This window comes from Rhopalosiphum padi, chromosome 3, assembly GCF_020882245.1.
Source record: "Rhopalosiphum padi isolate XX-2018 chromosome 3, ASM2088224v1, whole genome shotgun sequence".
In the NCBI taxonomy this organism is placed as follows: domain Eukaryota; kingdom Metazoa; phylum Arthropoda; class Insecta; order Hemiptera; family Aphididae; genus Rhopalosiphum; species Rhopalosiphum padi.
This window is the reverse complement of record NC_083599.1, coordinates 63,893,600-64,018,911: the sequence shown is the minus strand read 5'-3', so window position 1 is coordinate 64,018,911 and position 125,312 is coordinate 63,893,600. Positions and strand designations below refer to the sequence as shown.

General features: G+C 27.4%; 7 protein-coding genes across 12 annotated transcripts; 1 reads left to right on the top strand and 6 right to left on the bottom strand.

Annotated features, from left to right (window-relative positions):
• Window positions 1–13,340: 13,340 nt before the first annotated feature.
• Window positions 13,341–23,084, bottom strand: LOC132924444 (suppressor of hairless protein-like). The gene is made up of 2 exons (XM_060988770.1): window positions 22,366–23,084; window positions 13,341–15,875 (listed from the first exon to the last, which is right to left on the bottom strand). Exon 2 carries the CDS (start codon window positions 15,869–15,871, stop codon window positions 14,324–14,326), a length of 1,548 nt encoding a protein of 515 aa, XP_060844753.1. The 5' UTR covers window positions 15,872–15,875; window positions 22,366–23,084; the 3' UTR covers window positions 13,341–14,323.
• LOC132924446 (leiomodin-2-like) lies at window positions 23,060–97,426 on the top strand. Of its 3 annotated transcripts, none has more exons than XM_060988772.1 (2): window positions 23,060–23,312; window positions 96,337–97,426. In XM_060988772.1, the coding sequence occupies exons 1-2, from the start codon at window positions 23,076–23,078 to the stop codon at window positions 96,481–96,483; spliced, it is 384 nt and encodes a 127-aa protein (XP_060844755.1). In that variant the 5' UTR covers window positions 23,060–23,075; the 3' UTR covers window positions 96,484–97,426. The 3 variants fall into 3 exon arrangements, 1 of the variants encoding a protein (XP_060844755.1); XR_009661330.1 differs by lacking the exon at window positions 23,060–23,312 and adding an exon at window positions 36,976–37,128; XR_009661329.1 differs by lacking the exon at window positions 23,060–23,312 and adding an exon at window positions 38,523–38,617.
• LOC132924443 (piezo-type mechanosensitive ion channel component-like) lies at window positions 37,529–44,274 on the bottom strand. 3 transcript variants are annotated; one of them, XM_060988767.1, is made up of 12 exons: window positions 44,054–44,274; window positions 43,748–43,842; window positions 42,994–43,664; window positions 42,148–42,907; window positions 41,908–42,072; window positions 41,723–41,849; window positions 41,366–41,601; window positions 40,902–41,098; window positions 40,408–40,674; window positions 39,267–39,522; window positions 37,842–37,965; window positions 37,529–37,774 (listed from the first exon to the last, which is right to left on the bottom strand). In XM_060988767.1, exons 4-12 carry the CDS (start codon window positions 42,282–42,284, stop codon window positions 37,592–37,594), a joined length of 1,692 nt encoding a protein of 563 aa, XP_060844750.1. In that variant the 5' UTR covers window positions 42,285–42,907; window positions 42,994–43,664; window positions 43,748–43,842; window positions 44,054–44,274; the 3' UTR covers window positions 37,529–37,591. The 3 variants fall into 3 exon arrangements, with proteins under 3 accessions (XP_060844750.1, XP_060844749.1, XP_060844751.1); XM_060988766.1 differs by having other exon boundaries at window positions 42,148–43,323; window positions 43,387–43,664; XM_060988768.1 differs by lacking the exons at window positions 42,994–43,664; window positions 43,748–43,842; window positions 44,054–44,274 and having other exon boundaries at window positions 41,723–41,811; window positions 41,903–42,215.
• LOC132924445 (piezo-type mechanosensitive ion channel component 2-like) lies at window positions 44,634–45,927 on the bottom strand. Its single transcript, XM_060988771.1, has 5 exons — window positions 45,738–45,927; window positions 45,586–45,675; window positions 45,387–45,519; window positions 45,140–45,325; window positions 44,634–44,891 (listed from the first exon to the last, which is right to left on the bottom strand). Exons 1-5 carry the CDS (start codon window positions 45,799–45,801, stop codon window positions 44,660–44,662), a joined length of 705 nt encoding a protein of 234 aa, XP_060844754.1. The 5' UTR covers window positions 45,802–45,927; the 3' UTR covers window positions 44,634–44,659.
• LOC132923858 (splicing factor U2AF 50 kDa subunit-like) lies at window positions 55,957–61,627 on the bottom strand. The gene is made up of 11 exons (XM_060987834.1): window positions 61,609–61,627; window positions 61,295–61,525; window positions 57,813–57,937; window positions 57,623–57,739; window positions 57,412–57,553; window positions 57,303–57,344; window positions 57,184–57,239; window positions 56,624–56,746; window positions 56,391–56,537; window positions 56,157–56,321; window positions 55,957–56,094 (listed from the first exon to the last, which is right to left on the bottom strand). The coding sequence occupies exons 1-11, from the start codon at window positions 61,625–61,627 to the stop codon at window positions 55,963–55,965; spliced, it is 1,299 nt and encodes a 432-aa protein (XP_060843817.1). The 3' UTR covers window positions 55,957–55,962.
• LOC132924441 (E3 ubiquitin-protein ligase Su(dx)-like) lies at window positions 66,637–75,383 on the bottom strand. Its single transcript, XM_060988764.1, has 14 exons — window positions 74,717–75,383; window positions 71,854–72,029; window positions 71,444–71,585; window positions 71,058–71,374; window positions 70,911–71,000; window positions 70,677–70,836; window positions 70,347–70,611; window positions 70,090–70,283; window positions 69,892–70,035; window positions 69,578–69,820; window positions 69,346–69,505; window positions 68,769–69,269; window positions 68,077–68,173; window positions 66,637–67,950 (listed from the first exon to the last, which is right to left on the bottom strand). The coding sequence occupies exons 2-14, from the start codon at window positions 71,954–71,956 to the stop codon at window positions 67,778–67,780; spliced, it is 2,589 nt and encodes an 862-aa protein (XP_060844747.1). The 5' UTR covers window positions 71,957–72,029; window positions 74,717–75,383; the 3' UTR covers window positions 66,637–67,777.
• Window positions 97,427–103,501: 6,075 nt separating the features above from the next.
• LOC132924684 (P2R1A-PPP2R2A-interacting phosphatase regulator 1) lies at window positions 103,502–109,813 on the bottom strand. Of its 2 annotated transcripts, none has more exons than XM_060989116.1 (6): window positions 109,673–109,813; window positions 109,235–109,325; window positions 107,986–108,144; window positions 107,414–107,613; window positions 106,222–106,353; window positions 103,502–105,293 (listed from the first exon to the last, which is right to left on the bottom strand). In XM_060989116.1, the coding sequence occupies exons 1-6, from the start codon at window positions 109,804–109,806 to the stop codon at window positions 105,128–105,130; spliced, it is 882 nt and encodes a 293-aa protein (XP_060845099.1). In that variant the 5' UTR covers window positions 109,807–109,813; the 3' UTR covers window positions 103,502–105,127. The 2 variants fall into 2 exon arrangements, with proteins under 2 accessions (XP_060845099.1, XP_060845100.1); XM_060989117.1 differs by having other exon boundaries at window positions 106,222–106,341.
• Window positions 109,814–125,312: the final 15,499 nt, after the last annotated feature.

Genomic DNA, 125,312 nt, shown 5'->3' with positions numbered 1-125,312 from the left:
AATACAACAAATATAAACGCGTATATAGCTTTAGGTAATAAAATAAACAACATTTTAAAAGCAAGCGGGAAATTGTAATTGAATTAATTACATGGTAATTGTATGATATCGCCATTATTAAATTAATAATTAATATAATACGAATAATGTAATTTATTTTGTAATATTTTGTAAATCGTAAACAATTTATTTTCTAAATACGATGTTCAATAGATTAGATTGTGTTAAACACAGACAAAACGATCACACGGATAATGACATGTTTAATAATTCAATTATAGTGAATATCTTTACACTTGAAAAAACTTAATATAATAATTTATAAGCTTATAACAATGATCTTTCAACATGAAAAAAGAATAGGTATTCACTCATATACTTTATCAATTGTTATTAGATCAACGGGGCTTTGTGACTTCTATCGTTTACCCGTTAATTGCCCTGCAACTATCCAACTGTATCAAATTAAAAAAAATAAAAATACCTTCTGTTAGTTTAATATCAATGCATCATAAGTCGAATCCTTGTCTCTTATAATACAACTCGACTAATTAAAATCCTTAAGTAAGTAGGTATATAACAATATTGTCATTTATCACTACTTTTATTCTTAGTATATATTTACTTTTATTCTTTATAAGATCTTTAATGCGAATTTTACACAATATTCTATGACACTAGTTATTAATTAATATAATATATTAATAAAAATTAATTCGAATAAAACCAAATGGAAGATATATTTTAATAATTCCTTTGCAGATGTCGAAAAATTAGTTTTTATAAAGGTACCCAATTTGATGAACATTGAATAATAATTGCGATCGGAATAATTTATGGTGTAGACAGCTATTATAATGTGGCTGTCGTGACTATACCAATACATATTATATTGTTAATCTGAATCATGAATAGACAATTTTTAGCACAAAATGTTATTACTACCTATGTATAGTATATATTTATTATAATAGGTATTATATATATAATAATATATCACATTATACTATGTAGGCGTATGTATATATAGTAAATATTTAGGCAATATATAATATAATGTACGAAACAGAAATACATAATATTTAGGTAAAAAATGTCTCAGTTTTTCAAAATAAATATAAGTAAAAAAAATATATTGACCGTGGGAAACCGGTTCAATTCACTCAAAAATTTCGATGTGCCACCGTTGAATATTGTACAGAGCGGAATTCTCACGGACCTTTTTTCCCACGAGTGCAATCCCACTGATTAACAGGTGCGCGTTTGGGAGTTTCTTTGCTTCCGATATTACCTTTCGTTGTTATTCACACTTGTAACATATTACACATATAATACATAAGCCTATATGTACATGCCGTAATACTAGTGTAATACAGTAGATACCAATGTAGGTATATATTATAGTGTATTATTATAACAAAATAACAAAAATGTGCATTTAATATTTAAAATTGCGTTTATGACATTATTATATCAATGTACAAATCGAACATTATATTGAATAGGTATAATTTTTACGCAACAATATTAAATAATAATAAACCATCCATGTAATTTTGAGTTACTGTGTGTGTGTGTGTGTGTATGCATAGACGGCGTATATACCGTGACATATCCATCCGTTGCCGCGCATTCAAATATAATATTATATATTTATTACCCCCTACTCCAATTTTGATGTTTGAGTGCCTACTATTACATTGCCATTATATTCATAATATGAAAAAAAAATAATAATTCTATAGACTATACATAAAACGACCGTATCCGTGCATACAAACCGCATCATGTTTATGCCATTACGGTAGTCCGCGGTAATATGGCATAATATTATATGTTAATATATATTTATTATACGCATACCTTTATATAGACCTATACGTGAAATTTAAATAATAAATCGAATAGTGCAAATATTAAATATATCAAAGATTTTTTGATACAATTTCATATATTAATATATACAACCAATTATTATTATATAGGTATACACCTATAACTATATAATGTATTTAGTTATCATTGTAATTATTATTAGCTGTAATACTCGTCATCATATTATTATACGTGTAAACTTTATAGTGAGATATTATTAATTAATATATTAATTAAACATTTTTAGATGGCATATTAATATGCACATACGATAGTGTAGCGCGATAAGTTCTATAATAATATGTATATTGTACAGTTACAGTTTATAGTGTTTATACACTTATTATATTTATTAATACTTATAGGTATGATATACAGGTATATAATATTGTGTGTGTTTATGATGATATACATACTTATATATGTAGCTCGAACTTTATAATTAACAATTTAAACCGATTATATTCATTATTTTTTAATAATATATATGGGTATAAAATATAATGTAAAGAATATACGTGTTATCATTACCTATAGATATATAAATGTACAAAATATATGTATTAATTAAAAATTTAATTTAATTTCGTGCCGTGTACCTAGTGAGTATATAAATAGGTATATGTCTATGTAATTATTATATATATATATATTATACATTTAGGCGTGCGCACGGTGGGTATCGGGTGTGCCTGAGCACCCCGGACATTTTGTAATTGGGAAAATTGAAATCCCAGAAATATAATTTTTTTTTATAAAATATGTGATAGATACGCGGAAAAACTTATTATGTTGGACAGTTAGATACTATTCAAAAGTACTATAGGTAATTATAAATACAAATTTATATTATCATAATATTCATAGGCATTGAAATTAGATTCAAGAAAAAATATTAAGAAAAAGGCCCTAAAATAATGTAGGTACCTCCTGCAGGAATTCAAACCTGCGCACGACTATGTATTTATTTATATACACGTGACTAATTATTTTAATGAGTATACGAATTTACACGTAAATTGTATATTTAAATAATTTTTTAATTAGTGTATATGTTGATTTGTAATAGGTTTAATATGATTATTTATAAAATATAATGATCTAATTTATATTAAAAAATGACAAATATACAAACATTACAAACGTGTTAGTAATCACTAATCAGTACTTTAATCACTAATACAAAATTTAAGTAGTATTTTTATTTCTCTAAGAGTCTAAGAGGACGCCACACCCGCACGTGTTGTCTCCGTCTTACGAAAACGTAAAAACACTAAAAACCGTTTCAGACGGGCAAAGACCACTCAGGCTGTAGTAAAAATAGTAAGCAACCAAATTTTTACACTATAAAAAGGAAAACATTGGCTATGCAAGTTACATCGTTTTTAATTTTTTAATATCACTAATACGGAAAAAATTCTTATTGTTTCAAAATGCAATATTGTTGTGTTTTTCAAACTTGCATAACTTTTTTTGAAGTTCTGATATCAAAAAAATAAAAATGATGAATTATTTTGACGCTTTATGAGTTAAAAAACATAAGACATGAATATTTGATATTTTTGATTTTTTTAGTTTTTTTTCTTTAAAGTTTAAATGTCGAAAAAATTGTTTTTTCGGTAATAAAAACCTTGAAATTTTAATACGAGGTTCCCCATAAGTTATTCAGAAGCCAATTAAAAAATATGAAAATTCATAGTCACAATATATTTTCATAAGACTTATAAACTCTTAAACATTTAATATTTAAAGTAAAAATTTTACAAGATTAATGAAAAACGCAAATTATAATTTGTAGTTAAAATTTATAAATTGTTTAAATATAATAAATATGAATTGAAAATTTATTTATTCAAACAAAAGTCCTCATAAGTATTTTATATTGTAACCAAAAATATAAAAAAAAATATACTTACACAAATTTTTTTATATAGATATTTTAAGTAGAAATTTGGATGAAATTAAATATATAAACAACAATAATAATTTTAGTTATTTTTTATCGTTTATAAAAATATTATTCGTGTGTATTTAGCACTTTTAACGTATACCTATTATTATGTTTTATACACACAATTAAATTTTAAAACGCAGTTTTATTTACAAAATTAACTCAACTTACCATAGAATTATTGTAAAATAAATTACTACATAATATTATATATTATGTTTATTACCAAGGTCTAGGCCAAAATAGCGAAACAATTAACCGTGAATTTTAAAATAAGCAATTATGCATAATAGCGAAAGTGTAGATTTTTATAATTTCTTTTTCAAATACTACAAAACACATGTAACTATAACTTAATAAAACTTATTTTTACCTGTAATTTCTGGCGCAATTAATATATTATACCCAGTACCCACGGACGTATCGGATTATCGTCAATGTGCTATCTTATATAGTTACCATTATAACTATTTTAATATTGGAAATATACCAAGATAAGATTGTTAATCGTATTATATTTGAGGTAAGACAAGTTAATATAGTTGTAGTTCAGCAGTGCGTCAATGTGTAGCTTGTATATTCTTTAGGAGGAAACCATCGTACTATATGGACATTTATTGACGGAATAAAGAAAATTCAAAATGTAGAAGAATTGAAACGAGAACAGTATAATGCTGGAGAACAAACACAGAAAAAAAAAGTACAAGGGCTGTGCTAAAAGACTTCATTTGTTAATTACAAATTGTAATACTAATAATAATAATAACTTTGTAAATGGTGTAGCATATAATTTGTCACTAACCTAATTGTTTTTTTGAAAATTTAAAAAAACCCAACTAGATGCCTAATCGTATATTTTCGCTCTTTTTTAAAATTCGTTGTTTTTATTTTCGCCATTATTATTTCGCGATTTTACATTCGCGGTTATTGTTGTATTTTGGCCGGATACCTTATCACTAACTACCAGTTTCACTTAACATTTTTTGAGCTCTACTGTAGTTTATTTGTTAAAAATAATTTTTTTATTGATTTTATTAGAGCTTTAACAATTTTTAATATTTATGTACTCTATATTGATAAATAAACCGCAGTGTCATAATAATAGTAAATAACAATTTTTCAAAATAAAGTTGTTTATATATTATGGCGATATTAACAAGTCATAGAATATATCGATACTATTAGTATTTAGTAATATAGGCTAACAGTCTCGGTTCAGAATCGTTTTTCGTGTTCAATGATTTATCGCCAAAGTAATATTTAACAAATCCAATACAGTGACCTATACTCAATGACGAGGTACACTCGACGTCCATATTATACCGTAGACCGGTTACCTATATATTATTTCTCCTTTTATTTTCATTGAGTAACAATAATTTGAAAAACGTGTTACATTGCACGTTAACTGAGACACATAAACCGTTATTGGCGTTGTATCGCCGAATTAAGAATATGACAGACAAAACTGAAAAACACGTAAGTAAATTCCCTAAAACAGCCATAATAATAGACTACGCGTATAATGTATCTGTATGCAATAGTCATTCAATATTTCCCAATATTTATCAGTCATATATTATAAAATATTATGCACTATACCCGCAAGTGTCTACGATGCAAACTCCTGAAAGAATAATAAATTGCGTGTATTTATTTTTTAATAACTAAAAATAATATTTATTGAGATTTAACGCAAGTAGTACATTCTATGTAGGTATACATCGTTGTTGTGGGTGGACGTAGAGGTGAAGTTTTCAATCAATTTTCCTATTCTCTCCATTAAAAATCCTAGAAAGACGAAATCAATTTACAAAAAGAATACCGAAAATCTTTTGTACCGGGCCGCCATTGTGCAACGCAGACTTAAACAGTGTTATATATTGAAAAAGTCTGAAAAACTGAATTTATGGTTGTTATTATAAAATACAATGTAAAATTAATATTAGATAATACACGCGCATATTACAATACACATGTATTACCCGCATGTCTTATCCGTCTCCTGTAGTCCTGTCAAAGGCCATGTGAAATGTATCTGTGCATATGATGGATAGACGGATGATAAATACTATAAATGAACGCAATAAAAGATAATAATTTTTCGTAAAATACGTGTGTAATAACAAAAACGTCAAAAACAATATGAATCTGATTATAAACGTGTTTACAACTCACTCGTACAATACCTAACATATTATTGTTACATCGTGAAAATAATGTTTTCTCCTTCAAATGTACCTAATGTTTTCTATGTTCGAAAAGATCATTTTCGAATTTGACGTTGCGCGTTGAAAGACTATTTAAGTGGCGGCAGTGGCGGCAGTGGCGCGGTGAACCCATCGCAATAACGCTACATACGGCGCTCACCCGACCTAATATGTCACTCGTTAACCCTTGTATGAATGTATCCCGGACAAGGCGTACGTATATAATAATATACACAAAACAAAAAAATAACAATATATACGTATACGAAACACTTTAGTCGGTACTCGGTAATTATTTTCTCATGCGTGGGACATAATAATAATAATAATAATAATATTATGATGATGAGCTTGTTTGTGCCGTGTATATACAGCGCATTAATCGTTATACAAATTACCTAGTTATAATCGTTCTTTCTTCATATTTTATGGATATCGTCTGATATTGATGATAGCCATTTATAGGTACCTACATTAAAATATCTCAATGGAAATAATTCCAAATACTTATATATACCTACGGGACGCGCGGCCCCGGCGACTATGCAACGGCAGAAGGGTAATAATTATTATTATTTATTATAAAATATAAGCTAAATGTAATAATATAAATAATGCAAGAGACGACGACTGTACGAGAACAAGATGCATTACGCGTATTATATAATATTCTATGCTATACGTAAAATGATTTAATTTAATTAAATAAAAAGTAAGTACTCGTAATTATTCTGGTTTGCTGCAGATATAAATATAATATATTCTTTTATACGCGGCAGTGTATACTACGTGCAATTATTCAAATAATCGTATTGAAACGACGAGCGAGTTTAAAAATCGATTAAATTGTCTGCGATGTAACCTAGGTAAGTAATAACATCATAAAGTTTTAAAATGATTATGTTTTACATAATTATATGTAAAAAAAAAAAATAATAATAATAATAAGAAAAACACGTGTACCAGACAACGAGCACAATAATGATATACCTACACACTCACGGGTACGCGAAACGTAATTCGTACTTAGATGCGTATTATAGTACAGGTATTATATACCTATACTATGAATCGAATCATTTTTTTTCGTACTGATTTCCACAGACATAATATCCACCGTGCCCATGATATATAGCTATAGGCGAAAAACCAAAAATCGTTTTTAAAAATGAATAAATTTCTTCAGTTATATATACATATATTATATGGTGTAAGACGTAGCACACTAACACGTATAAGTATATATTATTATTACTTATTAGGTACACACATGTTTTATACTCGTACGGCTATATAATATATACGTTTTGTAAATTAATAAAACAATGTTATGGTGTATAGGGACAAGTGAAAAAAAATAAAAATTAAATTAAAATACTAATGAATGAAGTCGAGATGCGTATATACAGACAGCTAAATATGTATGTGAAAGCTTGACCGTTTGGATATATTTTGAAAGGCGATAAAAAAAAAATTAACTGGATATTTGTGACTTTGTGAGACGAATCCGTCGGGGATGAAAAAAAACTGTAAGCATGGCGTTTGTATTCAAGTAAATACTACGGTGGTAATAGATACCGAAATTAATCATGAAACATTAATTGTAACTATACAATTGCTGCGTGGCACATGCATATATAGTGTAGCCGCGAGGAGTGTATTGGACAGCCTATACATGATATTATATTAATTATTTGCGTATAGACATTATACGATTTACGAATATACAAACTTAATATTATAATATACTATAATATACCTGTGATAGTTTTTTCTTTTTAGATCATACATTTTTTTATTTATATAATTCTTATCATTTTATATTTTTATTAAAGAGTGTGAATATTTTGATTTATAGCACCTATGAGTGTAGTCATGGTGCAATTTAATAAATATATTTAGTAATTAGTAATTAATGTTTGCATTTCATAACCTGTAGAATCTGTCAAAAAATGTTTTATTTGCATATTAATGCATATTTTTACTACAGAAAATATTTCAGAATATTTTAGCATATTTCCGTAATATTGGATTATATTAAAGGATATTCAGCATGTATAATCACGGACCGCCGTACTAACTTTACTTCGGAAAATTTGGGAAAATATATTATTGTACATTCCTTTAAAAACATTGTATAATATTTTTTTTTTTATGTTAATGTATTGCATAATGTAACATAAGATATAATTTTATAAATAATAATAAATTATAAATTCATAATCATAATCAATATTTTTTTTTTACTTATTAGTTAGTATTATCAATATTTTTCAGAATATTTTGAGAATATTTTGAGAATATTTTTGGAAATATTTCATCAATTTTAGTTGCATATAAACATCATATTTCAAACGTTTTAACAGAATATAAATCCGGACTCTAGTAATTACTGATCACTTTACAGTTTTCGTTATAGATTGTAAATAGCGATTATTTGTTAAAATTTTCCAATTTGAAAAAAAACAACAAAACATTTGATTGAAATTTATAATGCGATGTAGGTACTCAGTACAGGACTCGTCATAGCACATATATACGCTTCAGATTTCTGAATTTCTCACACCATTTCTCACACCCCACTAATTACTTAGTCAATACCTTTATATATGTACAGATGCGACTGATACGACTATACGAGTATATATAGGTACCTACACAGCCGAACAAATGATATTGATTTCCAAATTACAAGTTACGAAATTCCCGCCGTGTAATTCAATAATATTACCAGTTGCATTAATTATATGTTTTGCATCGTAAAATTGTTACGAAATAAAAAAATCATACGAAATGTTCAATGTTGTATTATATACAATAATATACATTACCATTTCCTTAATTCCTCGATCATTGTATGAGTTTTTGTACTTTAATTTAATTTTTTTTTTTTATTATTAACTTACAACTCGATTACCTACGTCTTTTGTGTACACGTGTATACGATATGCAGTATAGATATATTATGCATTTAATCAATGCACTGCGCGTCTGCATTATGTACTTTACGGCTTTACAAAACGCAATTCTTACCGTGGAATAAGTTATATAACTTACAACAGAAGATTTAAAATTGAACATGTAATGTAGGTACTTACCATTTTTCAAATTGACGACGACTAACGGTGAGTGGTAAAAAATATCATCCGCGAGTAATATATATGTCGGAAACACGGAATAGGTATACTGGATTATTAGTTCTTCACGTTAGCGTTGATGTGTCTTGAGTCGTCAATCATGCGTATAACAAATTAATAACATATATAATATACTATTTAGACAGCGTGTTCATCCAAATACAGTTTACTATACTATAATTGCAGTCTATTAACAATTCGTATACAGCCTATACCTACACTATTCTAAATATACGTATGATAAAATGCATAACTGATGCAAGATTATATGTGTATCGATTAAATAATATCTTCTTTTAACGCTTTTATAGACGGACGACTATTAAATTATAATAATACAATTTCACCGCATTAAATTTGTTTGGACAATTATGCCAAAATTATACGATACAAATTTCAATTTAAAAGCGTTTATATTATGTATTTAGAGTGACCGGTAGTCTGAGACTGCGGTACTACTGCCTATGCAAATAAAAGAAACCGATAAGCCTTTACCGTTCTTGCGGTTCGAAAAGTTTCACTGTGTAGTGTGTACATAGAACTTTTGGTTTACTTTTGATTTACCCTCTCTACAAACAAAACCAAAAAAATTGTTTCCCGATATCGTAATTAAATCAATACCCCCTATATTATATAGTTTCCGAAAAAAAAGTAATATTATTGAACCACTACACGTATAATTTGCGTTATGTAATGAACGAACATATACCTATCAACGATTAATTTATTGATCAGTGGACTTATAATACCACAGTAATCATATATATATAGCATGCATAAAATCAATGTCTAACAAAAAAAAAAGTATTATTATTAGCCATTAGATATATATATATATATATCATATCTACGCGCGAGTGTTAGAACACAGTACAATCGCATTTATGCGCGAGCACAGGTAATAATTGATATTATACAAATATATATAATATACATTGTATGTCACACATAATAATTTAAACAATAAACAATATATTATAATAATAATATATACCAATAATTATTGCATTGTATTCAATATTCGTGTCGATATAATATAAAACGTGCCGGTTCATATTTAATTTTTGTCGTGAAATCAAACATTATTATAATATCATAATATACATTATTCACATAAAATACCATTCCGATACAATAAACCTATATAATCTATATGCATATATTATAATATATAATATATATATATTACAATAATATTATGTTGGTTGTTTTCTGATTATGGATTCTTCAAACCTCGGCATCGTATATAATAGTCGTTTATATTATATATAGAAAATACCGATGTTCCTCATCTACGACGACTATTTTATAATATTGTATAATATACGAGCTTATACCTTTAAGGTATACCTATACGACGACGACGACGACGATACACTACTATACGCACTATATATATATATATATTATTATACTTCTCCCGCACAATATAATAATTGAATTGAAATCACAACAATACGTACCTATATATGATACACGGGTAGTAGCTAAGTATAATGCGCACCAATTATACGCAAGACCGCGAATAATAATCATTATATTATTATTATAAAGTTTAAACCGCGCGAACGCATTATAACAAGCGGGAGTTCACGCCTCGCGCGTATTTTATATATAATTAATATTATAATAATTATGTTTGTTTTCGGAACAGTTTAAATGTCTTAGTACTTCTGTAATATGCCCAATAATACCTATACACGAATATACACAGCATATTATTTTTAATTATTCGTACATTACACGGTGGACGAAAAACCTTACGCGCGCGCGTGTGATTAATGATTGCGTACATGTCGGCTAGGCACTTACACACGAGTATATCACAAGAGGCACATCTATATAGGCATATCCACTTATATACGATTATATTATAAAATAATAATAAAATATCGTTATTCGCTACGGGTGTGCTGTAGCCGTTGCGCGTAGACGTCTGGGGGGGTTCCTTTACCGGCCATATACACGCGCTTATATCAAATCAAATCACGTTCATTATATAATGTCACAATAATCGTATAATTATTGAACCTGAACATCTCGCCGTGACCAGAGTGCATAATTTACGTTATTATCATTATTATTGTTTTTTTCTTTACATTCGAAAAATGTTACACACCACGCTGTTTATGATTTATTTTTCAAAAATTTGTGTAAGCGATATATACTACGTATATAGGGGCATTACTGTTATAATTATGCATACCAATCTATATATCATCGATATTTTCGAATATCCAAACATCATACAATACAATATCGAATATGGTATTAATACACACACCGACCCACCTACATATTATTATAATATGATGGTATAAGTCCGACAACTCGCGCGTTTACGCTCGCCGACTGCATGTGTCCCTCGCTCCGGAAAAATGTACACTCGTATACAGGCTTAATACTTACTATTATATAAGTACTTGACCGAAATAAATATCCCATTTAAAGGCTCCGACTTGATTGTGTACGCTCCGCCGACGTTTACTGCACTTTTAGTAGAAATGACGCGGGCAGTATTCAAGTATTATTATATAACGCATTAAACTATAAATGGGCCCGTTATTATTATTATTTTTATTATATTTTTTTTATGGGAAGCAATTAGGAAAAACTTGAAAATGTCATATTGTAAGACAGTAAAGTACGCAACCGACAAACATTTTGATAGATTAGTTCGTTTTTATTCATTTACATATACATATATATATATATAAATATGCGTGTATACTTATACAAGTACCTTTATATATATATATATATATTATATAAACATAGAATATTAAAACGTTTTATAGTAAACACATTGTATAATAATTCATATTTATAAAGACAAATATTTTTCGTTAAAAATAAAATGATAATTGTTTATTAGAGTTGATAACATTATGTATTGTTTACAAAATTATTTTCAACATAACATTAATACAAAACATGTATTATCCAAATTCATTCATATAATGTTCTTCGAAATTTCGTGTTTTTATAATAAATTGTAAAAAATAAGTAACATATGATTTTTTAAGCTTGATTCAGTGAATTTATTATAGATTGTAAATGGAGTAAAATATACAATTAAATATTCCATTTTTGTAATATATAACAACAAAAAACAGTTACTACGTTTATACAATTGAGAATTGAATATTCATTTTTAAAACAAAAAAAATTACATATTACATACGTGGTTGTTAATTATCAAAACATAAACATTGAGGAATGATAAAATAGATAAAAACATATTGAACAACCCCAATAAATCACAAACAAAATATACCCACCGAAGAAATAAAATACAATAAATATAATATATATATGTATATATGTGTTTATAGACGACAGAATTCTTATGAAAATATCTACTGGAAGAAAGCTATACAAGAATAACAAAATAAATGCTCTAAAATATCGATCACAACCATTACAAACTAAATTTTCTTTGGCATTACTGTCTTATAGTTACATTATATAAAATACAATTACACAGTAATAAATTATAGTCATCAAGTGTTTGGCATGAATGGCGGCAAAACTAGTAATTAAATCAACCGAGTTTTAGTTATAACAGGTTAAAAGTAAAAAATAAAATAAAAACACTACTCTTTGTTTATAAAATCAGTCAAGTACAGGTACAGCAATAAGTATTACATACGTATCATATATAATATATAAGTAGTAAAATAATTAAAATAAATAAAACACATCGGTACAAAATTTTGTAGCAAGTAGGTGTACTACGCGTGATGTATGAGAAAATAAACGGATTATTTCAAGATTACGACGTGTGTTAAAAATAAGATTTTTTCATCACAAATTAATAATACTAAAAATAATAATATTAATTCATAGTGATCAAATTTTGTAATATTACCGTTTACAAATTATATTATATCATATCTATCACGTACTTTTAACTACAATAATCATAATGATAAAAAAAATAAGTTTATTTTGTTTTATACTATACCAAAATGTAAACTACAAAAACGGATTTGGAAACAAATTATCATTGACCATTGCACAATAATATTGTTTTTTTTTTAACACATAATTTAAAGCACCTTAGAATATGCATTTTGCTTTTCTATACTTAAAAAATAAACTTAAAAATACTACAAATGAAAAGGGTCACGAATTTCAATAGTAAAGTAATTACTTTTTTCTCTCTTTAATTTTTAGATACGAAAGTCATTATTTTTAATTTGTTGTATTGATCGTTTTATAATTATATGTTTTCTAACATTTATTTGACTTAAAATTGAAAGCTGTTAACAACTTCAATTAACGATCAAACTTGTTCTTACTCTTGTAGACTTGTAGACAAGACTAATTTATGTCAGTAACTAGTAATTTCGTGAGAAGCTTATAGATAATTAAGGTAAGTCATTAAAATCAAAACCGTTTGTAACGGGAGCTAAGACCGGGATAAATATTGCATAGTAATTGATTCACTTTTGAAATTCAAGATATTATATTGTGAGATCCACACACCAAATTACAAATGTATAATTTAAACTTTAAGATATGCAGTAACGTGCCGTATCTATAATGGTTCTCCCAAAACATATCTTAATGACATTGCACAATCATATAATTACAGAACAGGTGTAGCGTTCAATATTATGCCAACAATTATGATCTTAGGCTTAAGTAAGAAATTCGTTTGTTTAGCCAATCAAACGGACGGAAAAAAAATCGTTTACAAGAATAATCGTACAAAATAATTAAAAGGAACTAACTTGCAAACAATTATGTGCAACTACAAATTACAATACAAATAAAAATAAACTTATTGATTAGAATTCAACTATAAATATAATTACCACCTACTGTCTGCACTTTGACATATTCTCTCCATGAAATTGAACAACTAAAATGAATAACTATTATCATTTAAGAAACGACAAAAACGTTTACATTAGATATTCTCATTTTATTTGTATGTGATTGTTTAGAAACCGCATGGATTTATGTCAAAATGTTACAGTATTGTACCATCAAGAGTGTTTATAAATTATTATTTATCCATACCACTTAAAATGCAAAGAAAATGTATAAATAATTTCCAATACATATTTCTCACATTTTTTAATTCATAACAATACTTCATCAAAGTATTTTTCATTGGTTCCAAATCATACTATTCTTCATCATTGATAATCTTTAATATTGGAATGTTGATTCCACGGAACGTCATTTATGGCTGGCTGTAATCTATTATGAGGATGTGGCGCTCGCATAATGTCATCTGTGGGTTGGATGTGATTCCTGGGTCCAGATTCTGGAGTGTATGTAAATGTCAGTCCAGTGGCATAAATAATACCATCATTTCTCACTAGAGATACTGGTACTTGGGTTGGCTGTCTGACCCACAGCCAATCACCCCTAAATGAGGATATGTCTGGTACAACGGCCAGCATACTCTCCTGGCAGCGGTACATAGTTTCGGATTCAACATCACCAAACCATACTTGTAGGTGAGGTGTGAAATTTTCTCCGGTCAATTCTAACATAGCCACATCACCACCGCCGTTCAAGTTCAAACTGTGAACGACTGGAACAGGTGTTATTGGTGAGTTTACGGGACCCATGCCTTCGTAAAACTGATACTCGGCCTTGTCCGTACTTATAATCGTCCAGCAGGCACCGTCGTTAATCATTTCTTTATTGGGTTCCTTGGGACAAGGTGTTGCTTGAAACTGAATTATACGCTCTTGGGATAAACATAAATACATATGCTCCGTATCTTTCATGTAAAACGCACACTTATGCAATTGTGACACTGGATCATCAGCTTCTAGAAGGGCCATCTGCTTATCGACTTTCCTTATTATAAGTCGAGGCAATGCCATTCCAGTGACACTACAGACTAGCTTGATAGTACTACCATAATGGACATATCCATCTCTAACATTAAATTCTTCACTTTCACTTTCATCATCATCTAACAAGTGAATAGTAAATGCACCCCATTGCGTCGAGCTAGCATGAAAATTACCCTTTTCAACGTGTAAGTAACGTGTACTGACTGTTTGGGACCTTAATCTATTGAACAACGCTACTTTTGTTCCACTTGCTATACATAAATCGGCATTTTTTAACGATTGTTTTTTCTTTGATGGTTTCGATATAACCTTTATTCGTTTACTATGGAATGTACCAATGTCATAACCAATATTATAGAACATTCTAACCATTAACATAAAATGTTTTCGCTTATCTGAATCCGAAATAAACAACGTTTTGGCAGCACAATATTGCTTTCCGTTGTTAAGATCGAGTGGTTGTAACTCTTGATCAGTGCTTCCAATACCAATAAAGGCACTCATCTGAGAATTAGCTTCAGACACCCCTTCTCTTAACAATTGTTCTTGTCGAAGTCTCCAACCATCGCCAAATAAGTATATGCAAGGAGGTGGACAAAAAAATCGTTTTTCATTACCGTACGATTTCTGAGCTACTTTAGCGTGAAGAATAACCAACACTAAATCATTGCGATCTCGTAAATATCTCTCCATTGCATCTCTAGTTAGACGTTGTTCTGGTCGAAATTGCATTGGAGCTTCAGGGCCATAGTGGTGAGGCATCCTTGCTGGCACTCCAAGAAGTTCCGCGGAGTTATAACAGCTTAAAGAGCCTACCACTTCTCCATCATCCGTATCACCATCTTTCTCTGATTTTAGCGTCCAGGTTCCCATAAATCTAAAAAATACAAAAAATGTATATTTAAAAATGAGTCAAAATTAAATTAAAAAGAATATTTTTGATTAAATAAAGATAGGTCTTATGATTTTCGTTTAAACACAATTTATTTTGTTAAAGCCTAATAAGTTATATTAAAAATTGTGTATAATAAAATAATGGTTTAAAACTATATGAACTACAATTTAATGTATATATTGGCATGCATATTTAAATGACAAAAAAATAATTAAAATAGTAAAATCATTATTATTTGTTTAATATCTAATTTTGTATAAATTTTAATTTCAAATGCTAATACAAATATTTGAGGAAAATGTTCTCTTTTAAGTATTTATGGTTATTCGTTTATGAGTTACCTACACCAACAAAAACAATATTTATTTTGTCGTACACTAGTTTTTTTAAAAGTACCCGTTTTGTTTAATTTTGTTTTTGTTATTTTGAAAATTACTAGGAATTTTTTACTTAATAACTTTTGACTTCTCAAAGTACCATCTAAATTTAATTTTCTAACTGATACCACTCTCAAAGTTGAAAATCTAAGCATTTTTACCGTTTCGGAGATTACGGTCAGAAAACAAATTATTAATTTAGCATTATACTCATCGTTCCGCTCAGAAGTTAGAATCTATAACCAGTCAAGCTTAATAAATTGTAGAATACTAGTATAAATTTACACTACACTAATTTTTTTTTAATTTTCTAATTCAGGAATATCAATGTTAGATTAGATTAGGTTATTAAATGTATTGAAAATATATCAATATCATTCATAGTTCTTCACAATTATCTCGAACTGAACAACATTTAAAAAATGGCTTTTCTATAGAGTGCTTTCTGTATTTGTTTTCTGATCAATGTATGGCTGTATTTATGTGACATTTTTGAAGAACTTGTGCTACTCAAAAATACTTGTTAACAGACACATAACAATACATCAGGAACCTGTAGAAAAAATAAAAGCCTTATCGCCTACCCTCACAGTTTGAATTGCTGATACATAAGCACGTGCATCTGTAGTAATCTTCTGGATCTGTTACTAGTGCTACTATAGATAGGTACTGATCGTAAATGTTAAAGCTCAAATATTGAAACAGAATAACTTTAAGATTTTTATTTTTACACGTGCTTTAACTATTTAACAAATTAGCATATAAATAGAATACGTATGTCGTATAATATAGTAGATACGTATAATTTTTTTTTTTTTTAATTCTGTAAAAATAATAATTTAATAAAACAAATATTTTCGTTCATTTTAGTTATTTAATTTATTTTGTTAACTTTGCAGACGTATCTTATTATGAAATAAATTCAATTTGAATGAAAATAAATAAACTATACATAATGATATAGAATTTGATAATACCTATAATCTATATAACACAATTACTGCAAAATATAATAAAAGTAACAACCACTATAGTGTAAGTAAATACTGTAGGTTGTTACTTTTATTATATTTTGTAGCCTATTGTATAATATTGATTACGATTTGGTTATAAAAAGTTACACATATTATTTGTAAACGTATGATAATTAAAGTTAAGACTATTTTGATTTATTTTAAAACTATATGTTACATTATGCAGGTTATATTTATACTAATATATTAATAATATTCGTCAGAGAACAAACTAACATTGTCTCACAATGATTATAAATTAAATATTATTAAATATAAATGTGTTTTATACTTTTATTTACATAGGTATTAAAACAAAAATAACCTTAGAAATTTCCTAATCAAACACCCTCCTCCCAAGTTTCTAAAAAGTGATAATGGTGTACGGGGGTCCTTTGAATTTTGATAATTCGAATTAATGTTATCGAACAACTCAATCGATACTTTTCCTATTCCCAGCTTACTCACTATAGACTACAGATTCTCCCTTCACAATAGGGATATTCAATTCAATATGTACAGCATGGAAATAGTATTAAGTGCGGTGCACAATGTGTATAATAACATGTGATAGGGTAGAATATTCAATTAATAAATTGGACACCCTACATGCACTTGAAGGGATAATCTCCTTTTAAGTGCACAAAAATGGACCCCAAAATAATTTATGTAATATATTATACTATTATACTGCAGTAAAAGACTTAGTATAATATTGTATAACACAGATATGTAGACGTTGAAAACAAAAATAATACGCTATCCTAAATTTCACAGGTTAAAAATAGTGATTATATCGAAATAAAAATGTATAATTATAAAAATATTAAGATAATATTTTATCATTCACATGAGAACAATTCATTTATAAAATATATATTTACGTATTACGTTTTAATCATTTTATTCGTCTCACGATTTAAACATCAGCCCTTTTTTCTCTATGAATATAATTATAATGCAAATACAAACTACATCGAAATTCAACTGCTATTAAAACAATAATATTTTAAACAATTATTTGTAACATTAATACTTAAATATTAGTATATTAAGGTAAAAACTTAAATTCTTTTTTATATTGTAAATGTATATCTTTTATTGTCAAAGTTAAATTATTAAAATTAAATTAAAAAATACATAAAAAGATTCTACTGTTGTAAATTTATTTTGTATTTCTTAAAGTTTATTCTTCTTCAAAATCCTTATTAATATAAATATTTTATAGCATTACCAGGTCTACACCACGGGTGACTCTCCATTTTCCATAAAGTATCAATTAAATACCTATACACCTATGTTTATATTTTATTTATAGTATATTATTGATAATATTTCAATTACTTCTTGTAAATATAATACTATTTTAATTATTTAGTATATTAAATGTATCCATTTGTGAAATAAAAAATACAATTTATTACAGATTTTATATACAGGTATATAAAAAATAATGCATTTTTTCATTGCCTATTACGGTTTTAACATTCACGAAAATAAATTAATATTAATTGTAATAGGTAATTTATATTAAATCTAAATATTATATAAGCAGTATAGCTACATACCTAAATATCCAATAGCATAAATTATAATAAAATTATTAAATATACGTAAAAACGTAATAATATATACCTATTACCTACAGTATTAAAACCGTAGGTAGGTAGTAAAATAATAATATAATATTTGAATAATATTATAATTTAATTTAATATCAAATACATAAATTGTCAAAATATCAGTACCTATAAGATTATTATCTATTTATATTAGGAAGTATAAAATTAGTTTTCTATAAATATAAGGATAAGAAAAAAAAACATTCTTTTTGCATCAAATGACAAATGATTAGTTTCCAATAATTTTTATCAGTCTAATTACATTGAATTTTCATTCAAACGATTGGGCTAAATTAATAAAACTATTCCAAGTATTTGATTCAATGTAACCGTATAATTATATTGATTCATCGTAAAAAATAAATTTAGTAATTTAAAAATAGAAATAAATAATAATTAAATACAAAATAAAATAAACGATCTTAATTATTCATGTTATGGATTGAGTAGATTATTGTAATTCCAATAACTAGTAACGTCCCAGATAACAAATTGTGTACATTTTTTTACAGATTATTTGTATCACGAAATTTTAGACGAAAGTTACTAATATATAGGATGAGACGGCTGAGTCCATGATGACCTACTGATTTAATGTCATTAAAATCAAATATGCAAAAATATTTTATTGTTTTAATTTTTTAATTAAGATAGAAAACTTCAATATCAATTTTCATCACACATGTTTGACATTTGTTTTAGATAGCAGTATATTACTTATAATAATATGATTATTTTTTAACGTGAGTATACACCAAATTTTACGTATTTTAAAATTCTTTTGGGAAACTCAACCAAAGTAAGTACCCTTACTTCATTTAAAAAAATATTTATTTTATTTTATCCATTTATAAAATGAAATTAATTTATTTTAGTAAAAATATGGTTTTTATTGATTATTGACCAATTATATGAAGTGTACATATTGTGTACTAAAATATTTAGATGCCACTTTCAAATATCCCTCATGCAACTAGTTCAGTTATACCCTTTTTACGGACACAACTTAGCCACCATAAAGTATATGTTGGACGTAACACAAAAGTAGTATAATCTCGTCAATCCATACATGTAGTTATTATTAATTTTTAATTATCGAATTTAAGCACATTTTATACATCATACTACCGTACATGGTACATGTTACATGACATATGTAAGCATAGAAGAGAACCAATCACTTCAATTACAAGTATAATTACTTAAAAACTATACAATAAATATTTTAACAATGCATATCAAAACATTCAAGTTCCTATATATTAAAATAAAATATTATTGAATATTCATAAACACGTAATTTTAAAATGTTTATCTGCGTAGACTATGCTGTCTAAATAAAATTAGCTTCACTGAAAATATTGTTTTAAATTTAGCACTCAATGCAGTTTAGTTTAACCCTTTTAGTTTTAACAATTTTAAATTTTTTAACAAAATTTTAAAATTTAGAAGTGCTACATTTATAATAAATATACATTATATATATATTATATGCATTTGTAAAAAATATTATTTTATGTTTCTATTTGACTACAGTTAGTTTATATTTAGAATGTATTATTAATTATTACCCCTTCAATATATATTTTATACATACCTACGTTCTTATTATCAACAAAAATTGTATGTTGTAAATGTACAATGTTTATTAATGATTATGTATTCCATGTTTTGATGAACTTAAATAAATTATACCTAGGTAGTTATTCCTCTTATGAAACATTTAACTCCCTATTTAAAAACAATATAGCACGGGTACAGTGTATAATATGCATATGTACAATGTATACTAAATTACGCATAAATGTTTTTTCTGAGTTAAATCGACGACATTGCAATCCATAAATGCATGGTAAGTAGGCAATAAATAAAAATGTGTTTGCATTATTTAAAAAGTTTATTAAATTATGACACCTGTTTATTTTATACTAGGTATTTTACTAGTGCATACGCGTTTACGATTATCAAAGAATATAATATAGTACCTATTATAGTAGATAATCCGTTTAAAATTTACGAGAAAAGATTCAATCAAAACTTTAGTTTTAAAAATATTGTTTTAGCCTGCAGCAGTGTTTTGTTTAAAACAGAGCACTTGAGTATAGTTTTAGTTAATACAAATATAGGAAGGTATTTGAAACGTTTGTGTTAAAATAAATGTACATGTATGGGTACCTGTATAATTATATTACGAAAACAATTCACTCTCATTTAGTGAGACTGTATTACTGTAAAGTTTCATAATAAAAATAACAAAAAAGATCATAAAGAATTTCAAAAATATCAAAAATCATAAAGTTCGGTACGTGATCGACCGTCGTAAAATACAAACGAATTTATGTACCTACCGTGTTCCATAATAAACGCGTATTACCTATATAACATTTTACAACATTATAACTATACTACTCATCGTATATAAATATATATACCTAGACATAGACATAAACATATACATATATATATATATATGTATTAAACATTTAAACCTCTGTCGCGACATCTAGGTAGGTACCTATATAATAAATGTATGGGTAATAACTAATAATTAATAACAATATTTACGCCCACTCCTGCTAGCTATCCACGTGAATTTTTCGTGGGTAGTTTAAAAAACATGAATAAATACAAAACGGTTACAATAATAAAATTGTAAAAAACGAAATATCACACAGTAAATTATGTACATTTAGTATAATACGTAGGCACGTTAATTATCAGCTCCCAAAATGTTACCGATTGTGTTAGTTGCCTAAAAATATATATTTAGATCTTGTTTAGAACATAATAATAGCTGATAGACTTAATTACGTTTATTGATTATAGTTTTGGTGGATTATTCATTTAATATTAAGTAAACAAATTTGATGTGATTTTGCACTAAAACCCATTTCGAGTGGGGATGATAAGAAAAATATTCAACAAAACAATTTCAATTAGAATATCGATGGATATACGAAAGATATTACCAGATCTCAAAAATATTAGCTATATAGGTAGTTATACCCATACCATTTAATTAGGTTGCTAAACTTGTTTTTTATATTCTTTTTACAATTAATGGTTAGTAGGTACACCTAGTAGTACTCCTTTAGTATTTGATATCTATTAGGTATACTTTTTTAATTCTATTTTACTTTTAAATCATAATATATGAACCATGAAGCCCAACTGACTTCCGACATAAAGTTCAAGTTTGTCAAATATATCTAATAGTATAAAACAATTCAAAATAAATATAGGTTTTAAAATATATGAGCTTAAGTATTTCGTCCGTATAGGACGTACCTATACGGTAGTACATTTGAACTCTTTCATCTCGAAGACTGGATACCAGAATAGGTACCTATACATAAATAATATTATCTAGGTATATCTAAAAAACGCGCTTTAATACATTTTGCGTATGGTAATAATAAAATAATATTCATATTAATAACAGGCAAGTTAGGTGAATTACCTCGAGTCTTGTTGCCGGTGTCCAGAATAGGAAGAAGAACGATGAGCGGCTGGATGTAGCAGCCCGGCTTAAAGTTCTGTTACTCGTGGAGAGGGTTGGTTTGAGATTCGAGTGCGACTTGGACGGATGAAACGACTGATTGACGGACACGAAATTGGGATGTCAGTACGAAATCGACGTGCCGGCAGTAATAACGTGTTCGATTATGTGGCGGCGTGCGAGCACGTGAGATGACACGACCTGCGAAACGCGCGTGCTATAGACGACTGACGCGGAGGTGGCCCGCAGTACGCGATCTGGACGAGCTTTTTTCAAAATAATTTTTTTTTTTTTTTTTAATATTTTGAATAAACCTCTGTCGTCGGTCGTGTCGTGATTTTACCCGTCCCGGGACGACGTGTGCGGCGATAGGCGCGAAGTACGTCAGAGGGGCTTCGGGCACACCGAGACGGCGACGACAACTGCACACGAGTACACGCGGGCGGCGACCGCGTACGACTGAATGGCGAGTGCTCGACGACGACCCTGTTCGGCGGCGGCGGCGGAAAAACGTGATCCGCGGCGGTGCGCGCAAAAACCGTTCGCGCCGCCGACGAGTGCGCGCGTATGTGTGTGTGTATACGTGTGTGTACGTGTGTGTGTAGGTGTGTGCGTGTGTGTGTGCGTGTGTGTGTGCGTGTGATATCGGGCGGCGCAAGGGGGAAAATAAAATGGGTAAAGGAAAAAAAATATCAAACGTAAAACGAAATAAAGAGGGACCGCGGCGGCCGAGCGGGCCCGGACCAATGGGATCCGTGGGAACATTCCACACTTGTGGCGGCGGCGGCGGCGGCGGCGGTGACGACGACGACGACGGGGCAGCACAGCTCATACCACCACCACCACCACCACCACCACCATCATCATCATCACCACTACCACCACCGATGTTGCGCTCTCTCGCGACCGTACTGTACTATTTCAATTGCTATTACTATTATCGTGTTTTATGTACATCTACTACTATATACATATACATACATATATATATATATATATATATATATATAATATCATAGCGTATATAGTCGCTCCGGTTGCCCCGCCGCCGTTGCTCGCTGTAAACCATTCATGCCTAAATCGGCAGTGGCGCTGTACAATATTATACGAATATACATAATATTATGTACAAGATGTGTGTGTGTGTGTGTGTGTGATATTATACGCGTGTACAAACGCATACAAGTGTGCGTGTACGTGTGCGCGCGCGCATTATATATATATATATATATGTATAATACGCGTCGATGCCGCGCGACTCTCCGCGGACGGACGCCCTCCGTCCCGCCCGCCCGTCGTCCAGCCCGCCGTAGCATGACCGACCGACCGACCGGCGACGGCGGCGGCGGTGGGGCGGAGGAACCGATTTCAAGGCGAACTCGCCGGTTCCCACGGTGCGTTTGTGTGTGTGCGCGCGACGTACACTGTGCAAAGACTGTGGGAACTAGCCGCTACCGACCGGCGGCGGCGGCGGCGGCGGCGGCGGCTCGACGGCGGTGACGACGGCGGTGACGGCGGTGACGACGGCGGTGACGACGACGACGACGACGACGACGTCGGCGACGGCAACGGCGGTGGTGGCGGTGGCAGCGCGGCCCGACGACGATCTTTACTCCAATATTGCCGACCGCCCCGCCCCCGCACGCCGCCGCTTCGCACCCGTTACCCGCCCCCGCCCCGCACACCCGCCCGTCAACCGGCCGCGGAAGATTCCCGTATAATAATAATAATAATATATTGTTTATATTATTATTATTACGTTTAAGTCGTCCGCGTTTTTCATGCTCCTCCGTGTAATTGCGTACATCCGCACGATGAATCGCTTCCGCGCGCGCGACGTTTTATGGCTATTCTCGTGTGTGCACCACGACGATGCCTGCGACGACCGTACTCGCGGTAGACGTATATATAATGCAGTGCGGTATACGTGGGTATATACCTACCCCTCGTTTGCGCGTCGAGCGTTATACGTATAATAAGATTTATGGTAATGACGAGGAGATGATAGTACATATATAGTTTATTATATTATAATAATATTATGTACGCGTCCTGACTGCATGCGAGTTGTACCCGACTGTTTATATATACATATAATATAATATACGATTGCTATTCGAGACGTATCGCCGCGGCGTATTTGATATATGTGTATACGGCTCGCCCGAGTAGTGGGTCATATTATATACCATATATATATAATTAATGAGCAGATCCCGTCGATCCCGAACTTCGACTTTGGAAAAGCGTATTGCGAATAACACGATGTGCATCTTAGCGACGAAAGTGAAAATGTGCTCTTGGAAAATAAAAATCACGTACTTTTTTATTTTCGCGTTTATTGTTTTTTATATGAGTTTAACATTTTAGCGAGTTTATTTTTAAATTTGAGTATAAGTACACTATTAAGGGATCGCCACACCAACATTTGTTTTCCCTGTTTATTTTCCACATAATATAATATATTATAGGATCAAAGATTTTCCGTATTTCCTGCACGATTACGACTCTCTGATTCGGTTTTGAGCAAAGGCAACTATTATATATTTTATAAAGAAAAATATTTCCTGATGTACATTGAAAGGAAAGATTTTTAATATTTAATTTTTTTTTTATAAATATAAGCATATTTTAATTATTTTTAACCATTAATGCAAAGAAAAATATTCATTTTTATAAAATATATAATATAGGTGCCTTTGCCCTAAACTGAACCAGAGAGTCGTCATCGTGGAAATACGTAATATATATGTTCCTATATTATATGGGAGATTGATAAAGAAAACAAATGTTAGTGTAGGGGCCCCTTAAATTATTTTCTATTATTATGTATAATGACATATATTATTATATTATACTATTTTCAATTTATATTTATTACCTACATAGGCTACATATTATTACATTTCCAGAATAAATAAAATTATAGCAGTACCTCCACGATTTAATACAAGAGTCGGACCCGGATAACAGTAACAAGTGGCCCTGAGCTATCCCATTTTTAAAGACCTTAATTTAACAACAAAAAAAAAGTTTTTTTATACATTATACGTACTTACGTATTTATTTTGTTTATTGGTATTCTGGGGTCCCCTTTTTTGAAAAGGCCCTAGCAGCCTTCTTAGCCCCCACCCCTTAATTTGACTCTAACAAGAGTCGTATTTAAGAATTTTGAATGTTGAAATGACAAAAGTCATTGAATAACTTCACACTCGCCCATCCCCTCACCATTTATATTCAAGTAGGATAAAATATTTTTATTAAAAAGTTAAGGATTATAGTTAAAATTCTACTGCAGCGCTCTTTTGACAAAAATATTAAAAATTTAATTGATCAACAATGTTATAAGTTGTAAACTTGTAACTCGTAAAAAAAAAATTTATAATTATACGTAAAAAAAATATAGATATTTTAATAATTTTGTACATTTTACACAAACCACGCCGTGAATTTGTATTAAACGCAAATTGTATCACAGTGGAGCAGATCTAGAAAAAAAAAAAAGCATCAATAATTTATTGTGTTTTAATATTAGGTACTATAAATTACGAAGTTTTTCAATTATTTTTTTTATTAATATTTGTATATATTTTTTAAAATTAATAAATAGTGAATACAAATAATACTTAATTATTAAATTCGTTATTCTTATAATTTTAAAATTAAAGAATATTATTTTATTAATTAAGAAAAATAAATGTACCTATACTTATCTATTAAAGAGGAAATTACATCCACGCGTGTTGTCTCCGTCTTACAAACATTTTCAATTTGTAATATTTTCAATACTCATATCTTTGATTAAATATTATGATCACAATTAATACAAAATTATTTTATTTATGTAAGTTATCTAAGATGTTTGGAAAAATAATAAATCGAAATGGTATTGCTTCCAGAAATAATTATATCAATAAGCCATAGGGAAAAATTAAAAAAATGCGCTTATTATTATTTCTCAAGTTCTTAAATTAGATAACTATTTTACCCGAAAATTTAACATAGCATATGTATATGATGTTGAGTTCTTGCAACCTTTTTACATCTTAATAAATGCCAGTGATCAGTTTTTTATGGGTGAAAAGGGTCTCTTGGTAGTTTAAGTATATCATAAAAAATTTTAAAAATAGTACAAAAATAGCTATTGAAGAAAACAATTAACTTAAGCCACTTCTAACCATTTTTTCCCACGTTATAATATCTAAATACGAGTGAAAATTCTATTATTATCATCATGAAATCTGCATATATGTATATAATTATAAATACACTTGCTATTACGCGTTTAGTAATTTAACATATTCTTTGTTTAAAAGATTTTTAAGTGCCGACATGTTCAAAAACACCAAAATTATTACGGTTGAATCAAAAATGTTTTCTATTTATTGAAAGTTTATGTTGTTGTAATAATGTTATCAATTTATCGAATTTTAACCTATGTAGTGACTGTTGGCTCTAAAAAATTTGGTGCTTATATTTAACTTGTGCTTTGTGATAAACATATTTTTAACTTGACCATTTAATTTGTGTTTGTAGGGATTAAATGTACAGTACAACCTTTTTATAATTGTTCAGTCAATTTACAAAAACCCAATGATTCAAATTGAATCATTTATAAAATAATATTTTCTATTTATTGAAAATAATATACAAAAAAAATATAAATAAAATAAAATTACATGATAGGGTTTAGCTTTTTTAAATACATGATGTATAATAAATAAAAACTCGTATTATCACATCGTAGGTATCATTAGTTTGACTGATGCAAAAATTTAAATTAAACGACAATACGTCAACACTCATGGTTTTAGATGAGGTGCACCCGAATACCACGCCAAAAAATAAACATAAATTGGAAACGTATAAATTGCATACCACTTCTTACAAGAGTTTGTCCGAATTTCATGACGTGTACGATTTTACTTATCATAACTTAATTTTTTATTTTAGACTTACCTACCTAGAAGTACCATAAACTATTGTATTAAACCAAAAAGTTGAAAGATAATTTATATTTTGTATCGAAAAAAAAATGTTATTTATTAAAAATAATATCATCAATAGTGGTCATCAAAGATTCTATAGTTTGTAGTCCAGTGATCGCTGATCGGCAAACAATGGGCTCGCGGTTCTAATTCGGAATCGACAGAGAAATAAATAGACATGCAAATAGATCACTAAAAATATTTTTATTTTATTTATTTTTTGTCTCCGTCTATATTAGGAATATTTGCGAAATAGAAAAAAAAGGATGGTTTTTTGGATCTAGACATTTTCTTTAAATCATTCCCTTAGAAGCTAATAAATTGACGAGCTTCTTAATGTAGCCTGAGCCTATACACTGCAGCTTACACGAGCTTGCATACTATATAAATGAACATATTTTGCATTAGATTGCACATCGTTTATTTACTTCTAACCGATTTTCAGTTCAATATTGTTTTTATCAATAACTGTCTCACTCGAGGCATTAAAAAATATTATTTGATTTATTTTTAAAGACACATCGTAAATCTAAATATCGAGTAGCTAAATCAATTATCTGGAACATAAAGGTGTTGTACCTACCTATATATTTTAATTATTCGGGTATTATATACACTGAATTAAATCAGCCGTTACGCGTGTATACGACATCGATAGACCTATTATTATGTAGACGCGCCACGTAAATGTGCACATAAATCTCGTATTCCCGTGTACAATAGGTGTACCTATACACCTTACACCTATTGTATTGTTATATTTAAAAAACGCACTCGGATTTATAGAGGTTTTCGATAACGATCCGTTTACGAGATTCGTGTCGAGTTATTAGAATTTATTAATATAGTAATCTTTAAAAAAAAAATGTTAAATATAAATTTACCACATTATAGCTTAAAGGTAGCAACAATTTTAAATATTTATATGATTATTATTATTTTAATATTATTAAATGTTATTTAAATATAATCAGATTAATTTACAGAAAATTGTATTGAATTAATGCGTATTGTTATATACGCACAATGTACAAAATAAATCTAAGTTGAGTACACGGCCGGTCTGACTTCCTGTTTTTCATACTTCTTCATATGAAAATTATATTTAATTATACATAATGTTGGATTCCAAATTCTTTCTCTCTCTATTTTTTTTTCAGAAAAACAACTTCCGCCGATGTCTTTTTCTTTGAGACTATAATATTTTTGTTTGTATAACTGGTACTTACATTATCATAATATTTTCTACTATATAAAAATAAGAACTAAATGTACAAAAATGTAATGTATTTTTAGCCGTACTAGAATACGTGCTGTTGTTAAAATATTATAATAATATACATAATAAATATATAACTGCACGTGCACTTTGTCCAATTAAAACTGTACTTGCATTAAAAAAGCAATGTAATTTCTCGAACGTAATTATACCAATATAGTATTGAGTCAATACCTATATAATATTATATGGGCATGAAATACACAGCAGCGACTTCGCAACTCACGATAATGTCGTGTAATACCTACTCAATACTTAATATATAAAATTGAAGTCTGATAAATGTTTACGATTTATGAAATTTAAGCGGTCATGTTCATATTATTTATATTCACATAATCACACGATAAACGTACACGTCGTATGTCAAATAATATCGATGTAACATACAGACCATAATAATATTACAGTGTACACACAAACATATAGAGGTGCTCGTGTTTTACGATCTGCAGGAAGTGGGTACGGGCGCACCATATAATATTAGCGATAATGTTATTGTATAATGATACACATTATAACTTCAACACTAATATCGGGAAAGATTGTTGACCACGCGTAACAAGATATCAACTGATGAATGACGACTATTGTAATAAAGAGCCTATAATATAATGTGGATGGTTATATTATATGTATAATAATAATATTATTATTTTTTCGATAGTGTCTGTGTGTGTGTGTTTGTGATGTATAGTACGCGCGTCGTGCGTGTGTCCCACGGAACCGTGAGGGTCATTTTTTTCCCACACCCTATACCTCTACAACACATCAGACGATGTTATAATATATACGTATATTATTGTTCGTTTATACATATTATGTGTATATTTTTAGGGTCTCGCGCGATCGTTACCACAATAATAATATAATATACGTCGTAAACCATTTAAATCGATTTTGGAATATAACATATTACACGAGTATTATTATTTAATGTTTTACATATTGTACAAGAGAGCCCGCCGCCGCCGATTTATACACATTTACGTATAGGTATATAATATGTTCCTATGGGAAAAACGTAATTTTATTATTTACATCAAAAAACATATATCACTTAAATGAGTAATATTATATGATGCAGAATATGTGCAGACACAATATTATATATATATATATTATCAAATATCCGGCATATTGTTATAAGTGTGTATTTTATTAGTAACGACGTATAATAATATTAAAGTAATAATAGTCGTCACTCGTCATTAGTACGCGAAATAAAGACGTGAACAGCTTTTGTTATAGCTTCAGTTTCAGCGTACATATTATTATAATAAGTCTATAAATGAGATATTTTTTTCGATATCTATAAAAATGAATTATAATGTACAAATATATATGAGTTATTAGTGACTATAGTGTATACCTATTATGCGTAAGCTATATCATAGATACTGAACCAATACGACTTCTACCAATTGTTGAAAACGTTAATAAAGTAAGAACAACGTATAGTTATTTTAGTTTGTTTTATTTTGTTAAGTGTATATTATTGTTACAAAATATAGTTCTTAGAATTTCAAAATAATTGATGGACTCGATGTAGTTAGATATCAACAGCATAATATGATCAATTGAATAAAAATCGTTAACCGTTTTTTTTTTTTTGTTTATTAATTCTTACACAAAACATAAAATTACAAACAAATATTATGTATGACAAAAAACTATATAATAATAATACAATACCCGTCGGCTGTCATCGCTGTCAATTTAAATTTTAAATGCAGCATATTGTCCTTTATATACTAGTACCTAGGTACAATAGGCATATTATATTTTATTAACATCATGATATAAAAACAATAAAACGTTTTTTTTTTTTTTAATATAAACACTCTTTTACACACACTAGTACACATATTGTTATCATATCGAATTATAAAGACTATTATCTGGATAATGAGTACTATAGTCTACGTTATTATTGTTATTATTATGTCCATCACGACGTAAATTATTATAGATATATTATTCAAAGCGAACTAATCAATATAATATAGGGGAGAATGATCCGAGTATCTGTCATGTTCCGCTGTTGGCTGTTGCAAATTTATTTAAAACGTCTTCACTACTAATTTTATTTGATGTGGGTATTTTTCGCAATACGTATTATATAATTTATAGATTTGTGTCTGTGTTTTTATAAAAAAGTTGATTTAATTACTCAGTCGTATTTAAGGGGGACAAGAGTCAACAACAGTTAACAACAAGAGTCTGTTCTCGTGGGTTACTGATTTAGAGGGGATGGCTAATTTTTGTTTAATGTTAATTATATTAATCCTTTTGTAATCCTATTTACTTATTTCCTTCAGTAAATATTTGTAAATTTTTACCACTGCAGTTTATAATATTAGCGTCAGAATGAACGCCTTAACCGTAATAAATATCGAAAATGAACTTAATTCCACCACATCAATTATTATAATAATATATATTCATATAATCCACAATCCAGGAATACAATTTAAATGTTTCATATAGTTGTCATTTTATTTTAGAAATTATTTTTTTTAAATAATGAATACTTTTTTTTTATAACTGAGTGCATTTTCAAGTTTTTGGTTGCTCTAGGAACTAGAGTCTACGTGGTAATTTCCTGAATACAAGTATAAGTGTTGACAAAGAAAGATTTTTAACAAAAATATCTAAGTACCAATTGAACACGAAAAATTTTTCAGCATGCATTTTTAAAAAATACGATGGGCTAATTCTATATATTTTAAGAGTAATTTGTTGCATAATTTGAAGACTTAAAGCCATTACAAAACAAACTATATACAAAATTATATATTTTTATAATGTTTAGATAAGCAGAGTAGTAAGTAGTAGTAGACCAACGTTTTTCTCTACTCTTGAACCACTCTATTCAGAGATGTGCTCTAGTGCATATATACTCATCTTAACTTTAAATACTTAAAATAATAATAATAAATAAAGTATATTACTATATTTTAATTATATTAATTGGTTTTATAACTTTTGAATCAATATATTTACAAACAGCGTGAATAAATGCGTTAATTATGCAGCTTAAAATTAGTCAAAATATTATGAAAATATCTCTGTGCAGGTTAGGTGTACCTACCTGTAGAGAATAATAACATAGCACGAAAAATAATGTATGTAATATGGAATTAGTAGAAAAATATTTCATTTTAAAATAAGGTTTGTTGGAATAGTTTTAGATTGTTGTGCCAATTTCACGTAGGTTAAACAATTTATAATATTGTAGTTAATACGAATGTTATTGAATGTTGCAATTAATAATAACATTTATAAGTTAGTATAGATCTTATAGATATAGATGATTTTTCAAAATGATGTACTGTGTAATTATAAATATAAAGTATTATCATGTTCTTTATCTATATTAATAAAGGAAATGTGAAATTTGTGTGTAAGAGATTTACAGCAAAGTCTATCGCACATATCACGTATATATGGTCCTGAAATTTAGTATATAACACATAGGAATTCTCGAGGATATACACTTTAAAATCAAATTTTTTTAAATTTTACATTTTAAAAATGTACTTACATAGGATTTTTCTCGTGAAAAACAAATATTTTTTTAATTTGTAATTTTGTATAGAATTGGCATTGAAGGTTACATAAAATAAAATTGTATTATACGCGTAATTGTTTATAATTGTATACAATATGTATTTTATAATAGATAAAACCACTAAAATAATTACTCTATTAAAAAAATGTCATAGAGCTTAGGACAGCGTAATTCACTGACGTTTTTTTAAAATTTATTAAAGACAACGCCGTGTAGGATCAGCTTGTATTATACATAATTTTTATTATTATACCTTTATGCGTCATAATATATTGTTTTCCTTTTTTTTTATGTATTAATTCCTCTTTACCTATTTTAATTAATGGTAGTATGGTGCATATAAATGCATTGCAGATTATACTATTCGATAAATCGTCGTGTACACATTTTAAAGTTGACAATTTGACATTTATATCAACAATACAATAATATAACCTAACCAATTCATCGATTCCACCGTACTGCGTTTGTACCAGCTACTGTACACTTTATACACGTATACGGCTGCATTATATGTCACAGACTTCGCGGTAGTTAGATAATACATTCTGAGACTGGTTAACTAAAATAGGAAATGCTACCTATTGCCTATCCGAACAAGTGATGATCGATAAATTGCAGTACACGTTTAAATTTTGTTCTCAGATGTACGGGTAAATATTACAATATTGGAAACCATTTAATGTCAAATAAAATGATAAACAGAAACGAACAATTTTCATTATCAAAGTGAACTCGCGTGAAAATGAGCATCATATCTGTTATAAAAACTAAAATTCACACGCTGTTCGTGTATGAACTCCATTCAAATAAAACAGTTATAATAGTTATAACATATTTATTCTATTAAAATTATTTTCCACAGATTCTTTCTAATTCCCAGTAGTTATAAATTATAATAGACTGCTCTACTACATCATGTTTATATATTATATATATATATACGTAAATGGTTTTGTAGCCTCTCTATATACTTAGGTTATTTTGAATTCAGGACGTATAGCGAGAGATTGTAATTATAGGCTTACGCGCTGCTTATATACACAGTATAACTTGTGTTTTTAATATCGAGGAACTTCACCAGTAAATATACCTGGCTCAATAAATTGTTAGTTAAAAATTCTTATTAACTGAAAATGTGTATATTGTGTTTAAGAGACTTAACTGTTCGAAATTTCCCCGTATAGTTTTCTATAGATTTGTTAAAAACAATATAAATTAAATACATATTACATAATATTAAATCAGCTACTGTTTATTTGTGCTTAAATTCAATTACCTTCATAATGATTTGTTAAAAGCTATAATTAATATTTTCCACTATACCCACAAGTACTTAAAAATAAAACTTATAGCGAAATTAGATCTTCGGCATGACAGCACATAGCCTAGGCGCTTGTCTATTGTTCAGTAAATCATAAATATCACTATTTATACTGCTAAAACCTAAGCATGTGTGAAGTATGTGATACCTTCGCAGTTGATATTCTGATATTGCACTGCAAACAATATGATATTAAATTTATCTATTTAAGTAAGTATATACGTATAAATACCAAAAACAAAATAAAATTACTCTTTTATAACGGTCTCACTAAGACTCGGTTGTGTTATTGATTTAACAACCGTTAAATATAATATATTGCCTTGATGTCTGCTAGCAGTAATCCTTTATATAAGGCAAACTTATCGAATGCTGTTGCTTTCTATAGCTATATTATTATTATTATTATTATTATTATTATCCATTGTCGATATTAATATAATAATACAACAATCGAAATATTTCGTCGGTAATGGACGAAATGCCATTACGGGTGTAAACATACAATTTTTTGAACATATTTCTGTTGATCCTTTATTTGTGATTCGTATTGTTCAAACCGGAGCATGAAAATAACCTATCCGTTCACATGTTTGTATAAATGATACATTGTTCATTTATGTAGTTATTGTAGTTATATATACTTGCTCTACTATATATTTACGGGTTGATTGATTTAATATAAGACACTCATTATTTCAAAAAATATTAACTTTTTGAAAATTTTCTTTTATATGTATAATTTTAAGTGGTTACAAAACAATATTTTTCACCATTTTTTATCATTATCATTTTTTACTCTTTTTATAATGACAGTATATGTTTTTAATTTAATATTCAGAAGCAGCATATGTATGTAATATTTATATTTTCATATTTTTAGATCATAATGATCTAAAAAAACCAAATTCAGACAAGTAATTTATTTGTTATAAGTTATAAGTTATAACTCATAAACTACTGTCCAAAGTAAATTTTTAAACATCAAAGTACCTAATCCGATAATATTTAATTTTGGGGAATTAAAAATGCATCTTTAAAAAAATTATGACAATATGATAATAACGATAAAAAAAATAATAAAAAATATGTTTTTGATGACTTAAAATTATGTAAAAAGACATTTATAGTTTTTTTTTAAATAATGAGTGCATTATTTCTTAAATGGATCACTCAGTATACACACTTTGTTACAGAATGTATCAAAGTTCGTGTGTGTGCTGAAATATATTTTACGCATTTGTATAGTCTGTATAGTCTCAATAATTATGTATTCTGTAGTATTTTATTACACTATAAGATAAGTTAAATTTCTATTTATTTATTATTTTAAATTATTTTTTAGTAAATTAAGCTTTCAAATACATTATGATCCAATTTAATACTATATTATATATTATATAATACTAATTTATTATTACTTTAACTTTTAAGTTTTTATTTATAAATTAAAAAATAATGTTCTGCAATATTTTTAATAGTTGAAGCCTTCAATTTTTATTCAAATAGTTTTGAAAAAAAATATAAATTTATGTACTTCGATAGTTCGATTTATTATTGTAAGATGAATATAATATGAATTGTATGATTTCATATGATTTCATTTGACAAACAAATGGACATCAAAAACAATAATGCATTTTATTGACTTAGCAGTAATAAGCAGTTATTGCATATATATATTGAAGATCCCACAGCTCCTTGAATTTACAATTACACTATAGTCTATGGGTTATTAAATACTGCAAAAAAAGACGATGGTCGTAATTTAGGAAACTAATATGTTGATTGTCAGTCACATTTGGGTAAACATGTCCTATTGTCACCATTGTCAATTTAAAAATAATTATATGTGAAGATATATAATAAGAATTAATAATAATTATAAAATAGTTAATAAAAAATAATAATTATAATTTTTAGGAGTTAACCACGCATTGGCCGGAAATTATAGAAATAAATAATTCTCAAAAGTGTCGACTAGAAGGATGCAAACAAAAAACTAAGTTTAGTTTTATTAAATTAAATTTTTATTTTTGTATCAATATAGAAAACAGTTGTCTCAAAAACGTTCATTCAAAATACTATTTTTTAGCAACAACAAAATTTAAAATTTACTCGAGGGCCAATGCACTTGTATAATAATTGTCTATTATATTAAACATTGGGCCTATGCAAAAGTATATATTGGTTGTTGAGAGTAGGTCATGTGTATATCGTCATTACTCATTGATTAGGTCATTGTAAATAGTGTAATGGATTTGAATATGATAAATTTTAGTGCATACACAATATATATCAGGGGCGGCTTTAGTTCTTTGTCTGGAGGAGGGGCAATATTTTTTTTAAATTAATATTATGCAAATTATACATAATCTAATCAATGAAAATATTTGAGTCAGATATCTTGGGGGGGGGCATGGCCCCTACGCCCCCCATAAAAGCCGCCCCTGATTTATATCGCTGTACACAAGAAACGAATTTGGCGAAGACTATAAGTTTAGATTTCTGAAGATATGTATTTTATATTATTAATTTTTTTACGTTATTAAACATACTGATGAAGGAAATAGATCGCACCCCTAAGCTTTTTTTTTGCTTATGAAAATGTTATTGACATAAAAAATTAGTCCCACCAGGTTTCTCAGATGTAAGTTGCCCATATAATCTAATATAATAGGTATTTGATAAAAAATAAGTTCCTATCTTGTATACCGCGTTCGAGTATACAGAATCACTTTTGCAAGTGCAGATATTTCTTTGAGCTATTGTATTTTTAGTTTACTGAAATTAGCGTCTTTTGTGTTATTAAGTTCAGCTGCAGAAGCTTTAACTTAACGATATTCGATTTAACCGGATAAAATTACCTATAGACAATATTATGGTAAAACAAGAAAAACTTATACAATTATATTGAACCATGTTCTCTTGAAATTTAATAGAATAAAGTTAAAAGCTTATGTAATTATGTATTATGTAAGTTAAGCCGTTAAGCGTGTATATAATTAGTTTTATAGTTTATTAAATATAATGTGTTTCCAAGCGAAATATGTGAATGACGTGTATTGATATGTATAACATATCATTATTAATTTATTAATTATATTTAATTACATATATTTAAATATTTGACATTTAGCAATTTAAGATAACAGATTATATATAATTTAATATAACTTTTTCTGAAATAATAATGTAATTAATTTTAACATTTAGAACTAAGTAAACAAATTAAAAAATAGCTTATTACCAAATTATAAGAATGTCATAAACACAATATAGATATATATAGATACTTTGTGAGATGCCGCCACAATCTATGCCTTATTGATTAATAGCATCCCACAACATCTTCTATAAAAGCACAAAAATACTCAATAAGGCGCTCAGTCGCACGCCCGGTTAATATTCCATCACTTCACATATTATTTTAGTTAATGCATCTTTTTATCAAATTAAAAATATTGTTCATAGTATAATTTTTCTTATTTCGTTAATTCTTATTCCACTCAAAAATTCAAAAAAATCACTGCAAACCGCAAGTTTCACAAGAAGCAAGGTAATATATCTATTCTATCTTCAATATATATATCACACATAGTCCTATATATACATTATATAGATAAAAGAAAAAAAAACTCTCTTACTTACCCCCCCCTCAAGATTTCATATTAATAAATATATACGAGTATATTATAAAGTAATGAGTTGAGAATAGCAATTTAAAATTTAAATATAATATATTAATTTTTATGCTAATATTAAATTAGAACCTTTTACCTTATTTTTAACTCATTACGGACGTATTTAAAATGAGTATTTATATATATATATATATATATATATATATATATATGTATATATTTATGTAAACTAAAACAATATTTAAATATTTTTATAATATATCTTTTGAAATCTTTAATTCTGTGAAAAAAAAACTATAATTTAACAAAACTGGTCAAAGAAAATACATTTCGTTTAATTATTCATATTTTGTCAGACACATATGTTCATCGCATTTCTTATTCTGAGGTTTCAGGTTCACTTGTTTCAGGTTCACTTGTTTCAGGTTCTCTTATTTGAGGTCGTCTTGTAAAACGAATTAACGTTTCTGGCGATCGAAACAAAAATATTAACATTGCGTATAAATCTTCTTCCATTTCGTATTCTCCGAAGAATCTAACCATATAAATTTCATAACAAAGCTACAAAAAATATTACATACCATTATTATAGACAAATACGTTTACAAATCAGCATAATTTATATTACTTGTAATATACGGTCTGGATAAGGTGTTTCGGTGTATCCCAATTTGAATTTGAAAGAGCGAAATATATCAAATGCAAACTTATATCCAAAATAAACTATAATTATAGTGTATAAGCCGATTATTCTGAAATTAGTTTAATTATTTTTTATTGAAATCGTTTAATTGCAGTAAGTGTACGTTACAGTCAGTTAGTCTGGGCCGGATTTTAGGAGGAAATGGCAGGGAGCCCCAGGCCACCGCAAAATGAAGGCTTCTACATTACATTTACATCCAATTATAATATAAATTGAAATTTTCAATATAAATTAAAATCGCTACTTCAATAACAATATGTCCAATCATTGATATTTTCATAAATTAATAAATATTAAATACCTAATGAAATGAATACATAAGTGAGAATATAAATAAAAATGTAAAATCGTTAGTTAGAAACATTTAGAGTACTGGACAAACCATATACTGAATAAAGTCGGTAATTTAGTTTAGATTAATCAAAGCGAGTAATTAATAAATACATATAACTTATATAAATAATTGAATATCAATTATCAATCTGCTATTTTAAATTACGGACAATACGGACGATTAAGTTTTAAATAATATACGATAAAGTAGGTACCTATATATAATTATAACGATTTCATTTGGGCTTTGATGCAGGAGAGATGTGTCTTTCGTTAGTTACGTTTACACACATTCTGCAACACCAGTCGCTACAGTCATCTACAACAGTATTTTGTACTAATGAATATTGATCGTGACAATTACCCGGGTTAGTAAAATTTATAATTTATTACGTCAATGCGACAATAACCACTACGTCAAGGGCGTATTTAAGTTATACAAACTAAAAATAATTTACAGCTGATTACCTAAATAGGTATACAATTATTCTTATTATGTTAAATATGATATCATTACGGTTTACGATCTTTATCAAACGGAAAATATTTTAAATAAATTATTAATTAATGTATTATATATAGAAAAATACGAGCGATGGGGGCAAATGCCCCCTTTCGCCCCCTCCCAAATACGCCCTTACACTACGTTTTGATAATTTAATACCTATAATTATCTGTTATTATTGACTGTTCAATTTAAATTATACTTTAATTACGTCGATCGTACATTACACAGCGGCTTGTCCTCGCGTGGACACTTATCAAAAAAAAAAAAAAAATTAATTTTAGTGACAATTAAATTACGATTTTTAACCGAATGATTTTTCTATTGAAAATATACCAAATTTAATTATAACTGCTTTTCCAGTAAAAGGGTCTAAGGAGGACCCAGGACATTCACATTCCTAAATCCGGCCCTGCAGTTACTAGTTAGGTATACATAGTATAACCATTTAATAACAACAATAATAATATAATTCAATTATTAAATTGTATTTGAACAAAAAATATAAATACCCTCTGTCGTCTAAAAATTGCATTGTGCTTGAATATCTATCGCTAAACACATATATATTATACATGGTATTCATACGAGTGCTGTTAGTTGTGCCCAAATTTATATCATTATCAGCGCACGATGAATAAGGCAACTTTCTCAAATAACTGGTGTTTTCGTTTTCGATCGGACATATTTCCACCATGTCCCACCAGTAATTAAATTTAGATAAGTCGTCGTAGTGAAATGTTAAACCGACGTCCATGTATGGTTTAGCTATAATTTTATTTACTGAATTATTACACTTTTTTTAACTGTACCTATTGTACATCTATATATTTTTATCAGTTTGTCCGTGTAGTATACTCTGTCTCATGTATAGGTATGTGTAAACTAGCCGATTACCTAATTTATGATTAGGACATCAAACATTTTTATTACTCGTTTAATTTAAATGTATAAATATGTACATTTACACGTTTAACAAACATGTATTATTATTACCATATTAGTATTTTGGATAAACGATGAGTTTTTTGTGAATTTTAAATTTCCTCAATTGCCGGTTAAAATAGTATAACGTTCTCAATCATTGGAGAACCGCGTGATCGAAACGGACAAAAATTGTTAGCATCTCTAAGTTATACAAATATCATGACAAAATAAAAACGCAAGGTAGATTCTAATAATATGAATACAACTTGTTTGATACGCACACTGCTATTAAATATTTTTCACTTTATATTATATAAATATTATATAGTACTTAAAGTTGAGTCGCGATAACTCGAACCTCAATAACTCACAAAACTTGACAATTCGAATTTTTTTTTATTCCCCTAGAAATATAAATTAATATAAATTCGAGTTAGATATCTCGAAGCGAATTATTATAATTATCTCCCTTCAACTTCGAATTATCGTGACTCGACTGTATATAGGTATACTTTTGTTCGTATGTCTGTTACTTAGTTTCTTAATCTCGCCCTCTATCTCTGCTGAAGACGAATAATGTTGGTAATGTTAAGAAGGGCCGGTTTGTGCGATTGTGTCTATTTATTTATCGTGTCTTATATAGGACAGAGTATAATTGTCAATCACACACGAATACACGATAAGCCAAGTAAATAAAAAAAACTATTATAAATACTTTAGACTTGCTTGGGTTATGAATCATCAATTCCGAACTCACTGCCGTTTCAGTAGATTTTAGAAACAATGCTAAAAATTTTGGCAATAGATTGGGTATGACCACTTGTTTACAAGAACCAGGTACATCATTAGAACTTTTATTTAACATATTATTGAGACAATCGGCCAATACTGAATGAGTGTAATCAGTCATCATGACTGTGTTTTTTCCACGGCTCACCTTAACACCATCATGGTGTGTCAATGCCCATTCTGCTGAAATTTTAATACTGAAACCTGTCGTAGTAAATAAAAATGTTAACGCCTGTATTAAGATTTAATTAATTATTGTCTAATTTAAAGTTAATTGTGTAGTATCTAATGTGATTAAAAATTGTTCCTATAGGAGTATACTCAATTAAATAAATTAAATGATATTTTTAAATTAAAATAGAAATACGAGTAACATTAAATATTTAGTTTATTACATATTATATTTGTATGTGAAATAAATATAAGTGTACTTGTAAGAATAATCTTTTTAAATTTGTTGAACTCATAAGTGGTAATGGGCCGTGTATTTATAGACTGTGGCATTACGTTCATTGAGCTTATTTCATCATATTCGTATTGATTTAGAAAATCCGAAATACTATCTCTATCTTCTTTCGATGAGTTTAAGTATATCTGTTTTATTAATATTAGATCTGGAATATCTAATCTAAAAATTAATATTTTAAGTTAGGTATGTATAACATATTTGTAAAAACTTGAATTACCTGTTAATCAGCATAAATTGATTTAAATACAATAAATAATAATTTTTTTTTTATAATTACTGCACATTAAAATTAATGTATGGCTTATTTTACAAATTAATTAAAAATAATTCATTAACAGTTACGATAGGTGCTATATTAATTTGTAAATTGTACTACTAGTCTATATTCTATATATGCTATTAAATAGTAAGCTTGATTTCGTATACCTATGTATGTCATCTGACTTGCTGGAAAAAACAGTTGAATCTTCTCCAAATGTTACAGTCAATTCCATTGACGACGGTGTGTCTGGTTTACTTTCAAACATCGAAAACCATATTATTGGAAATATTATTATTATCAATATCGCCAGTATAATTCCGCCACCAACACATAGCTTAAATATCCAGGATACATGCATACCTCGTTTACTATCTAATAATTCACGAAAATTATTTATGCTCTATAAACATAAATAAAGTACCGATTAAAATCAAAAATATTTGAATATGACAAAGCAATTTAAGTGAAACCAGTTACATATAATTATTTTAATCAGTAATTTATAATAATTTTACTTCTACCTTAACACAACACACATGAGTAAAGAGTTCATCCATTTTGAACCATTCCATAATTGTCAATGACGAATCCGTCCATATCCAATCCAACACTGTACGGATTTCGTGTACAAATGGACAATAATAATATCTTTCAAAATATTGAATCATTTATTATTTATTTTAATATCGATTGCGAATTACCTTACAATTTGTAAGCCATCAAATTGAATAATGTATATCGTGACCAAAGAAATGAACTCGCGTGCCGATACATGTAACCGTTCCTTATTTGATAGGCCGAAACTAAAATATACAAATACATGTTGAATGCTAACAATTGATTTACTATCAAGCCACTATGTTGCCATTCGCTATAAATATATATTTAAAAAACTGTTATAATGTAATAAACAATAATTATTACTTAATAAATAACTAATACTTACATTTTCGTTAAATCAAATATAAATGCAAATATAAATAATATGTGAAAAATTAATTTCCCTAGAACAAAACGCTTGGCATATAACCATCGATCTATGACTATAAATATCACGTCAATTGAGAATGTTATTAAAAACATTTTTGTCACTCGATTTATATCGACTGAATCCGTGACAGCCTACAAATTAATAAAATTGTACAGATCATCGACGATTATTCTCTAAACCAGCGTTTCTCAAAGTGTGGGTCGCGGCCCACTGGTGGGTCGTCAGTCAATTTTTAGTGGGTCGTAAACAATTTTTTGAATTATGATGTCAATGCTGTTATTAACCATAACAGAAAACAAGCACATATTTCGCATACACCTCATTATTAAAAGTACATTTATAAAAAAAAATTGGTTATAAACCTATAAAATACTAAATATGTATATATTACAAATTTATACATATTTATATAATACAAATTTTGTTTTTTATAACTACTTTTTGAAAAGTCAAACCATGTGGGTCGCGAAAGATTTTTCAGGGTAAATTTGGGCCGCGGTACTAAAAAGATTGAGAACCACTGCTCTAAACTTCTAATTTCTATTGATTTCAACAGTTTTCAAATAAGTTACTTACATTTGAATTTAGAAATCCGATGGGTATTCCTAAAAATATTAACAAGAACATGGTCGGATACACGTTCACAGATCCTTCGATGTGATTCTGTCGAAGGTCTTGATAAAATTCATGTATAGGTCTTAAATGAGTTTTTATACTTTGATACGCATGGTTAATTCAACATTAAACATTTGAAATTAAAATTAGAACATTCTAATCATCGTTTATATGATAAATATTTACTTAAACATTATCATCCTTAACGATAATATTTTTGGATTCTTATATTGTAACATTTTTGTATCGACAACCCATTGCGTCTGGTGTTTATTACATGTCCAAAGACCTAATCTTACTAATGTTCGTCTACAAGTTTACATTGTTAGTATTATCGTGAATATTTGTGATATAATACTAATATTAACCTGTGTAGAAACAGTGCTAACAAAACAATTAGGTCTATTAGTCTTTTAGATGAATAGTCTCCAATTCCCAGGCGTATGGTTGGATAATAATAAAAATTTGTTAAACTTGTACTTTTCAAAGTTACTTCCTCTTGTATCCATGGAATTTCTTTAAAAGAACAAATGTACTTTACTAAGCCTGTAATCTGGTAAAATAAAACACATAACGCACAATTTATGGTTTATGATACGTTTGCTTCATTTACTTGCATGTACGTAATTAAAACAATCCAAAATGTTTTCGTTGGTCTGGGTACCGATAATTGTCCCCAAAAAACTACCATTATAACAGGCACCATTGAAATTGAATCGTACAAGTTATGAACTGCGTTGTAAAATATAAAGAAGTAACACAACAAATGTGTAGATGATTGCATTACATTCCAAATAGCAAAAATAAATTGTATTAACCAGTGCTTATCTTTGTTAATGTCTTCGTAATATTTCTTGCTACATAACATAGTTAATGACGGTGGCAAATACAAAACAAAACTAATGTAATATTTAATAATAAATAAATAAATATAAATTACTTATAGTCAGTAACGTTTATAATATTTTTCTTCGGAGTCCATAACATTGAAGAACCCTTATGTTGACCTAATTTAAATAATTGTTCTGAATCTTCCTATATTAAAATATTAGGAGTATAATTCAACTGATATGTAAAAATTACATTTATTTTAAGCCTTTGAAAGTTTTTACACTTTAGAAAAAATAACCACCATAGTTTATCTTAAATAAAAAAATATAAATTTTATGGTTAAAGTAATAATTTCAAGTAGGTGATAATAGATGACTACATAGTATTATAATGATACAAAGTGAAATATACCTACCATTAACTTTTTTTTTTCTTCGTTTAAAGTTCCCATTATTTGCCTGTATTCTTCAGAATAACTATTCATTTTTTCTGTTAAATAAAACACAAAGTAAACAAACTGTCGATATAGCCATGAGCCATTTACCGAATTTCCATATTTAGAAAAAATATGAGTGTCATATTTTACAACTAAATATACATCATCATAAATTTTCTCAAACATAAATTCACCATCTAAACAAGCTATGTAAAATCCATTTTAAAGTAATAATAACATTTCAATACCTTTTTTAATAAGAAGATTAAAAAAATACCTCTATTATGTTGTGTTTGTGTTTGTCTTGTTAGTTTTTTTTTCGTTTCTCTAATATTATTAAGTTTTACTTTGATTTTTTCCAGTGAATCTAAATCTATTTTACGATTTTCGTCTTTTTTAGACTGATCCCATTCATTGACTATATAGCACATCTTACTAGCCAATACGACTGCAGCTTTTGTGTCATCAATTAGATTAAGAAAGTATTTACTTTCGAAAAATCGTCTTTGAAACAATACCAACATAAATATTAGCACATCCAAAAATAAACCTATATCATTTTTTGATGTACCACATATTTCTAATTTAATAATAATAAAAAAAAAATAATACGATTAGTAAATAATAGACAGATAAAACATTGTTAAACAAATCAAATTTACGTTCTTCTGAAGTTTGTACACAACAAAATATTGAAAAAACACGCATAAAAATACACGAATGCCATTCAAAATAGTTTAAAATCAAACATCCTAATAGATGTAATAGTACTTTTATAGATATCACTATAATTGTGAATTTCAATAATCCATTCCAACTGAAAATTAATACAATATAATTTATGGTATAATAATTAAATTGATTAATTAACCGTTTTACATTACAATTGTCTTATAGAACACTGTAGTAACTAGAGTAATATTTATGAGCGTAGGTAATTTTATAAATATTCAGTTCTACATTTTAATATAGTAAACATGTTATAATGTGAATAATAATGCTAGGTAACTAACAATAAATTATTAGATTTTAAAATTAATTTAAGACTTTCATATTGTTACTCACATTTTAAGTATCATATCCAATGGCATTAGAAAATAGTATGTACCTTTCCAAAAAAATATAGTACCAGCACATAAATAGCCAAGAGAAAATATGTTAATATGACTTGTACCGGTCCAAAATATGAAAAATAAAATTAACCACATAGAATTATGGAAAATAATTTTTTTCAAAACGCCCAAATACAATCTAAAATTAAATATTTTATAAATAGTTTGATAAGTTTTTGAAAAATTCGATCCAAACAAACGTGTTGTCGTTTTGTTTATTATTTGTTGTATCGTCATTTTCTTGAAAATGGTTTCCATGTGATATTCGCGATCTCTCTTTTCTAAAAACTGTCAATTGATGTGATGCAAAAACTAACAATATAAAATCAAATGCTGTAAAATAATGTAAAAAGTATATTTTTAGGATACCAGTTTTTAAAGTTTTCATCAAGTTCTTACACATTAATGGCCGTATCCAAGCGCTATAGCCGTCATCGTATAATTGTATTGTTGCATTATCCATAATATTGATTGTTTTCCATGGAATGTCTATGAAAAAATAACAAAATAATATAATATATAAGAAAAGTGTATAAAATTACAAACATTACCAGAAGCGAGATTAAATATTGTTTCAATACTCAACACATATTTAAATAGTATTATTAAATACATAAATATTACAAAATATGGCCAATAAATTGAAACGGATTGTCTGTTTTTAACAATAAAGCTCAACAGCCATAAAGCATATAATAATGCGTACACATCCAAAGACAAATAAATCACAATCGCAATAGAAGTAAAAGTGATCTAATTTAACAATTTTTTTAAAAAACTTATTAATTAATCATTAATTTTATTAAATTTATTAAATGTTCAAAAAGTTTCTTACCTCTAGACCAAAAAGGGAGAATCCATTGTTGGCCAAGTACATGAACAATTCTGGAATTCCTTTATCCATATCGGTGTATGTAATGTTTGGAAAAATTAATGATGGCGGGTTTTTAGTGTCATACTTGAATTCCAAATAAATCAAAATGATTTTTTTTAAAACCATTACCAACAAAATTACTGTAAATATAGATATAGAACTAGGTAAATGTATTTTTAATAAATATAACTTGTCATGACTTACAGAGCTCATATGTTAAAAAATTAAATAACAATTCATTTGTATCAATTTTTTTTAAACCAAATAATTCTGCAATATTTACTTGATGAAAACTAAAAATGTCTTGTAACTTAATATGTTGTTCACCAATTATAGGTAACTATAATGATAATAATTTATTGACCAATAATATTAACATCAATTTTATATTTATGATATAATTACTACTCATATAATCATTAGTTCTATTGTCTTACTCGAAATTGATATATATGACTACAGTATGAGAATTGATATCCAAGTATAACCATTATATACAAAACAATGTGTAAGAATAATATGTTTGTTATAATTTTATTGTAATTCGATAATATCCATAATAGCATTATGATAAGTAATATCATATTTGATAAACAAGGCTAAAATAAGTATAAATAAACAAAATATTAGGTACATTTATCTATTATATTTTTTATTTTTCTATTATTATGATTTAATATTTTATATAGTTATATTATGAACTATAAAGGTAGGTAATAAAAAAAAACCAAAACTAATTTATGAATTTAACTTACTTTACTCATGATCAATATCACAATTAACATGATTAACAATTTATTAAAATGTATATGGAAAACTAGTAATGAAGTATTCAATATTTTAAAAAAACCCAATTCCTTTGATAATTTAGGTAATTCAGGTTTGATTGTGTGTGGTTCTTCAGTAGTTTTTGGTATCATTAAATGTTTGTTGAAATATTGGAATTGAATTAGAATAAAAATTGCAATTGTAACCGGTACAATTGATTTAAATGAGTCTTCCTTGTCCAATCCAATATCACGTTGACTTTAATATTTTTTTTTTAATTAATTAAAAATGTTATGGTAATCAAAATAAACTATTTACAAGTCATTTGAGATATGTAAATCCGTGATCAAGATGTCTGCATATCCATAAAATTGAAACACATATGTTATGGTTATCACAACTATACAATACAATACTACTATTGTCCAATATAGATACAAGAATTTACTCCACACTTGAAAAGACACCTATAATTTTTTTATTTATCAGGAATAAAAATAATTTTATTAGTGACTATTAAATGTTATTCATTATTTATACACATTTTAAGTACCTAAGTAATATAAAATATACTATCATATAAACATAGGTAAGAAAAAAAATAGTTGATATTATTCAAGAAGTATGAATAAAAATTGATACCTAGTCTAATATCTATGCATAAATATTTAAGATCTTAAGTTAATAAATATAATTACTTGAAAAATAATCAAAAATAAAAGTGCTAACGTAATGTAACCCATTTGGATCAAGTTGATTTTATAATATCCGAAAAATCCATATGTGATCATAATCAGAATCAGTAATGTAGTCCACATGTATGATATGATTGATATGTAATAGTTTGAATTTGATCTATTCTCATTTGATCTATCCTCATTTGATCTATCCTCATTTGATCTATTCTCATTTGATCTATCCTCGTTCGGTTTGTGTTTATTGAACTTGTCTAACGCTGTCCAAAATGTTACAGTAAACAATGTCTATAAAAAATGAATAATTTTATTGTTTTATATTAAATTTATAATTTTCCCATAAATACTTGCTTTGATCATAATATCCCAAGATAATTGTTTATCCAAAACCCGTTCATTAAAATATGAACCAAATATTTGTTTAAGCAGATCATTACCTATAACATTGTATGTATATTCACAAAGAATCGTACTAATAGCAAGTAATAGAATAACTATGAGATTTCTGCGAGAATTTAAATGCATCCAAAAAATTATTGTCCATGATAACATTATGAATGTTAGCCATCCAGGATAACAAATACACCAAACCTATAATATTACGTTGCGTTAGATAACTTCTACAAGTTTCATAACATATACAATAGCATATACAAAAGCTTACATAAAATTAAACTTACTAGAATACTTATCTTATATCCTATTTTATTCATGCCTACTAAAAATATATATATCAGGCTGAATTCATTGTTCTTTGATGTTTTTAATTTTGTTGAGCTTTCTATAGATGCATTTTTAGGAATCTAATTCGTTCAAAAATATACACAGTTTACATACTTTATGACATAGAATATGTTTTTTTTTTTAAATAAAAGATGTACAAATAAAACATTGATCATTTGTACAAACCATATTAGAATATGTCCATAGCATAAAGTGTTGAATAACTAATACAATTGGTAACAAATAATTATACAACTCAAGTTCAGGCAATACCTCAGATGTATTGCATTTTGAATTATGAAAGGCTATCAATCCAAATTGTCTGAAAAGTTATTATTTTTTAATAACCCACTGATGATTGATACAATATTTGATTAATTTCAATTTTACCCACTTTAAACTCGCATTAATTTTGAGGTTTCGAATCCATTCTATTTGATAAGAAAATAACATAAATATATGAAGACTCGTATAGAAACATATTGTTCGAAATAAACAAGCAATAGTTTTATTCGATGGTTTGAATAAAACAATGACCGTTGTAAGCACTGCAAATAATGTGTAATAAACACCACAAGCAATTGAAGGGACCATGATACCGCTTATACACATTAAAGCCAAGCATGAATACTTCGAAACAAACATTGAGTAATAGTTTTTCGTGTGCACAGGGGTAGTACTTATGGAATCCTGGTCGATGTTTGTGTCAATAATATCATTTTTGGGAAAATAACGTAAAACTATTGCAAATATAGTTAATAATACAGCATCTAGTTCCATATTGGATATTTGATCATTCATCAGTCCTATTGCTTCTAATAGCTGCCCAATATTATCACCTTAATTGATAAAATGGGATAAACATTTTGTTTCGTGAAATTAAGAAAAAAACGATTACTTACATGGATCATGCATATTTTGATATTGAGGCGTTACATAAACCTTAATTATGTAAATAATTTTCACCGTTAATATCAACAAAGTTATATAAACCATACATTTAACAAATCGTTTGAGTCGTTTACCCTGCAACGTATCTAAAAATACAATATTAACTATTAAGAATCATTGATAATAAAACCAAAAATCCTGTTAACCTGTTGTTATTCGGTTTCGGAAATATACGTTAAAAGTTCTTATATAAACCTAACTATATTATTAAAATATGAGTAAACAATTATACTATTAAGACATATAAATATTTTCACACGAAACTGAGGAAAACTTATGAATATTTACGAAGTAGTTACCAATTAATATATTTGATTCACATTACCAGCTAATATAATCAGTAGCATCTACGTAGGGTAGGTACTAAACAGTACAATTGCATTAATTGTACCCGGGTCCCACATGCATTTAGGGTAAACACTAGAAATGCACAACTCATCACGAAGTTTTAATTTTTCATTATTTAGGTAGTTTTGTATTATGATATGTATTATTATAACTATGTAAGACAAACGTGAGGACTAAGGAGCGTTGTGTTCAATTGTTTAGCTTCAATACTGAGAAATTAAAATTTGATGAAACATCATGGTTGGCAGCGTCAAGCATGAATATGGGAGGGGGGGCTAAAATAATATAACTACACTGATTCATAGAAAACATCACATACGATACTAATAAACATCATATGTATATAAATGATAGCTATACCAATTTCCGTCCGGCTGCGCGCATCTCATACATATAACGGCATAGGTATCTAGTCACTGGTGGAAGGGGAAAAAAGTGCGCAGAACTGGTGTATTTTATTTTGAGATAGTGTGTAATTGATGTATTTAAATAATATTATTGAATAAAATATTTTTTTTTTCATTATTTCCGTACTTACCATTTAGATTTTGATGTTTTGATGTTAGGAATAGTGGGAAAAAAATAAGAAATATTAAGTGGACCATTGATAAAACATTTTGTCGTAGACATACGCCTGTTAATAAATATGTTAAGATAAGTGAATTATTTAAAATACATACATATAATACACTAGTTATGATATAATTTATAATAATTTGTTAAACATATTATCAAAATAATGGAAAATTTTTATAATAGGTGAATTAAAAATGTATTATAATATAAAACAAAATATTTAAAAAAAAAATGAATCAATTGTCTTAACTAAAACTTTTAAATAATAAACAAAATAATCAATTTTAAAATAAAATTAATAACAAATACATTTTTTTATACGAGTATTTGTGAATATTGGCGTCATGAGGACACTTTTTTGGGGCAATCACTTCTTCAAATTTAGTGGTTGTAAGTGAATTAATTTTACTAAGTAATGGGTTCATTCCCTGTGTTGGGATTTGATAATATTAATAGTTGTAAACTAAGTTATAATATAAAAGAATTTAAAATTAATATTCCAAGATAAATACTATTTTGAAAAGTTGGTGGGTGATTCTATGCATAGGTAGTATGCCTTTGTGTTTCAAAAAGTTTGCGACGCTACTTAATATGCATACTATAATACATGAAATAGCTCATATGATATACCTATATAATATTACTTACTTATATATAAACATGTCGTAATAATCAAATTGATTAAAATATGACTCTTCATCTCAACTATTCAATTATCTCAGTAAATTAAATCAATATTTCTCATTATTTGGAGAATTTCAGATATTATATATTATATTTTTAATTGATAGAATAAACAATTAAAATAGTTCCGTAGTAACGCATATAAATTATATGTTTAATTGAATTCATTTGATTGAATTAAAAATATTAAAAAAACAAATAAATTTATTTTTATGAGAATTGCATCGTAAATTATGGAGCATTAGAATAGAGAAAATATTTCAATATTTGGATTTACTTAAAATGTTTATTAAATCTTCTGAATAATGAAATACTTAAATGCGTTTGATGAGAATAAAATCATAAGTAATGAAAATAGCGATAAAATCCAGTTACATCTCAGTCGTCAGATTTTAATACTGTAGCATAGGAACCAATTCTTATTATATGTTGGTTATTATTTTTTTTTATCTAAAATGCTTTTTTTTGCTACTACTCCCTAACAAACCTGGTACACAAAATCCCATATTATACAGGTCACATAATTTTCATACTGTTAATTGTGGAGTTATAAGTAAGTGCCTATTGAAAAGTAGTTCTCATAGATGTGAAATGGATTCCAAACGCCAGATTGAATGATGGTACACATACAATAAATAAATATGATTACCTACTGTGGCTTTTTTACTGTTTTTTTTTTATATATATATAAACCGGGTTGGCGGTTGACGAATTATTTTAAAATAAATTAAATTTATAAGTATCATTTAACTACAGGCAACACGTAAATAAATCAAATAGTAAAATAAAGGTAATACAAATAGTAAAAAAAATAGTAAAAAAAAACAACAAATAAAATAAAATTTACATTAAAATAAAATAAAATATAAACAGAATACTAAATAAATAGTGGTAATAATATAAGGTTCTAAAGAGTAAAGGTGATGACGTATTATTTTGTTTTTATATTTCATCGCTCCAGTATTTTGCTACTTTTACAGCCTAGTTGTTTGTGACTTGTAAGTTTGTCAGTTTACACTTGGTTGAGCATTCGCTGCAATTTAATAGGTGTAACATTGTCCAGACCTCTCCGCATGAATAGTCTGTGTCTTTGTTCTTCCTCTCCCTTATGCTTAATCCCCATTTTTTCAGGCTCTCTCTAGAGTCTAGGTCATTCAACTCTTGCACGTAGGCGATTTAGTGTTCTCCAGATCATCCATATGTTATTGTGCCCCGGGGGTAGATTATCTTCGACTTTATGCTTGCCTTTTGCATCCCATGATTTTATCCTTACTATTGGTGGGTTGTTTTCTAATTTCTTCGTACATTTTAAGAATCGCTTTCTTGATTTTAGTCAGGAAACCTTCGGGTTGTATATTATACATCAGGTGCCTTTCGTCCGCTCTATGTCACTAACAATTTGTCTACGTATATGTGGTGTGCGGTGGCGCTATTCCTGCCAGAGGATATAGACATATAGTTTGTCTACTGTTGTTGGTTCTAAACAGCCTGTTATAATACGAACAATGTCATTTAACGAAGTGTCAATTTACTTAGCATATGTTGACATACCCCACACTGGGCATGTATATTCAGCTACCCAAAATCATAAAGCTAGTGCCGAGATCCTTATACTTTTTCGAGATGAGCTCCCCACTTTGAACTAACCAACTTTTGCAGAGGTTATTTCTGACACATGTTTTCCGCTTCAAGGCATCGCAGTGTTATTTAAAATTAAATGACCTATCTAGGATGACACCTAGATATTTGGAGTAGGGTGGGTGTTCTATATTTATTCCATCCCATATGATGTTCAGTTTTCTATTAATTAGTCTGTTTTTCAGATGGATCACACATATTTAAGTTTTCATAGGATTAGGTTGCCATCATTTCATGTGAAGACTCTAGTTTATTTTCCATTCCTTCAAACATGTTATCTTGAATTGGTATAGCAAGGTAATCACGAGGTTTAGCAAGTTAATGATTTTTTTCAACTCAGTTGAGTTAAGTTAATATGCATCAATAAGAAAAAGTTAAAAGTATAAAGTTAATATACATTTTTTTTAAACTTTTTATTAAGTTAAAGAAAAGTTATTTTTATACATATACTTTAGCGATTTAGCGTGCTTTATTTCTTACCAACGCAAAACTAAATTATAGACTATAATGCTTATACTTCATACGAGTATACGACACAGTATTTTTCTATATAGCTAGTAAGTATTTTATTAGTTTTCCGTCTTTATAAAAAAATAATAATAGTCATCTAAATAATAATTAATGGTTACCTAAAAGCTGAAAATTTAAATCATAAATAAAGTCTTTCATACAGATATTATTTGTGTGTTTGTAATATAAATATTGAAATATAAATTAATTTAAACTTATTTCTTAAAATGAAAAATAAACTCGTTAATTTCGCGTTAATTAAAAAATAATTTTAGTAAGTTAATAGTTAAGTTAATGAAAATCCAAGCGTAACTAGTTAAGTTGAAAAGTTAAAATAAACTAGCTTTTAACTTAACTTTAATTTTTTAACTCGTTAATGCCCAGCCTTGAAGAAAGCCCCATTTTTTTATAGTAAAAAAATTGCAATAAAAAAATATTTTTTTAATTATGACTGAAAAGTATTCAACATAATCAACATAATAAAAATATATTTAAAACTAAAATAAAAATACGTTATGTAAATATGGTTAATAAGAAATTGCAATAACAAACATAATTATTTTGTTATTTATTATAAAAATAGGCAATGAAATGAAACTCCATCCAAAGCCACCGTAGATATTTTTTATGAACATTATGGTATTTTAAGCCTTCTACAATTTTAATGTTAATTGAGCTATTTTGGTGAGTATCAAATTTCAATATAATGTATACTAATATATCAAATGTAAAACAATTAGATTAGCTTCTACATGGTACTCATAGATTTAGATTTCATATAATTTAGAATGATATGATATAATAAATTTATCCTAATTCCTAGTATAAGTACATGGAAAATTAAATTCAGTTTCTTATTAAAATATAGTATGCATAAACGCAATTAAACACTAAAACAATATTATTATTATCTTATAATTGACAAATTTTTAATTAAAATATGATTATAAGAATCCTATAATAATTTAAATTAAAAACAAAAAAATAAAAAAAAAAACAAAATTATTAATAGGTATTTTAAATAGAAATACCTACGAAAATCGGTATACTAGGGAATAGGAATTCAAAAGTCAAAGCGGCTTTTTCATACAAATGTGGAGGAAAATCTACCTTCGTACTTTCTGACCACGCCCGTTTATGGCAAAAATCACGCGCTCCTATTCATGAATCCCTGGTATTCGCACACACTATTTATGAACCACCTCCACCAAACTACATGGAAATAGAACATTATGCCGGGCCACGTCATTTAACATTTTGTTAAAGCGCGCTATTCAAATTGCGATACGTGTGTGGTTGGCCTATGCTGCAATTAAAAAATTATTTAAATTGGTTAATACGCTCGATTAATGCCTACGTCATACGCGTTATCAAATGTTTTACATTTTATCAATTGGATCGTTTTGGATCCAAACAAACTAAGATGCTTATTTAAAATGTATACAAAATAAATTATTAAATTAATTTTGTTTGTTAAAACAACTTAAAACAGTTTAGAGCATTTTTTTTATTTTGTATTTTTATTTTGTAAATAGATTTAATAGATTTAGCTGTTTTAAAAGACTATGACTTATAAACTTATTTTATTTTGTATACATTTCAAATGTGTATTTTGTTTTGTTTGGATCCAAATGAAATGTTGATAAGGATTAATAACGTACGTGACGTCACGCTAATCGTCCGTATTATAATTCGTAGAAATATAGTATTCTTAATAATTATAATTAATATAAACCTTGTTGTTAAAAATGAAGAGTTTATAAATCCATTTTTCTTTTATATAGTTTCAATACTTTAAAAATCTCAATGACACCATTAGTCTATGCTTCTTGTAGTTTTTGCTCGTTACTGATGATAAATAAGCCATATAGGTGATCTTGATTCATAGTGCTCCTCAGTTTAGTTTTTATAAAACTTAGTTTAAAAAAGTCTTTCACAAAAACAACTTATAACTAGTAAAGTTACAATAATTTTAAAGGCATTAAAATATATGTTTAAAAATACATCCTCATTATTTAAAAATTGAAGGCATAATTGAGTCCATTGAGTCCACTGGTTGCAGTTTTTTTCCTTTTGAATTTGGATCACTTTTTTATTACTATAATTAGTTTTGAGGAAATACAATGGGCTCAGTTCCTCATCGTTTAGTATGTTCAAGGCATACAGATAAAGCTTAGACTGCTTGGGGACAAAATATTAACTAGATGAGTAAATGAGAGTAAAAACAAAAAAACTGTGTATTAATAATCAAAAATATCATCAGTCAATATGTGATAAAAATTAATTTAATAAGGATTTAAAAGAATTTAACCACAGACAATGAATGACGAGAAATTTTTTTTTATAATCGTTTAAAATTCAAATTTTATTATAATAATAACTTGTCAAAATCATTTTAGGTTAAAAAATTAATTTTTAGTTTTAAAAACTAAGACTTGAACATTGTATACAAGTTTCTTGAAAATTGTACTTGTAAAAATCTTTTAGTCTCAAAAAACAAATTCGTATATTTTTTTTATGAAACTGGTACAGAGATTTTCTTAATTATTAAAGAAAAAAAATTGACAGTAATTAAAAAAAAAAATATAGTTATACATATATTTAAGTAAAATGAAGTGCGATCATTGGATGGTTTCTTCTCTCGCCCTATTCATGTTTTTTAATATAATGAAGCACTATTCTTATTATGCCTTTGGGTATAGACTGTTTATTCTCTAATAAAATTAAAAAAAATAAATATATATATATTTTTTTTATAAATATTTAAATAATTAAGCAGTAACTTTATTAGTTAAAATAATACAAGGATAGGTATTCAGACAATTAATAGAAAATTCTAAATTTTTTATACTACTTAGAAGGTTTAGTTTTAATTTAATAATTTATTATTTTCCCAGTAGTGTTATGCACTTTTAGGTAAATTAATTACTATTAGTATATTTCCAAGTATTAACTAAAAATTAAAAAGTTATTTTAAAATAAAATCCAATAATATTCCAGTAATATATTTTAAAATTCATTTCTATGATATTTTTCTGATTCCATGTAAGAAGTAAGCACAGTTCTGTTGTTGAATGTTCTACCAGTCAAAGCTTGTAATGTTTTCTCACAGTCTCCAAAATAATGAAATTCTATAAACACCTGATAGACAACAATTTTCAATTATTTATACAGTAGAAATTAATAAAATATTTAAGTAATACTTTTCCGCAACCAGGTACATCAATTCCTTCAATAGGTCGTGGAATTTTTAATGACCGAACACTACCATATTTATTACACTCTTCTCGAATATCTACCAAGATTTTTTCATATTCGTTATCATTTTTTAGTTCATTAGGAGTTATAATATTCAATAAACATAAAACCTGCAAATAACTATAAATTATATATATATTTTTTTTAAAAAAATTTTTATTTTGTGTCTTAACATTAACCTCAGTTGGAGGTCCTATAACTGCAAGTCCAGAATCTTGATTCGGGACCAATAATTGTTCAACTTTAGCTTCTTTAGCTCCATTATAGGCCCTATGCACAACTATATTCTTTCCTTCAAATAACAATCCATTCAAATGATCAATGACCTAAACTCACAAAAATTAAATAATTAATCGTTAAAGAAAACATTGACTAAAAAAGTATTATTTGATAACTATTTAAAGTTTTATACCCGATCTGTTATAGCAGTATCAACATACTCGCAAAATGCATAATCTCCACTAAAATAATTGACAGAATCCCTGACCAAATTGAATGTTTTTAACTGACCAAATGATGTCAGAAGCTCTATCACCTATTATCATATAGATAATTAATTTAAAACCTATATTATGTTCTGTTGAATATTAATTAACCTTAAATTATATTTATTTAGGGATCGTACACTGTTAATCATTTAACTGATAAAACTATTTAAAGTAAACTGGAAATAAAATAATAAAAACAAAATAATAAATAGGTATTTAAAGTTTAAGAAAAGCATTACATATGTTTTCAGATGGAAATAAAGAAGAATCCATGTTCTTACAGTACGAGTACCTCAAATAATATTCCATGCCCATGATAATTAAAACTGCTTTATTAATTGAATACACAAAACAATAATAAATATTCTTAAGAAAAAACCCAAAATTTATGCGTTGAAAAAAAAAAAATCATCGCTATTTTTGCTATTTAAAAATTATGTTAAAAATGAGAACGGTTTGATATTTTACTACTAAAATGACTTACCTGATCCTCATTAAGGTATCTTGGTAATCCTCCAATAAATAATTTGTTTCCTGAATCTACACAGCATAAAAATTATTAATGAGTAAAAATATATATTTCATTTTAGATATAATACACACCTTGAATTGTTTCAAAATCAAATGAACTGGAATCATATTTCACTGTAACAAATTATATTACAATGAAAAATTAAAATTTTGATCTAGAAGAAAATAAATATTTCCATACTCATATCTAATGTCATAGGGTTACTCTTAGTGACTCCAATTGTAGTCTGATATTCATGTGGTCGTTGTATTTTTAGGTAATTGCCTTTGAATTGAATACCATCCAAACACATTGATTTAGTAGTTTCACTAGCAGACCTAAACTATAGTTAAATTAAATTTAAAATTCCATTTTTATTTTTATTTTTAATAACATTTAATGCAACAAATACCTCCAAAAAAGCATAATTATTTCCTACATATATTTTACACGCAAGCACAGGATTACTATCAGATTCAGCTATTCCAGACAAATATAACTGCTGATTAAAATATTTAATCATTTCAACCTATAAATGTAATTATTACAAATATGTTGAGTTGTAATAAATTATAATAATAAATAAGTAATAACAAAACTACTTCAGTTACACCAAATGGTATGTTTCCAATAAACAACCGTCTTGCTTGGCGTACAATAGTTTTTCCAGCTGGATGGATTTTTGAAGGGATGTTTGATATTGAGTTGTTAAGACTTGGTCCAGCAGCTAAAAAAAAAGTAAACTAATGTAGTTTAAATTTAAATATTTTACTAAATATTTAAAAAATAATAGAAACTGTTAGAGTAGTACCTTAAAACTGTTCTGAAGAAATAACAATATTGTATAGCATTGATTTTTTGTAACCTATGGTTGGGCAAACATTATAAATAGCGGTAAAAAGTATCAAAATAACATTATTATTAACTAACTATTTAATTATGTATGTTTTTCTTACTACTTTTAAAGGGTCTATTATAAGAAAAGTCAAATCTAATTTATTTATTATATGTACATATAAATATAATCTGTTTGTACAGAGAATATGACTATTCTATGTATAGTTTCAACACAAGCAAAAAAACGAGTCATGTATCAGTATGTTCTGTTATTGCAGGGTTAGACCTATTTCAGTCGGCAAACTTTTATATAAAAAATGTGTAAACAATAATTTGTAAAATATGTTAAATATAATAATCAGAAATTAAACTAATCTCACAGCAAGCGGTAGTTAAATTGTATACAGAATTTATAAAACAGAACCTAAATAGAAACAGACACATTTTTGGTTGTATTGAAAGGAATCTATTACACTTTTAAGTCAGAAACATTAACACATATTAAATTTAGTTTAACTCTAAAAACAAAAATATATTATTAAATATGATTTATGTATATTTTTATATTTTTATTTAACAGTATTGGATTTATTTATATAATGCAAGGCTGGGCAAGTTATCAATTTCTTTTAACTCATTAAGTTATTTTAAAAAGAATCAAGTTAAATTAAGTTAAAAGTTACTCATATTTTTTTCGTTAACTCGTTAAGTTAAAAGTTAACTTTTTTTAAAAAAGTAACTTAACTTAGTTTAAAATTAAAATTTTCTTATTTGCAAAAATAATAAATTCCAGACACATAATTTTGTTAATTAGATATTAGATATTTTTCTTTACGCTCAAGAAAATTACCAGGAAAATTTAAAATGATACATCTTAGTACCAATTAGGTATCAAAAACTGTGTTTTTCTAAAATAGACCCTAAAATTTTGAATTATTCTTGCATTATTCTACAGACAAAAATTAATTTAATTTAGATACTTTTGAATAAAATTAACTTGAAGTTAACACGTTAATCTAAAAAAAAAAGTAACTTATTAAGTTAAAAGTTAATTTGAAAAAAATGTAACGTGTTAATTAACATAATTAAAATTAACTTAATGTTTTAACTTAATTTTAACTTTTAACTCGTTAATGCCCAACCTTGACATAATGTATATTATATTAGTATCGTACTGTATCGTCACAGTATGAAAAATATATTGGTTTTAAATTGTAATGGAATTCACCAAAGCGTATAGTTCTATACATTCAGAAAATATTTATTTACATTAACATACAAATTGTTTTAACAAGTAAATTTTTATTAATTTAAAAATACCTGAATGATTAGTTATTCATTACAAATTGAAATATACCTAACCAAACTGTTTATAATATTTAATATCCAATTTTATAAAAAAAAAAAAACGATATATTATATTATATTATAATATATTATAAAGTATTACTTGGTTAGATACTACAACTAAAAATTCTCTTAAGTATCAGGTAAACATTTACAAATAAAGAAAAAGTCATATAAGAAATCATTTGTTATTTCTATAAATATGATTACATTATGTCATTATAGTATAATGCAATAATAGCTTGTTGCATTTATGTTTCCCATTAGATAACTAAATATTCAAATTAGGCAGCACAAGTGCATAACTTATTATACAAATTACTAAGGAAGATTGTTAATAAACAAATTGTGCAATAAAAATGGTTTAATAATACTTAAACATTTTAAGAAACTATTAAGTATTTATTTAGGCATTTAAACTTAAATATTTGGTGGTATACTACAAATAATTAAAAAAAAATATAAAATGTGAAGAATGTAGAATTATATATTATATTATTTGTCTGATTTCTCTCCTTTACATTGTTTTGTATTTTTTACTATTCATTATATACCATCATACTAAGACATTAAGTAAATAATAATAGGTACATTAAAAATTAGACAGATAATTACTTATGATCTTTGTAACTACATGATTGATTTATAAAATATGCGTATTATAATATTTTGAATGTCATTAGACTATATTCTAGCTAAAATTATTAAACAACTAACACATAAACCTGTAAACCAACTTTAATTAAATGTATTAAGTATTATGTATGATTTAGAAACTCCAATATCACCAATATGAGATATTACTTCAGTGGTAAATTGGGCCAAATAATTTGTAAAGTAATTAATTATTCATGTGTGTATTTCATCTATCTTTTTGGCCAATAAATATTATTATTATAACAATAATTTGTAATTTAATATACAATGTTAAATATAAATTCTTAAAATGTATAATATATAGTCATTTACTGACTCCTATTAAAAAAAAAATATATTCAACAAATTATATTCAATATTTATGAATTAGATATATCTCACATGAAAACCATTAATGATATAAAAATGTACAATAATCTTAATATTCTATTACCCTCAATAATCCAGCATATTTTTATCACACCCAGCTATAATTTTATTTTTAGTTTATTGCTTTAATCTAATATAGTTGAATCTCCTGATTCTATTGTTAAAATTTTAACAAAATTATAAACTGGTCACTTGTCAGTGATATCAATTATATTTAAATGCATAATTCAATATAAGTGTAATGAAAATAAATAAATTAAAATTTTTTCCTAATTTCTGTTTAAATGTCTAGTTTTTTTTTCTCCATAATCCGGTGGTTATGATAATCCAGCAATAGTATGGACCGATATGACTATATGAGTCAGATTAACAAGCTATATTATTTTAATGTACATCATATAAAATTTAGAAATGTATAGTAATGATTTTATTTTTGTATAAATATTAGAACATAAAAATTTTGTATTCCAAACTATGAAAATACAATTTTATGATTTAAACACATAAAAATTGGTTAGGTATAATTGAATTTGAAATATTATAAATAATTTATTATTCATTATTAAAGTATAACAACTATGAAGATTCATATTTCATTTTGGTTTTAAATATTTTAGAAAAGGCCTCCTTAAATAATAGTTTGAAAAATGATTTAAGTTTTAAGAGGCAATTTCAAAAGACATTTATCAAGTTTATAAATTTAATACATAAGTAATAACAATTAATTAAATATGTATCCAAGTATACCTATTAAAATAAGGTATTTAAATTTAAATGGTGTCCTCAAAAGTTGCCTACTATTGTAATTCGATTTTTTTTAACTTAATCAAAATCTACCAAAGTATCTAGTTAGTTTAAATGCTATATAGCTTACCTAGCATTGCTTTATATTCAACCGTTGTCATATGTTCATAACCTGATGCCGGAACGTCCCAATAGAGAGATGGCTTTCTACGACTAGACTTATGTTTAGGTGACTTTGATCTACTACGTTTACGACCTTTGAAACTCCTTAATCTATGTCTGCAATGACGTTTACGGTCCCTACATCGTGAACGACTACGTCTTTTACCACGTTCTCGTCGGTTCTTGTCACGATATTTTTCTAAGTTACAAAAACAAAAACGAATTACTTACTAAATTACATTAAGTATGCACTTTAATAAAAAAACATCATTCAAACTCTACCTTTGTATTCACCCGTCATCCTACGATTTCTATCCATAATATTGAATGTAGTGATTTTTTTAAATTTTTATAACAAACGTGAAAAAAGAAAAAAAAATTAAAAAAATATAAAGTTATGACGAATAGCTGAAGAACTAAATCGACTTGGTTAACATTGATTAATGTTTAGATGGTTTATCTCAATCATATGCTCTGTCTTGAACTAAGATATCTAATCTTCATGATGTACATCAGTAGGTAACCTTAATTTTTAAAATAATTGAAAATTCTACCTCTTCAAACGTCAGTAGTAATTCATGGGAAAATAAAAAATATTCCATGATTTTTAAGTAAAAAAAAAAACGTTTTAATAAAACTTTATTAATAAAATATGATAAGTAGTAACCTAACATAACCAGTAACCGCGGTTCCGGTAACAACTCCAAATAATCCAACTTCACGTAAAATCGGTAGTTTATATGTAGCACAAGTAGTTGTTTCCTACTCTTGCCCACTTCGGAACTCGAATTTGATTTAGGATAACCCTGAGCTCCGGATGGGGAAAATTATCTGCCTGTGGGAGAGGAATAGTCACCTAACCATTGGTAGACGGGTAACCTAAGAAGTACAAACTTACCCTTCGGATAGACCTCACAATCAGTCAAAACAAAACAATAAAGTAGTATATGATTTATCGATCTATGATCACGATCGTGAACATATTATATAAACACTGTTAACGTTTGACAACTAATAAGCCCGCGTGGGCTTTTTTGGTTTTTATATTATTTTTTGTTTCATGTAAATCATATGTAATAAACTCGTTATCGACTATATCGTTATTAACTTTGTACCTGTAGTTACTGATAGTGATTTCACTTTTATTTTAAGGGTAAAAAAATAAAAATAGTTTAAGAAAATCATGAAACTAAAAATTTTGAAAAAAAAGTTTTTGAATCACTCTGTATGTATATGTTAGTTGAAATTTAAATCTCTACACCACTTCCCCTTCGAACGACGAGCAGGATTATCAGGAATGATATCGGAACCTAGAGCAGAAATCAGTGGGTTGGAGTGGTTTGTCAATCGGGAGCAGAAACGTTTATATAGGATTTTTGCAGTTTTTTCTATTGTATTCATTTTTAAGTCTTTATGAAAAGTGTGATTAGAAACACTTAAGCACAAAAGGGGGCATTTGTGATTATGCGGAGGGTTATGGATTGGAAGGTTTGTATTTTTTATGTGTTGGATTTTTTTGACTGCGACCCTTAACTGGATCCCGTAAGTCCAAATGGGCATTAACAAAGTGTTATATATAAGTATTTTTGTTTTTGTATTAAGTTTAGAGTATTTACCGAGAAGAAATTGTAGCGATTTTCGTCTAGAGTTTATAATTTGTACTAGATAACTTTGTCAAATTCTTGGACTATCCCAAGGGGGCTGCTGAGCAGTATTTTTTTTTCTAAAGAATTAGTTATGGAGTCAGTCGGCCTGCGGATTTAATGTATAGTTGAGTGACCTGCACGAAAACCAAATTGGGTTTGTGGTATAGCTGAAACGTCATTTAGAGTAGGAGAAATCCGTTTTAGTACTAACTTAGGACGGAGTATCAGGGAGTTTACCTTATTTTAGGATGACGACTGAGGTTTGTCATTTAAGAGGAAAAATTTAAGCTTCAAATACTTTGTGCATATGTATATTTTAAATATTTTTACATATGTGTAAGAAAAAGTTATGAGGAATCTTATATTATGTTTTTTAGAATTTTAAGATTTTGACTCATCGACTAATATATTACCTATTTTATTGACATTTATTTTATAAACATAGAAATGAAAAAAATGAAGCATCAGACTAAAATACATTTTCATGAATACAATTTTTTGCATTGAAATTTATTAGTATATAGAATATAATGTTGCTGGTACACGCATATACAGGGTTGGGCTTATCATAGTTACATGTAACTAAGTTATGTAACTTGTAACATGTAACTAGTTACACATCTTCCTGTAGCTTAGTATTAAAATTAAAAGTTACATTATACATAATTACATATTTAATATTTATCACTGTGATTACCATATTATTATAAACCAAATTTAAATTAAAAAAAGAATTTTGGTGCTGTAAATTGTAATTACAAATTTATAAACATAATATTATGTATGTTTATATATTTTTGGCCGTAATCGACTCTATTTAATATTTATAAGTTTATAACACAGAACAAAATGTTTTTAACGACAATTTTTTTATGATAAAAATAAGTCATTATCAATTTTAAATAACTATGTCACAATAAAAAAAACTATTTGTAAAATTTAATAGTTTTAATATAAATCTCTTTTATTCTGCTCCAGTGGAAAGGTTATTTTCATTTGCTGGGTGCATTCGTTGTCCTATTAAAAGAAATTTATCTGACCACAATTTTGAAAAATTAGTTTTTCTTAAGAGGACTTCATACTGTGTTGCAATTTACCTATTATCAAATTTATAGGTAAGAATATTATCTAGAAAATGTCATATGCTTTTATTGATATTATCATTTTAAAATGAGTTATAAATATTTTAAAGTTGTAATATTTTACAGAGCTATAACTCACTTTAAAATGATAATATCAATAAAAGCATATGACATTTTCTAGATAATATTCTTACCATTAAATTTACTCTAATATTAAAGCTAACGTCACAAAATGTGTTCCGCTGAACATAAATTTGCTATGATCTACATTAGTAGTACCTATCATATTATATAAACATCATTGATTTGGTTAATAATTGAATTACTATAAATATTAATATTTTATATTACTATACCTATAAATTTCAGGCACTTATTTCATAAGAAGACTAACTACTAATTTTATGATTTTTACGTTAGACAATTGACAAATGTTTTAAATTTTGTATTATATAAACATGTTTTTTTATTATTTTTATTATTGTGATTATATAGGTAGGTTGTCTTATGTTTAATACATTAAACTTTTTAAACGTGTTAATAATATTATAATAAATAAATAAATATAAACATATTTCATTTATCAATGTAACTTTTAACTTTAAATGTAACTTAGTTACATAACTGTTACACAACATAAAAGTATCTAGTATCTTGTAACTGATTACACAGTTTTAGAATAACTTGTAACTAATAACCAGTTACAATAAATAAAGTAACTTGCACAATCCTGCGCATATAAGCGATTTTCAAATGTGATACTCGACCAATCATCATGGTTTTAATCGACAACATTAAGTTAGTTAGGGTTATGAAGCTGTCATCGACCACCATTTTTTTGTTCATCAAAGACTTCTATTTGAATTTTTATTAATTAATTACAATCAATTATTTAAAAGGTTTTTGAATGATATTTATATTTTTAATTATCTTATGATGAGTGATGATCATGATAAAGATACTAATTTTATCATTTGTGAATGTGACAGTAAATAAGAAAGAGCAATTATAACTAGCTTTTGAGCATGATGGCTTCATGCATTGTACAAAAGACACCACTGATAACTCCAGTCTTAGCCACTAATAAGTCATAAGTATAAATGTTTTGCTACCTATGGTGATGATCTGATGCAAGGAATATGTCTGTCAAATGCTTAATAAAAAAAAATATTGTACGCTGTATCATCTGTCACGTAATTTGTTTGTTAGTTATTATACGACGAAATCTATTGAGAAACAAAACTTTCTAAACTACTTACAAATGAAAATAGGTAAACAACAGATCGTACTCGAATATTTAATACCCACAGCGACAAACGATTGAATGAATGACAAATTTATTTTGTTTGCTAAATTCTGCGCATATAATTTGGTTTAAATGGGCTGCATGTGCTAACGCTATCAATATTGAATATTTAGAAATTCATTATTGTGTTTATGTAAAAGGTAGAACCTAGAAAGATATAAAAATAACTCACTTTGTGTTAAACGAATTTGTTAATAAAATGTTTATATAAATATTAAATATACTAACACCGTTATTTTTTATATTCGTTCAAAGTTTAAATTGGTTTAACAGTTAAAAGATGAATAACAATTTTAATAATTTTGATTCAATAATATGATTTATTGGGACCTAAAACATTTACGTATATTATAAATTTTAATTAACACACAATGAAAAAATATGTCAACATCATGAAAATCTAAATAGAATTTTTTATAGTTGTTCATATTGAATCCAAAAAAATCTAAAAAAGACATAATAACATTTTTATAGCTAATTAAAATTTTAAAATTCAAATTTGAACGATAGTGTATAAATTTACAGTTTCAAATCATAAAAATTACAATTAAAATAAAAAATATAATTTTCTTTAGAAAAATATTATGTAACTAAAATTAATTTTTATTAATTTTTGAAGTTATGAGTTATTAAATGTAATATAAACCTAAGCCATTAAGTACATGTTTTCTAGTGACTCAATTCAGTATAAAATACTCACTTAACCAAGAGAGTGATTTTACAAATCTATTTTATAAGCAGTCATTCAATTTTTTCTTTATTTTAAATGGATTTATAATATATTGTATTTATAAACAACTATTTAATACACCCAAAAAACAGACACTATAAATGACATATTATTTTCATCTCCTAATAGTTGATAGTTTGATACACATTTTTAATTTAATGTTCACAATACACAATAATTAAATAATACAAAGAAAAAAAGAAAAACAATATAACTATTGAAAATTGAATTATACGTCATTAATACAAATATTGATTATTATAAAATATAACCAATGATACTGATCAGTGAAAAACTATCTTAAAACAATTTTATGTTAAAAACACAATTGATTTTTTTAATATTTTTTTTATTAATGAAATATAGTATTTAACAACAATGTTGAGATAATATATATTCTAAAAGTATTTACACAATAATATTTAATAACTTTCAAAATAGTTTAATATTTTAATTATAAATTGTGTCTATATAAAGCTACCTAGACACATGTCTAGATATAATTAATTTAACAAAAAAAGAAAAAGTACATTTAGAGCACAGGAATTATATAAATATTTTTTATAATGATAAAGTACAATAAATTTATATTTAAGCGATATAATATGCTCACACACAGCAAAGTAGAACTATAAAACAGTTAAAATAATTTTTAGAAATAGCACATGTCTTGTAACATTAAGATTAATTTACATTTTCAAATAACGTACTAAAAGTATTTTTTGGCAAAATTATGTCTGAACAAATTTTATAAACATTTTTATTTAAGATATTTTAAAAGGTTTGAGCTAAATTGTATTTGTTTGTAAATGCTCTTCCATGAAAAAAGAATTGAATACATTTTTATGTATCAATATTATTAAATACAATTGTTTACTAAATGCTGTATGGTACCTTATACATTGTAATTAATACAAATGTTGTTCATAATTAGTTTTCACAATACAAAATAAACAACTGTTAAACATGGTAACTTTTTATGTTTTAAAAAAATAAACATATTCGCAAAAGCGTAAGCACGATCTAAGAAAAACAACAATAATAAATTTGATTATTATTGCAGCTTTAGGTCATATGTAATTTCAATAATAATGAGTGCTTAGTATTGCAATAAATAAATAGTTTAATTTATTATATAGTATTTAAGTACCCTATGTTTAATTAACAAATTAGAACGGATATTAGTTGAATGTTATAATAAAATTATTTTCAATGAAAAAATGGATTATGTTTTAATTATGTTATATAAATTTTACTTTCGTTCACCAAAATTAAAGTTTAACAAAAATCATAACCACTATTCATTTAATTTTTTTTGTACATCAATCATTACATTCAAAACACTTTTGTAATTTATTTATTACATACATGCGCCTTATTGATAAAAACACAGTTCTTAAAATCTATAAGTAATAGTAACTATATGAATTGGAGATATATAACGAGAAACATCAATGAATAAAACACTTTAACTCCAAAATTAATTAACGATGCATAAAATAAAAACAGAATATAAATTAAGGAATGTATTTTAAACCTCTAAAAGGTTAAATACGGTTTCACCGTTTATTTGATGTTGTAAGGTCATGATATCACTGTACGGTTTTATAAATATTAATATATACTACTATATCTATATTTAAAATCGTAACAATTGAGGGAACATTAACCTGAATATATTTGTGTTTCATTCTTGAGCAAACCCTTCAGTCTCCTCAATAGCATAATTGAGTTTTTCGACTAGTTGGTCATAGCTCTTGTATGGCGGTAAGTCTAACCTGTTAAAGCATGTGTGAGACCGAGGTAACCATGTTTCTTTACCAACCTTTTCGATGCAAAACCTCTGCGCTCCATTGCTCCCTAAACAAAAGTACAATTATATTTAATAATAATTACCAATATCTTAATTTAATACTATTAAAAAATAAAACATAATAATTTATAGCAATATTATCCTTAATATTATTATGTTTTAGTTTAACTCACCCATAAGTTCAGCGAACCCTCCAACTGGAACCCTACATGTTCCAGTCACAAACTGAAGAAGTCTTGCACGTTTTTCATTGTCAGCTTGTTTTACAAACTACAATTAAAAATTAAATACATTAAATATTGCCAAAACCCAAATACAAATAAAAAATTTAGTTAATAAGAAGGTTTATTCTCGGGTTAGAATAAAAACCTACATACTCTCAGTAAGACAATAATTTTGAAAATTGATTTAAATTTATAGGACAATTTCCTAGAATATGTAATGTATAGAAGTTTTTTTAGATTATTAACTAAAATAGGTGTATTAAATAAAAATAAAAATACTAATATAACCTAACCTTTCATGACGCATAAAATTCAATAAAAATTAAATTTTACTTTAACTACTATCTACACAAAGAGAACAATTTTATAAAATTATATTTGGAAATTAAAAACTGTATTTTTCGAGTATTGTCCTATTTTTTTTTGTGAAATTTATAAATTTACTAATCTAATATTAAGAAAAATGATTTATAATAATATATTCCAGTATTAAAAGAATATTTGCTTAATTTTTTCTTTATTGTTCATACATATAATATGAATATAACATAAAATTACAATAAAATAAATAAAATTTGGGATAGTCTTTACATTAATTTTTATGTTGAAAACAGAAATATTAATTAAATTAGATCTAGTACCTGCCAGAACCAGTTAATTTGCTTGCTAGTTCTGTTATAGTGCCGATAAATTGTGTGCTGTTGCCAGTCTTCAACATCAATCTCTTGCATGCCACACAACATGAGTTCAAGTTCACGTTCATCGAAATATTTTAACCATTCCAATGCAACTACTTCGTTAAATCCATCTAATAATGCTTGAGTCTGTTCTTCAATACCACGCGTCATTCTCCATTCAGTCATTAATCTAATGTATTCATCTTTGTTAGCATCAGTAACTTTCACTTTGTCACCATTTTCTATCAACTCGTGATGCACAACTTGTCCAAGTACTTCAAAATCTACCCCAAAGTACATTTCAATATCACTTTCTTCTAAATTATTGTCACGTATCCAAACCAATGAGTTATAAAATTCTGGGTCAATAGACTCGATATCTTTCATTGTAAGTTTTTTATTCAACATACGCTTGTAAAAAGGCATTGTGAATCCAGAATAAATAAAACGGCCATGATATAAAGCCTGAAATTGTATTAATAGTATACATATATATTTATATAATTTATATGGTTTAAGACATTTTTATTATAATACTTACCATAGCTATAAAACGTCCAATAAATTTGAAATATAACAAATGGTCTGGATTTACATACGAAGCAGGATTAATTTGTAGACTGTAATTGTTTTTATTGGCATATTCAAATAGACAGTACATTGGATTGAGTACTTCGTGGGAAAGTAAGAAGAACCATTCTCTGTTGAATTTAATAGTTACATTATTAATATTGGTAATGAATTGTTTTTAACAATAAATAGAAAATATATACCGTGAAACACCCCCATAATCCAAGCCTTCTTCACCGCGGAATACTATATACAAACGTTTCCTCATTTCATACGCAGCAGATCTCATTATTTGATGATAAGAATCTTCAAACAATGTCTGTCTGGAAACTGTAATCTTAATGTGACTTGATATTGCATTACTTTGACACAAATATCGGAATTGGCTTAATTTCCAACGGAATGATCTTTCATAAGCAGCAGGTACTCCGTAAGGACCAGTTGAACTAAAATTATAAATATGTTTATACATTATAATAAATAATAATTATGATTAATATTCTTTCTTATTATTAACCATTGAATAGGTGGTACATAGGTACGAGGATCTTCAAATGTAGTTGTATGTGTATTATGATCAACAAAATATCTAATTCCATCAGTAGTTTTTCTTACTTCCCAGCCAGTTGGTAAATCCGAATTATCAATAATCAATTCAGTTCTAAAAAATAAATCAACTGTAAAATATAATCAACAAAATATTTCTCATTTATACCCTTGTGTACGTGGATCTTCCCACTGAGTAATGCGACTTTTATGATTAACAAAATAACATCTACCATCTGGTTGAACACGCTTTTCCCAGCCATTAGGTAACTGTCCCATACGGTCTTCCTCCTCCACAACAGGGCTTGGCGTAACTCCTGTAGTTTGTCTACTATTTGGTCCTGACCCTGTTCCTAAAGCATGCTAAACATACCATACAATTATGATTAGTTACATAGAAAATCATAAAACATTTATATATTTTACTTGAGGATAAAGAAATCTTTGGTTTCCCTGTTGAACTACATGAGCTCTTTCGCCTTGCCAATGTTGGTAATGCTGCAGTCTTTCAACATTTGGTCGTTGCCATGTTGTAGTACGAGTATTATGATCCACATAATAAATACGTCCACGGTTATCTCTTCTTAGCTCCCAACCAGCAGGTAATGGTTGTGGTCTTTCCCAAGAAGTTGATTTAGTGTTATGATCAACATAATATTGTCGTCCAAATGCATCAAATCTCATTTCCCAACTACAATAAAATGTATAAATAAAATTTTTTAACTTAAAAATAAAAAATAATTTATTTTCACACACCCAACGGGTAAAGGTTCTTCTATTGGTAATGTAACAGGACCATTTTGATGATGAACAGTAATTGTTCCCTCAACAGAATTATTGTGTACTGATGAAGTTTGTGAAGGTCGAATGTTATTAGTTAACGCATTATTTATAAGATTAGTAGATACATTCATGTCTAAAATGTGTACAAATAAACTTCATTAAAAATCTATTATAAATGGATCATGTAATAAAATAAACAGCTATTACCTATTGTTGGAACAGGTGATGCAGCAACCGCCGTCGTTGAGGTACGACTACGAGCTCTAACTCCATTACTAAAATCGCCATCTGATAATCCTATTGAATATTAAATTACTTAAATTATTATTTCTTTTACATATTAAGTAAGATTACCTTGATGATTATTAGTACTAGTTCCTGGTTCTCTAGATGGATTTGAAACCTGAGACATATCAATTTGAAAACCATGTAATATAGTAATCAACTCTCCAACTTTGACCAAATTGTTAGATGTGGATGAACTTGATGTTAGATGATCATGATGACGAGTTCGCATCAAATCAATTGTCAACTCCAAATTATCACAGACACCATTATAATTACACAAAATATCATAAAGACTAATACTCTTTTCAGCTATAAGCACGTCTTTTTGAAATTTACAATAATCTAATACACGATAGTGTAATATTGAGTATGGAGTAACAAGTCTAAAAAAAAATATATTTCATTACCAATTATGATTGGATTTAAAGTTTGTATAATATTTATTAACATACACAGTAAATTCTTCATTCCATTTTGGTTGATATGTATTTTTGATAACTTCAGTTTTATTCCTTTTGAAATCGTCAACAATAAGTTCAACATATGGATGCGGTTTAATCAATCCACCATTATTTTTTAAATCTGCGCTTTCAACTAAAACAGCAATAAAAATCTGATGAACAATAAATCATCATAATATAAACTTAATTATTATAAAATAGATTTAATTGAAAACAATTGTATTGTTTTACAATTTACCAATGATATTGCAAAAACTATTATCTTTTATGGCAAATAAAACATGGCTTAACTATAACAACCTATAACTTTAGTGGTTATTTCCCACGTGAAACTGTTTTAAATTAATAATTTATAAATAGTGGCATAAATAGTGCCGTTCTAATACAAATTTTGAACTTACTTGTTACAATGAGTTGAAAAATTTGAATTTGATTTGAAGGAGCAATTACTCTATCCTGAGTTGATATAGAGCAATTGGACAAATTTTCTACAATAGTACCCATGGCAAACACAAATTTTCACCTATAGTGACTTAAAAAACATCAAAAGTTTTAACAAATTACTTTGTGGGCTAACCTAAAAAAAACCAAAAAAAAAATAGAAAATTAATATACATATAAATGAACAGTGTATCAAATGTAACAATTGATTTCAATTTAATGCCTGGATGACAAATATATTTGTTTCAATAGATACTCAATGAAAAATAAATAAATCAATATATTATACCTAAATAAATAACCTAACCTAAAATTAATTAAGATTAAAATTATAGTTTACATAATATAAAAAATTGGTGTAGGCACCTATGGATTATGTTTTCTTATTACAGATGATCATAAACTAGTATCAAAGATTAATAAAACAATATAACACTTCTTATATAATGAGTATGAAGGTCAAATAATATTATTATGTACCTAAGTGAAGCTTTAAACAACAAATAGGTCACAAAATAAAACTTTTAGCTAATAATCAACTACTTATATAATTTATGATTAGGTCTATGAATTTAATTTACTTATACACTCAAAAATGAAAAATGAACAAACAATTTATAACTATAAATAATGTGAGTAGAATATTAATATACAAAAATAAATTTACCTACATTAGATAGATATAAAAAGTAAGCTTTTTGTATTCAAATACAATTCATCATTTTTCTACGATAAAAAAAATGGCATGTAGTATATTTGATAATTGATATGCATTAACATCTAAAATATGCAAAATACAATTTAGTATTTAAAATGGTAATGCCATGAAACAAATTTATATGTTACCTACTCATTCTGAATTCAGAATACAATTTATCAATATACCTATTAAATGATTGAACCAATAGACCTGTTTATAACTGATTATAATAACAAATGAAACATACCTATTAGGGGTGATTAATATTCACATATTGATTAAAATTAAAAAAAAAAATCTAAGAACATAAAAAAATCAATTAATTCTTAATGTTTAGTCTTAATTTATTAATTTTATTTTTTAGATTAACACTAAAATATTATTTAATAATGTAACAGTGAAGGTAAGAATTTAAAAATTAAATATGTAATGCTTTTAAGTGTTTACTATTTGTGATTTTGATAGTTAATCTTTTTTTTTAATTAAATTTAGGTACTTCAACTAGTCTCAATTTGTGTATACTTGTACTATTATACTAAACTATTCTATATTAATATCAGTGTTAGAACATGATCATATAATATATTAGCCATGAGGTTGTTTTTTTGGTTCATAGTCATATATCTTATATGAATAATTGAAGTAATATATAAAAAATGGATATGCAAAAATTCAGAAAGTTTTCATCTAACATATAATAATTATATCAATGAAATTTATAAATAATTGTGATAAGTATAAGCTTATTATCAATTTTTATAAACATTAGTATATGATTATGTACCATGTATTAATTGTAAGATTGTGTTTTTGTTTCTTTATGTCGTTTATCTCACGTGAATGTTTAAGATATTATAAAAAAAAAAATTATATATGCTAAGATTTAGCAAGCTTATCATGATTAGAATCAGTTTTGTTCAGTTTTCTGCTTAAAAATCTAATTCTTAATTAAATTTGAAAGTTGGTATTACATTAGCATAATGTTATTTTATAGTTGTTTTAGTCATTAAGTAGGTATACCATCTATGTTTTGTCTTAAGAAAACGTTATACCCACATGTGTTGTCTCTGTCTTACGAACGTACATCATAGCAAATTTACGTTCAGCAGAACACATTTTGTGATGTTAGCTTTAATATTAAAGTAAATTTACTTATTATAAAATTAAAATATTAACTAGTCAATGTCATATGCTTTTATTTATATTATCATTCTAAAGTGAGTTATAAAAATTTTAAAGTTGTAATATTTTACACAGATATAACTCACTTTAAAACGATAATATAAATTAAAGCCTAATATGACATTGTAATAGGTAAATTTACTCTAATATTGAAGCTAATATCACAAAATATATTCTTCTGAACAAAAATTTGTTATGATATACGTTAGTAAGACAGAGACAACACATGTGGGTATAACGTCTTCTAAAGAACAACTCAACTAGAAAACTTATTTTTTAACCAAAATAATAGCTCAACCTCCATAAATATTACTAACGAGATATTGATTGTGAAAAAAACTGCTAACAATAAATTCATATTGATTCAGTAATTATAAAACAATTTATAGTATACCTAAGTAATACCACTAATGCATGAAGCAAAAAGCGACTTACCCTACGATACAATTTGTCGGTAAAAAAGAAAGAACTTGTGATAAGAGAGAAAACAAATCTCGAAAATGGATTATGTTCCCGTGGTATTTGAACACTTGAGTCTAGTACATGATTCTGAAGTATAATGAAAAAAGATAAGACCAAAGAGAAGAACAGAAACCTGTTAGTTTATAGCGTTATCATAATATATGTTAACATAATAACATTGTCCGAAACACTCAACAGTCGCCCTGACCCAGAAACAACGATGATGACCTAAGCCATGGTCGTCGTCTTCAGGGCCGGTCGAGCACTGACAGTAGACGAGGACAATATTGAAGAATGCGATACATGCCTACGTAGGTACACGTTCGTTATCTGGTCGATACCAATGAAAATTCGAGCGACACGATAAAGGAGAAGACAAAGAAACACATTGTGTTATAATCAAAAACAAAACGTAGATACGTCAGAACGACACTTAAAACTTTGATCTCGGTAACGAGGCGAGGGGGAGTGGCACTTACTGTGTGTTAACCAGCACTCCAATACGACACAATAATATTCGCTCCGGATCGGTGGCGGGTTCGGGACTGCGCTGGACTCGTCGGCCCTCGAGGTGGTACCCGCGGGGGGGCTAGCGGTCGAGTGTTGCGGGGCAGACCGCGAAGAAAGGCGAAAAACGTCTCGTCGTCTCTTCCTCCGCCGTTATCGACGATCGCCGATCGTATTACGGCGGTGGCGGACACGATGACGCCATGAGTGTTCCATCGGCGGAACGCCGCGAATAAATACACAACGGTTATGTCACTGTTGCGGTAGCGCCGGAGATTTCAGCGACCCGAAATCATTCGTTACTATCGACGACGCGTATTTCGGAACAGCGAACACGGTCCACCGCAGCTATCGGTTCGTTCGACTACAAATCACTGTTGTCAATCACGTAATAATAATAATAATATCGTCGTCGTCGTCGTCGCCGTATCGTACGCGTATCGTATCGCAAAATAATAATATCAGAATGATAGTAATAATTATTACAAAATGACAATGGCAAATCGCAATATCGTAAATCGTAATTGCGTGCGTGCGTGCGTGGGTTAATATTTTCCAAACACACCAGCCGCAGTCGTTTCAGCCGGAGAGAGAGAGTGCGTTTTGGGTCGCGAACTCGCGAGCGGACGAGATAACGCTACACGCGCGCGCGCCACACACACACACACACACACACACTCGTCACTCACACGAACACGCGCACATGCGCACACACTCGCGCTCATACTATTATACGTCTTTGCGCGCGACTGCCGACTGCTGTTGCACAATCAGCGCGGCGATGGTGTGTGCTCTCGCCACCGCGTTCGGCGTACTCTTCTCTGCGATGTTATGTGCTTATTCATTTTTTTTTTTTAATTTTTACCACGATAATTAAATCGTAGAGTTTATTTTGCGGAACGTTTCGATAACCAGATATTTATAATATCACACGGTCGTCGAAACGGCTACAACCGTAATGTTATTGGGAGGTACCTACATAATAATATTATTATGTATGTGATTACTACGTAAACAATATTCGATTCGAGTCTTATGCTACAATTACGTAATAATTATTATCGTTCTATAATCTATAGAGTTGTTGTTATTATTTTGAATTTTGAATCCGATGCGTTTAGATGTTTTTCGAGCAACTGCTGCTCGGGCACTCGCTCGTAGCCCGTAGGCGCAGAGTTTGTGAACGCCGTTGAAAACAAACTATAATAATATTATATCTTACGTCGCGTGAACTGGGCGTGTTCGCGACGCGGTTTTCGACGACGGTCGAAAGGTTTGCACACCGTTGCGCGTAGCTCGCGGGCGTACGACGAATTATACCAGAATGCAGTCTAACTACTTTAGCTACCTGCTTATTACCACGACTATAGTTATGAAACTGACGAATCTGGGGGACAATCGCGAATAATTAATGTCAACAATTTTATAAGAATAACATGATATTTCGTACACGGACCCGATTACATCGAAATCATTGCGAATAACCCCAAATGTCAAAACGATTCGAATGTGCATAAATTTTTCTTGGCACGATTGCACTGGTATCGAATACGACATTGAAATGGTTTGAAGGTATATCATAATATTTGGGGCAAAGACATAATATAACCCTGAAAAATCATAAAAGAGGTAACCCATGGTAGTATGGTGTACAAATGTGTAAAATAATCTAAAAATGTTTTTTCAATAAATTTTAATAGTTAACGAATACACTCTAAAATAAGAATGTCTTTACTAGGTAAAGAAGAGTAAAAAACTATAAAACATGAACCATAAGTGGTATGAGTCACGTGTGTGTTTACTGTTTACAAATATCAGTGAAGCTAAGGCTAAAATATTAACAATATTATTGATATCAAAATAGTGAAATATTTTTTTATCGTTTCGGAAAATGTACAAAGTACGATGTACCTACATGACACATTTCGATATACCAGTTTTTCAGTAAGTCATTTAAATAATTTTACAATTAAAAAATTAATGCTTGGTCAAAAAGCTTAAAAATGTAATAATATTCTTAATCAATATTGTTTATACTGGAATTTAAAAAAAATTGATCTGAAGCTTAAATTTTAATGAATTTTTCAACTCAAAAAGCATGTAAATATGTAATTAACTATAGAAACTTGTAACTTTTCACTATTATTTAACACTAATCATCATTTTCAACATTTAATACAATTTCAAAATATTTAGATATAATATGTTGTATATATATTGTAATAATATATTTGTAGCATTTGTAATTTACAATTTTGTTAGTTTATTTTTAATGTTTATAAAAATGTTTAGGCTTAATCCAATTACAGAAGCTAATAGTTTGAAAATTTAATTACTATATCTCACGTAGATAAGTGGTTACTTTAGTGATCTAAAAATATTAAAAAAACACTAACACTATTTTTTTTTAAGCGTTTGAATAAGTTCAAATTTTTACATAATTACAGGATATTAAACAAAAAATGTACTTTAACGATTTTGATTGTTTTCTTACATAATTCGACAGTATTCATGAAGTGTGTATGAGAACTGAGTGTATGTTTTTTAATTATTTCTAAGACCTAAATATTAAGAGCGGTACTCGTCTAATATGCTTACCTACCGTAAAAAGATAGGTATCTATCAGAAAACTGTATGCGTGTAGTATGCTACCTACCATAGTTATTTTTATTTTATTTCTTTTTATTGCGGGAAAGTACATTTGATGCGTTACGAAAAATGTAGATGACAAAGTATCAAGTGATACTGATGATATTGATGATGATTATTCAACTCAAAAAAATTACGGTAGGTACTTGCATTCAAGGTCCATTAATTTTTGGTATGTGTTGTAAAAATGTTGATGGGGTTCTAGAACGAAGATTTTTTAAATTGTAAAAAAGAGATAAGGCAACTTTATTACCAATAATACAAAATGAAATAGAACTATAGGATCAATTATTTATTCAGATCCATGGGGAGCATATAGTACCTTAAAAGATACAAGTTATCGTCATGAAACCGTTTATCATTCAGAGTATTTTTGTTGATCCTACAACGGACGCACAAACACAAACGATTGAGTGTATATGGAGACATGTTAAAACTTAATACGGAATTAAAACCCGAAGAGCAACAGATTTGTTAGACCGACAATTTAAAGAAGAATGGTGGGGTGGACCGCATATTAATGAACCATTAATACGCAACACGACTTATTAGACATTTTCTGGGATAATGTAAAAATAATATATAATGTATTAATGTGTAATAATATATATTATTACATAATGACGGATAGAAATATTATTAAGTACTTTACAACGATAAATTAATAAATTATTATTATTATTATTATTATTATTATTTTAGTAGGTATTATTTCAAGGCTACGGTAAATAGGTAGCATACTACAACTACACCAACGAGCAACGAATTAGCGGTAGATAGCATATTATATTATTATTAGACGAGTACTCAAATTATAGATTTACAATTTTACATAAGTACAATCAATATAAACAATGTGAATAATAAAAAAAAAACAAAATCTAAAAATCCTAGACGTTCATTCGAATACTCATATTGTATATAAAATATATACCTATATGGTTTAGTTATCATCACCGCTATAATCAAAAATTTAAATTATTATGGACTCTGGTACGCACAGCCGACTCTTTCCCCCGCCCCCGCGTGGACCGCAACGAGCACGTTCGTCAACGTCTTCTCATCGTCTTTTTACTATAATACCGTGAAGTCACGTAATTATTATATCATTTTGTAACTTTATCATGATTTAACAGGGCTCGGAAGTTCTAGCAAATGCATATTTTTCTTGGTTCGTCCTAGAACATCCAAAGTAAGATACAAATATGTTTCACATTTTTCTGATGTCATACACGAAATTTTATTTTGCTATTTTTTGCATATTATTACGGTTTTTACTGATATTTTGCTAATTTAAGGTTTTTAGTGCTATTTTTGATATATTTTTCACATAAATATATATTATAGGACCTATTTTATTAATTTGGAGTTATAAACGCTGTTTATGGGCATATTTTTAAAAACTAAATTACCTACCAAACAGCCGCCTACGAATATGTGAACGAAAATAATTTTTTTTATTTTAAGATGGTACGCATCCGAAATAAACTGCCTTAGACCGTTGTTATCGTCGATTAAATCGGACAATTCCGTTGGTTTATTTATTAATTGTTTATTTTTAAAATCGTGTCAGTCACATCGTACTATCACACAAACATAGGATTCGTTGTATTATCGTGCTGCAGTCGTATTCCTGTCGATACCTATTATAGTACCTACCTACCATCATGTTCTATGAAAAACATAAGAAATCTGTAAAATTAAAAATATCGAATACTTCATATTTAAAAAAATCTATAAAAAGTATATCTTAAATTTCATGTTTAAAAAAATTTGTTGGATATTTTATTTTGCATATTTTCCAATTGTTAGTGCTATTTATAGCGCTGATACCTAATATTAATGTTTTTATGTGCATATTTAAGCGCTAAAAATTAATTTTTTTAGTGCTATAACTTCCGAGCCCTGATTCGTGAAGAATGAAGATTGAAGACTAGAATAAGGAAACCAAACTCCGCTTCTGATAACGTCTCGAAATGAGTCGCACGATTAAACGGCTATAAATAGGTGGTGCTGCAGTTTAAGCTATAGGATCACTACTTTAACCCATGTAGTAGGTATAGGGATTATTCATGTTTTTTGCGTTTTTTGTAAAGTATATGTATTATTTCGAACCATAACTCATTATAAATTTTATAGCTCGTAAAATTACGCATTCATAAATGTGCATACACGTGTATGTATATATCAACAATGAAAGAAGAAACACTGAATGCATTAGCTGTTCTCAACATAGAATCAGAAAAAAATAAATATTTTTAATAATTGAACATTTTATAATACGATGTTGAACTAGCGTTACATGGTTTTTTACGGCGACTAACAATAATATTTGTCAATTACGAATCCCCAAAATAAAAATAGCAAAATTAATTGTGTGAAAATATATATAATATTTAAGACCAGTAAAATAAATGGTAGTTTCTATATATTATAATATTATATATTACAATATGTCTGTAAGAGGAGGCACCAAAGTCAGTTATTTAATATAATATTTAATTATTATGCACTTTCGGCTTTTGGCTATATATAGGCATTAGGCTATAATAATCCCGTTCGATTGATTGGTAACGTACTACCTATATAATATTATCATGATGACGCGTATGTTTGGTATGCGTGTGAAGTTGGAAATTAAAATTAATTTGCAAAATATTGACATCATGTTCGATTGGATTCGATTGGATCGGTCAAAGTCGGGGGGCTGCGTGAAGTTGGCCCTCCGTAACGGTTTTTCGCTTATTATATGTTAACGAGTTATTTGCAAATTCTGAAAACCAATTTGCAATTATTTGCTATTGATTTGCAAAATATTGACATCATGTTCGATTGGATTCGATTGGATCGGTCAAAGTCGGGGGGCTGCGTGAAGTTGGCCCTCCGTAACGGTTTTTCGCTTATTATATGTTAACGAGTTATTTGCAAATTCTGAAAACCAATTTGCAATTATTTGCTATTGATTTGCAAAATATTGACATATTTCACGAATCGATCCGACAAAGTTGGGGGGGCCAACTTCACACACATATGTTTGGTCAATGTTGTTGTTTGTTTCATATCAATGTTTTATAATTTCAAAAAATTACTGACGATTTTTAATTTACTAATCTAATACGTATATTATATCTTATTATATTGTGTAGATGTCTTGAACATTTTGTATTTATTTTTTTTTATTTTTACACGACTTTGTCGATGCTGTAAAAGATCGTTATAAATTCATATTTCATAGGTATACTCAGTGTTTTATGAATATTATTGAAAAAAAAATATCTGTATAAAAATATCGTTAAATCAACAATAATTAAGTGTAGAAACAAAATGAATGTTTATTAACCAATTTATCAGAATTTTGGTTAACATAACAACGAGTTAACCGTGATCCGCGAGTAAATTATAGGAATTTCTTATAAAATATAATTAGTAAAATCACAAATAGCGGTGTATCGTTGAAACCCATGGATGAGACAAAAAGATAGTATATATATATTATAATAATAATCAAATGTATTTCATTGTCAATTACAATATTATACAATCTAGCTTATAACTCATCACTTTTAAAAATTTTCGTTAATGTAGAACTAATATTGAAATACTTGATGTGATATGACTACATGATTATTTTCAACATTTAATATATATATTATATTTAACTTCAAAGTTACTGATATTTTGTTTGAAAACTCATTGATGGATTGATGTGTAAAACAGCTACAATATAACAAATAATTTATATAATATAAATCATAATTATAATACATAATTCTTTGTTTTATGTATTTGAATTTTAGATTGAATACCTAATGATTATGTCTAATAATTCAAAAGTGGTTGACTTGGTTCACCACATATAATTGTATTAATTTTTGACAGTCTAGGATAGTAAAATATTAAATGGAGTTTGTACTTTTAAAAATGTAACATATTTTTGTACACAAAAAAAGATTAGGTATAGTATTTTCTTTTACAGAAAATATAAAATATGATTAATTGATTTTTGTTATTTAGTTAACATAGAGATTGGAATAAATCTACAAAGTGAATAAATTGTTAAGTTATTTTAATTCAACATATTATATAAATATAATTAATTAATATAGTATTTATAAATCTTTCTTATACTGTATAGTGTATATATAACAAGTTCACTCAGTACTTTGATGTTTTCATTGACAGCTTTGGATTTTTTAATAGAATCTAGTATCGTCAAATAGTTCCTAATTTCTTGGTTCTCTATTGCAGTACGCGATGTAATGGTCAACAGACGTGCGCAATCTGCTTAACCCTTTTCAATATTCACATACTCCCCTTGACTCATGTCTTTTCGTTATAAATTAAAACTTGAGGAATGTTTTTCAACTGTATGTTCAACTGTGGAACTGCTTTAGTTGATTGGTTCTTATACTTAGATGTTTCTCCTGTAAATAAAAGTTATGTTAATATAAATAATTTTTTATAATAGTTAGGTAATATTTTATTCAAAGAGTCAACTATTAAGTACCTTCCCATTTTAAAATTTCTATAATTAAATATTTAAATGACAGTTTGATGCTTCAGTTCGTATCGTTTTTTCGCCATTGCATGTGTTTATTTGGCATTTGTTGATTTTCCCACAAGTAAAATATTCAATGTTAAAGCGTTCTAATAGACATTCTTGTAAATCATCTAAATTATCCTCCGTGTTGAATGTTATGTATGTAGTATGTACCTAATTGGTTTTTGTATTTTTTTGGAATATTCACATGTAGGATTTGAACATATTGTATAATCGAAAGCTGTTAGCAGATCTATAAATAATTTTTGTATTACAAAGGCTGCTTTTGCATGCCATGACACCAATGTTATGTCATCAATGTTCCTCTTTTATGGTTCAAGGTAATATAATCATATTTGAGTTCTTTCCTTATATGTTATAGGTCTGATTCCTTTTTGAACAATAGATGAAATAAAATGGAGAAATTCGTTTGAGTTTTCTAGACAATCTATTTCTTCTGAATATTTCTTACTATCACAATAAGACACCATAAATATTAATGATAGTGTATCAAATGCACAAGTATTACTAAGTACAATTTTACCGAAACCTTTTTTATTGGGACTTTTGAGGTCAGTCACTTTTGAACCATTTTTTTAAATTTGGTAGTGATACAATTTTGTTTGAATTATTTAAGTCAATATAACGCAAATGTGTATTAGGATTTAAGTAAGAGATTTTAGTACACTGTGTTTTTGACTTTCGATCCCATCCTTCTTCAGCAGTATTTTCTTCACTATAATTGTTGATCAATATTGGTTCGTTTACTGCATTTTTATTTTCAGAGTATAGTATATCATTAATATTATTTTTATCAATTGTAGTAAAGTCATCTTCGTCCATAAAAGCACTGGTTTGAACTAAATTGTCATTAATCGTGTCACTTTAAATAATTTCACTATAATAATTTGAAGAAGCAGAATGCAAAAGAAAAGTTCCCCGGAGCGAAGTTATGTGTTGTTCTAAAAATACATCAATGTTTGTAGGACGATCTATATCTTTAAAAGTTACAGTTTTTAATTTTTTGAAACTTGATTCTACTCCTATAGAACTTGATGTCAAGTTTCCATATTTAAAAATAGAAATCATCAAGCCTGACCACAAAGGTAAATAATTTATAGATTAAATTATTAAAGGCACTAATGTGGGTAAATATGTAGGCTTATTTTTGTAGTCGAGTTTGTGCACCGTGGGTAATTTATTAATATTCAACTCAATTTTACATATATTATGGATTACCCCTAGTATTACGATTAATATATGCTACGTTAGCCTTTTTACAGAAAAGTGTATTTGGGCTTACTACATCCCTAAACCAAAACGTCTAAAACGTATAAAACAAATTACACGTCTGAAACGTCGGACTCTATTCCCGGGGGGTTAATACGATTTTTAGGAATGTTATTTCTTTTCTACACATCCAATTACAACAAACCATACTACAACCTAAAATAAAAGTTGTCATAATAATCGCACAACTATTCGATTTTTAATTAATTAATTCATGTTATATAATATATGTTGTATCACATCCGGCCATTCGGGTGATTACGCGGTGATCAGTCATCCTCCAGCAGCCCGCTACTGGACTACGAGATTTTAAAGTGTTATATATGAAACTAGCAGGGGTGGTAGCCAGAGATGTGTGTAATGTAATGATGCAAGTCTCAAGTCGATCGCACATTTATTCAATTTTTAATTAATTAATTTAAGTTATATTTGCATAACACACGTGTGATTCACAATTTAACCTGCATTCCTGATTCCTCCTTAATTACATTATCAATATAAATAAATACGCCATAAATACACATCGTATTAATGCTTTAATAATCTACTTTCATATTCATAAATTTTTCTTTTTTGACTGAATACTTCGACTTTTCAAAAATTTAATGGGTGAAAAAACTCCACCCGGAAATTGAGTGTGATATGGCAACACCTTGTTTAATTCATATTTGTATTCGTAATTCTTGAACCGTCCATATGGAAATTTGACAAACACAAAATCTCTTTCTAATTTGGATATGTACCCAACTAGATATGGGTCGCCACCGGTTAGAACATTGACTGCCTTGCCCACAGAAAACATGCTGGTGGTATCCTGGTCGGGGTGGTTGGTAGATGAAGAACACACATTGTCATTGTTTTTGTCATTATCATTATCATTGTCATTGATATTGTTATCATTATCGTTATTGCATATACATATGCCAGCTAGGTATATGTTGAGAAGCCTAGGACACAATAGGTTAGTTATAAAATATTTTCAAACAATAAAATAATGTGTTCATAGGTATACTTCGGTTCGTCTCGTTCGACGAGGCGGTGACAATAGAGACCAACCAATAGTTGGTTTTATGTGCATTACATCATTACATTACATTATCAATGATAATGAATAAACTGGATGATCGTACTGTTGCATTATGCATAACTTCATAAATAGTTGGTTCGTTCGGTTTAAAAGGAGGAAAATGACTTCTAACTTGCCAGTTATTCTCTTAAATATTATATGGATGAAAGTCTGATTGGGTTATACTTGTTTGTTTATTTTGAACAGGCCGTTGGTTATCAAACAATACATTTAATAAGGGACTGGTTTTCCTTATCCATTCACCAACGAGATCAGCAGCCTAAATTCACTTTGGTTTCGCGTCTAATCGGGTCGGATAGAACTTTGAAAATACATTGTACAGTATCATTTAAGCCACCACGGGAATACATGTTCCTTATTTGCATACCATGTAATATCATCTTCTATAATGCTGATTGGTTCTTTACCTAAAACGTGACTTGTGAATTCTCTAACGACGGTAACGTGTTCCAATCAAAAATACTCTGACTCGATAATTAATAATCCTCCTTATGTCTCAAATCACACTCTTCATATAGATTTTCACATTCCCAAATTCACTGAAACAGCCAAACTTTACTACTCCAAATTTAAAAATTGCCTTCAAAACCACGTTAACTCCCATGTCAAAAATCTACTATCAATCTCCATCCCCGGAAACCCTTCTTGAAGACTCAAGCGACAATGGCCCCGTGCCCTTATAAACTAAATAAGCAAACATGTGAATATCTAAGTATTTAGATAATTATTAATTCACGCCAAAGTACCATCGCTGGTTAGTTCTTCCCTCAAGTCAATCAAGCCACTGCATCAAAGATCATTCATCATGCTTATTGTACATTTTTTATATAAATTGTATAAATTTTAGTTTAAAAAAAAATTATCAGTTTAAGATATAATTTTAATGTTTTTTCTAAGTACTTATTTTCAGTTATTTTTAGATACTGCATGAGCTATGAAGTCATGATATCTTTAGTTTGTTCAAACTCTTAGTAAGAATTAATTGTAAAAATAATACGATCATAGTCATTACTGTCCATGAATTTTATAATATTGTATTTGATTTTTCCATTATTGTCACTGTTTGTGTTTGAGTTTCCTTAAAAACAGAAATCATTACATGTGTAGGAAGATGACTCCTAAAAATTGTAGATAAACGACAACGTCGCTCAAAAATTCATTCAATCGTTTGAATATAAGGTACAAAATATTATGTCTTTGATTTGCCAACAATCGTTCTCAATAGTGTTACTAAAAAAGTAAAAATCGTATAACATCGTTCTGCAGTAATAACTATTTTCGGCCAGTACACTGTTTTGATCATCAATGTAGAATTTTATTATTAATTTATAATTAAAATAATATCACCCATTTCAGTTCATAAATTGGCGTTTGCTATAAAATTATCTATCTAAAATATTTTACCTGTGTGGTAGGTATATCAATATCATAAGAGGACAGGAGGATTTTTCGTCGTTTATTGATATTATCATATAGGTAGGTATTCACACACTGCAAAGTTGTGTAAAGTCGTGTGTGTTGTAGCGTAGGTACTTGTGTTAAAAATTCATTGATGTTTATTTTTATAATTGTAGGCACTTATAACAAGTAGGTACACCGATTTAATATTTATTTGTTAAAAAATGTAGGTACTCATAAAAGTACAAATATTTTATATATAAATTAATTGATTATTATTGAAAAACAATATTATAACAATAATTGTATGATAAATGTCACTTATAATCGGAGTCTTCTAGTCCACTTAACTCTCATCTATGATTAGCTTCTTTCTTTATTATATCTGCTTATTGTGCTTACAATTGTGTAAGCTATACAAATAATTAGATGGGGGGGCTAAAGTCAACCCCCACAACTTCCCATCAAGTTGCGCATCTTATTTAATTATTTTGTTAACGTTATAAAACTATATAAATATCTATATTATACATTTATTTCTATGATATTCTGTGTGTTTTATATAAAACAAGGTTAAAACTTCTGACTTCTGTACTTATGTATTTAAAACAAATACAATAATTTTTAGCTGAAAAACCTAAATAGATTTAGGTATTTATGTAGGTAAATAACATGACTCTATGATTACGTTAATACTGTAATATAACTATAATTTAAATGTAATATACAAATGGACTGCATCAGGGACTATGTACACAGTATCACATTAAGCTAACAAGTGTCTTTTCTGATTAAAATACCCTATTCATACAACATTATTGACGTCATATACTCATAACCTATACATCCGTAAAACAATCGAATGTTATGTCCTAATATATAATACTATAACTAAAAGATTAATAGTAAAATACAATATTGATTATTGATACATATTAATTATTGGTATTAACTTTTGTGTCAATAGTCAATATAACCTTAGTACCTTACCATAAAACAATGTGAATAAGTTTATATGGTATACAAATAAGTAATATCGTAAAATGTATCTACATAATATTTAAAAAAATGTTATAAGTACTATAGTAAAATTCGTAAAATAAATTATACGTAAAAGTTTCAGGTCTCCACGAATAATGTTTTTAAGTTTATTTGTGTTTAAAGTTTTTAATAGGTATTTAAGAAAGTATTTTTATAATTTTACTCAAATAGTTCACAACTTTACTATATAGACACTTACGACTTACTGTAAAGCAGAAGTGCAGAGCGGTACCCACTTGCCTACTTTTAGATTCTGGGCGGAGCAATGAATATATTGATTTTACAATGATGTGTTTTTATTGTGTCCGACATCATCTATTGAGGCAGTAAAAACGGTTTTCAACTTTGGGGGTGGTATCTTATAACGAATTGGATCTAGTTGGTACTATTTGGGGGCAAAAGTGAAAATTACTTATTTTTTGTTTCTGTTTTTGTATCTTAATTATAAATAAATAATTTTTCACTTATTAAAAAACCAAGTATTTTATTATATAAAAAAGGTTCCTCATAAGTTGTTATTGGTAGAATTTTAAAAAAAGTGAGTTTAAATCAAGCAAATTTATAAATGATTAAAGTTTTTATGAATTTCATCAAAATCGTGAAAATTAGCTAATTATTTAGTAGTAAAAATTCATACTTAAGATTTGAAAATATAATGCTAGAATCTTTATAAGTTTTTTTAACTAAAATTAAAAAAAAATTTATTGGATAGTTACATTAATTCAAAAGCAAAGTAACTATTTCTCCTCAAACGATTTTTGTTATTAAGTTATAATTAAAAATTAAATAATCGTTCATACTTAAAATTTTCCTAAGTTTATATCACCATTTCTATGCATGGTAAAATTTTCAAAATATAGCATAAATCATTGACTTAAAGGATCTTCAATTTTAGTTGGTTTAAATATTCAATATAATATTCTTAGTAGTTTCATTAGTAGTTCATACTAACTAAAAATTATATAGAAGCATGATTATTTTTTAGACATTTGAAATTAAAAATTGCACGAAATTACGTATAAAATTTACCAAAACAATATTAATAATAATTGTATTATATAACGTATTTCTGATATTATTTAAAATATATTTTTTGTGTTGAATACTTTTGTTTTTTTATTTCAAAAACTTTAGTTAGTAAACTATTATTATTACGTAGATATTAAATTTTTAGTAACAAAAAAAAATAGTATTAGCCGAACGTGACATTATAATTTCAAATAATTGTTTTTTATAATTAATAATAATAATAAAATAAATAGATTAATCAGATGAAAAAAAAAACAATTTTTATAGAAGGAGATGACCTATAGAAATATGGGTGAAACGGCCGGTAGAATAGTGTACGCATTGGGCAATTATGATTTACGACAGAGAAGGAGCTAACTTTTAAAATGTACTTTTTTTAAAATTTTTATACCTGATCACCATAATTATAATTATTAATTTAGTAATGACTAAACCTTTAAAAGTCGTAATAAATATAGAAACTAAATAAAATATCATTTTGTAATATTACAAATACTTATATAACAAGAAATATGATAATTTACTTAAAATTGTTTAACATATTGATTAGTGATCACCTATTTCGCAGGAAGTGTAAATAAATACAAATAAACAACTACCATAGTACATTGCGCCAGTAAATTAATAATTTATTTCCTGTAAGTATTGATTTAGTATGATTAGTTCCAACAAATAAACTAGATGTTCAACTTAACAAATAATCTTATTTGTCTCAATAGATATATTTGTAATACTGTAATATTTCAAAGTGGTATTTTATTTAGTTTCTTTACTCTATATTATAAAATATAATTCATATCATTAGTTCATTAGTTCATTACATTTCACCCTACAGACTATTTTTTTTTTAATTTAGCTTTTTCTTACGTAAAGTTATAACAAGGTATTTTTTGTGGGATAAGGGAGCTATTGTTTTTATTATTTATGAATTAATTAAAACATATAATGTGGAAGATTACACACCTATTAAAACAATCTTTTACATGGTTATGATAATAACTTTTAATGAAATGTATTGAATATTCAAGGTTCATCAAATCACTAAATTGTAATATATATATTAACTTTTAATACAATCCGAGTTCAGCAATTACGAGATTAACTATTAAACTATCTATAAAAGCACCTTCAATTTGTACAAAATCTACGAAATAACGTAATAAAACGGTGCTAACCTATGCTTAGGTATAATATAGTTTATACCTATAGTATAGGTACTGCAGTGGCTGCTCCGAAGTCATATGTCATGTGAAGCGATTGCTTCACTTCTTAAATTCGTAGGTGGGTATAAGTGAATTCTAGGGGTTAATTGGTTTTATAGGTTAATAAAGTTAAATAAGGTGTTATATATATTATAACGTATGCCTGATAGCCTGAAATATAAAAGTTAGAAATCAAATAGACAAACATTTTAGATTTCGCTTCACAAAAAAAGTCTGAGTTCAGCGTCACTAGCAAGTAGATACTTATCTACTTTTCCGTGATATTGAGTTTTAATGAACTAATTAGACAATGGACTACCGCATAAATGTAGGTACTATAATAGCTAACCATACTAATATAATTGAAAGAAATAAAACATTCTAGTCAATAATTGAAGTTTTTTAAACAAATAAACGTATACGAACTATGAGAGCGGCCCAACTAACGGATATATAGTAATTTATGATTATTGGTTAATGGTTAGTGAATGTTATACTTACAAATGATCACAACGGCCAATCGGAATACGACACAACGAACACGACATAACAGACGACATAGGGCACGAACTAAGATATGCAGGACTAGAAAAGAGAAAACGAATGTTATTAACGGGTTTACCTATTAATACTATAATTAAGCGGGGAACGGAGGAGTTTGAACAACACTATAGCGCTCGACGTGGCTATTTTTAGAGCTTATAATTATTTATTAATATAAATTACAAATTAGAAATTATAATTCACACATTATTATGTAACTAGTTATAAATGTTGATAACTTTTTTTTCTTGTAACTTTTTTTGTAATTGTTTATTTTGTGATAATGTGAATTGTTTCATTTTCATAGTGATTTAGTATTGGAAAATATTTTTCATTATTTCAGTTGTATGATCACTACAAGGAAATTTTAGTAAATCGCCATGTTCTTCAATATGGTCAATTGTTTTGCTAAAAACATCTGGATTTCTACAATATTTGGCTGTTTGGCATAAACATACCATATAAGCTTTTCGTGTTTTGGGATTTATAAGACGGTTACTCAACCAATTTCAGTTCTGCCAATTGCCTTCTAGCTCTCTATAGTGCATTAGTCCGTTCAGTTATTAAATATGGGTCTATTGTTTGGTCACCATATACCGCAGTTGACATTTGTCAGATTGATCGTGTATAAAATAGTTTTACGCGTTTCGCCGGTTATTGCCTCAACATTCCTTATCCATCACATAACTATGGGCCAGTAAGTCAAGCTCTGAGACTTGTTCCCTTTTCTGTTAGGTGTGATAATTTTGGTATCACTTTTATTCAGTGTCTGATGGAAGGTCAAGTTGATGCCTCAAGGCTTCTTGAAGAACTTAGTTTTCGTATTCCTAGTAACACTAGGCTCCAGTGTAATTTTTATATCCCCACCAATAAATCTAACTTCTCTAAGAATGCTCCACTTTTAAGGATGATGCATAATGCAAATAATCATATAGACTATTAAACCATATTTAGGACGAAGGCTCACATCTTGTTTCATATAATTTACACCATGATTGTTTTATTTATTTATTTACTATTTCTTTTTCTTCTCTCTAATATTAAAGTTAGTATAAGTTATGCATCTTATATGTTGTTATATGTTTTTATTTGTTATAGTGTTATCTATACATTTCTTGTGTCTGTTAATTTTGTAAAAGCCGTCTAGCGTTGATTATAATAAATATAAATAAAAATCTATTCAATCTTATTTCAAGAAAAAATTTCTGGTGGGGGGTCTGAACCCTGAAAACCCCCCTGACTACGCCCTTAAATAATTTGATAGTAGTTTAATTATAAATGGCACATCAGACCAATTGAGTTTTTTTACAAAAAGCTGCTGAAGATTGTGGCCCTTTCTGTGAATATTCCATTTCAATTAATATTGTCGGAAATTCGTTATTGTTTAGTTTGGGCTTAATACTTCTATGTAAACAATTCTGATAATTATAAATATTTTTAACTGTAAGTTCATAACTATAAGAGTAATTACATATTACAGTGACACCTCTGAACAGCGGACACACTCGGTCACCAAAATTGTGTCCGTTATTCAGAGGGGATACATTTTTGAAATTTATTAGTATAATAATGTACATATTATATGTATGTTTAATGTTATAACTTATTATTTATTGTAAATTACTGCATTTTTATATTTTTACAAATTATTATTATTTAAAGTATATTTTTACAATCAAAATGAAAATGCATGATGTGTATGTATTTTTAAATTATTTTTGTTTGAAAAAATCGGTGAGCTTTGTCTATTTATAATTACACCGTCTCTGTGCAATCTCAATAGTAATAAGAGAATACATATGAATGTGAATACGTATTATTTTCAAATAAAGATTAAAGACTTACCATTATTTTAAAAACTCCCTATTAAAATGATGTCCGTTATTCGGAGGTTTTCCTATTGAAAAGTAGTGAAAATGTCCCCGTTCCCAAAATACGTCCGTTATTGGGAGGTGTCCGTTAGTGGAGGTTTCACTGTATCAAGCATTTCATTTATACTTCTTTGGTTTCTAGTTTCAGATGACTCTAGAGTTGTTTCAGAACTGATACTGCTCCAATACGAATAGATACCAACTATGTCCAAAATATATCGCATAGATTAATAACTAATAACTAATATTAAAATGTAACTCTCATATATGTGATGTTAAAAATATATCTTTACCATTTACTTTAGACGGCGTGTTAATTCATTCTTTATGAATAATTGGATTTTTTGATAAAGTGAATTATTAAATTTTTTTATTTTTTTCAGAATGTGATTACACCGCCTATAATTGTATGTATTTTCAGCACGAATTAAAATATAAGTATGACTAGTATGAGTAAGATGTAAGCATTGGCACAATTTGAGGGGAGGTGTCATAGAGGGACTAAGCCCCTCCATTATTAAAATTAGCATTTTATATGTATGTTACTATGTTCTATAGAGGAATGACGTATATTTCCGCCATTATTATATTTGTTTGTGATATTTATCGAATTTTAGTGATAGTACATTGATTTGTACAGATTTTGATCATTTAATGAAAAATGTGCTGCTATCTGTGAATGATATTTTGTAAGTAATTTTTCTAAAATCATTACTAGATTGGAATAATATATATAAAATGTTTACTACAACCAATCAATCATCCTACACTAAGTAATGCATTGTACAATGTTATGTACCAGTGAAGTACCCAGGGGTAGGGTTCTAGGGTTTTAACCTCCCAAAAGTTTCTTTATCCTACCAAAATTTTTTTGTATGTTAAATAATACCTGTGTCTATTATCTGTGGACTATAGTCAACTTACTAAAATAGTGAGCTGAATTAGCTAACTCGACATTATCACTTTATGGCCGCCATTTGTGATACTGACAATGTTTACACCACGGTTTTAGATGAAGGTATGCCAACGACCAGGGTTTACACCATAGACGATAGACCTAATAATATTTTTATTTTTTATTTTTTTTTAGTGCGTGATTATTATTTATTGCCGATATCACTACTTATTACAAACACACCCATGGATAATAACAAATGGATAGTCCATTTTGTGCTTATCATACGGGAATGAATAAGAAAATATTTTGAGGTTATAGTGGTCTTAACACCATAGATATAATAATAATCACAAAATATAATTTATAATAAGACTGCTGTTAGAATGAGAGGCATTGATAAAATCTGTCTTTCTCTCTTTCCCATTCCGCCACACGTCCCTCTATTTGGTTAATATAGCAATGGCCTATTCATTCTTTATTATCTATGGAAACACCGCGCCATATTCATATCATTAGACAAATCATTACTCAAATATTTGATAAGAAATAACATTTTTATTGATAATAAATTATAGTAACTTTGAATGAACTTAATTATTATCAAGGCACGACACTTGAATGTTGACTTAACACTTACAAGTTACAAATTATGACTATAAAGTTTAAACTACCAAGTTATAGTTTAGTATTCAGCTATCATTTAAAAATAATATGAGTGCTAAAAGAAAAAAATGTCTCAATATTAAGTTTTTTTTTTTCAAAAAAATGAATATTGTTTTTTGTTATTTTATTATTTGTTTAAAGTATATGTATTATATATAATATGTTATTAAAAAATATTTTAAATTTTGAGAGAATAAGAGAAGACAATTAATACAAAAATAGGAATTTGAAAGAATTATTTTTGAGTTATAACATGTTATGCCTACTAGTTTATCTATATAGCGGTGGGGGTGTGCCTCCCCCCATACGGGTCTCTGATCAATTCATAGTGAAAACCCTCACCGAACTAAAATCCTGCGTACGCTACTGCTATGTACCTATACAAAATATACCACGACAATAAGCACCAAATTATATTACCTGAAGGACTTCTCTGTATACAATATTCTTAGTGACAAATCTACCATAATCGCTACCGTACATACTAATTCTAATAGATTGCGAGTCCCTCATTCGTGAAGTATATTTTTAAATTACAAATATTTTTATTTAAATCGTTGTCTCAACATATATTATATTATAGACATTAGTCAATATATTTAAAAACCATATTCATATTATATAAATGTATATATGATATATTCTATTGAAGTTAGACGCCATATACTGTGTGAGCCGTGAGGTTTGTTTACAACTGTTATCACATATTGTGATACCTTATAATAAAAAATATAAAATATTCATCGTGTGAATTTTACAATTATTTTTATTTATTTCTGATGTCTTATAATTTATAATAATTAACAAATAGTCATAGAATGTAATATTATAAGATAAAACTAAAAGTAAATCACAACACAACTGTATACTACTGAATTGGTATTATTAATAATATTTATTGCAAAATACAAACAAAATTGAATACGTGTACAGCCGCCAGCCACATTGCCAAAGCCCACAATCTTACGATTCCCACGTCCCACGGTCATAATTCCAGATATTAAATTAAAAGTTCTTAACAGCCCACAACTCCAGTTATCATTTACACATTGTGTAAATATTACTCACACGGCAAATGGTGGAGAAACTCATTGATAAGGACTAGTCGGCCATCTTTTAGTTTTATTCATCTATATGATTGTAAGTAATCGCAAAAACGGCGAATCAGTGAAAAAGTCAAATAGATAACCACCTGCCTAAAAATTATATAAGCAGGTCACACTGTGTACCTAACTTTAATCATAGTTCTCTATTTAGGAGGAACCTATCATATAATATGATCTAACCATTCAAATCCAGTGGTCGGCAACTTTTTTGGACTCTCGGTCCACATTCACAAATTAAGGAATTCATGGGCCAGACAAAAATAAAAATATTATATTCTTAAATTATTTATCACGAAAAAAAATACTGTAGAATTTTAATATAATAAAATGTATATAAAAAACATTTTCGTAGTCCTAGAATTTAAAGTGGGCCGTATATTATACAATAGTCGCGCGGACCGTTTACCGACCATTGGTCTAACCTAATGCACTTTAAACTTTAAGGTATTTGTTAATATTAGACAGTAGACTGATTAGTGATTACTTGTCTAAATTAACTAATTGATTATCAACATATAACATATTTTTTTGGTTTTTTGTCGAGATTCTATCAAAAAAATAATTAATATTTAAAATCTTTATTGAAGGAATTGATAAATTGTTATTATGAGTAAATGCTCTATAGTTGGTTGTACGACTACTTATGGTAAAACACCTGAAAAGATATCAATGTTTAATTTTCCCCGTGATCCTAAATTATTCATAAAATGGATTGATGCTATACCTAAAATGAATTTTTATAAAGGCTTTAAGTTATATGTCTGTGAAAAACATTTTGCTCCAGAACAAATCACTCGATTCTGGGAATCAGCCAATCCAATGAATCCTATTAAGGTAGGTAATAATTTAAAACTTACTAGGTATCTAATATTTAATAATATTGATATATTGGTACATTTGTACATTTTAACTTAATATTGCTAATTGGAAAATATAATAAAATATATAAAAAAACATTAATACAAATTTTTACTTAAAAAGTCAATATAGAAAATATATTTTTCATTAATTCATTTATCATGTATACCTACATAATTTAACTTTAAGCATAATAATTACATATGTATTTAAATTATAGGTATCTAATTGTAATAAGACAACTTATATTACTTCAAACCATGTTAAACAATTAACTTTTGAGTATAGGTACTAAATAAAATTATAAAAATAATTTTTAGATACATGAGAATGTATAACATTATAAGATAAAGTTCTGTAGAACTAGAACATTATGAAAAATATTTTACTCTCTTGAACATTGAATATTATTTTTAATTATTTGTTTGTTATTAAATAAGTACCCATTTTCATAAAATATATTCATAAAAAAATAAACAATTAATTGATGCAATTAGATACTAAGGTACACATACAATTTGCTACCTATCTACTGTAATTTTATGTTGAATTAATATACTATCTACGAATGAAATTATTCTACTTATAATGCTACTTTGTAAATTGTTTATATTAATAGTGTGTAGATTATTGTAATTTAAATGCATTTCTTTCATACCTGAAGCATGATTCAAACAAATTATCTGTAAATGTTTGAACAAAGTATACTTATACCAACACTTATTTTATGTTTTAACAGTAAAAAAAAATTATTTCAAGAAATTACTTTTCCTGTATTACATTCCTTAATTATATCATTCTGTGTAAATAACATTCCATACTACCAAATATTTTAATATTTGTTTCCTATTAAATAGTTGTCTGATTCATATTTATAGGTAGCCCTTATGCTGGGCTGTTTATGATTCCTTAAATATGATTTAGTGTCTTAGTGATCCATGTTGGTCCATTTAGTATTATAGAACTATTAAATTATTCAATTTTGCATGCACTCTGGTATTTTTATAAATTATAATAAATTTATAGTAGATGACTGATACTGAACATGTTATAAAACACTTCTGTCTAGATCTTTTTTTTTTGCAAAGATTTGATTATAAACCTTGCTTAATCTAACTGTAAACTTTATTATTAGAATATAATATGTGAATATATGATCTACTGATCTAACTATGTGTTGCAAAGCATGGTTTATCTTAATCACTGGATGGGATTTAGTTTGGCTTACAAAAAATACTTGCATTAAGTTAATATTTAAAAAAAATTAATATAATATACCTTATAAATATTAGGTACTAGTCATTTTAAGTTTAGATATTAAAATGTTATTGTTATCTTATTATTTTATTATTGTTATTTACTGTATTTTGGTTGAAATTTATCCTAATAAATAACAGATTATTTGTTTTATTTTTAGATCTTATACAAGACTCCCAGACTTCAAAAAAATGCTGTTCCATCAATTTTCCCTAAATGTGAACATCTTCCTCACGCTGTGCAAATATCCAATAAGAAACCACGAACCAAACAACAAAATGAATTACCTAATAAAAAAAAAAAATAGCAAATCATCAATAATAAACATCAAATATTTGAAGAAATTAGTTTTAACATAGTTATAAATACAATCTTGATAGAGTAAAATCATCATGTATTCAAAAATTAGATAAAAAAAAAATGTCCTTGTTATTAGGGTTTCCATCTATATTACTATACTATTAATAAAGCTGTATATTATTTTTAATTTTCGATGTTAAATATACTACTATTATAGTAAATTATAGGTATATAATACTACTGTATAAACTACTATAGTATTAGAAATAACTAGGGTTTGGATTTAAAGGCAATATATAATTTAAAAAAAGCAATTATTTTTATTTAAATTTATAAAAAAAAATAAAAAGATTGTAATAAAAAATTAATGCAGACTAACGAACAATTTTGAATCTAGTATCAACGCATTATGAACATATTTTAATCTATAGATAAGTAGTATCGGTACTTTTATAAACGTTAAATTAACTGGCAATACTAAATACTCTATACTATACTATATAGTAATATCGATAAATATCGTCGATAATAAAACCCATTAATAATAATTGACAAATAACAATGCTCCGTCTTCAGAAGATCTTATCGATTTGTACCGTTACGACACATGTCATGTATAAAACTATCAAATCAATTGAATATTAAACATAAAAAGACATTTATAACTAAAAAAAGCAACAACAAAAAAATTACATCCATCGTCTTAAATATTAAATGACACATATTTTTATATAAAAATTATTTTTCTATGATTATTATTAAAAAGAAAGGCTTTTGCCTTCAAATCTGAACCCTAGAAATAACAATACTTTTCATTGTATTTTATTAAAAAAAAACTATTTACAATATTTACATATTTGTGTTACTAAGAATTAATTTTTCAAAAATTTAAATTTACAGCAATTATTTTTTTGTATGTTAAATTATCTACCTATATACAAGTATATATTATTATTTATCATGGTATTCATATAGACGAATAAAATATAATTAAAATCATTCAAGATTGTAATATGCATACTATTTAAAGTACCTAGAAAACATTTTTAGCGTTTATACATAATAAAGTAGTTTAGTGTGTAGTATGATTAAATTAAATTATAATTATCTTTATAATATTTTTAACATTAAATTAATTATGATGATTATAATTATAATTAGATAATTGTGAATTTTTTTTTCAAACAAATGCTTTGATCAAAATATATTGTTTTATTAATATTGTTATTGATTTTTAAAGTTTAATAAAAAATAAAGAAAGTTATATTATATAATATACTAGAATGTATTTACTTAAAAATTGTCTTAAACCGGAATGAATAATACAGTGAAAACTCTCTATAATGAATTATTTTAAGGGACCAAGATATTTCTTTCGTTGTTGAGAGTTTTCATAATATAGAGAGGGTATAAAAGGTATAATAGGTTATAAATCAAACCAATCATTTTAATGTAATATTTACGTTATTTATAGAGTTTTTCGTTGTAACAAATTTTGTTACAAAGAGTTTTTACTGTATTTACTAACCTCTAAAATAAATAATAAGTATTGAACAACTATAAATTAAGTTTTACATTACTTTTGGTGGTATGCGATACTTTATATCAAACCGTTTTTAAAATTTTTTTTTTTTAAATTTTTAATCAAAATTGCATTATATTGATTATAAATGGAATATGACAAATACTAGATTAAAATCTCTTAATAATATATACAATATTCATGTGTAATTTATTAAATTACTTGATATACACCTTATAGTAATATGAAGTATCAACTATCAGTTATCTGATATGTCTGTATAACAAATCAGTAGAGTATCGTAGGGAAAAGAGCAGATTTTTTAAGAATTTAATTTATACAAAAAAATTTTAATTAAATAAAATATTGAAAATCCAAATAAGACATTAACAATATCTTTTATATTTTTTTTAAAAAAAGTCAATATTTAAAATTGAGCAATGAGGTGTTTAAAACAATTTCATGCACACAAATTATCAAAAGTTTTATTAATTTTTATATGCAAATAATAATTTTAGTCAACCATTAAAATTAAAAATATACATTATTTCAATTTCCATAACATGATTTTATTTGAATAGTTATTATTTTATTACTTATAAATAGTTTATAAACATTTATTTATTTTAACTGATACTTGTTCTAGCTAAATTGGGTAATTTTACTTTTATTATTTTTGTGTGTATGTAATAATGCTTGATTTTTTTCTTATGCTAAGTTAGGTTATTTATTTTTTTGTGTTTGTTTCTTATATAGTATGTGTATATTTTGGTACTAATACTAACTATATGTACTTTTGCTTATACTTAAATTTATTTAATTGATTAAATACTTAACTAGTAGAGTTTTTGTTTATATATGTTTTATACATACTTGCTGTATTGACTGCATTATTTTACAAAAATGTATATAAGTTTATTTATGTTGTGTAGTTTTATATAAATATATATAAATATATTATATATATTATATTTAGTATAAATGGTTGTTCTAAAATTTTTCTTAAAATTTGAGTTTTGTAATAATTTAGCTTCTTTATCGTTCATTTTTGTTTGATAAGAGGAGTACTCACTATGTGATCAATACAAATGTGGCAGGTGTGTTTTTGTGATTTTTCTTTTTAGTGGATTAGTGGATTGTTTTGTGTTTATGGGGGTGTTTACAGTTGTGCAATTTATGTTTTTTTTTTTTTTATTCTTTTAGGATGTTAATTTGTTCAATCTTTTATAGATGGTTTTTTTTAGGCTCACTAATAGTTATTTTTTTTTTGAATATTGATATGTAAGAGGGTTCGTTATTTCTTTATTTATTTTTTATTACCTATTTTGGATTGAGGATATTTATTTTTTATTTATTTAAGTTTTATATTGAATGTTAATGAAGAAGTGTCGGTATTTTTTGTAAGTGAACTATATTGATGGGAATTTTATTAAATTTTTTAGTGGTTAAAGTAGGTACCACCTCATTCCTAGTGAGTATTTATGTTAACGTTATAAAACATTGTAGAGTATAGGTGATCTATTGCTGTTCCCATATGTTATACTCTTATTATTATTATCATTATAATATATGTAAGTGTCACGAAATGACTAAATATATTGCATAACTGATATGTTATAGATACCATATAAGATTGGTTTTTAAAATAATATTCATATTAGGTGTGGTTATTCTTTGAGCATAATATTAAACTTTGTATTGTGAGTGCTGGATTATTATTTTTATAGTTAATGTTATAACTATTGTCATTATTGTCATCATTCATTATTATATCCAAGGGTTGGATTGTTTTTTATAAATGTCGTTTGATTGTATAGACATTGGTTATAGTTCCAAAAAGAGGTTTTAATCATTTATTGTGCATAATTTTTTGTGAATTCATGTACATTATTAAAATTATTTTGATGTTGGTTATCTGTTTCTCTGATATATGTTTAATTGCTAGACAGTTTTTTTTAAATTTTCGATTTCCTCACGAAATTTGTTATTTTCATTGTTTTCTATTATATTGTTTGTATTTATTTGTTGGATTTAATTTTGCATTATTTCTGATTAAATTTCTGTAGGAAGAATTCTACAAGTTCATATTTGCGAACGTTTCTTTTTAATTCATTTAGTGTTTCATTTTCTAATATTCCTTTAAATCTCAATATAATGGGATTTAAGCATAGGCGTAGGGTAGTAAAATTTTTTATTAAATCATTTAAGCCTTTTATTCTAGGTACTTGGTATTATGTACCATTTTTCTCCATGACATATTATCTTTGACAATTATTCGCATATACACAATGACTTTACAGTAAGTAATCTCTACTTCATTAATGTAAGAGACGCTTTGTTTAAGAGGGGTTTTTTTAAAATTTTTATGTACATTTAGAATTTGATTTAGCAATCTAAGCATATAATAAATAAATAAATAAATATCAGTTTGTATAATTGGTTCAAATTGTAATCAAACTGGACTATTTAATATTCTCAAAAGTACCCAAAATAATATCTTAGAATGTGAGAGCAGTGCTTTCAAAGACTACTGAAATATATTGAAATTTTGCAATTCCCAATTACCCGTTAATATTAGTAGAAGTATAGCAGTACCTACTGCTCTTTGATTTTTATAATTTTTTTACATTGTGTAATGAGGTGCACAGTTAAGTACTTATGATAAAAAAGTATATCCTTTTTTCAAAATAAGCAAAGAAACAAGTATTTTATTAAACAATTGATCTTCTCTTTGATATAAGTACTTAATTCAAGAATATTTTTTCTAAAAAATATAAAAGTACCATACACTCTGACAATAGAAATACATTATCTGTATTCAGTGACACTACTAATTAATTAAACTAACTAACATTTAATGGAAGCCCCATTGGTGTTTGATGGTAGAAAAATGTTTCCTATAAAGTTTATAGTAACTATAACAAGTATTTTAGAAATTGCTTTTAAGCTCCTTGGTAAGTCCTGGAATCCTTTAAAATATATTCTTACTTACAAATTGTTTCAAGATCATCTAAAACTATTTTTTTGGTTGTATTCGTTCAAGATAAGGTTCTAATAATAACCCAATTTGTACCTATTCAGTTTCAAAAAACACAAAAAAAATCATTATTTACAAAAATATAACCATATGGAAATTGTTAATACTTTATAGCCCTTAGTGGAGATGTTTTAGGTTTCTGTTTTGAAAAAAGATGTATTATAAAATCTGACAACAACATTAAAATGTTTTTTGGGTATTTATACATGGAATTAGTAGAATATATTTGCATATGAAAAAAAAAATAGTACCTATGTTTTTATTTTATATAAAATGTTACATAACTATTATTATAAAATGATCGGTGATCAAACACATCATAGCTATGTTGGAAATTTAAATTGTACATATTTTATAGATCAAAAAGAATTGAAAATTGTTTCATTTTATCATATATCAAATCTTATTTAAGAGCTAAAAAATCTTTAAATAAAAAATACATCACAGTATGAAATAAAATATTATGATATTAGCAAAATCCAAAACATTTAACAAAAGTACTCTATTTGTTTTCCCCAATTCACATCTCGTTTATGCCGATAATGAGTATGCCTCTTCACTGCACAAAGGTACATTAATCAAGTTGCCATTATGCCAGTTTTTTAAAAAAAAAATTCATTGCTAAAGAAAAAATTAATACCTAATTTTATTGTATACATAACAAACTAATCATTCAATGAGCAATGTAAGTCAATTTAAATATTTTTAATATCAATAAACTATTTGTATTTTCAATTGTATAGGTAGGTGAATACTTAAACTAATGTTATTTTTGTATTATAATGAATAATTGTGTTACTAAAAAAATATATTTTCATAACACAATTATTTATTGGTACATTTGTTTTAATAAATAAATATTTATTTGTATTATCGATTAACACGTGGTTAATATTGTTATTCAGCATTATAGTTACCGTGCAGTGATGAGGAAGTTTAGATTAAGGACCATTTTAATTTTTAACATATGTTAGTACATTAAGTACAGTGCATGCTCAACATAATTTATTTCTCGATGTATAATACTTAGTTATATACCTTAACAAGTGTTTTATATTTATAGGTGTAAATTTAATAAACATATTATTTAAAGGTTACACAAAAAATATGTACAAAGATACCTTCTTGTAACTGTAATAATTTATAATATATATCAATAGAGTATGAATGAAAAAATGATTTTACAAAATAGTAGTTACCTATATTCTTCCGTAACATAAAACTAATGGCTGTGTCAAAGGAAAATTTACTGAATTCTATGACCATCGGTGGTTATTGGTTGATACTTTTTCATAAGATAGTAATTAATCGAAGATTTTTGTTATTTAATAACAAACATTCATAATAAGATTTATAGTTAGGTTAAGTTTAACACAAAGACAAACTAAATTATTATGGAAACTTTTCTACCAATGAAACATAGATTGATAATCTAATAGAAAAAGTATTAAAAAGAAATATTCTTTTTTATTTGAATAAAACAAATTTATAAAAAATTATTAATTTTACTTAAATAATAAATTGAAAATAGCAAGTCGAAAGCATATGATAGTAAATTTAAGATCATAGCACGAGAGTATCTATGTCTATAATGTTAAGAATATGCTTCAAATAAAACAATTAATACTGAAATAATAACTGCTAAAAATTAAAATACATAAAAAGAAATAGAAACTTATAGCATACCAATAATTAAACATATTTTACTTTATAATTCATATAACATAATACAGTGAAAATTCTATATAATAGAGACCAAATGTAATGACAACTATTTAGAAGTAGCCATCCTACAGAGTTGACTGTTTACAGAAATAGATTACTAGCAGACGACTAGTGTATAGAAGATAGAACATAAAAAGTTTAAATTGTCTTACATTTTGTCAAGCAGCATAATACCGTTCACTGTTAAAATTACCCAATTCATTATGATCTACATCAATTGCCTTTGGATAACCATAATTTAAATGACGCATCTTTATTTTGAAGAGATCGGTGACTAGAGTTTTTTTTATGTTAAATTAATTAGCGGGGCATGCATGTTCACATTTTCTTTCCCATAAAATTCCAACATTCTGATTTATATTTTTTAATGTAATTAATTAGTTGCCAATATGACCTACCCATAAAAAATCTTTCAACTTATGTACACAGACACATAGTTAATAAATCAATTGTGTTAATTCTATTACATAAGCTAAAAGCAGTACTAACTAGTAAAAGCTATCTGATTAGAAATGGAATTAAAAAGGTATTGATTGATATGAAATCATGCAATTTCAAAAAATATTAAAATCGTAATTTTATTCAAAACAGAATCTTTTTTTCCCATACTGTTGCAAAGGTGTTGCCAACCTTTTTATATTTTTTTTCTAAGTCAAGGACTACTAAAACTTAAATTTTTTATGTACAGAACGGTATACGTTTTTGCTTTTAGTAAGGAATGTGATAAATAATAAATCAAAATAAATTATTTTAGTTTTTAACTGTGTTCACATAACAAAATATATTATACACAAACAATTAAAAAAATATATACAAATTACATAGTTTAAACCTTACACTTAACACCGTAGAATGCAGATTGTACATGTTCAATACAATGCACAAAGGACATGATTGTGGAAATATAGGTAGGCTTCACATAAACAAAACATAACAACGACTAACAAGTAAGGAACACAATAAAGTATTGTTTTGGATTACTTTTTTTTTTATATGTATAGATTATATTATGTAGCTGACCTCTGCTATAGCATTCCAAGATAAGACTGCTTTTAAAAATCGAAACTACCATAAATATTTTCGAAGACTTATACTAGTATAGCTTGATAGGTATAATAACATATTATGTTTCGTTTAATTCTAACTAGCAACATTGTATTATTTTTTTTCAGTTAAGTCAGTACTTGAAATTTAGAGTTTTAATGATTTTTCATAACCAAAATATACATTAAAGACCAAACACAAATATACAATATCAATTTTAATACGGTATTTCAGTCTTGCTTTAACAATTTATATTTTTTTGTTATAAAAAAAACATTAGAAAACAAAAAACATATTATACCAATTAAAAGTAAAAAAAAAAATCATTTTTAATGCTTAACTTAGCATATTTTAGGATATGATTAACCCAGCTATAATAATGATAGAGGCAGTTTTAAAAAGTAAAAATTAAACATTATTAATAAGATTTCAACAAAATTCCAAAATTACATCAGTAGAATAATGTAATTTTGTTAAAATCGACATAAATTAAATTATATTTTATATACATTGGACTAGTCAACAATTTTTTTTAGTAACAAATTTCAACATGTACAGGTGTTTTTAATAAAAAAATCATGATTTTTATAATGCTTAGCTTAGCATATTTTAGGGTATGATTAACCCAGTTATAATAATGATAGACACGGTTTAAAAATAAAAAAAAATAATAAAAACTAAAGATTATATATTAATTAGATTTCAACAAAATTCCAAATTTACATCAGTAGAATAATGTAATTTTGTTAAAATCAACATTAATTAAATGATATTATATATACATTGGACTTGTCAACAAATTTTTTTAATAACAGTATTTCAACATGTTTGTGACATAAAATCATGATTTTTAAAATGCTTAACTTAGCATATTTTAGGATACGATTAACCAAGCCCTAATAATGAATAATGATATATGATAGAGGTAGTTTTAAAAAATACAAAATAAAATATTAAAAAACTAAAATTTTAGCATTTTATATTAATTTGATTTTAACAAAATTCCAAATTGATACCAACAGAATAATGCAATTTTGTTAAAATCATTATTAATTAAATGCTAATTTATATACATGGGACTAGTCAAAAACAATTTTTAATAACAATATTATTTTAAATTGGTTTAGACATTTGTAAAATCGAGTCATGATAATAATAATAATTTTAATTATAATAATAATAATAATAGTAATGATAATAATAATTGTAATAATAATAAAAATAATTATTGTTACTGTAATAATAATAAAATAATAATAATAACCAAAATTATAATAGTTAACAGTAAAATGTGAAATTATAATTTTTGTAAAAATATTGTAGTTATTGGGAATTACTTTTTGATTCATCCATTAGAGATTGCAATGGTCTAAAGGAAAATGAATGGTTACTGTTAGAAGAATCACCACTGCTGCTACATATGGAATCTGTAACTAAAGTTGCATTCATTGTTGTAGGAACAATACCGGCCACTTGCATTGGTTCAGGCCTAAAATATATTAAAAACCATACTTAATAAACAATAAACAAAGTTAATTAACATGCTAGCATAACAAGTACTAATGATAAATACATTTTTTTCATTTCTAATATGTATTAATATTTAACATCATTTTTACAGATAATCAATATGTTATGTCGATTACTTAGGGATTCTATTATATAATAAAGACTGTTATCATTTAACAAATAATACATTTAATTTTTAAATTACTAAACTAATACTAGGTTGCACAAAAAATTGATCGATTTAATGATTTAATAAAAATTTAATGAACCAATCACAGGCCAATAAATCATGTTTAAGGGACCATTATTTTACTATTGATTCAATAAATGTATAGTGGTTGTTAATACAACTCAGCATAAGCATTTCATTTTATCAAAACAAATCCACAAGTCAAATTAAAATATATATTATCATTTAATTTGTCTATGTTACATAGTTATTATTTAATAAATATAGATTAACTTAATATTAATAGTGTTCTTATAATTACATAATAAACGAATAAAATTAATTGTGTACTAGTTAAAATTATATAGTTAATTAAATGAGACAAGTGTAAATTAAATAACTGAAACTTAAATTATAATGTAAAAAAACAATAGCATTATTAAGATCAAATATTTTATCAAATCACAATATTCAACATAATAAATTAAAAATAATATATAAACTGTACAGAACCTAACGCAACATAGCGTGTTCTATAAATACAAATAAAATAAGGATATTTTAAAAGATACGAAAAAATTGTTTAAATTTAAATTAAATAAATGTTATGTTTAATAATCGTTTGGTTTGTTGCATTAATTGTGCAATAATAATTAATAGTTTTATCAAAATGCATTTCACGTTCTGATGCAAAACAATTTTGTTAATAAATAAGTTGAATTAAAATGATATAACAAACCTGTTATTGGTAATCAGTAATCCCCATTTCTTTGGAATTGGTTCATAGTCGTCCATGTCACATTTCCTTTTAACAGGTCCTAAAGTGCTAGGACGCATTGAAATAGGGCTCAAGCTTCGTCTAAAACATAAACTAAGTAAAGAATTATCAAATCTAAAATTTGTTAAAACATTATGAGTATTAGATATTTATAAACTGGAGCAACTACAGCCATAAGCTATAATAATTGTTTAACATAGATGTTTTTGGGATGAATAAGACTTTTGATTTTTACTGACCAATTACGTTTAACCAATTTCGCATAACACTATTTATTAAAATCTGTAATTATAGCAATTAAATACCCATCATTCTTGGTGGCGATCTAAACATTGATTTAAATAAAATCTATTTGTGGCCGAAAATTCATTTAGATTATGACTTATACCCAAAAGCATACCTATCATTCCTAAATTTTCCTTGCAGAGGAAAAATATCTAGTATTGTTTAACTTTATTATGATGACTTTGTTGTACAACTTAAGAGGCTGTAACACCCGCATTTGTTGTCTCCGTCTTACAAGTACGTAACATAGCAAATTTATGCTCAGCAGATCACGTTTAGCTCCGTTAGTTTAAAAATTAGAGTGGATCGACTTATTATGAAACTTGATGGTAAGAACATTATCTGTGTTTGTATGTTGGTTTTTTACGATTATTAAGTTTTTAAGTGAGTTATGAGCATTTTTAATTTACGCTATGTTATATACACATAACTTGCTTAAAAATGGAACTATCGTAAAAACCAACATACAAGCACCGATAATTTTCTTACCATCAAGTTTCATAATAGGTCAATTCACTCTAATTTTTAAACTAACGGAGCTAAACGTGATCTGCTGAGCATAAATTTGCTATGTTACGTACTTGTACGACGGAGACAACACATGCAGGTGTTACGGCCTCTTGATAATTCCTTACATATTATATTATTATATTATATTATTAAGCATTATGGTTCAGGTCAGATCTATCCGTTAAACATTTTGTATGTAAACAACAATTATAAGAATATTATTAAAATTGTAGTTATTATAAATGACACAGATACAACATTTTTATTAGCTTATTTTAAGTGGTTAAAATCTAGATGATAATTTGGCTACTTATTGTTATAACTAAAGTTTTAAAATAAATATTTTAGAAATAATTACCCTGATGTAAAAGTTTTACGAGTAGGACTAGGGGATAAATTGGGTTTGAAAAGTGATGGTGATACGCAATGTCTCAATGATCTGGTTGGCGATGGCGATGATGGAGCAGAAGTCATTGAAAAATTTAAATGCAGTGGATCATATACATTAGATCTACCATACATTCCGCCAGGCTGTTTACCAAATTGTCCTTCATCTGTCTATAAAAATAAAAAGATTTTACGTGGTTAATACAATTTTCTGTTTTTTAGTTAGGCATACAAGTTTTTATATTAAAACAATGTAAATAAAAATATTAACTGGTATGTTTTTTGGTACAGTATTATTTAAAAATAATTTATATCTCAAGTATCAATATACAAACATAATGTAAAATCATTTTAATAGATATTAATTGGTTGTTAAATGTTTTCATTAGTACAAGAATATGTTATTTCATGTCTCTATTGAGCATAACCAAAAGATAATTTTTTTATTGAAAGAATCACATGAACAATAAACACAGATTCTAATATAGTAGATACTATTAAACCATAATATAATAAATATTTTTATATGAATTATTAGATTACCTTTGTTGGTGAATCAATCATGATAGATAAATCTTCCCATGATTGTGATATTTGCATGGCAGAGTGTATTTCTCTTTCATGAGCCACTTCTCTATTAATCATATCAACAGTTTCTTCCTGTCGCAGCTGATTAACTCTATGAACTAATTTTGGTGAAGTCTGAAATAAAATAATTTATTTTAATATTTTACTACTTTTTTACAATTGGATGTCAAATGCGTTTAACATAATCTATTAATCTATTAATAGGACGCCATACCAGCATATGTTAACTCCATCTTACAAGTATGTAACATAGCAAATTTACGTTCAGCAGAACACTTTTAACTACGTTAGTTTAAAAATTAGAATGAATCGACCTATCACAAAACTTGATGGTTAGATTTCTTATGGTAAGTTTTGTGATAGGTCGATTCACATTTTTTATTAAACAAAACTAAACGTTATCCGTTGTGCATAAATTTGCTATGTTACGTACTTGTAAGATGGAGACAACACATACAGGTGTCCTCTTAAATACACATTTTTTTACTGGTACTTAATAGTTGTGATGCGTACATATTGTGTAAACATAAAAAAGTGATTTTATAAGAGAATATTTTCATTTTCGACCCATATACCTAGACCAGTAAATATATTACAATATTTATAACTTAATAAAGACCATAATAAAATCAAAAATGGGTAACCTAATATACACATACCATATTTTAGACTATTTAAGAATGATATAGGATTTTACATCAATAAGCGGGTTTTCGCAAAGGTACCGAAAGCAATCAGTTTGACAAAGCGTTTATCGATATAAAACAACGTTCAGTGATAATAGTGATCTGTCGCCAAAACGATTTGTGAACACATTAACACAGTAATTCACAATTATCATTATTATCAGAGGTACCAAAATTAGTAAATGTTTAAAATCACTGTTTGCTCATATCAGTTAATATTTTAGCAAACAGTAAACAATTTCAACCTAAAATAACCACGAAAACGTTCTTTTAGTAAACGGTTTGCTCTTGGTACCTTTGCGAAAACCCACTTAATATAATTTAATCAAGATAAAAACTAGTGTTCTTTCTTAGAAAAAATTAATTTTTTAAATGATTGTTATGTTTAAAATATATAAATTTGTAATTAAAAGGCATATTCAATAACATTTTTAAATTAAAATTAAAAAGATTGCCTTATAAATTACAGACAAAGATAAGTGCATATTATGTTGACTGAGGAACCATTAGTGACTTACATTTGGCATTACATTATGAGGACTTCCACTTGTGCTAAATCTACGGAAGCGTGGTTGTACATTTCGTAAAAATATGTTACACGTATTTTCTCTGAAACAAAATAGAATCCAATTTAGTATACTTATTGTTACATGAACATTGTTTTGCATTACGTTTTAAAGCGTAATTTCAAATTTATATCTAATGGTTACATAGCTATTGAAATAGTTTACATAGTTATTTAATACACCTGGTGTAGTTGGACTAAAATAACATTAATTGTTCCAAACCCAAACCAGGATTAATATGTGAAAGATCTTACTCAGTTAACGATGCTAGGTACTGAAAATATGCACGTAAACAATTAATTAGGTTAGGTATGTATTGTAAGAACGGCAAATAATAAAAGAGTAAAAGACATTGACACGACGATTAGAGCTACCGTCTGTGTGTAGTACCTCGACAGAGTTGCGCACGGCGATCCGGCAATGGAAGCATTAATATCGTTGATCATAGGCGCACTGTTGGATCTCTTGAGGTTCGACGGGCAGTCCACGTCCATCTTGACGATAGGGCTGTCTTTGACGGACATCTCAAGCGAATCGGTATGAAGAGCAGACGGAGCTTGGTACTACTGGGATTGCTGCGGTGATCCGACGAGGAGCACTAGCACATGGTCGCACCACCCCGGGTGAGTCAGTCAGTCAGTCAGTCGGGTATACGACACGGTGCGTTATACCGTCTGATCGTCGTCCGACGTCGTGTCGAAGTCCGATGTGATGTAGCCGTCGGACGAGATGTCGTCGTTCGATGTGTCTTCGAACGATGTGTCGTTGGCCGGGTCGTGGTCGATGAACTGCGGAAGCGGTATTCTGACAGGTGCCGACTGTTCCGTGGTCGCGGCACCGGTCAGCTGACGCTCGTGTAGCCTCGCTAGCACGGCCACTCCAAACAAAGCTACTGCTGCGGCGACGGCGACGCCGACGACGACGACGACGCGAGAGACGAGCGCGTGAGTCGACGGCGACCGGCGGAACCGGAGAGTGAGGAACAGGACGAGGGATAGTGTCATATATAAACTATTGTAACAGTAATAATAGCAGTAATAATAATAATAATAATAACAATAACGATGATATAATTAAGAACAATTAATCGTGTACGCAATAAGTGTGTGCGTTATTGTATAGTTAGCAGAATATTATTATACTATGTGGGCACGCACGCACGCGGACAATTACGAACGGAGAAGCACATAAACACACACACAAGCGCGCGGACGGGCGGGCTCGCGCTAAAACGGAGCGTCCGGAGCAGCGAAGAGAAATCGAACAAAAAATCAACAGCGAGAAAAATAAAATGCGAAACGTGCGCGCTCATAAGCGGTGGGGCGGGCGGGTAGTGCGTCGGTTGACCGGCGGCGTGCGGGCGGACGGACGACGGACTGCTGCGCGCTATCGGAAGAAAACGGTAACGGCGGCGGTGGCGGCGGACGAGCGGAGCGAACGTGAATAATAACAATAATTGAATAATAATTAGCGAGAAGGAATAACAAATTAAATGGAATGGAGAGAGAGACGGACGGACAGACGGCGTGAGAGCGAGAGAGAGTGAGAGAGCGAACGACGAGAAGGAGAAACAACAACCGATTCTTATTAGAATTTATTATATTCTGTGCTGCAACTAACTACACAGTACACACTATCTACACAACACATTTCGAACGGGGAAAAATAAAACATGTGTTGCGAACGGTTCAAAATACAACTACTATTATACAGTGTACACAGTATGTGTATATACACCGCAGTGCCGTACTGTATATACGCTTGTCGCGGCGGCGGCGGCGGAGGCAGCGCACGCATGCGCGTGCGTGTGTCTCTCCCGTTGTTGTTGTGTTCGGCAGTGCGTGTTTTTCACACCACGCACAGCTGCTGCCGCCGCCGCCGCCGCCGTTGCTGGTGCTGTTCGACGCGCGCGCCGCCGTGCGCGTGCGCGCGCGTGACCGGGCCCGGTCTTATCACGAGCACGTTCCGACGTTAGCGTTGTTCGATATTATTATTATTATATATATACAGAGCACCGCACCGGATGGATATTTTTCTTCAATTTCTACCTCCACGTCCACCAGTAGTCCCCGCGCCGATCTCGTCAAATTTATTTCTTCGCAAAACGTTTTAGGCCGGGATACCGTCTCTGTTCTTGTCGACAGCTTATGATTATTTATCATTAGACGGTTATTGCTGTCATTAATCTTTTGTCAAGGCTCCCCCTAGGAATAATATTTGATCGTGGGCCGCTGCGACTCGAGCGGATTATTATTTTTTTTTATTCCAATTCTATCTCTTAACGACATTACAATTAATTGAACGTCTACAGATTAAAATTATTCATCCGTCTCCCATAATATGCGTCGCTCGTGTTGGCTATGGAGACTAATACGACGAATTCGACAAATTTGATAAATAAAAAAGTTCTCACATATCTACAATATAATTATATCATCGCAGTTAGGTTGGGAGGGGGGATACAACAAAACAAAAGTAAAAGTAACAATAACAAATTAGGTACCTATACATACTGGCATACTGGTATACCCACATAAATTAATAATAATTAAAAATAATGGTTTAATACCATTGAGTATATAATTTATTACTGTAAAAAAAATATACAATATAGGCATATAGCCAATATAGGCATAATCAATGATAATACGTATTACGTAGCACGTATTAATTCGATGCACTGGCCGTACATTCAAATGAAAAAACTTTAACCTCATACCTATAAATATTAGTCTATATAGAAATAAATAATATAGATACATGAATAAAATTCCCAATTTTTTTTGTGCAGTTTTTGTTGTGACCAACGGAAAAAAATAAGTTATAAATATAAGCTTCACGTTCACTTAAATATTATATATCTACAATCTATATACGTAATGCAATGCATGTGTTATGTCATTGTGATTAAACATAATATTATGTCCATGTGTGATGTGTTTAAAGTTTAAACCGAATACTAATCAAATAGTTTAAATAATACTAATCAATAAAATAAGTGTCCGTCTTCTCGCTATATAATTATAATAATATGTGTATTTAATATTACAGGTATCTATAGACTATAAGTAATATTCTATAATAGCCAATAGCGGGTATTAATAACGATTTAGATTTCAGTCTACATGCAAATTGCAAGTGTGTTGAATTTTACCAATATATACATATATCAGCAATCATATTATTATAATTTATAATGTATTAATGTACGATAAGGTACTTTGTGTACCTGTTACCTATAGTTTTACATTTACAGTGTTTGACATTTAACAACAATGGAGATCTCAGAATATAAAAAATATATGAAAAAATAACGTTTGAAGGATAAATGCTGTTGTGTTCAGATGAACTTATAACTATAATAATAAACAAGGTGAAAAAAGTGCAAACGACAAATTCATGTTTATTTAAAAAGCAATTGTGTATAATATATTAAATATTAATATGAACATTTATGAACATAATATTAAGTACTTATTATATTGAAGTCTGTAGGTTTGTAGGTAGGTACTAAGTACATAGTATTAAAAAAAAAATGAATTAATTAATTTAAAATTGTGCACGAATGCATTATTTTCATACTACCTATACTTACGTCAAAACAAATAATATAAACATTTTTTTAAATTTTAACTTGCAGAAAAGATCTATCATAAATCATTCTTGATGATTATGTTGAGTAGTCAATATCTATAGATTGGTAATATATTACCATGCTAAAGTACTAAAGGAGACAGTTTTGTTGACAATTTTTTTCCGCAATAGACTTATTACAAAAACTATGCATCAAGATTCGTGAAAAGCTCTTATCTGATCGATGGCGATTATTTGTTTTTCCGTCAATTGCTAAGTACAGCTGGCAAATTAACACACATGTAATATGTACATGATGGTATACGTACGTATTTACATTATGATGTTTTATAAACGGTGACGAAACGTTTTACATATATTACATCTCATTATCATGGATATATGTAAGATAAAACTGATTTAGAAAATAAAATATACACTACACAGAACACAGCCATATGTGTGATACGCCCATACGGCCATACATTGAATATTTTGTTTTTAAAATTTTAAATAGCTATTTATTAGTTATTTTTTCAAATAAATTATTGAGCAGCTTAAAAACGTAATGACATTATAGACAACACAAATTGACGGGTTTCTCGGTATGGCCAATCGAAATAAAATATCTCGGAAATCGTTTCGGTCAGCAAATTTCTCAGAATACTGTTAGCACATAGCCATTTGCGATGATTATTTAAAATAGTTAGACCGTTTAAATCGGATGAGCCTACTTACTGATCGTCTAAGCACTCTATAAACACGGTTACTATGGCACGGCGATAAAATATAATCTAATCGATACACCTACAATCTAGTATGTAGGTTTTCATGATTCACATTTATAGTATGAATACCACTAATACCAGCTATAGCCTATACTCTATAGGTTTGTAGAATAATTTTATAAATACCTTAAAATTAGTTTATGTTTAAAAGTTATTTTATAAGTTAATGTAGGTATGATAGTAATACTATAGTACTACAGTATCTAAGTACCTAAGTATACCTACATAATAGTGGAATGTTTCAAAACTGTGATCAATAGTTTTTAATTACCTCTTTGACTCTTAGTTACTATTAATATATTTAAATAACTAAGTTTTTAAAAATTTGAGACGCTTAAAAAAAGAAATATGACTATTCTATAAATATTACAAGTTAAAAATGCTTATTTATATAGTTTAAGAATTAAAATATTTAAAAAAGGCAACGCTTAAGTACACATAATAATGTTCTTACGTTTACCTTTGATAATAAGTCGATTTACTTAAATATTAAAGCTAATAATACACAATTGGTTCTTCTGAATACAAATTTGCTATATTTATAAGACGGTGACAACACATAATATGTGTATCATCCTTTCAATGTTTAATTCAATTTTAATTTAATAGTACATATTAATACTTAATAAATATAGTATATTATTTAATAGATACAAATGTAATGTTTATAATCTATATTTTAATTTCATCAGTAGTATACCGATCAGTGTTAATAATAGGCGTAGGGGTCGAATTTAATTTTTGATATTTTTTTATGTTGTATAGGTTAGGTTAGATTAGATTATTTTGTTATTTTTTCTTACTTTCGTAGTAGGAGGAGGATAAATATAAAAAAAGAAAATGTATCTTATGCCACACGCCCACACCTGTAAAAATTGATTTCGGTATGACCCTTTTAAGGGACTTTAATATGTAATTCAAGTAATTCAACAAAATCATACCAGATAGTATAAACGCTAGAAATGAACCTAAAATGCAAATATCTTATAATTAAACTATGCTATTGGTTTGCTACTATTCACTATACAGCATAAGCATAAACATATGTAAATACCCATGTAATATAATATATAGGTATAATTTACGTGAGTACGTGTATAGTTGTATGATCGAAATATTATAAGATTATTTCATGATATTAGTCTGTCGAAACTCTATTTCGGCAGCACAAGGGGAAAACAGTTGAAAACAATTTCTTATAATAAATAATAATGTAACACCACTAACACCTACATAATATTAAACACGGGCATTATAACAGATGTTTTCACGAGTTTGTCCGTGTTAATCTTTAACTTGGGCGTTCATTAATTATCCTTTTCGAGAATAATATGCATCTTTGAACGAATAATGTCGATTCCCTGCAATGTTTGAATAAGACAATAAGTATAACTATATAGTGAAACTCACCATGGCATTATTTTCATTAGGTATACTGTAGAAGTGCAGACTATACAGCAATACAATCCTACAACGGACATCGTACGTTATTACTCCATATTATGTAAATATGTTGAATCAGTCTTACTAGTTACTAACGTACAATACTATAACAATATTGCAATAGGTATAGCATATTTTTGTTCATTTTTATCAATTTTATGCTATTAACTTTAATATTAGAGTCAATTTACCTATTATCGAACTTAAAGTTAAGAATATTATCTAGACTCTTAAGATTCTAGAGCATTGGGTAGGTTTTTATTGATATTTTAATTTTAAACTGAATTATAGCCATGTAAGATATTAATTTTAAAATGCTCATAACAGTCATAACTCGCTTTGAAATAATAAAAATAGCAATAAAAGCTTACGTGTTGTTCTAGATAATATTATTACCTTTAAGTTTGATAATAGATCAATTGACTCTAATAATAAAGTTAACAGCATAAAATGGATTCTGCTGAACGCAAATATGCTATATTATTATTGTACGTAAGTACGACGGAGACAACACATGCGGGTACGACGTCCTTTTAATAAGGCGGCTGCCGACTAGTAAGAGTACAAGACGTACGAATCATTGATACAATTAGGTCCACTGAATAAATAACAATATTATTTAAAAATTAGTCATCTGTGTTCTGTAAGATTATTAAAATCGAGTATTTTTACATAAGCATATATTGTTATCGGAACAATTTGACTTGGACACTGCATTATTCTAATTTATCTATTTTGAAACCAATTACGTTAAAATTATTGACCTAACTGTATAGTACGTTATAAATTTATAATATAAAAGTCCATTGTCCAACGACTGAAACGACTAGAGACTAAAAAAACCAATATATAAGTGATCTCGCAAAGCTGGTTTTAATATTCTATTTTTTTTCCTTCGAAATAATTTCATAAAATATGTACTTCCCGTTAATTTGAATTCGCATCAAATTAAAGCTATCTTTATTGGAGTATAATTTCTGCCAGTGAAAACGAATTCTACTACCGATTCGTTTATAATAATTTAGGTTAGACTGATATACGTCGCAACACTTGCAACTCGCATAGAACTATTTTATTATTATAAATTATAATAATATGATAATGTCAATAATATATTATATAACACTTTGTTTTCGACTAATTATCTATTATTTTCGGATTCGTCAGACGTCAGCTATTGCCTGTACAAGTATCCACATAATAGGTAGTACCAATTTAAATAACAGCTTACGAGTTACGAGTAGACATGAAAATTAAATTATAACCGAACGATAATTGTTTCAATAAAACGAGTATAGTTAACGACGTTATTTATTCATGCGCGATTTATACATGTATGTATGTAGTCTAATATAGTCTATGATTTATATTCATCGGGGTGTATATTATAAATAAAACAATATTTCGTCTGTTTCTTACATTAGATATGTAAACGCGAATTGGTCAGGTCTCAGGTATGATAGGTATTATAGGCACCTATTATACAGTTGGGTTATACAATATACATATTTTACGTAAGTACCTATACTCCATATTATTATATGCGGTGTAATGAATAAAATTACCTACATGCTAAACGAGTTTAAAATTTAAATTTACACGGTTTTCGGCTAGACGTAATATATAACGCACACGACGTGAGTGCAAAACACTAAAAATGGGTCAAATCGAGTGATGTACCTACCTATTTATGTACGACTGTACGATGAGTTAGGCCAAGCCGGAGACCGGGAGACAACTATAATTTCAAATCGCCGAGCAACTGTGTCGACCACAACGTACAATGGAAATTAAATACTACTAGTGGTTTTGACATAAATCATTACGGAAACCAAAGATTCGCCAAACCAACACGCCGTAACGCGGTTACAAAGTTACAGCTGCCAACTGGTGCAACTTCTTCATTTGGCATTAAAATACAATTATAATAACACGCTGTCACGTATATAGCGTTCGCATCAATCAGTCGTCGACGTTTTCCAATGATTTAACATTCAATATACGCGATGACGACTAGCTATATAGATGCAAAACTATAAAAGAACCTAAGGGAATATTTATATGTATTTCAGTACTTGTATAGACTTAAAATATTCATAATATTTTTATATTGGAATTTTATAGTCTTATATATTATTGACATAAAAATATTAGAAAATTAGAGCTTTTATAGAGATTAAGAGCTATTAATAGACATTTAAAATTTTCGAATTTTTTTAGTTTTTATTTAACTTTGCAGATAAAATCTGTTTAACTTAAAAATATAAGGTTTCTTTAAGTTTTTCTTACAAGAATTTAAAAAAAAATTATTCAGAGTAAAGTTGCATTAATTTTTTATAAAGTTTTGATGAAAACATTTTGACGAATAATTTGTAGACCGTCTTCGATCAGAATCATTTTTTTTATCGTATAAGTATATAGTGTTTTATTATTGATTTAAGATTTAACGCAGTATCTATCACAGCGACCTGTTTAATATGACGAGATATTCGAATGTACAACTGTGACATCTATACATTATACTATATACAGCAGCGCAGCATTCCCGGTTTGTTTTTTTACAGTTTTTAGTTTACGTATAGTAAGGTAACCTCTAACAATATACCTATAACTCGAGATGAGTTAAGTAATTCTAATAATATGCGTGATATTTAATTGACAGTTTAATAGCTTGCAAATAAAAAATAATGTTATTTTACCATACAAACGTACGGAAAATAAATGATATCCCGCGAAACGTTTCTTTTACCTATTGGAATTGTACGTTGAAACGTATTTGTAGTAGGTATATATTATTAGCTTTCATTGGAAACCGTCGTAAACTGTCCATAAAAAAAAAGGAGATTCAAATGCATTAAAATCCGGCATTCCGGCTTTCTATAGATACATTAGCCGCATAATAACAATATACGTATTTAAAATCCCTGTATATATACTTAATTTAATATACTTATTGAATATATAGATTGAAATGAATAACGGTTTACCGACTTAACGTTTACATATCGGTGCCCGTAAGGCCGTAACGTGTACTAAAGAGAGGATTTGTACGATTTTTTTTTTTAGAACTCGTTAGAGCAAATAAATCAAAATGGACGTATCTCGTTGACAGCATAATATAATATATATAGTGTATAGGTTGGTAAATACATCTTTGTAGTTTGTGTGTATACCGTTCTATAAAAAAAAAAGTAGAGCTTACTGCTTAGTATTGTTTTATCGGTATCTATCTATGCTTATTTAATAATATGTTATTTACCTAATTTATATAATTTATCTAAATGGCAAAATGTTTACACAACACTTAAATACATGGGGTAGGTTATAGCTATACTTGCTAAGAATACTTTTTTAATGTATTGTTTAACAAGTAGTTATTTAAATACAAAATATATAATTATATACATTTTAATATTCTATTCGTCTATTACATACTATACATACGTTTTCGATAATAGGCCTTCAGAACCAAATTTTCTTGGGTTTAAGATTATTTATGATTTATTTAGTTTACATTTTTAGGTAAGTAATAAAAGTTTTTTTTTTAAATAAAGTTAATTATAACATAAGGCTAACGGACTTACAGAACCTATATAATTTATCATAAGCTAGTAAGTATAATTGAGATATTTTAGTATTTTGAATTTTTAAGTATATGACGTCATAAAATGAATTGGAATTTTTAATATTATTATATAATTTTTTTGAAGTTATTGTAGTATAGGTATTAGGTATACATCATATTCATATGCGTAGCACCTACGGGATTATAAACAATATGTCAATAAATTATATTATCATTTTATAAGTACCCACTTAAGAATTACCTAATAACTTTATTTTTTTTGGCGAATATTTTTTCAAAGTAACAAATACATTTTGTCTCTGTATTTTTATAATATTTTTGACATAATATAATAATATGTCATAATATAAATGACACTGCAGCAATAATTGTAATATTTAATATTTATTGACCAAACGACTTTATTATTTATTTATCAACAACCAACATGCAAATTATCGCATCATAACATAATTACAATTAATAACAGCAGCAATCATTTTTTTTTTTGTTTAATAATAATTCTAATAATTTTATTATCACTATTATATTACAGGGAAATTAATTATAAAATAATTAGACATACGACTATCGTGGAATTTTTATATTACGACGCTTCACATTAAACATAATAGTAATTATAAAATATAAATAATAATAGTATACCTATAAGTACTATAATATTATATCATATTATTGTGTTCCAAGCGCGCTATATTATCGTTAAAATGTCTGTGTGCAAATTGTACAATGTACATGTTATTATATCTAATGATAAACGATACGCAATATCTATATACATGAATAAAAGATAATGTTTGTCGTTTGTGTGTGACGCGTGTATAAGTGTGTATAAGCGATCAACAGCCAAGCCTATCACTCTCGATAATGATAATATCGATAATATTCACTCTCATGGTTCTGAAATTTGGAATTTAGATGTTGATCATATTATTATACTCGAGGATGTGTACCTAGCTCGATGCAAATTTTTGAAATTTTGCATTTTAAAGAGAGACAAACATGAATTTATTGGTCCGCGGGAAACGAATATTTTGTTTGTTTGTATAGAGTCGCAATTACAGATAACAAAAAATGAAATATTCATTATAATTTGGAATAATTGGACATGAACCTGTATTTTATAATTGATCAAAATTACCCAAATGAATGTATATAAATATGTGTAATTTACATTCAACGGAGTTATGACAGGTTTAATCCACTGGCATATTATTTAATTTGTCACGGTCAACGCCGTGTAGGATCAGCTTTAATTGGGTTATAGATATATCTACTACTGTACAGGGGGATTCATCAAGCTTGCTAAAACTCCTTTTTTCTTCTGCAATAATTCAGTTATTCAAACGATACACAATGCATTAATAATATTAATATTAAAAACATTTCCACGTTTCATGTTTTTGTGAAATATTTCAGACATTAAATAATGAGTACCTATATTATTATGGTTGTTGTATCAATTTTGTTCGTTTTAAGTGCCTATTTTATATTTAGTGTTTATAAGTACAATATTAAGATGGTAAGAGGAGAATGCGTTTTTTATAAATACGAGTTGGTAAGCAATTCGTGTAGGTAAATAAAATAAAATGCTAATATATTATATGATATATCTATGTTATAATTTGATATTTTATAAATTGTATATGAATTGGTAACATAACTCATCATAATAATTATACTATATTTTAATATAATAAAATAGTATATTATAAATTATAATACAGCCGAGTCGCGATAACTCGAAAAACTTGACAACTATCTATTTTTTTAGAAATATAAATTATACATAAATTAATATAAATTCGAGTTAGATATCTCGAATAATATATATCTCGAAGCAAAGTTTTATCTCCCTTCAACTTCAAGTTATCTCGACTAGACTGTATAGACTGTATTATAATATGCGTTAAAAGCTTCAAGTATCTACGAATAATATTTTTAAATTACAATAAGTCTACTAAAATCGTTAACCGTTATTCATGTGCAGTGGCGTGCCGAAATAAGCTTTTTGAGACAATTACCTTAAGACCAAAATGGGTTAGCGCCTTAGCGGGTAGATGGGTATCGGGTAACGGATTTAGTGCGATAAAAAGTTTTTAATAATAATATTTATACTATTATAAAGTAAAAATTAAAAAATTGTGGGTGTATAGCCGTATAGGCGATCAAAATATGGTATGCCTCAGGTCTGTAAATTTTTCAGTACGTTACTTTTAGTGTATACTGTAATTGTATACCTATACTGTTTAAGATATAACGCAGGCTTTTTTATGTATATTTTTATAAAGGAAAATAGAAACATATATATAGTCATATAGATAAACTTAGTTACATAGTAAGTTGTTGGCGGTTTATACGTTTTTATTTACAATGTAGAAACAGCTAGGAATGGTACATATTTTTATTAATTTATAAATAAAAAATGGATTCTATTTGTACACCTGCAGTGGTTAGTTTTTATACTGATTAGATATAGTTTATTATAGTATAAGTAAATATTAGCTGAAATTGTTTAACATTTAATAATTATATTTTGATGTTCAAACAAGAATCTATAAAGTTATTTATACTACACATTAGGTATTTATTAATAACAATAATAACGAACAACTATTAAAGTTATTAAATACAAAATGTATCTAATAGCTGATTAGACGAAATATTGTGCAATAGGATCAACGATATATTTTTTAACAGATAATCCCGTCGATTTACTAACACTTACTAATTGTTCATAGTGCTCATTTTAAGTAATTATTCATAGCCTCATAGTCAATTTTTACACGTCGATGGACTATTAGATCGCTTTTAGATATTTTTATAGCCCATTAATTTATAAATAATTAAAGCAATTTAAAAAAATAGTTGAGTTCTGACATATAAACCTATGCAATATCAATTACAATAAAAGAATAAATAAACCGTTAATTCGTTTTACTGTATAGTACGTTTCGACGTTCTAGCTAGTGAACCTCGTCATTGAGTAGATCACTGTAATAAGTAATAACGGACGTGTTAAATTTGAATTCAATGATAAGTCATTACATATTATAGCTATGTATAATCACGAAAAACGATTTTGCGCGGGGTCGATATGTATATAATATGATAATGACGTAATTTTTAATAATGTTATAAATTATAATTTATTCATATAATATGACTTATATAGTACCTAATTATTTGTTCTATTAATAATTACAGTTAAACTAATTTTTCATAAAATCATAATATAAATTATAGTTATAATAATTAGGTACAATTTATAGGTATAATATTCTAACATATAGGTACTTATTATATGGTTAATTATTGGTTATTAAATTATAAGTTAAACAATAATAATATTATAAATCAAAACTACATTTCGACCCATTTAAATTGCTGTTAAAGTGTTAACAAAGTTATGAAGAACCTTGTATTAGATATAATTGAAAAGCCTATTGGCTATTATTAAAATTGAAAATGTCATAAATTTAAAACTATACAAATAAAAAAAATTTGAACTATCAAAATTTGACTATTTCAAATCGTGTTATATGTATTATTGATATTTTTTAAAAGCTATAAGAATTAACATATGAGAAACCCTCTATAATATTTCAACATTTTTCAATAACATGAAAACATAGGAATTCACTCAATAGCGTAGAAGATATCGAGTGTATCGCGTCATTGAGTAGGGCACTGTAATATGAGTTAAACTCGAGTTCGACGATAAGTCGATAAACCATATTGTACCTATCTATACTTTATTGTACTTTGGATATTTTTTTAAATTTTCTATTAGAAATACAGTTAGGTTGAACTAATTATTGACAACAAATTGCATATATTATGTAAGTATAATATGTATATATTTCGAACTAAAATATTATAGCTGTTTAAGTCTATACGGAGTTTACAGACGTATCATAGAACTGATAAATAGGTTCGCCGAATTTTAAACCAATTTATTAAACCTCAATATTTCAAAAATTGAACTGTTATAATAATATAATATGTATGGGGAGTGCAATAGAGGTAAAAAGTTTCAAAAGCTTAGAAAAAATTATTTTTTGAGTTAAGTAGAACAAAAACCAAAATAATTACTATCTTCAAATTTTAACTTTAATTATAAGATTTTTTTATTTTATTTCGTTTAATTTTGAACTTAAAATATTAAAATATCAATAAAAAATAATAAGTTTATCTATTTTTTAGATTTGTTGTTTGATTAACTATTTATAAGGAAACTAATATTAATAGTTTTCAAGATTTTGGCATACAAAATGAATATTTGAGAAACATTTTGTATAAATAAGAAAATTTAAAATATTTAAATATTTTAACTTCAAATGCTTATAAGAATCGTGTATGAAAATCATTTATGTTTTTAAATCACAACAATAACAACTCATGAAGAATCTCTTATTATTACTTTTTCAAACTTTTTGATCAATTAAAAGTATTTTATCGATAGTTATAGAAAAAAAAATTTAAAAAAAAATCAAAAATCTATTGTCGAAATATTGTTTCATACTAAATATAAGGGTAGTGTATTATATTGTAAATTTGCCTCGTACAGTGTTTTCAGGAAAGATTTTGCAATTGAATGGGTTATTAATTGGAAAAGGGAACATCTTCATCAGAAATTCAAATTTTACAGGAGACTCAGGACTCAGGAGAGACAAAAAAAACTTATTTTGGTTTTCTGGTAGATGTTCCCTTTTGAAATAATTGAAAAAGATAATATGTAACACTGTTACTATAGGAGCATGTGGTTACGTTTCTGTAAAAGCCTGAAAATGTCAAAATATTGGACATTTTACCTTTTCAAAATAATCCATTCAATTGAAAGTCACTATTTAACTCGTAAGCCATTATTAGTTACCAATTTTATAGAACTGACATTGGAAAATGTAAGATATTTTATATTGTACAATGATTTGTTTTATTTTGCTTCATAAAATAATTTTAGAAAAATGTGTTTAGATATATTAAATTATTTACGTGAGTTTTATACACCCTACAGATAGTACTGAAGTAGACTCAGGAGAGTTTACTATCAAGAGGGTTTATAATTATCATCCGCGATTTACCTTTTTGGGAACACAATTGCGATTGTTGTTGAATAACAATGAAAACCCATAAATACGACACGATATGCATACTAAACGTTGCCAAATTTCTAATTATACAATTTTCACGTAAAACAAGACTTTTTTTGTCGTTTTTTAGTACTAATATGATTATGCTCATTATCCCATAAAATTTCAAGTTATTTGAACAATTACTGTTCATTGTATAATGTATTAAGTCATATATGTGCAGAATATTTAATTTAATTATTTGAAATATAAACTATGTATTATTTTTAGTAAAAATAAAATATTTGAATATCTTTTTTTAAATATATTTATTTTATTCGAATACGTCATTACAAGACTTCATAGGTACAGGTACATTGTTACGTGGTTTAATACCTATGTATAATCATTATCTTTTACGATAATTCATAATATTTTATCATTTCGAAAAAATTGATTAATTATTTATTTAGATAGTATATATAAGTATGAAAAAAAAATATTATCATACTTCAAAATTTCGACTACCTTCAAATACCTTTGGTATTTGGCCGTATTTAAAAATTGAACGAGTATTTTTACATGCTGAGTAGTATTTGTATTGATTTTTACTATATTTTTGAAATTTATTTTAAATGTCTATTTTTTAAATAGATTGATTTATTTGTAATTTACATCTGTGTATAATAAATACGATTTGAAAAGTATTTTTTTACAAAAAGTAACTATTTGTATTACATTACGTGTTATATACCTATGTAAGTATGTAATTAGATATATTATGAACAGCACGTGCACGTGGATGTGTAAATGTGTTACTCTGATAAATAAAAGTCTTATTTACACGATTGTATATCATATTATCTTAAACTGTTTCCAATTCTCAACATATAAAGTATTTAATTATTTTTCCTATTGATATTTAAATTATACCGATAGACTTTATAGGCTATAGGTCAGATTAAAATAGGTAAATATCAAAATTACTTTACTGTAACACAATCAGGTTGTATACTTTTTTATTCATATTATTGTGTACATTTGGTGGATAAATAACACACCACGGCCCGACGGCCCACGGGTAAGTACAATTTTATTGTCGAGTACACGTAAAATGCACGTGCCTCTACAGAATTTTAAATTTTTAAGGGGATTTAAAATATTATTATTTTTTTAATTTACTGCAGTGTAAATATTTGTTGCGATTTTAAGCTGTTAGGTTAGGTTCACTGTTTTTCTTCTTTATTTTATGAAAACAATAATATATGTTAAAATGAAAATAAAATAAAAAACTTTTTGTAGTTAGCTTAGGTTAGGTTTAGTGATTTTGGTCTATATATTAAATACACTGTTATGGTAACGATAGTTATATACATATTTTTAGAAATAGCATACAATTTTTGCACAGCTTCAGAGAAAAATGATGTACCTACCTACTTAGTTTGTTAGTTTGTTTAGTAATTTAACTCTACTAATAGATAAAATTAACTAGTACTGATAAACTTCTATATATTTTATATTTATATTTTGTTACACAGCGATTGTGGTATATCAAAATCATAAGTGCA

Bases quoted from the DNA above. Each gene is read 5' to 3' on its own strand.
- LOC132924444 (XM_060988770.1), bottom strand. From the start codon at position 15,871: ATGGGAACCTGGACGCTAAAATCAGAGAAAGATGGTGATACGGATGAT.
- LOC132924446 (XM_060988772.1), top strand. From the start codon at position 23,076: ATGGGTAAAGGAAAAAAAATATCAAACGTAAAACGAAATAAAGAGGGA. The intron at 23,313-96,336 runs GTACTGTACTAT...TTTTATTTTTAG, and splicing joins TGTTGCGCTCTCTCGCGACC to ATCTTATACAAGACTCCCAG.
- LOC132923858 (XM_060987834.1), bottom strand. The intron at 56,538-56,623 runs GTATAAAACTTT...TTGTGAGTTTAG, and splicing joins ATACTGCTATAACAGATCGG to GTCATTGATCATTTGAATGG. The intron at 56,095-56,156 runs GTATTACTTAAA...GTTGTCTATCAG, and splicing joins ATGTACCTGGTTGCGGAAAA to GTGTTTATAGAATTTCATTA.
- LOC132924443 (XM_060988767.1), bottom strand. From the start codon at position 42,284: ATGTTTTTAATAACATTCTCAATTGACGTGATATTTATAGTCATAGAT. The intron at 41,850-41,907 runs GTAAGGTAATTC...ATATTTTGAAAG, and splicing joins AATTTGATGGCTTACAAATT to ATATTATTATTGTCCATTTG. The intron at 37,966-39,266 runs GTATTTATATTT...AACTAATTTCAG, and splicing joins CAATTTTTAGACGACAGAGG to AATAATCGGCTTATACACTA.
- LOC132924684 (XM_060989116.1), bottom strand. From the start codon at position 109,806: ATGTCCGTCAAAGACAGCCCTATCGTCAAGATGGACGTGGACTGCCCG. The intron at 109,326-109,672 runs GTACTACACACA...ATTTTGTTTCAG, and splicing joins CCGTGCGCAACTCTGTCGAG to AGAAAATACGTGTAACATAT. The intron at 108,145-109,234 runs GTAAGTCACTAA...ATTTTATTTCAG, and splicing joins CTCATAATGTAATGCCAAAT to ACTTCACCAAAATTAGTTCA.
- LOC132924445 (XM_060988771.1), bottom strand. From the start codon at position 45,801: ATGTATTTAATAATACTATTTAAATATGTGTTGAGTATTGAAACAATA. The intron at 45,520-45,585 runs GTAAGAACTTGA...ATTATTTTACAG, and splicing joins TTGGATACGGCCATTAATGT to CATTTGATTTTATATTGTTA. The intron at 44,892-45,139 runs GTGAGTAACAAT...ATTAATTTTCAG, and splicing joins TTGGATATGATACTTAAAAT to TTGGAATGGATTATTGAAAT.
- LOC132924441 (XM_060988764.1), bottom strand. From the start codon at position 71,956: ATGGGTACTATTGTAGAAAATTTGTCCAATTGCTCTATATCAACTCAG. The intron at 71,001-71,057 runs GTAATCTTACTT...AATATTCAATAG, and splicing joins TAGTACTAATAATCATCAAG to GATTATCAGATGGCGATTTT. The intron at 70,036-70,089 runs GTATAAATGAGA...TTTATTTTTTAG, and splicing joins GAAGATCCACGTACACAAGG to AACTGAATTGATTATTGATA.